The sequence below is a fragment of the Gopherus evgoodei genome, chromosome 1 (genome assembly GCF_007399415.2).
Source record: "Gopherus evgoodei ecotype Sinaloan lineage chromosome 1, rGopEvg1_v1.p, whole genome shotgun sequence".
Taxonomy (NCBI): Eukaryota; Metazoa; Chordata; order Testudines; family Testudinidae; genus Gopherus; species Gopherus evgoodei.
The window spans coordinates 273,785,451-273,929,073 of record NC_044322.1 but is presented as its reverse complement, the minus strand read 5'-3'; the positions used below and the strand labels follow the sequence as shown (position 1 = coordinate 273,929,073).

The 143,623-nt window shown below is 46.8% G+C and overlaps 3 protein-coding genes across 4 annotated transcripts in view; all 3 read left to right on the top strand.

Annotated features, from left to right (window-relative positions):
- Window positions 1–6,054, top strand: part of LOC115643782 (cytochrome P450 2D14-like) — a 21,947-nt gene extending 15,893 nt beyond the window's left edge. Inside the window, exons 8-9 of the mRNA XM_030547770.1 lie at window positions 263–404; window positions 4,982–6,054. Of these exons, the coding sequence (XP_030403630.1) occupies window positions 263–404; window positions 4,982–5,160 (321 nt within the window). The 3' untranslated portion in view covers window positions 5,161–6,054. The remainder of the gene's footprint in view (window positions 1–262; window positions 405–4,981) is intronic.
- Window positions 6,055–31,556: 25,502 nt separating this feature from the next.
- Window positions 31,557–97,996, top strand: LOC115643690 (cytochrome P450 2D14-like). 2 transcript variants are annotated; one of them, XM_030547709.1, is made up of 9 exons: window positions 31,557–31,808; window positions 36,341–36,512; window positions 38,266–38,418; window positions 40,000–40,160; window positions 40,288–40,461; window positions 42,517–42,658; window positions 44,466–44,653; window positions 45,455–45,596; window positions 50,239–51,065. In XM_030547709.1, exons 1-9 carry the CDS (start codon window positions 31,596–31,598, stop codon window positions 50,415–50,417), a joined length of 1,524 nt encoding a protein of 507 aa, XP_030403569.1. In that variant the 5' UTR covers window positions 31,557–31,595; the 3' UTR covers window positions 50,418–51,065. The 2 variants fall into 2 exon arrangements, with proteins under 2 accessions (XP_030403569.1, XP_030403565.1); XM_030547705.1 differs by lacking the exons at window positions 31,557–31,808; window positions 36,341–36,512; window positions 38,266–38,418; ... (4 more) ...; window positions 45,455–45,596; window positions 50,239–51,065 and adding exons at window positions 77,974–78,360; window positions 82,906–83,077; window positions 84,828–84,980; ... (4 more) ...; window positions 92,337–92,478; window positions 97,117–97,996.
- A 29,644-nt stretch (window positions 97,997–127,640) lies between these two features.
- The window catches only part of LOC115643679 (cytochrome P450 2D14-like), a 21,107-nt gene continuing 5,124 nt past the window's right edge, over window positions 127,641–143,623 (top strand). The window contains exons 1-8 of the mRNA XM_030547700.1: window positions 127,641–127,979; window positions 132,530–132,701; window positions 134,460–134,612; window positions 137,129–137,289; window positions 137,417–137,590; window positions 139,657–139,798; window positions 141,764–141,951; window positions 142,944–143,085. Of these exons, the coding sequence (XP_030403560.1) occupies window positions 127,767–127,979; window positions 132,530–132,701; window positions 134,460–134,612; window positions 137,129–137,289; window positions 137,417–137,590; window positions 139,657–139,798; window positions 141,764–141,951; window positions 142,944–143,085 (1,345 nt within the window). The 5' untranslated portion in view covers window positions 127,641–127,766. The remainder of the gene's footprint in view (window positions 127,980–132,529; window positions 132,702–134,459; window positions 134,613–137,128; window positions 137,290–137,416; window positions 137,591–139,656; window positions 139,799–141,763; window positions 141,952–142,943; window positions 143,086–143,623) is intronic.

Here is a 143,623-nt window from a genome sequence, read left to right as displayed (position 1 = left end):
CCTACTCTTAGTCTAGCTAGCATGCAATGTACAAGGGCGACAAGCTTCAGAGCATACGCTGTGCACTGGCTAGGGCCCTGAAAGCGTCCCACTCCACTGTGCTATAAGATTATGCAGTTAGGTACCTGAGAGAGGTTCTGTGCTTTCCTCTGAAGCATCCTACAATGGCCTCTACTTGAGATGGGATATTGAATGCAGAGGGACTGGCCTGTTCTGATGTGACAATTCTTACATACCCTGTTTCTTCTCTGGGGTGGATCAGGGAACGACAGTCATCACTAATTTGTCTTCGGTGCTGAAGGATGAAACGGTTTGGGAGAAGCCGCACCAGTTCTACCCGGAGCACTTCCTGGATGCAGCTGGGCAGTTTGTGAAGCGAGAGGCCTTCCTGCCTTTCTCAGCAGGTAAATCCAAGGGGAGGAGCAACTGGGAGAGGCCGTCCCTCTGGAAATGAGGTACAGTGCATGAGATGTGACCCACTACTGTTACGGGAAAGTGCGTCTCCTTTAAAGCAAGATGTCCCTCTCATCATGAGAGCATCTTCCTGATGTGGAAGATCAGCACAATCTGTGCTGAGCTGGGCCTGTTCTACAGTGCCCTGGTGGTACCAGTATACGCAACCTCTGCATAATAACTCCCTCTCTCTATTTCTCCAGTGCAGAAACTCTGTCCTTGAAATACTGTATTTAGGGTCAAGCCTTGAGAGTCTTAGCAGCTTGTCCCAGGGGCCTATGTAAACCAATCGGCCAAAGGGAATCAGTCTTGTATTCTATATTCTGTAGTAAGCTGGGCAACCGTCACCTTAATTAATTCATTGCTCATCTTCTACAGCTGTAGTTATTTAAATAGAAGATCAACTTATTAAAAATCAATTCCAGTTGTTTAGGTAACAAACCCACCTACCTAATCCCTGAGGAACGAGGAGCTGCCAGTTAAGGAGGACCTACATCCCTTAAGCCAATACACCCATCCGTCACATTAGGCTCTGTTCTTCATTAGCAGGCTGTATCTCCCCAGAGAAATTACTTCATACTCCATTAGACACAAGGACATACTGAATGCAACACATTAATTGCTTCTGTACTGTAACCGAAAACCGTAACTACAAGCCCAGGAATCTGTTTAGAAACAGTGTGCACACAGGTGAGGTGTGTGTTATTGGGAAAAGGATGGGATCATAGTTAGGGACTTCTGATAAAGCATGATCAAAATTGTTGTGTGCCACGTACTTCTTTATCAGTTGCAAGGCACCTGATCAAAGGAAGGCCTTTGTTACTGGAGGCCCTGGGACCACTGCAGTGGGGTATATGGATCAGTAGGGGATTAAGGGGAGATGGATGTTCCCAGTTTCCTGTATGCTCCCAACTCATCAGAGAGATGGGAAGAGGGAAATACTGATTCTCTGATACACACCAAAGGAGGCCAGCTGTGGCTGGTGGAGGGGCTGTAGAGTCTGTCCTAACTCCTTTGGTCACCACATCCACAGCAGAGGGATTTCGGAACTGGTGGGGCACTGCCTCTGCCAGGCATGTACCAGTGCAGCTCAGGAGTTCTAGCAGTGGGAAACACAAGGGCTTAGACAGACGGGTCTGTGAACTGAGCAGTTATAGCTTTGCCATAGGACCTTTCCCAGTGACTAGATCACCTTCAAAAATCCATGAACACTTAGCACAGCAGTTGGTGCTTTCTAGGTTTGTTTCAATGCAGCCAACCGGTTCAGTTACAGAGAGGGTTGAGGTCCCATCAAAGGAAAAAAATGTGTCACAAATGTAATTAGGCAGCTTCTAACGCATTTCCAGAATACTCTGCAGTACTGGGAGAGAGGGGGAGAGGTTCTCTCTGTACTAAGCTTAGCTAGGTATTGGCTCAGCGGGTACATCTACACTTCAGACTGGGGGTGTATGTTCCGGGTTGGGTACACATACCCACGCTAACTCGCCAATAGCACGTAGGAGTGTAGCCACTGCAGCGTGAGCAACGGAAGGGGCTGGTCACCCTGAGGATGATCCTGTGCAAGATGGTAGGTACCTACTCAAGTGGCTAACCCCTCCCGCCGCTTGTGCCCCCATGGCTACACTTTGCTTTTTAGCACACTAGGTAGCTCAGAGTTAGTGGAGGCACGTCTCCTCGAACTGGAGATTACACCTTCCAGCTCAAAGTGTGGACGTACCCTTGGTTAAAAGCCAGTTTTGTTTTTCGTTTTATGATTTGAGTTTAGTCTGTAAACAGGTAATTGAGCAGCCATCCTCCATTTGTGCCAAATTGCAGTGCAATCAGTCTTCCCTGCACTTTGTCAGTGCCTGCCTTTCACTCTGTGTGGAGCAGTGGTTCCTAAAATATGGCTCCCAACCCCAAATGGGGCGATGCCATCAGCACATGGGATCGTGGCAATCCTTTGTGTGCAGAGGATGCTATTTTGCTCTGACCTCACATGCACCATATATACGAGGATACACTGGGCAGAAGACAGTTTTGTAGAGCAAAAAGATGTCCTCCACATGGGGGGAGCTCCCACTTACGGGGTGTCTGAGATCATGCTGTGCAGAGGAACCCATTTTCCTCCTCTATGTTTTCTGGGATTCTGGATGAAAATATTTCCTTCAAACGGGGTCACTTGGGGAAAAAAATTGGGACCTGCTGATCTAGAGCCTCACATAATTCAAGAATGGATTTTTGTTAGCTAGCTCTGTATTTGTACCTTAGCAGCACAAAGCACAACACTCTACCTTTCCTATTTGCTCCACAGCTGCACTAGATAATAGGGTTGCCCCATTTCAACCTGAATGGCTAGTAAGCTGTCATGAGTTAAGAGGCAAGGTTCTCTCATGGATTGGTAACTGGCTGAAAGGAAATAAAGGGTAGGAATAAATGGTCAGTTTTCAGAATGGAGAGAGGTAAATAGTGGTGTCTCCCCGGGGGTCTGTATGGGGACCAGTACTGTTCAAGATATTCATAAATGATGTGGTAAAAGGGGTAAACAGTGAGGTGGCAAAATTTGCAGATGATACAAAACTACAAAATGGTAGATGAAATTTAATGTTGATAAATGTGAAGTAATGCACATTGGAAAACATAATCCCAACTATACATATCAAATGATGGGGTCTAAATTAGCTGTTACCACTCCAGAAAGATCTTGGAGTCATTGTGGATAGTTCTCTGAAAACTTCCACTCAATGTTCTGTGGCAGTCAGAAAAAACCAACAGAATGTTGGGAATCATTAAGAAAGGAATAGATAACAAGACAGAAAATCTCATATTGCCTTTGCATAAATTTATGGTAGGCCCAAATCTTGAATACTGCGGAGAGATGTGGTCACTTCATCTCAAAAAAACTATATTGGAATTGGAAAAGATTCAGAAAAAGTCAACAAAAATTATTAGGGGTATGGAACGGTTACCATATGAGGAGAGATTAATAAAACAGGGACTTTTCATCTTAGAAAAGAGACGTCTAAGGGGGGATATGATTGAGGTCTATAAAATCATGGCTGTGTGGAGAAAGTAAAAAAGGAAGTATTATTTACTCCTTCTCATAACACAAGAACTAGGGGTCACCAAATGAAATTAATAGGCAGCAGGTTTAAAGCAAACCAAAGGAAGTATTTATTCGCATAATGCACAGTCAAGCTGTGGAACTCTTTGCCAGAGGATGTTGTGAAGGCCAAGACTATAACAGGGTTCAAAAAAGAACTGGCTAAATTCATGGAGGATAAGTCTATTAATGGCTGTTATTCAGGATGGGCAGGGATTGTGTCTCTAGCCTCTGTTTGCCAGAAGCTGAGACTAGGCGACAGGGAATGGAGCACTTGATGATTACCTGTTCTATTCATTCCCTCTGGGGCACCTGGCATTGGCCACCATTGGAAGACGGGATGCTGGGCTAGATAGACCTTTGGTCTCAACCACTATGGCTGTTCTTATGTTTGTCAAATTTCTGGGCCCTGGGGACATTCCACTTGGAAGTAGAAATTGGTGGAGTCAGGTATTTTCTTGGATGCCATCTTGTTTGTTTATAAGGAACGTACAAAGTCCTGCTCCTCTGAACTCAACAGGAACCTGTAATAAAAGGGGCAGTTTCTTAGCTTATGGCCCAAAGTCTCTTTTGCCAACAAACCCAAAAGCTTTTTTCCTAGGGTCTCACTGCACTTACAGGCTATTCCTCCTTGTCCATCTTGCTTTTGTCTCTGCCTCTCTCTGTTTTTGTCTGTTCTCAGTTTCTGTGTGTTCTCTAGTTTACTACATACTTCAAAGAGAAATGAAGATAATGCTATTACTACATTCACATTTCATTTATATGTTAACAACTCCTTTTGATCTCTGACTAAACAGAATATAGCTATAGACAGGAACCATTCACTTACATTGTTAGAGGTTGACTATATATACATATAAATTCATAAAAACACAAATCATTATCTACTACTATGTTTCTAAAGGTTGACTCTGGGTCAATTAGATGGCTAGTTGTGTAACACTTTCTGGGCCTGTGTTGCACAAGGTTTCACCCAGCTCCTAACATGGTCTCCATAACTCATTAACTTCAGGTATCAGCTCATAGACTTCAAAATTATATTTTACTATCTAACCTGCTGAGGATTTAGCCCTGTGTATTAGTGTGTCTGACCTTTCTGAGTCAGGCTAATGAGGCAGTAATTCTCCTCTCCAAATCAACTGACAGAGGCCTTGGTTTTATGATTTCCACTGAAGCTTCTGGTGCTGGCCACAATCAGACACAGGGAATTGGATTAAACAGAACATTGATTGGTCTGGAGAAGTATTTCCTCGTTGTTCCTGTTCACACAGGGTCTGGGAATATGGAGACTCACCATCTGCTGCATATGGGGGCAGATTCTGTGCTCACTCCAACCTATGGGTGTGCGGTAAGGGTCTTACTCCTTCAGTGACTAGTTATTTACATGTAGTGTTGTATCCTCCTCCTCTCTGCCTCCTCCCTCTTTTCTCGCTCCCACACTTGCAGGTCGCCGTGTTTGCCTGGGGGAACCACTGGCCAGGATGGAGCTCTTCCTCTTCTTCACCAGCCTCCTGCAGCATTTCACCTTCCGTCTCCCTGAGGGCCAGGCCAGGCCTCGAGAGGTTGGACGCTTTGCCACGACACGCAGCCCACACCCCTACCAGATCCAGGCTGTCCCAAGATAAGTGCAGTGTTTTGCAAAGTTCTCCTCATATATTTAGGAAGGCGGTTGTGCTTAACTGAAAGATGCTCCTACTCTAGCAGGAGAGCTTCCCTCCTCGGCATAGTTAATCCACTTCCCTGAGAGGCGATAGCTATGTTGGTGGGAGAAGCTGTCCTGCTGACATAGCGCTGTCTATGCGGGGCGGGGGGTTAGATCAGTGTAACTATGTTGCTCAGGGATGTGGATTTTTCACACTCCTGAGCAGTGTAGTTATACCTATATAGGCCTGTAGTGTAGACCTGGCCTTAGTGTTGTGTCTGCTTCATTCTTTACCAGACTCTCCTTGAGATCAAATGATGCTATCAGCACTATTGGCTGTTTACCCGTCAGCACCGTGTAGATCTCTGTCGCATGTCGGTAGAGACAGCAAATGTGTAACGGAATGCTAAAGATAGTGTGATTACATGCAGGTATCAAGAGCCTGGCAGACTTGTCAGTGTAACACACAATATGAGTTTATTGCAGCTGTTCAAATGGGAAACTCGGTGCTCTGAGCCAGCAGAGTGTGGTTTGGTTTTCTAGCACTGTTCCTGGGTATTCCCTTCAGGGCCAGGCCAATGCCTTCTCTGAGAAGCGATTTTGAAGTATGCACCTCTACCTCGATATAACGCTACCCAATATAACACGAATTCAGATATAACACAGTAAAGCAGGGCTCGGGGGGGCCGGGGCTGTGCACTCTGGTGGATCAAAGCAAGTTCGATATAGCACAGTTTCACCAATAACGTGATAAGATTTTTTGACTTCCGAGGACAGCGTTATATCGGGGTAGTGGTGTATTTTGCATTTGCTTGTACATGCTGCAGACAATGCTATCGACAGAGATTTACTTGCATTATTTCAGGAGATTTGGTAAACAAAAATGAATCACATCTTCCACTGATCTAAAGTGACTTCAATGGAGCTGTGCCTATTTACGCCAGCTGAAGATCTGGCCCAATATGTTCTTTATAGTTTAGTGTCATTCCAGCTTTGATCTTCTCTTTTTCTCTTGACACAAACATAAGATGAAGGAACCATATGTGTTCAGTGGGGTCCAAACATGTGTTTATTGGAAATACGCAACATGCCAGGAATTCCTCCATGTTCACATTGCTGCTCTGGTTGGGTTCTGGCAACTTCTAAAAAACCTGAACACGGGGAATGGAACAAAAATGCTCACAAACTAATTAAAGGGATATTACGCTGTGTCTGTACACAACATCTTCCTTCCTCTATTACATACGTTCCTTTCACTTTCAGCCCAGAAAAGTGTTAAGAGGTTTCTATTCCAAAGAAACTGTGTTGTGTTAGAGCAGCGGTAGGGAACCTATGGCACGTGTGCCGAAGGCGGCACACAAGCTGATTTTCAGTGGCACTCACACTGCCCGGGTCCTAGCCACTGGTCCGGGGGACTCTGCATTTTAATTTAATTTTAAATGAAGCTTCTTAAATATTTTTAAAACCTTATTTACTTTACATACAAGAATAGTTTAGCTATATATTATAGAGTTATAGAAAGAGACCCTCTAAAAACGTTAAAATGTATGACTGGCACGCAAAACCTTAAATTAGAGTGAATAAATGAAGACTCTGCACAACACTTCTGAAAGGTTGCCGACCCCTGTCTTAGAGTCAAGCGACTATAGGAGGAATTGCCACTAAACTGTCTCAAAGTATTGTGTTTTGTGCATGATAACCCTGTAATTTGCCCTTGCAAAGAATTGTTATAATCTGTGTATTGTATACAAACTAGTAAAATTATGTGAATAAAAAGAGGAATCTTTTATTCTTTAATGTTTATTACTTCCTGTCTCTTTAGTTCTTGAAAATTGCTTTTCCTCTGGCGCCTCATCTCAAGTACGCGCTCTATGTTACTGTGAGAAAGGAGACCTGGGCTGCGTGACTAGACGTCAAGGGATGAGGGTGTGGTTATTTTGCTTGGGGAATTGCAGAGTGAATTGTGATGTAAGGTAGGGAGCAGATCACATTCGCTGTTGGCTAGATTATGAATAGTTCAGACAAAAAAGTTGTTTTTAACCTAAAAGCCTCTTGTTCCCAAAGGAAAGCAGCTAATTTACACTGAGGGTACGTCTACACTATGGGATTATTCCGATTTTACATAAACCAGTTTTGTAAAACAGATTGTATAAAGTCGAGTGCACACGGCCACACTAAGCACATTAATTCGGCGGTGTGCGTCCATGTATCGAGGCTAGCATCGATTTCTGGAGCGTTACACTGTGGGTAGCTATCCCATAGTTATCCCATAGTTCCCGCAGTCTACCCCACCTCTTGGAATTCTGGGTTGAGATCCCAGTGGCTGATGGGGCAAAAATCATTGTCGCGGGTGGTTCTGGGTAAATGTCGTCACTCATTCCTTCCTCCGGGAAAGCAATGGCAGACAATCATTTCGCGCCCTTTTTCCCTGGATTGCCCTCGCAGACGCCATAGCATGGCAACCATGGAGCCTGCTTTGCCTTTGTCACTGTCACCGTATGTGTACTGGATGCCGCTGACAGAGGCGATAGTGCAGCACTGCATAGCAGCATTCATTTGCTTTTGCGTGATAGCAGAGACAGTTAGCAGTTGTTCTGTACCGTCTGCTGCCATTGTAAATTGGCAATGAGATGACGGTTATCTGTCATTCTGTACTGTCTGCTGCTATTATGGGTGCCCCTGGCTGAGGTCGGCTGGGGGCGCAAAGGCAAAAATGGGAATGACTCCCCGAGTCAATCCCTCTTTTATGGTATCTAAAAATAGAGTTAGTCCTACCTAGAATATGAGGCAAGTATACCAGAGAACCAGAGAGCACAGCTGCTCCGTGTCAGATCCCGCAGAAATGACGAGCTGCACGCCATTCACGGGGGGTGCCCCTGCAACAACCCCACCCGTTGCTTCCCTCCTCCCCCAACCTTCCTGGGCTACCGTGGCAGTGTCCCCCCCATTTGTGTCATGAAGTTATAAAGAATGCAGGAATAAGAAACAATGACTGTTAGTGAGAGAAAATGAGGGGGAGGCAGCCTCCAGCTGCTATGATAGTACAGGCAGAACATTAAGTGGTGTGGGAGAGGAGCCCAGCATCTCGCTGCTATGATAGTCCAGGCAGTACAGAATCTTTTCTTTACACATGAAAGGGAGGGGGCTGATGGAGCTCAGCCCCCAGTTGCTATGGTGAAGACGGTTACCAGCCGTTCTGTCCCATCTACTGGGAATGACCAGGAATCATTCCTATTTTTACCCAGGCACCCCCGACCAGCCTCTCCTGAGGCCAGCCAGGAGTACTCAGCAGCTATCAAGCATATTGTACCGTCTGCCACCGGGGAGGGAAGAGGAGCGGATACTGCTCTTTACTGCCACAGCATTGCGTCTACCAGCAGCATTCAGTACACACAGGGTGACATTAAAATAAGTCAAGAAATGATTTTTTTCCCTTTTCTTTCACGTGGGGGGGAGGGAGTAAATTGACAAGCTATACCCTGAACCACGCCGGACAATGTGTTTGAACCTACAGGCATTGGGAGCTCAGCCAAGAATGCAAATACTTTTCGGAGACTGCTGTGGACTGTGGGATAGCTGGAGTCCTCAGTACCCCCTCCCTCCATGAGCGTCCATTTGATTCTTTGGCTTTCCGTTACGCATGTCATTCAGCACTGTGTAGCTTGGTGATTTTTTTCAAACGCTTTGGCATTTTGTCTTCTGTAACGGAGCTCTGATAGAACAGACTTGTCTCCCCATACAACGATCAGATCCAGTATCTCCCGTACGGTCCATGCGGGAGCTCTTTTTGGATTTGGGACTGCATTGCCACCCGTGCTGATCAGAGCTCCACGCTGAGCAAACAGGAAATGAAATTCAAAAGTTCGCGGGGCTTTTCCTGTCTAGCTGGCCACCGCATCCGAGTTCAGATTGCTGTCCAGAGCGTTCACAGTGGTGCACTGTCGGATACCGCCCGAAGGCCAATACCATCGATTTGCGGCCACGCTAACCCTAATCCAATATGGTAATATCGATTTTAGCGCTAATCCTCTCATTGGGGAGGAGTAGAGAAACCGATTTAAAGAGCCCTTTATATCGATATAAAGTGCCTCGTAGTGTGGATGAGAGCGGCGTTAAATCGGTTTAACGCTGCTAAAATCGGTTTAAACATGTAGTGTAGACCAGGCCTTAGTTTCCCATAGCCCTGTTTAGCAGGGCCGGTGCAACCATTTAGGCGAACTAGGTGGTTGCCTAGGGCGCCGAGATTTGGGGGCACCAAAAAGCGCCCCCCAATTTTTTTTTTAAATGGTTGAGCAGCTGCTGCTGCTGGGACAGAGAGGGAGTCTGAGCTGCCAGCGGCAGCCCGCAGCCCAGAGTGTCCCCTGGGTCAGGGCGCCACAGCAGCAGCTGGCAGCCCAGGGGGTCTCCCGGGTCAGGGCGCCACTGCGGCAGCCCGCAGGCCAGGGTCTCCCTTGGGTCAGCGCGCTGCTGCAACAGCCGGCAACCCAGGGGGTCCCCCGGGTCTGGGCGCCGCTGTGGCAGCCGGCAGCCCAGGGGGTCCCCCTGGTCAGCACGCCATTGCTGGCAGCCCAGAGCTTCCTCTGGGTTGGCGTGCCGCCGCGGCAGCCGGCAGCCCACGGTGTCCCCTGGGTCAGCGCGCCGCAGTGGCAGCCCGCAGCCCAGGGCTTCCTCTGGGTCAGCGCGCCAGCAGGGCCGCCCAGAGAGGGGGGCAAGAGGGGAAATTTGCCCCAGGCCCCGCAGGGGCCCCCACGAGAGTTTTTTGAGGCCCCTGGAGCGGGGTCCTTCACTTGCTCCGGGAGCCTCGGAAAACACTCTTTGGGCCCGGGCCCCTGGACTACTTCTGCTCCCGGTCCTCGCTGGTGGGGGTTCCGTCCGCTTCGGCACGGAAGGACCCCCCGCCGGTAAATTACTGCCGAAGTGGGACCCACTGCCGACATGCAGCCCAGTCTTCGGCAGTAATTCGGCGGCGGGGGGCCCTTCCGCTCTGGGACCAGTCGCCGAAGTGCTCCGGAGACCCGCGGCGGGGGCCCTCCACCACAGAATTACCTCTGAAGACCCAGCTGCACTTCAGCACCTGGTCCCCCTTCGGCGGCAATTCGGCGGTGGGGGGGCCCCGTGGGGGGTCTCCGGGGCACTTCGGGGGCGGGTCCCGGAGCGGAAGGGCCCCCCGCCGCTGAATTACTGCCAAAGCGGGGGCCCCATGCCGCCAAAGAGCCCAGGCCCCCGGAATCCTCTGGGCTGCTCTGGCGCCCCGTTGGCCACCCAGGGAGGTCCCCTGGGTCAGCACGCCGCTGCCGGCAGCCGCCAGCCCAGGGGTTCCACTGCGCAGTCCTGCTTAGAGAGGACACGGAGCAGAGGTGAGCTGGGGTGGGGAGGTACCGCAGGGGTCCTCAGGCCAGGGGGTGGGGAGCTGCCACGGGGACGGGTGGCACACTTTGGGGCGGGGGGGGGCGGTGAGCTGCTGGAGGGCTGGGGGGGTGGCGCAAGGTGGAAGTGTCGCCTAGGGCACGAAACTTCCTTGCACTGGCCCTGCTGTCTAGGCTGTAGGAAGCAGAGACTAGCCAGCACACATCAGCACTTCAGCCAAGCCACCTGTCCACCCACAGACCGCCCAGCCACACAGCCTGGAGAAATGGAGTAGATTGTTATCAAACTGTAACAGGGAGTGATGATGATGATATTTCCTTTGTTCCACTGTGTCTGCCTTGCCTGTTTAGAATGTAAACTCTTAGGGCCGGGATGGTCTCTTATTGTATATCTGTACAGTGCCCAGCACAAAGAGACTTCCAGGTACTATGCTGATAGAAACAATAAAATCACTTACTAAGGATGGTTGGTGCTTTCAGGTGGAAAGAGAATTTAGGTTTTACCCTGCAAAAAAAATAAAGACAACGTAAAAACCCCAAACTTTTTTTTGGCAGGAGGAGTGGTTTCCCTCACCCCTCTAAGTTGTGTGTTTTCATCTGGGAGTCTTACGGATCCCTCTGTTCATCCCTACTCGTTTGGATACTCCCCTGTTGCAGCTGACATTTGCCTGTCATGGGTGAGACCGGATTCCTTTTGGACTCCCTTAAGGCTAGTCCTTCATTAGGGTGCTACTGACTAATGCAGAGTACTTCCTGTCCTACGAATGGAACGCATTGCCTCCAATGCTGTAAAGTTTACCAGCATACAGTAACATTTCTAACTAGGCGTAGTGGGATCTGCACCCAGCTCTCATGAGTGCTCCCTTTTCTCTGGCCAATATGCTTGCGATCCCAGTTTTTTTCGGGTTGGCACCCACCTCTCGTGAGTCCCTCCTCTCCCAGCCAATGGTTCTCTCAGCGGGTCTTCAGTGATTCAGCCCTCCGGCCGAGCTTAAGTCCAGGGGTGCTGCAGGTGCTGGGGGAGGTGACTCAGGATCCCCGCTGGTACTGGGGGAGGGAGGGTTGGTGGGACTCCCTACCCAGCTCTGCATCCCTGCAGTTCCTAGGCACCAGAAGTAGGGGCGAGGGCAGGGGCTTCTCCACTGCTCCCGCCACAAGCACCAGCCGTCAGCGGTCCCATTGGCTGGGAACCACAGCCAATGGGAGTTGTGGAGTGAGGCCTACGGGTGCCAGCAGCATGCAGTGTAGAGACCCCCACCCCCACCCCTCTATTGCCTAGGATCTGCAGGGGAGTTTTCCACCCCAGTAAACGCCCCCCCCAACCCCTACCCTTAACCCTAAGCCCCCTCCCACACACCCAAACTGCTGCTGCTGGCCCAGGAACTGCCCAGCTCAGGCAGCCCCTGGACCAGCACCAGCCACTGCAGAAGTTACGGAGATCACGGAAAGTCATGGAATCCGTGACAGACTCGCAGCCTTATGCATGGTGACTAGCCACAGGACTGGAACAGCCGATGAAAGAAACATAGAATAATGACAATGGAGGCAATTAATGGATGCAACCTATAGTGTTACTAGCAGCACAGAGGCTCTGTGAATTGCTGTAGTGAAGGAGGAGAAACAGGTGCACCAGAGGGAGAATTTGGACTGGGCAATAACCAAAGCCTTTCTAGAATTTCCAGGTCTGTCTGGGGAGTCCCAGGATCCAGATATGGCAATAAGCCAATGTAGCTGAAGGAGGAGGAATTGTGGGATAAGGGGCCTCTACACTAGGTATATAACTCTGTATTGTAATGTTGTAGGCAGGACCAGCCCTGGATCAAATGGGGTCCCAGGCGAGGAATGTCGTCGGTGCCCTCCCCCTCCCCCCCCAAAAAAAAGTTTCCCCTCAATTTGTTAAACTTTTGAATACCTTATTTTTTATTGCACTTGTAATCCATTTCACGACTTGGATGCACGATTTGCATGCAGGAGTTATCCCTGTCATATAAAATGATAAATGTGCATGTTAGGATCGCCTGGATTGCCTGCTCCTAAATCCAGCTCTGATGCAGGAAAGGCAGCACTGAATGGACACATGGGTTCCATCAGTAGCTCAGGCCCAGTTGTGGATGCCCAGTTGTATCCTTCTGTGATCTCAGCCACACTGGTCACATCCCTCTGGGTGCACTCTGTATAGTTACGCCCACCTCCATTACACCAGCACCCACTGTGGACTTCCCAGTCCCAATGTCCAGCAGCTGCCCTGGTTATTCAGCTCCCATGGGCCAATGTCCATGCTCTTCGTTGGCAATTGGATATCGGGGACAGCTCACTGTGGAGGTCTCATTCTGAAGTTCTGCATTCAACACTGGATATTCTGGGTCTCAAAATTCAGTCCCACTAATCTTGGGGCCCTGGTCTGGACCCAAAAGTGATGACTGTCATCCTTAAGCACCACATGGAGCCGGCATTCCTGGAGACGGTTGGTGCACATCTAGTGCTTCTTATTATTGTTGCTGTTTTTGGTTATTTAAAGGTCCAATTAGCATTCCAGGAACACTGAGTAATAAAATAAAAAAATAAACCTTCCAGCCTTGAAGTGCCTTATGCACCCAAAGTCTGACTGCAATGCTTTTGCTGTGTGTCCAGCCCATTCCATTCTCCTCCGCTTGTATTCAGTGATATTGCAAGAGAAGTTGAGCAAGCAAGGTCCCCAAAGGCAAACCCTTCTCCATAACCTTGAGTAGTTTTGTGTGTTGACTTCTGTGCTAGCTCTGGTTATGGTGTCATGCTTCATGGGTGCTACACGAGTTCACAAAATGCAGGCTCACCAGAACTGTCATGTGGAAGCTCTTATGTTTATTATGGAAGCTTGCAGTAAAACCCTGACCTTTGAAATCAATGGGGGGTTGACCTTGACTTCAGTAGGTGTAGGATTCCCAGGTTGTAACTCCATAGTTAAGAATGAGTTGAGTTTTATGCTTAAAGCAGAACTTTAAAGTTTAAAGTTTAAAGCTAAACTTCTTTGCTATATACGAGGAGTACAATGTATCGTCCCCAAATCTATGGCACTGAGTACTGTAACCCTTTGGCCAATGTTGTTTGCAGCAGCACGGGCCAGTGCCTTCTTTCTAGATTATTTGCTTAATTTTGGCTCAAGTCTCCACCCAGTAATCTGGGTCCCTATATCCAATCTAGGCACCTTTGATAGGCGAATCCATTCCTGCTTGCTCTGCCACCTCCTGCTATAACAGTTTCAGTAGCTAGGACAGGGAGACCTCACCAAAGTCTTTAGACCAGCGTAGACGGATGCTGTAAACTCCTCTGCTTCCACCATAGTCCACACAGCAGCTCTCAGTCTGCTTGCAAGCTGAGGTGAGACCCGTTGCCACTTTGCTGCACTCACTGCTGGCCAGGTGACCAGAACTGCAGAATGGTTCTGTCCTCCACTTGCTCGATGACTAGAACCACTGCTGAGCTCTTCCCCTATCAGGCAACTGTAGCTTTCAGCTCAGTTTTGTTTTGTTTTTTTAAGGTATTGGGGGAATCAGGGATCTAACAGTCCCATAAGAGTTCTAAACCCCTGTGGAAGCATTCCCAGAAATTAACCAAGAACAGACAATCTCTCTTTTTTCCAGAACTTGGGCTCCTTCTGTTCAAGGACTCTTACCAGACCTCGAGAAACATAAGTCTTCTTTAGAGTGACCCTGTACTCAGTCATTGTTCAGGCTTTGCCCAGATGGTTCCCACCAGAGTAATCTCCAAAATACGGTCCGCAAGTACAATGCTCAGCCAAATTATACCCCTATGTCCCCAAATTACCTGAAGCTAATATGTAAATATGGTGCTGCCTTGCTTAGTCCATGCCCCTTGGTCTCCAGCAGATGACAGCAGAGAGCTGACTGTTACCTTCCTTCTTTCCCTACTGACTGTCTTCCCTGAGGATTTACAGGTCAAATTGTTAATTAGTTAGCGTTAAAATCAATCAAAAGTGAACTTTTAGGAAATGCTGCACTTGGCTCATCTTGTCTTTGACTGAGCGATCCTGATGACAGAGTAAGACAGACAGTTCTGTGTGGTTAAATCTCCTAGAAAACACATGCATAAACAATATTGAAGAAATTAGGTTGTAATTAAGTTATATTCTTAATGATTGATGTCTAATTGTTATAATTCCAGTCATGGACGACTCAAATCCTTCTTAAGTAGTGTCATTGTGATGGTTAGAAACAGTTAGAGCAGCCATATATTTAAAGAAGAAACAAACAAACCCTAGATAGTGATGTGATAAATAACAAAACCAGTCAAACCTCTTCCTTTCTAGCTAATTTCCCGGCTATAATTCTATTGCTGAAGTGGAGAGAGTGGGACGGTATCAAGAGCCCTCACCAGTACATTTTTTGACTCCAGTATCATGAGATTGGCTCCCAGCTGCGACGACTCCTACAAATTTTGTGTAAAATTATGGCCTGTATGAAATGGGGACAGGCACACCTTCCTCACCACTCCTATGAGGTCTAGGGAGGAGCTAAAGAGAAACAATAACTACACAGCCCGGCACTTTGCTGTTTGTAAAGTCCTGTGCAGACTTATGGCACTTTGTTATTAGAAGAGAGGGCGTGACTAGAATAGAATAGCTAGAGAAATAGATACAAAAAGAGAGGGAAAGGAAGAGAGGGATGGGAGGAGTGAGAGAGGGAAAGTAGGAGAAAGAAACTGAAAGACAGACTGGGAGAAGGTGAAACAGGCAGAAGGAGAGTGTTGGAAGGGAAAGGGAAAAAACTTACTGGGGGAAAGAGTGAGGTAACACCTGGCCTCTCTTTTGCTGTCTTTATCCTGGTTTTCGATCACAGGAAGCGCAGAAAGAGATAAAAAAACTACCCCCAGGGTTCTGTCTCCTTCCCTTTCGTTGGGAACTTGCTGCAGGTCAATTTCCAGTGTCCTCGCCTGGCTTTAATTGAGGTAAATGCCAGAGGGACAGATGCCTTTCACTGACTCTCAGAGAGGGTTGGTGAATAGCACCCATGCCAGATCAGTTTCCAGTTTTTGAGTGGCAGTTGAAGTGCATTTATTATTTACTGCATTGCAGAAAGATTTCAATCTATAAAAGGAGAAAAAGCTAAACAATAAAAGCAAAGCAAAAAAGCATTTTACATTTACATCATGTGAGCTTGTGACATCCCCCTCTCACTGTATTCAGTGTGGGTGGTTGGTTAATTGTTGATCAGTCATACACTATGGAACCGTGTGTACATCGAGATTGTAAATCAGTTTGTTACTATAAAGAAAGCATTGACGCTAGATTACACTACTGTAATGGTTGCGAAAGCAGCAATGTAAGTGCCTTATTCTTCATTTGGGCCCTTAAACTAGGACTTGGACACACCCTCCCAAGGTGTGTGTGTAAATTGGAGAATTACATCACTTTAGCGATGGTTCCCATACACAGCTGTACAGCAGAGCTGGTGGGAATGGTTTCATTGAACCAGTTTTTAGACAACAAATGCTGGTTTTAATGACTATTCCCCGTTGGTGGCCTTTTGAAGGGAAAATTTATTCACTTTGGAAAAAGTTTGTTTCACAGTTCTTCATTTTTAATTATTTTTATATTATTTCGTAACGCATCAGTAGCAGTACTATTCAGAGCACTGTTACCACTGACATGTTATGGATAAAATGTAACTAGACAAATAAAAAGCTCCATATAACAAAACAGCCTTAGAATCCAAACTTCCAGATTTCAAAATGACATTTTGAAACAAAAGCTTTTCAGAACAGAACTTTTTTGGGAATTTCAATATCTGGGAAATTTGTTTTCATTCTGATTCTAACTGGAAACAATTTTCAAAATGTCAAAGTTTCCCGCTGACTGGAAATTGAGTATTGAGCAGCCCGAATGGACAACCGAGTATTGGTGCAGTGAGACAGTACTTTCATAGAATCATAGAATATCAGAGTTGGAAGGGACCTCAGGAAGTCATCTAGTCCAAGCCCCTGCTCAAAGCAGGACCAATTCCCAACTAAATCATTCCAGCCAGGGCTTTGTCAAGCCTGACCTTAAAAACCTCCAGGGAAAGAGATTCCACCACCTCCCTAGGTAACCCATTCCAGTGCTTCACCACTCTCTGAGTGAAAAAGTTTTTCCTAATATCCAACCTAAACCTCCCCCTCTGCAGCTTGAGACCATTACTCCATGTTCTGTCATCAGGTACCACTGAAAACAGTCTAGATCCATCCTCTTTGGAACCCTCTTTCAGGTAGTTGAAAGCAGCTATCAAATCCCCCCTCATTTTTTTCTTCTGCAGACTAAACAATCCCAGTTCCCTCAGCCTCTCCTTATAAGTCGTGCTCCAGCCCCCTCATCATTTTTGTTGCCCTCCGCTGGACTCTTTCCAATTTTTCCACATCCGTCTTGTAGTGTGGGGCCCAAAACTGGACACAGTACTCCAGATGAGGCCTCACCAAAGTCAAATAGACGGGAATGATCACATCCCCTGATCTGCTGGCAGTGCTCCTACTTACACAACCCTAAATGCCAGTAGCCTTCTTTGCAACAAGGGAACACTGTTGACTCATATCCAGCTCCTCGTCCACTGTAACCCCTAGTTCCTTTTCTGCAGAACTGCTTCCTAGCCATTCGGTCCCTAGTCTGTAACAGTGAATGGGAATCTTCCGTCCTAAGTGCAGGACTCTGCACTTGTCCTTGTTGAACCTCATCCGATTTCTTTTCACCCAGTCCTGTAATTTGTCTAGGTCCCTCTGTATCCTATCCCTACCCTCCAGTGTATCTACCACTCCTCCCAGTTTGGTGTCATCTGCAAACTTGCTGAGAGTGCAGTCCACGCCATCCTCCAGATCATTAATGAAGATATTGAACAAAACCGGCCCCAGGACCAACCCTTGGGGCACTCCACTTGATACCGGCTGCCAACTAGACATGGAGCCATTGATCACTACCCACTGAGCCCGATGATCTAGCCAGCTTTCTATCCACCTTATAGTCCAATCATCCAGCCCCTACTTCTTTAACTTGCTGGCAAGAATACTGTGGGAAACAGTATCAAAAGCTTTGCTAAAGTCAAGGAATAACACATCCACTGCTTTCCCCTCACCCACAGAGCCAGTTCTCTTATCACAGAAGGCAATTAGGTTAATTAGGCATGACTTGCCCTTGGCGAATCCATGCTCACTGTTCCTGATCACTTTGCTCTCCTCTAAGTGCTTCAGAATTGATTGCCTGAGGACCTGCTCCATGATTTTTCCAGGGACTGAGGTGAGGCTGACTGGCCTGTAGTTCCCTGGATCCTCCTACTTCCCTTTTTTAAAGATGGGCATTACACTAGCCTTTTTCCAGTCACACGGGACCTCCCCCGTTTGCCATGAGTTTTCAAAGATAATGGCCAATGGCTCTGCAATCACATCCGCCAACTCTTTTAGCACCCTTGGATGCAGCGTATCCAGCCCCATGGACTTGTGCTCCTCCAGTTTTTCTGAATAGTCCCGAATCACTTCTTTCTCCGCAGAGGGCTGGTCACCTTCTCCCCGTACTGTGCTGCCCAGTGCAGCAGTCTGGGAGCTGACCTTGTTCGTGAAGACAGAGGCAAAAAAGTCATTGAGTACATTAGCTTTTTCCACATCCTCTGTCACTAGGTTGCCTCTCTCATTCAGTAAGGGGCCCACACTTTCCTTGACTTTCTTCTTGTTGCTAACATATCAGAAGAAACCCTTCTTGTTACTCTTAACATCTTTTGCTAGCTGCAACTCCAAGTGTGATTTGGCCTTCCTGATTTCACTCCTGCATGCCTGAGCAATATTTTTATACTCCTCCCTGGTCATTTGTCCAATCTTCCACATCTTGTAAGCTTCTTTTTTGCGTTTAAGATCAGCAAGGATTTCACTGTTAAGCCAGCTGGTTGCCTGCCATATTTACTATTCTTCCTACACATCAGGATGGTTTGTTCCTGCAACCTCAATAAGGATTCTTTAAAATACAACCAGCTCTCCTGGACTTCTTTCCCCCTCATGTTATTTTCCCAGGGGATCCTGCACATCAGCTCCCTGAGGGAGTCAAAGTCTGCTTTTCTGAAGTCCAGGGTCTGTATTCTGCTGCTCTCCTTTCTTCCTTGTCTCAGTATCCTGAACGCGACCATCTCATGGTCATTGCCTCCCAGGTTCCCATCCACTTTTGCTTCCCCTACTAATTCTTCCCTGTTTGTGAGCAGCAGGTCAAGAAGAGCTCTGCTAGTTGGTTCCTCCAGCACTTGCACCAGGAAATTGTCCTCTACACTTCCCAAAAACTTCCGGGATTGTCTGTGCACTGCTGTATTGCTCTCCCAGCAGATATCAGGGTGATTAAAGTCTCCCATGAGAACTAGGGCCTGTGATCCAGTAACTTCTGCTAGTTGCCGGAAGAGAGCCTCGTCCACCTCATTCCCCTGGTCTGGTGGTCTATAGCAGACTCCCACCATGACATCAGCCTTGTTGCTCACACTTCTAAACTTAATCCAGTATTGTAAATATGAAATTGGAGCAGCCAAAGTTCCTTATTTGGGACACTGGATTGAGAGCAGGCAAATCTTTCCTGACCCCTTGAAAGTGGAAGCCATTGTTAATGGCTTATATCCCAGAGCAAAACGGAGTTCCAGTCCTTCATAGGTCTGGTTAATTGTTACTGCTGATTTGTGCAGGGGTTCAGGGACATTGTGTCTGCTATCACAGGCTTGTGCAAGAAGACAAAACCAAACACAGTCACGTGGGCAAAAGCTTGTCCACAGGGTTTTGATAAGGTAAATGAACATTCTGTCTGAAAAGCCTGTTCTGGCCAGTCTTGATTTTGATAAAGTGTTTGAACTATGTACTGATGTGTCAGACATTGGTTTAAGTGCAGCAGCAGTGCAATCAGGGGAAAGGAACAAAAGCCCCTTGCTTTCTTGAGCAAAACATTGACCCCCACTGAACAGAATTACAGGAAAAGGATGTTATGCTGTTGAGTAGGCAATCAAACAATTAAGGTCCTCTCTCTTTAGCAGAGAGTTCAAGGCTTGAACTGGCCAATCTCCATTAATCTGGGTACATAGAACCAAAGGCACCAATTCCAAACTGGGCGGTGGAGCATGAGGCTCCAAGAATATGACTTGGAAATTGTCCCAGTGGCTGGCCCTCCTACAGCACTGTAAGAGGGGAGATGTGACCACCTGAAGACCCCTTTGTGCTAACTGGCAAAGGGCACACTCAAGTCACTGATGTCCAAATATTTAGCCAAACAGTGTTTTGTAAGGTTTCCTATAGAACTAGTGACATGCTGGTCATGGATAACATTGTGGGATGTATGTATGGGTTGTGTATAGAGAGTTATGTATGTGTGTTGTAATATAGTCTTAAAATATGTTGTGGAGGCAACTGATAAACAAGGTTGTCGTAGAGAAAGGAGCTGGTGGGATGAAGGGGCTCTGATGTCAAGGTTTCTGTCCCCGCCCCGCCCCTCTGCACCTCATCTCTGCAGGGCCCAGGAGTGGGAGGTGGGACAGAGCTTGCTGGCAGCTGATGCTGTGTCTGAACAGGCAGGCTTCAGACTGGTGTGTCTCTCTCTCTCACGCACACGCACACACACACACACATTGTGTGTGTCTATCTGTATGTCTCTCTCTCTCTCTTACACTCACCTCCCAACACATTGTTATATTGTTTTTGTTGTCACTTCTTGATATTTCCTGCAATGTACATAAATTCTCTGTAATTTTAATCTTTTAAAAGTGCTGCTGTTTGAGTTTTTGACTGGTCTATGCATTTCATAATTTATATTTCTCTCTTATGCTTAAATTTAATTCTTTGTGTAGTGAGTTCTAAAATGCCTAACCTGTCCTGCCTGTTGTAATTATCCCTATGGTCACATTTTAAAAATATATATTATGTCCAGGGTTTTTGTTTCTACATTACCTCAATATTGGTGCACAGAAGAAAATTCATTCGGTACATGGATGGAAAAAGTGAGAGGGAACTTTGCACAGGACTGTAAAAAGAAGTATGCAGTGTAGTTGTAGGCATGTCGTTCCCAGGGTATTAGAGGGACAGACTGGGTTCTGGCTCTATAAAAAGAAAGGGAGAGGACCCTTAGCTATCCATCACTTAAGGGGAAAAGAGGCCAGTATTCTTGAAAGCTGTTGAAAGTGAGTCCATCAGATATGTGAGTTGAAGAGGCCTAGAATTGACTGTAGGGGAGAAATTGCCTCAGACTGGGATTATAATCTGTTAAGACACTTTCTAATGTCTACACTTTTTCTTTTGTTTTATTTGTAACCATCTTCTGTTCCTATTATCTCTGCTTAATATCACTTAAATCTCTGTTCTTTATTCATAAATTTATTCATATTTTATTATAAATTCATCTGAGTGCTGTTATATTAAAGTGGGGTGTGGATCCTCAGATGAGCCAACAAGCTGGTGTGTCTCTCGGGAGGTAGATGGACTTCTGTGATTATCCAGTGACAGGGTCCAGACGCTACCAAGACATGTCACTGGGGCACTCAGGAACTGGGGTTCACTGAATGCTATTTGCAAAACCAGGTTTAGACTGGCAGAATCTTGAGGAGTTTGCTAGTAAGGCAGACAGACTGGTGTGGCAGGACACAAGTTTAAGATCCAGCAAAGATCTCTCTGGCTATGGCAGAGAGGTGACGGAATGACTTATGGTTCTGGGCTCACTAAGGAGAGTGTCACACATCTGTCATAAACAGATAGCTAAGGGTTAATGTCTCTTTCACCTGAAACACCTGACCAGAGAACCAATCAGGAAACCGGATTTTTTCAACCTTGGGTGGAGGGAAGTGTGTCTCTGAGTCTTTTGTCTGTCTGCCTGTTTCCTCTGAGCTTTGGAGAAGTAGTTCTATTTTCTAGGCTTCTGTTTCTAAGTGTAAGGACAAAGAGATCAGATAGTAAGTTCTATGGTTTCTTTTCTTTGGTATTTGCATGAATATAAGTGCTGAAATGCTTTGATTTGTATTCTTTTTGAATAAGGCTGTTTATTCAATATTCTTTTAAGCAATTGACCCTGTGTTGTATCATCTTAATACAGAGAGAACATTTGTATTTTTTCTTTCTTTTTTATATAAAGCTTTCTTTTAAGACCTGTTGGAGTTTTTCTTTACTTCAGGGAAATTGAGTCTGTACTCACCAGGGAATTGGTGGGAGGAAGAAATCAAGGGGAGAGCTGTGTGTTGGATTGCTAGCCTGATTTGGCATTTCCTCTGGGTGAAGAGGAAAGTGCTTTTGTTCCAGGATTGGGAACGGAGAGGGGGAATCACTCTGCGTAGTTTCACAGAGCTTGTGTCTGGGTATCTCTCCAGGAGCATCTGGAGGGGGGAAGGGAAAAAGGATTATTTCCCTTTGTTGTGAGACTCAAGGGATTTGGGTCTTGGGTCCCCAGGGAAGGTTTTTCAGTGGGACCAGAGTGCCCCAAAACACTCTAATTTTTTGGGTGGTGGCAGCAGTACCAGGTCCAAGCTGGTAACTAAGCTTGGAGGTTTTCATGCTAACCCCCATATTTTGGACGCTAAGGTCCAGAATCTGGGAATAAGGTTATAACAACATCACATCTATTAGAGTTTGCTTTCTGTGTAGAATAGCATTTCTAGAGGTTTGAGAAACACTATCCCTAATTTAAAGGTACTTTTGGGGCCAGGATGTGCCTGTTCTGCTCTCTTGCTCACAGTCAACAAGTTGCCTCTCCTCATGCCGGTTTTCTTGCTCCCATTGTCCCAATCTCTGTTGCTGTGTTGCATCTTTTATTTTTTTGATCAGTGTTACTTAATGAAAGGTGTCGGATTGACAGTCCCTTTTAGACTGAAGTCCTCTGTCTGCAGAATGGGCAACGGTAATGCAAGATTTACACAGGAACATATGCCTCACTAACTCCAATCCACACAGACCCACTCTAAACAGGAGAGAGGAATTTGAGGTCCTTGCCTTTCCTCCAGAGACTGCAAATGTGGGATCCAGTCAGCACCCTGTGTGATTATACCAAAATGCCTGGTGGGGTGTGTGTGTTTGTGTGTGTTTGTTTGATTTGTTCTGTAAAGTGAGCATCTGTCCCACTGGAAGGTGGGCAGAAACCACCAGTTTATGGTCACATAAGATATTGAAGAGTGACTGTTTGACCATTACAGTCCTGGGTTGATTTTGAACCAGAAACCTAGATGCAAAGGGCTCTATAGCCTGTTCTCTTGAGTTAGCTAGGGTATGTCTACACTATGAAATGAGGTCAAATTTATAGAAATCAATTTTTAGAAATCGTTTTTATACAGTCGATTGTGTGTGTCCCTACACAAAATGCTCTAAGTGCGTTAACTCGGCGGACTGAGTCCACAGTACCGAGGCTAGCGCTGACTTCCAGAACATTGCACTGTGGGTAGCTACCCCACAGTTCCCACAGTCTCCACCACCCATTGCAATTCTGGGTTGAGCTCCCAATGTCTGATGTGGCAAAAACAGTGTAGTGGGTGGTTCTCAATACATGTTGTCATGTCTCCCTCTCCTTCCATCCCTCCCTCCATGAAAGCAATGGCAGACAATCATTTCCTGCCTTTTTTCCTGGATTACCTGACCAGATGCCATACCACAGCAAGCATGGAGCCCGCTCAGCTCACTGTCACTGTACGTCTCCTGTAGAGTGGCAGATGTTACGGGGAAAATATCAAGACTGCCACGGGGGGGCTTTTTTTTTTTACACTCACCAGTCTGGGAATTCAGCAGCAATTCCTCTGGGTGGAGCTCAACCATATGCTGGAGCCATATGAGTTTGATGCTCCAGCAGCCTGAGCCCTGATTCCTACCTTCTGTCAGCAAGCTGACACCAATCTTCAGCCTGCCACTTACTCTCTTCAGCCCACCACCTCTCTTCACATTCATATTGTGCTTTCCTGCATTCTGACATTGTCTGCCTCCAGGCATTCTGCTGGGCTCTGTCAGTGCGGGAGGACAGCATGAACTCAGAGAACATTTCATCCCGAGTTGTTTTTTTGCCTTCTAATCTTTGCTAGACTCTGGGAAGGAGAAACATACGCAGCTGGTGGAGGAAAAAAAAGAGAGAGTGGTAGTTAAAAAGACACATTTTATTGAACAATTGGTACACTCTTTCACGGTAAACCTTGCTGTTAACATTACATAGCACAAGTGCTTTCGTTACAAGGTCGCATTTTGCCTTTTATTGAAGGAGGTACTGCCGGTGTGGTGTGAGAGATCACTCACGCAGGGCTGGGCAAAAGAATTTGGCCATGGTAAGCCTCAGTCTTTTGGCTTCTTTGAAACCATTCCCACATGTTATAAAGGTTAAACAGCAGTGCCCTCATTTCCCATACCAAGCACCCGTTGGGTTGGCCATTTAAAATGGGTTGGCAATTTAAAAAAAGGGGCTGAGGTTTGAAGGTTGGCTTGCAGCACAAACCCAACTAATCCACTCCTCACCCCCAATTCTCTGGGATGATCGCTTCACCCCTCCCCCACACCATGTGGCTAACAGTGGGGAACATTTCTGTTCAGCCAGAGGCAAACAGCTAAGCAGGAACAGGCACCTCTGAATGTCCCCTTAATAAAATCACCCTATTTCAACCAGGTGACCATGAATGATATCACTCTACTGAGGATAACACAGATAGATAACGAATGGATGTTATTTGAATGCAATCATTCCAGACTATGTGCTACTGGCCTGGCATGGTAAAGTGTCCTACCATGGAGGACGGAATAAAGCTGCCCTCCCCAGAAATCTTTTGCAAAGGCTTTGGGAGTACATCCAGGAGAGCTTTATGGAGATATCCCTGGAGGATTTCCGCTCCATCTCCAGACACGTTAAGAGACTTTTCCAGTAGCTGTACTGGCGGCAAATGCCAGGGCAAATTGATCATTAAACACGCTTACTTTTAAACCATGTCTAATATTTACAAAGGTACACTCACCAGAGGTCCCTTCTCCGCCTTCAGGGTCCGAGAGGCAGCTTTGGGTGGGCTCACGGGTTACTGGCTCCAGGTCCAGAGTGAGGAAACAGATCCTGGCTGTTGGGGAAACCAGTTTCTCTGCTTCCTTGCTGTGATCTATCTTCAACCTCCTCCTCCTCATCATCATCTTCCTCATCCCCAAAACCTGCTTCCGTGTTGCGTCCTACTCCATTGACGGAGTCAAAGCACAGGGTTGGGGTAGTGGTGGCTGCACCCCCTAGAATGGCATGCAGCTCATCATAGAAGCGACATGTTTGGGGCTGTGACCCGGACCAGCCATTTGCCTCTCTGGTTTTTTGGTAAGTTTGCCCGAGCGCCTTAATTTTCAAATGGCACTGCTGCAAGTCCGTGTTATAACCTCTGTCCTCCATGCCCTTGGAGACTTTTTTGAAATGTTTTGGCATTTCATTTACTGGAACGGAGTTCAGCTAGCATGAATTCATCTCCCCATATAGCAATCAGATCCTGTACCATGCTGGAGCTCTTTGGTCACCTCTGCTGATGAGCTCTGCATGGTCACCTGTGCAGATCAGCTCGCCACACTGGCCAAACAGGAAATGACATTCAAAAGTTTGCAGGGCTTTTCCTGTCTACCTGGCCAGTACATCTGAGTTGAGAGAAGCTGTTGAGAGCGGTCACAATAGAGCACTCTGGGATAGCTCCCGGAGGCCAATACCATTGAATTGCATCCATACAACCCCAAATTTGACCTGGCAAGGCTGATTTCAGCGCTGATCCCCTCATCGGAGGTGGAGTAAAGAAATCGATTTAAGTCAAAAAAAAAGGGCTTTGCCATGTGGACAGGTCTAGGGTTAAATCAAGGTAACGCTGCTAAATTCAACCTAAAATTGTAGTGTAGACCAGGCCCTACTCTCCCTCATGGGGAATGGATTGGAACTGATCTCCTGCAGGTGAACGGCTTCTCAATCCATCCTCCATTTTCTTCTTTTAAGAAAACATCAGTCTTAGTCCTCAATGTGTCTCTTGTGTTACTCTTCAGCATTTTCGGTTTTCTTTCCCAAAGTGGACTTAAAACAGGGTGACCAGCAGCAGGAAATGACTCTGCACATGGGGACAAAATGACATCTGTATGCGAGGGCAGCAAAGAGCTGAAACAACATATGAGGAAAGTTGTGGTGACAGAGGAAGAGAGGTCAGTACAGCTCTAAAATGACAGTGTGTCCTAAATTGCTCCAAGCTGTTGTCTATCAATCTAATCTAAAAGAATCTGAACATTTCTAATATATCAATTGTTTAAACAATTTCACTCCAGATGTGGTGGCATTTCCATGGTGGATAAAAGGGTCCCTGTATCTTGTCTTTAGGCACTATGTAAATTATGAGCAGCAATTATAATTTTGTTTTGGAGTGCCCCAGGAAGCCACTTGGGGTCAGAATCCTCTGTTAGACATCACCATAATGACCTCTATGGTGAAGGATTAAAATCTTACATGTTCACAATTTGGATGGGAGTTAGAAGCAGACACAGGAGAAATAGGTGAAATAAACTTTATTTTAGGGTGGGCAAACTTTTTGGATCGAGGGCCACTTGGGGTTGCAAAACTGGATGGAGGGCCGGGTAAGGAAGGCCGTGCCTCCCCAAACAGCCTGGCCCCCACCTCCATCCACCCCTTCCCACTTTCCACCCGCTGATGGCTCCCCTCAGAATCCCCGACCCATCCAACCCCCCCTGCTCCTTTTCCCCTAACCACTCTCTCCTGGGACCCCCCACCCCTAACCGCCCCCGGGACCCCACCCCCATCCAACCCCGCTGCTCCCAGTCCCCTGACTGCTCTGACCCCTATCCACACCCCTGCCCCATGACAGCCCCCCCGGGACTCCCAAGCTTATCCATCCCCTGCATCCCCCGATCGCCCCCAGAATCCCCACCCCATCCAACCTCTGACTGCCCCGGGACCCCCTGACCGGCCCCCTTCTGGTGTCGCTCAGAGCAGCTTGTATGGCAGCCGTGCCACCCAGCCGGAGCCAGACACACTGCCGTGCTGCTCGGCAGGAGTGCGCAACCCTGCTGCACGTAGCACTGCCCGTGTGGCTGCGAGGGAGGGGAGTCAGCGGGGGAGGGGCCGGGAGCTAGCCTCATGGACCGGGCAGGATGGTCCCGCAGGTCAGAAATGGCCTGTGGGCCATAGTTTGCCCACCTCTGCTTTACTTGTACAAAAATGTTTCTTTTGTACAATGGCAAGAATTATGGTGGGTGAGTCAGTCCATGTGCCAAGGCATGATAATATTTTCAGTAGTAAATTCAGAGCTGAAGAAAGGTGTTGGGTTGAGAATGGAGACTGAGGGGTCTGCTGTTCTCCACAGAGCAGGGATTCACAAGATGGAAACTCATCACTGTCCTTCCCCTGTCAATACTGGGTGTCTCAGCCCGGATCTGAACCTGCTCTTTGCGCAAGAGGGAAATTACGTCTCCATGGGCCTTGCTCAGTCCTTGTCCTCGCTACTGACAATGCCAACAAAGGTCCTGCTGATTGTGAAGCTATTTAGGTGATGTGGATAACTAGCCTACTAGCACTTTGACTGAGGCCACTCATTCATCTTCCCCTCAGCCACTCAGCAATGGTCTGAGAAGCAGGATTGGAAGCACTGATCTAGGATGAAAGGCTCTGTATCCCATCCCCACTTCCCTTATTCCTACAGTCCCTGGCCAAGCATGAATTCTGAGTGTTTATTTTCCATATTTCTCACTTAGAAATACTGTGGGGTTTGAAACGGTCTCCATGGCCCAGGTCCTCAACTATGGTTGAGGAGAGCACAGTGCAGTTCAGAACTGGGGACAGAAAGCTAGTCTTTGTGCTCTCCCAAACCTGGGCTGACTGAGGTGTTCTGATTTCCTCATGTCATTTAGAGCAGACTAATACACCAAATAACCATGGGCCTTTCTGAAAGCTGGAGATCAGAAGGGCCTTGGTACACCCCGGCCATGCCCCTTACAGTGGCAGCAAGGATGGAGGGATGGTATAGGAGCCACAACGTAGGCTGTACTCCAGGGAAGATGGTCCTATGGCACCTTCGCCTGCTCCACGCTTACGCATCACCCATGGTGTGTCATAAAATAGTGGTTTCATATCCTGAGATCTGGGCCTTGTATATTTGTTTTAATCAGTTTTAAAATCTGAACATTAAGGGACAATTTAGAGCAAAAGATTTCAGAAATGCAGTACTTAAAATGACCCCGAGTAGTTCCATTGTCACACATGGTTAAGTGCTTGACTGGATCAGGTCTTCAGTCTCCAATGTAAACAGTTCTATGCTGTACATCATGTTGGCACCTAATTGTTTAATTAACAAATGTAATTAACTGATAACACTTGGACAGCCTGGTCTGTGTGTGTTTAGAATATAGATATTCAGGCCTGTCTGTAAAAGCTATACTTTAAGAACTTAGGAGTATTTTTATCACTTATGATATGAAACAAAGAATCAAAATCACAGTTCACCTGTGTATGGGCCTTCTCTCACGAGGATAGTCTGAGTCCTTGTTCTTAGGTTAAGGCCTTTGGCTAAGCAGCAGGGGCAGCCATAAGCTGGGAAGCGAATGGTCACATCTTCACATTCCAAACCAGTCACACTGAAATAAGGTGATTTTGGGCTGTTAGGAAGATGATCCTGTCCTGATAGTGCCCATCACCACCAGGCAAAGAAAGGGATCTTAAGATGGTTAAAGAGAACTTAGTTTGATAGCATCCTGTCAGCAAGAAATCACTTATCTCCGGTTGTGGTTGTGAAATCCTCATTTCTGTAGTGTTTTATCTTTATGGCCCCCCCTTTTCTATTGTTAATCTGTCTGGTTCTCTAATTGTTTGTTTGCTATATAATTAATTTTGCTAGGTGTAAGTTAATGAGGGAACTGGGATATAATTGGTTAGAGAATTATGTTACAATATGTTAGGATTGGTTCATAAAATTTCAGTAAAATGATTTGTTAAGGTGTAGCTAAGAATATTACTATATAAACCGGGGTCAAGCCAGAAGTGGAAGGGAAATTGGACTCATGCTTGTTCAGGTGAGGGGAACAGGGACACAGGAAAGGCTCTGCAGCATCAGAGCTTGGAATGGGGACACGGGGTAAACGCTCTGCGGTGTCAGAGCTGGGAAAGGGGACACGGGGTAAATGCTCTGCGGTGTCAGAGCTGGGAATGGGGACACGGGGTAAACGCTCTGCAGCGTCAGAGCTGGGAATGGAGACACGGGGTAAACGCTCTGTGGCATCAGAGCTGGGAATGGGGACACGGGGTAAACGCTCTGCGGTGTCAGAGCTGGGAATGGGGCACTGGGTAAACGCTCTGCAGCATCAGAGCTGGGAATGGGGACACGGGGTAAACGCTCTGCGGCGTCAGAGCTGGGAATGGGGACACGGGGTAAACGCTCTGCGGTGTCAGAGCTGGGAAGCAGGACACACAGTAAATGCTCTGCGGTGTCAGAGCTGGGAAGGGAACACTGGGAAACAGATTCTATCGGCGTATAAAGATAAGCCTGATTGGTGTGAAGGGCTATGGAATATGCTTGCTTGGAAACTAACCCCAATAAACATCACAGTGTCTGCACTTTGGGCTTCTGGTCTTTTGCTGCTTGCTGTCTGCGTGACAAGAACCGGGGAAGTGGGAGAGTGAAGGGAAGGCCCTCTAACAGTGTGTTTTACAAAATGGTGTCTATGGTGTGTTTTGTTGCTGTCTATATGGGCATCTCCTTGAAATCCTCCCCTCCCTCTCTTTAGCAGGCAGGAAGCTTTGGAAGAGTCAAAAACGTGACATTCTTTATGAAAAAGTTCCTGAGCAGAAACAGCAGATGGCGGATACAATCAAAACACTCTACCAGATGGCAGCTAAAATTGATGGTACCTATTAGAACTGTACTATTATGAGTTTCATGTCTAAACGTATTAGTGCTGTTGCTAGTATGTTGAGCATTGTTGGAATAAATGAGGAATCTACCGGTAATTTATTCCTTACAACTCTACAAATCAGGGTCAGATTACTCCACCTAGCCCACTGGAGGATCTGGAGTGGCATCTATTTTGATTGGCATAAGAATGGCCATACAGGGTCAGAGCAATGGTCTGTGTAGCCCAGTATCCTGTCTTCCGACAGTGACCAATGTCAAATACTTCAGAAGGAGTGAAAAGAACAGGGCAATTATCAAGTGTTCCATCGCCGGCCATCCAGTCCCAGCATCTGGCAGTCAGAGGTTTAGGAACATCCAGAGCATGGGGTTGCAGACCTGATCATCTTGGCTAATAGCCATCGAGGGACTTAACCACCATGAAACTAGCATGGAAACTCTCCCGGGACATAAACAATCTCATTCTCAGATTTTAGGGCCCAACCAAGTTCCCACTGAATCATGTGGCCAGCACCGAACCCAGCACCGAAGCTCAGCTCAGCCTGGGTCGGAGTCCAAAGGCGGGACCGGGAGCATACAGCTATATATACACAATACAAAAGCAACTTATACATATGCAAAAAGGGACTTTCCACAAGCTATGCCCGCCCTTTGGCCTAAGGGCATACAAACTGGTTTCAACCAGTTAAAAGCAAGTTATAACTGGCAGGCCGTGTCCTACAATGACCGGCCACTTAGCAAGCAGGGGCTTTCCACAAGGCCGCCGAGAAAGCGGAGATACCCTAGCTAGGCCGTGACACAGTCTTCCGCAGTCCCCTACACTTGTAGAGTAAAGTTCCCCCAAAACCCTTCCAGTATCTTACAGCCAGGCTTGGTTGTGATCTTCCACGAGACAAGCCGTGCTGCCAGCTTGTCTCCTCAGTGGAAAGATGCAGAGGGTGTGTCTCTGTGCCCTCAGTATTACCCCCCAGTCCACTGTCCTTCCTTGTAAACTGGTTGCTGCTCAGCACCCATGGGTGGTTTTCAGTATTACCCCCCAGTCCACTGTCCTTCCTTGTAAACTGGTTGCTGCTCAGCACCCATGGGTGGTTTTTTCCTGAGTGCTCCTTTCTTGTCAATTTCACTATCTCTTGATTAGCGTTTGGCTCAGCCTGAGGCTAGGGCTCCACTGGGGCTTAGCCACTACACAATACACACCTGACCACGTGGAGAGAGAGAAGCATCTCTCATCTCCTCCCTGAGAGTGTTCAGTAGCTGGTTCTCTCTTCAATTCTATGTAAAAATCATCCAATAAGAAAGAGAAGGACTCAGATCTAGTTAAACCCATTTTAAGCAATCTCTCGGGGCCTCAGCAAAAACTGGTTACTAACCAACCAAGTGAGGAGAAATGGTGAAGGTAGGGTGACCAGATAGCAAGTGTGAAATATTTGGATGGTGAGGGGGGAAGGTAGTAGGAGCCTATATAAGAAAAAACCCTGAATATCAGGATTGTCCCTATAAAATGGGGACATGCAGGACTGGTGCTAGGGGTTTTAGCGCCCTAGGCGCACGGCAATTTTGCTGCCCCGCGCGCTGGTCCCGCGGCTCCACTGGAGCTGCCGCAGTTCTGCCTGCGGGAGGTTCACCGGAGCCGCACGAGCAGCCGACTGTCCGTCCAGCTCCACCGGAGCCGCCTGCTGCCCCCTCTGGCAAAACGCCGCCCACCAATAATCCTGGCACCCTAGGCGATTGCCTAGGCCGCCTAAATGGAAGCGCTGGCCCTGGGGACATGTAGTCACTCTAGGAGAGGATTGCTACTTCTGAATACAAGGGGCAATTCGAGCCCTAGGATAGACTCACGCTTGCATTTGGACTTAACCTTACAGCTCACAAAGGCTCCAGGGGCGCCTTTCTCCCTCATGGTACGTACCGCAGATGCTGGAAATGGAGCTATGGCCTTTCCCTTTTACAGGGGCTGGGCCACCCTTCATGACCACTCCCCTGCGAGTTTGTATTATCTAGGCAGAGGAGGGGCTACAGAGAAATTCTGGCCAAGTAGCTCCAAGCTGTGAAGTTCGCCAGAGCGGGGCAGGTGTCTGAGAAATAAACAGAGAGAGAAGGGGAATGAGTGGAGGAAACTAGGGAGACAAAAAGAGCAAAGAGTGAGAGAACAGGGGCAGGGAAAAGAGGCAGGGGTGAGAGTTAAAAACACGGGGGGGGGGTCAAAGGGGAGAACGATCATGGAGCTGCTCCTGTGGCTCTGGTCCCAGCTTCAATCCTGCGGGAACAACCTCCCAGCACTGGGCATAGCCCTCACAGTCTTCGCTCTGCTATTTGATTTCCTGAAGCGCAGGAAGAGCTGGAGTCGCTACCCGCCAGGGCCGACCTCTCTGCCTTTCATTGGGACCATGTGGCAAATCGATTTCCACAACCCGCACCTCTCCTTTACCCAGGTCAGTGCCAGAGGGGCTGGAGAGCACAGCTAGGGTGACCAGATAGCAAGTGTGAAAAATTGGGATGGGGGTGGGGGAGTGGGGGAATTGGTGTCTATATAAGCCAAAACCCTGGATATCAGGACTGTCCCTATAAAATCAGGACATCTGGTCACCCTGAGCACAGCGTGCTGTGGAACAGAGCTGGTGTGGGCTGGTGGTTCGTTAATCCAGCTGATGCGGGCTGGAGGGGTTATTTTACATGCACGGTAACAGTCAGTCCCCCTAGGGGAGGAGGGGCTCTAATGCTCTGAGATTATCTGCTGTGGCTTTGCTCTGGCTCTAGGGTCCAGAGGGCAAGATTCCACTCCCAAGTCCAGTAGAATTCTCTGCAAATGTGATAGCGCTGGAGGAGATGATCCCCACTGCGCACGCGCACACGCCATATCCACAGGGGAACACCCAGATGCAGTGACTCAGCAAAAGTGAACAAACCTGTAATCTCCAGCTATACAACTGTAGGATGTGCTTGCTGGCTGTGTCTGCGCTAACAAGAGCATACACCACCGCTGCAGGATTAGTTGTTGCAAGTGCATGCTTTGTCCTGTCTCCAAGGAAACTACTGGTATAACTTGAGGCAACTAAATCATATTATGTTTAGTGATTGTAGTTGCCAAACTCCAGAGGCCCCTTTTCTAGGCTGGCACCTTTCAACACTGCAGTCAAGGGAAACTGGGTCTGGTTCTTGTTTTCACCATGTGGTAGGAAGAGTTTTTGTGTTTCCAGATCAAATCGGAGGATGACAACAACACTTTTGCCCTGTAGCTGTTTTAACTCCACCTTTTTAGTAACAACATATTATTCCCTTTTCTGCCCCTATTTCCATTTCACACCGTTTCATTTTGCTTTCTTGCATTTCTCACAGAACGGAAACGAGAACAGCTCCTTTTTCTTACAGAATCATAGAAATCAAAAATAGAAATGGCCTATTCTTATACATCCCTCTAACTTCTAGTGGTATGCCCCGCAGGGCTTTATCTAGTTTTAATTCCCAGCAATGAGGCTTTCATCACTTCCCCTAGGAAACTATTCCCCAGTCTGATGCACCTCTTGCTGAGGGTTTGTTTCTTGGTGTCCAGAATAAATTCTCCATTACTTAGTCTCAATCCATTACTCCTTCACCCAAACTTAAACAATTTCCCTCCATCCTTTGCATTTTTATCTTTCAAATACTTGCAGGCAGAATCACAGTCCCCTTCCTTAGATATTTGACCAGTTTATATATTTACATCATTTTAGCTTTCCTCATGAATCAGCCCATCCAGCTCCCTAATCTCTTTTGTGGCTTTTCTCTGAATTCTCTTTTTAATCAGTATCTTTCTGGTAATGAGGTGAATGCCCGGAATGCTAGGCACTGTTACAGACACATGTTCGCCAGTGCCTTATAGAAAAGGACTCTCATCTGCTTGTCACACAGTGCCTCTTTGTGTGTCATCAGCATCGTTGGCTGATGCCCACGTGGCTTTAAGGAAAGTTACTGTAGAAAAGCTGGAACACGATGCATTGGTTTCTTGTGTTTTTCACATACACATAAAACAACTACTTGTGGTTTTTCTCTCCCTAAATTCTTGGCCCAGAAGGACATTTTCTCTCACGTGTGGGTACAATCCTCAAGAAATCCCACAAATAGCTGAAAATAGGTTAAATTTTGGACCTAAACTATTTGATGATGGCTTTGAATTGTTCTGCTTTGTGCTCTGCAATGCCTGTCTGTCACCAAGGTACAGTGGCCCTGGTGCTCGCTTACATCGGGCACACTCTGTGCTGGTGGAGTGGTGCAAAGTAGCCTCAAAGCCAGTGTAGCCAGCCACAGCGTGTTCAGCCAGGACAGAGGGATAATCCAACAGCAATTCCTACATGATGCTTTCCTGTAGCCAAGGGGCATGGGACAGGGTTCCCCTGTACCCTGCAGAATCCCAGCTGCTGTAACTGCCTCTCATGGCCAGTGAAAACTGCCACAATTTAGAAAGGCCTTCAGGGTAATCTAAATTACTGCAGGGGAGTGGGATGGGACTGGCGCAAATGATCAGGAGAGTCCAGAGGTATCTAAAAGAACTTTGCACTACCCTTTCCTGCGTTGCACCAGACAACTGTTAGCTGCAGGAAAGGATCAAGGTTAGTAATTACAAAACTCAGTTTTGCAGCCAAGAAAGTCATTCTCAATGAAGTTAACTTGGTTTGCTTTGGTCTAAGACCTGAAAGTTGTTGGGCACTAGCTGAAAACCTGCAATTCCATAGGTGCCCCCTCCTCAAGTTTCCCTGAGTGTGGAAAAAGGGCAGGACTTTTATGCTTCCCCTTTCCAGGCATGTCTGGTCTACACACAGTTTTTGTATCGATTTAATGATTTCAGTCAGGGATGTGATTTTTTCCCTACCAAAATAGTTGAATCACAGCTGCATTCGGGCACTAATCAACACAAAAACCTTTCCCGTTATCTGAGTGTTATTGCCATCTGCCGTAATGCTCAGAACAGCGTTGGCTAGGATGCCATCATAGTCACACGTCATAGCTGCAATAAGCCATCTTCTGGCTAATGTTTTTGGGGTAATGAACCACCCACATAGCTTAAGAGATGGGCAAAGAAACGATCATGCTGTTGGGAGGGGCTCAAGAGTGTGAGTGCCTGTCTCAGGGCAGACTGCTAAGCAGGGCAGATACCCCAAACTGTGGTGTGTTATGTAAGCAGATTGCACCAAGCCAGTATCTAATGTGAACTCCTGACCAGGAGTGCTGGAACCTCGGTAGAAGTGTATGGGATGGCATGAGGCTCTGCCCCCGCTGTGGCCCTACCTCTCCTCTCCTCATCCCCTGAGGCCCTGCCCTCTTTGTGCCTCCACCCCCTGCTCCTTCTCTTTTCCCTGAGGCCCTGCCGCCAGGCCAGGCTGGAAGCCTAAGCCTGGCTGTGGTAGGCGCCACCCAGGAAGCCCGGGCCACTGTGGGGAGCGCCCCCGGACCCCGCCCCGTTCCAGCCCCCCTCCTCCTGTATCACTGTAACAGGCTTACCATGGAGTCGCAGACAGTCCCCTTAGAATCTCCAGCCTATCTTGCCACCCAGATGAACTGGATTTACTGATAAATGGTCACCAAAATAATCACACCACATTCAGGTTATTCCTGTCACTTACCCCAGATCAGTTGGTACCCTAGATCTTACAGCAAAGACAACACCTGTAGCCAATCCTGTAATAAATGACCTGAAGGTTTGTTAACTAGGAAAAAGAAATGACAGAGTTATTTGCAGGTTCAAGCAAGCAAACCTATACTCGCAAATAAGTTATCATCTAAATCTAAGAGTGACTGAGTTGCAGTGACGTGTCTATTCAAAGAGTCTTTCAGGGCAGACCCAGCAGGCAGCCCTGGAGATCTCTAGCCATGTCACAGTTCAGATAGCCAAACAGATGGAAAATTTTCCTGTGACTTTGTTTTATTTCCTTCATTTGGCTTCCAAGTCCACAGAACAAGCCTCCTTGCACATGGCATTTCCAAGGTGGGATAAGGCCGGGCCGTTAGCCAATCCTTTGTATTGCAATGTTCCTTGACCCAGCTGATTTTGACAGTCCTTCTCGATGTGGGGAGGGAGGATTCCTGTGCCTGGGTTCACAAGTCCAAAGCAGCGATTTGCTAAGTTATAAAGCAAAACTTACATATTTTTTCATGGTGCAGAACACAGGCATTGCAAGTGAGATTTACGCCTGCAGCAACTCACAAGCATTTCACAGAGTCTAAACACTAAATTCATTCTTGGAAGACTAATACCTATTTTGAGCAAACTAACATACAGGTGAACTGGTCTGGTCTCCAGCAATGAGTTTGTTATTTCTTAGCTAATGTCTGGAACTTTTGCACGAACTGGCACCTCATTTGCCAGCATCACAGAAGAGGCCCCCCTCCCCACAATCCCTTATGTCAATAATTTCATTTTTTGTGTATCTATAGCCAGCACTACTATACTCTCTGTGATAAGATCAGATTTCATAAACTAAGCAAGGTTGGGCCTGGTCAGTACTTGAATGGGATATTTCCTATGCAAAGCCATGTGCTGCAGGAATTAGTGCAGAAGGCTCTCTGTGTTGGTGGTTAAACCAGTGCCACACCATGGTTTTAAGGAACAATGTACGCTTGGGTCTGTTATCTTTGAAGACACCAAAAGAGGTCCTGACTGCTGGTAGTCGTTAACGAGCCCACGACACTTTCGCAACGTCCCTGGTCAAATTTCAACTTGGTTAGTTACGTTCTGTTGACATAAACTCTTCCTGCACCGTCAGCTGACAATGGTTGCATTCTTCTCTCCCTGTGTAAGTGGCTGTGTAGTACCTCTGTGATTGTTCCACTCCAGAAGTGGCTGCACATCCGTGATGAGCTAACAAGCCCAACAGAGTGCTCTGAGATCCTTCTAAGTTAGAGAGAGTACAGAAATGCAATATGATTTTTTCAGGCTTGCTTTCCAGCCTGACTTCCAACAATATGTTTTTCTTTTTTCTTTTTTTGGCAGCTGAGTAAAAAATATGGAAATGCCTTTAGCCTTCAGAACTGCTGGAGTAATCTGATAGTAGTGAATGGATTCAAAGCTGTAAAAGAAGCATTGGTCCAGAAATCAGAGGACTTTGCTGACCGACCATACCTTTCTATATATAAGCAGTTCGGTTACGGAGAGAATGCCGAAGGCAAGTGCCTTGGAAACTAACATAGTTTTCTGGCAGTGTTGCAGGGGGACTGGCTGGGTTTATCATTTGAGCTCCAGGAGAGGTTGAAGGGGACTTAGGAAGTGAGCTCCTTCCCTCTCTTGTCCCTCTGCTGAAGTTGCTTTTGCTGGAGTCTTCCCCTGACACTACCTCTCGAGAGGAGGAAGTCAGGTTAGATCAAAATGGGGACTTTCCTTCCCAGCTGCAGCGCTGCAACTACTACTAAGACATGGCCATTCTGAAATGTTCTGTAGAAGGTGCGTGGTAATCAATACCAATTGACAGCCATTGTCAGAACTGGCAGTTTCCTAACCTTCACCATATGTATGTACCTTCCTCAGCTTGTAAAAGAAATAACCTCCTTCTGAGGAACCTCCAGGACCCAAGAGTGAAAGTGGGGGAAGGTAGAAAGAAATGCAACCTAAAAGAGAGGCTTGTTGGGCTGGAATTATCTCAGGTTATCCCAAAGCACTAACATAACAAAGATTAGATCTGGAAAAATATCTATAGGTTCACGTATTCTCAACCATGGGCAGCGTATCAGCCCCCCATTGGGGAGACTAGTCCCCTGCCCTGCCCCAAGCCCCTATTGTGGCCGGAGAAGCCTCGCCCAAGCCACCACTGGCCTGAGCCACCCCAAGCCCAGGCTGGCTGGAGGAGCTCTGAGTCCTCTCACTGGCGCAGGACCATGGTGGGGAGTATTAGCAGAGGTTTGGGGAGGCTTAGCCTCAGGACCGGTGCATGGGAGTTGTGCGCCCTAGGCGAAACTTCCACCTTGCACTGCCCCCAGCTAACCCCGCCCCTCCATGGCAGCTAACCCTGCCTGGGGAGACGTTCTGTGGAAACTAAGCCTGACTGAGTAGCCCACCCCAGCTCACCTTGGCTCCGCCTCCTCCACTGAGCACGTCAGCGCTGCTCTAATTCTCCTCCCCGCCCAGGCTTGCAGCGCTGATTGGAGAAGACCGAAAAGCTGGGCTGTGTGCTCAGTGGGGGAGGCAGAGTGGAGGTAACCTGGGGCAGGGAGCTGTTCCCCTGTGCCCCCCCCGTCGTTATTGCAGGCAACCCTCTCTGCGTGCCCTATCACCCAGCTCACCTCCACCTCCTCGCCTGAGGGGGCTTTTAGGCGCCCCCAACCACCACGTGCCCTAGGCGGCCACCTAGTTTGCCTAAATGATTGCACCGGCCCTGCTTAGCCTCCCACAACCTCCATTACACACCGCCTGTGTTCTCAGCCTCACCCTGGCCCATACTCTGGCCAATGCAGGGATGCTCCCTGTAGTATCTTCTTCAGTGCTTTGTCCAATCCAATTTTAAATGGCTTGTGATGGGGCATCCATTAATTCCTTTGAGAGACTATTGAGTAGTTTAGTAGATCTCATCACTGGGAAATGTTTTCTGACATCCAACCTGAGGCTCACACCCTTAGAGTATAGCATGGCTTAGCTCCATTGACTACATCAGGTTATACCAGCTGCAGATCTGGACCTGAATTTCATGCCCTTCCTCCTAGCTATATCTTGGAGCTCCCTGAATAATCCCTCTTCTTCTGCACTAACCACCTACACCTCTGAAGATGCAATAATAGCTCCCATTAGTTGCCTTTGGCCAAGCTACATTTAGTTTCTTTTATCCTTCCTCAGAAGCCAGTCCCCCCAGCCCTATTTTGTTGCTGTGCAGTGAATGTTGGATGGTGCTTCCCAGAGGTGATTGTCTCTTGTTTATTACTATTTTCCAGGGGTGGTGTTTGCAAGATATGGTCAGGCCTGGAAGGAGCAAAGGAGATTTGCACTCTCCACCTTGAGGAACTTTGGGATGGGAAAGAGATCCCTAGAGCAGCGTGTGACCGAGGAAGCTGGATTTCTGTGCTCTGCGATCTGTTCTGAAAAAGGTTTGTGGCATCAAGAGAGATGGGGCAGCGGACCAGTGTAACTTCCATACATAAAGAAATGAAAGGATAATATGATAGCCTGACAGATGTTTTAACATGAGAGTTTGTGATGGGAAGTAAAAAAAAAACAAAAAAAAACCCAACCAAACAACTCAACGTCTCCAACTGAATGTGCAAGGGGAATTTTAGGTTGGTAGAATGTTATTAACTCAGCTGGAATTTGGTGGAGGCATCAACATTAAAACACTTCCAAAATATGCCATGAAGTCTTTAAGGACATCACTTTTATGCCTCAACTTAAAAATGTCTGTAGCAGCCCAATAACATCTGTCTGTACATAGCAGGCAGAGGTTCAGTACTGAGGCAGAGATGAGTACTATTACCAGCACACAGTTCTCTGTTACTCGCACACTCTAGGGGCACCCACTACCCAGTTCTTAGGGCTCAAGATGTAACCCTCTTAATTTAGACACCCACCCGTACCCTATTCCTAGGGTTCAGGGCGTACTGTTTGCGGATATGCAAGACCTTTTAGTAGCGAAAGAGCCTTACACAGTAATAACCTCTATTTATTAACAATTACCAAGCAGAATACACGTACTATGCATACACTGCTATGCTCACCAGTCCTGGTCAGGCAGGAGGACTTTCCCTGTTGGCCATACAAGGGCAATCTCGTCTGGATTGTGGTTGCTGCATGTCAGGGTTGTGCAGAGGATTCTTTGCAGCTTTGATCTTAGGCTGTGTCTTAACAGCGAATTCTTCTTCTTCCAAGTCTTTCCTTCTCCTAATCCTTCTGTTCCTTCTCTGCTGGTCTCCTTCTTGGAACCCAGTTTATATAGTGAAACTTGAGTCCTGCTTAGCTATATTAACTAATCATTTTACTAACCAATTCAAACATATTGTAACAAAATTCTCTAACCAATCAGACCCCTCCACCTTCACTAATTTACACCTAGCAAAATAATTATGTAACAGACTAAAACAAAGAAGCAAACAGAGATCATCCAGACAAATAATAGAGAAGTGGGGACAATAAAGATAAAACAAGAAAGAAATGAGTATTTGACAACCACAACTAGTGATAAGTGATTTCATGCCAGACAGGACGCTACCAGACTAAGTTTTCTTTAACCATCTTAAGATCTGTTTTTTTTAATCTGGCGATAGTGGGTGGTATTAGGACAGAATCACCTTTTTAACAGCCCGATGTTAATTATTTTAATGTATTTTAGATGGAATGTGAGGATGTGACTTCTTAGCTAATGCTTGCTGCCTCCTAATATGGCTGCAGACAAAAGCCTTCTGTAAGTACCACTGACTGAATCAGCAGCACAAACCTGAAATTGTTAAGTTTTCCATGGTGGTCTCTCTTCCAAGTATTGACCAGGCCCAACCCTGTTAGTATGTGAGGCATCTTTAAGTTCCCCAGGTTACATGAGCATGGACTTTAAATTGGTTTATTCGTAAGCAGTTTTGAAAGGTTAGAGGTTCTTGTTCAGTATGTTTCATGCAGCGAGGGGCAGGCCACAGTGATGATGTGCCTCCTAATGTCCTTGGTTTGTCCTGTATGTTTTTCAGGTCATCCTTTTGATCCACATTTTCTTATAAACAACGCAGTTAGCAATGTGATCTGCTCCCTCGTCTATGGTGAGCGCTTTGACTATGACAATAAGAAATTTCAGAGGTTGCTGCATTTGGTTGAACAGGTCTTCAAAGAAGAAGCCGGATTCCTGTCCCAGGTAACTCAGCACGTATGATTTGTTCGGTAAAAAGCTGCTATTTGATTGATCAGTAAGATTGTAGTTTAGTGATTCTATTCTGGGAGTCATGAGCTGTGGTTTTCTCTCTCTCACTGTGTTATCTTAGCTTCTTGTCGTTATACCTTGGCTGCTGCTCATCCCTGGAGTGCCACAGAGAGTCTTCCGATCCCAAAAGGAGGTCCTGGACTTCACAAATGAGCTTGTGAAGGAGCACAGGACGACCTGGAATCCTACCGAAAAGAGAGATTTCACTGATGCTTTTCTACAGGAGATAGAGAAGGTAGGAGGAGAACAGCAGGTGTAGATCTCATTGGCTCCGTGAAGATATTAGTGAAGGGAACACTCCCTGTTAGCTTCCCTTGTCCCTCGTTGTAAAGTTTACAAGCAAAATCCTTTTGCTAATAGAACTGCTATGAACAGCTCACTGTTCTATTTCTTCTGGTTTTCCCTTATCTAGTGAGTCTAATGAGTTCATGCTCAGAAATCAGCTGAAGAACAGGCTGATAGCTGGAACTTTGTACTGAGGCAGTGCCCCACTCTAGTGGGTGCTGTACCTGGGTCCTTAGCTCTCTTGGCCGTGGAACAGCCCTGACATAAGCCGACCAGGTACAGTTTAGAGACTCTTCTTTTTAACAGTTTTGGCAAAGGTCATAGTGAAGACTTCCTTCATCCTTCCAAGTCACAGTTTCGTTCAAAGGCAGGCTGCTGGGAATTCCTGGCTGGAAAAATGTTCCAGAACAAAAACCTGATCTGTTTTTGTATCTTTCTAGAACAGCTGGTTGCAAAATTGAAACAATGAAACATGTCGTTTTTGACAGAATTTCATGTAGATAAAATCAAAATGCAACATTTTGATAGGCTTGAAACATTCTGTTTTGAGGTTGTCAGAACAGCACATTTCAATTTTTCCTTTATTTTATGGTTTGTTTTATTTTATAGTATTTTTAAAATGCTGATTAACCTGAAACCTTTTTTAAAAGCTTTCATTTTGTGGGAAGTTTCTAAATGTCAACTTCTTGTTCTGAATCGCAAACAAATTACATTTTAATTGGCTTTTATATAGCATATTAGTTATTGCCCATGTTAAGTCTATGTCGAAATTTATACAATTGCTCTGAGAAAATCTAGATAAGAAACCCTTATGGTACTACATGGAATTTCTGACCTGATCCAGTGTGAGTGATCACACTAACCTCTTGTAGTTGCAGAGGCACAAATCTCTAAGACTGACTGGAGACCCTCCCTTAACTCTGGTGGTAAGAGACTGTGCACAGTGTTTCCAGCGCGTATGTTGAGTGTACTGAGCAGCATCAGCCAGTGTGAGTCTGCCGTGCCTGGTACTCCTCCTCCACCACCATAAGCTCTTTCAGGTGCCTTAATGGTGCTGGAACTGGCCACAACCACTGTCTTGAATTAGTAATAACAAAGACCAAATACACAGTTTCCATCATCAGTGCCCCCATTATAAAAATTATTCCGGCTCCCCTGGACTTCGGTGGGTCAAAGTGCCGCTGAAATATCCACCAGCGCCTCGTGGAAACTCTGCCCCATTCCTGACACAGGCGGGACAGAGCAGGCAAGAAAAATTATTGAAAAGGGGCTTCTTTCATGTTACTTGGCAGGCAGTTTTGACAGGCTGGTCAAACTTCCTGTAATGTGCAGGGTGGGCAGTAAAGCTTTTCCCACAGTCAGGGCCAAAGCGGCCACATTCTGGGAGGGTGTTAGGGAGTCTGGAATATGGTTGGTTTGACTCGGCTCTGTCTGCTACAGTGTGGATGCCAGAGGTTCACGCCTGTCCTAGAATATTCTTAACCTAGGGTTGACAATCAGTGAAGACTTCTGCAGGGTTAGTCGATAATTGTTTGTCAAGGTCCAAATTTCTTGGTCAGGGTATAGGCAAGGTCCCAACTGCAGAGAAAAATGAACAATAATAATAAGTAAATTAAAAGATTTCAGGGTCTGTTCAAAAGCATCTAGCAGACCAGATCTGCACTACCATCCACCTACTGACTACCCCAATGTAGATGCTCAAGCACTGGGTTCTCTAACACAGTGTGAAGGAAAATATAGTAGACATACATTGTGTTTTTGGAGCAGAAGGTCCTGAGTTTTATTCCTGATGAAGTCTATGATGTGTGGGACAAATTATTACGTTGAAATGTATGCAACCAAGGAGCCTTTACAGTGTGTGTTGTCATATGCTCGTGTTATGCTGCACTCTGCAAATGATTCAACCTTTCAGTCTGAGAATATGAATTACCACTATCTACCTGTCTGCTCCTCTCTCCTCAACAAAAATCTAAGGTCAAATCACGCTCTCTTTTGTTCCCTTCAGGCCAAAGAGCATGCGGGGATCAGTTTCAATGACAACAACCTTCGTTTGGTAACAGTTGACTTGTTTATCGCTGGCACTGAGACCACCTCCACCACCCTGCGCTGGGTATTGCTGTACATGCTTCTCCATCCTGACATCCATTGTAAGCAAGAGGACTGGTGGAGATGTGACCGGTTCTGCCAACCCTGCATCTTCCACTGAGATAGGGTGACCAGATCGCAAGAGTGAAATGCCACACAGCTCCCTTGGATCCACTATGCCCAGAGCCCCCCTACAACCCTTCTACCACCAATGCACAGTGCTGTGCACACACACCCTGCCCAGTGCCCCCCTGCCCTCAGCCCCACCACAGATGCCCAGCACCCCACACAGAACCCCCCACTCGCTACTTTCCCAATACACACAGATTTCCCCTCCCTCCCTTTCCTCCTCCCTCCTACTGCCCTTCCCCACAGCACCACCACCACAACTACACAATGCCCCACACAGACCTGCACTGCCCAGTGCCCTGACACACACAAACCTCCCCCACTGCGCAGCGCCCTCCACACCCTCACAGCCCAGCACCCCCCACACACTCCCCAGACACTCACTCCATCACACCCTGCCCCCTTCCCTGGTGACACTCACTAGCCCTGTTTCTGGCTCCTAGGGTCATAGCAGCGAGGGGGGTCTCCAGACTCTCCATGTGCTGCACCCGCCACAAGCGCGAGCTCCGTGGCTCCCATTGGCTGGGAAAAGCGCCAATGGGAGCTGCTGGACCTGCAGAGCCGGGTTTGCAGGCACTGGCAGCATGCAGAGGCGCTCCCCCCGCCCCGACCTAAGAGTCTGAGGGGCCTGCCAGGGGGCAAGGTGGGGAGTCCTCGTGGTGCTCACTTGGTGGCTGCCATCCCGGGAAGCATCCAGCAGGCTGGTCCCTCTGGCTCCTAGGGTCGTGGGTCGGGTCGGGTGGAGGGGGAGCGGAGGGCTCTCTGCCCACTCCCTGTGCCTGTAAGCCCCACCCCTGCAGCATGTTGTGCTCCTGCCCATTGGTGGGCGCCAGGAGCTCCCCCCAGGAAGCAGTGCTGAATGATGTAAGCTTGGGCTGCGGAACAAGTCCCCTAAAATCGGGACACCCCCAGTAATATTGGGATGTCTGGTCACCCTACACTGAGAACTTATTAGCATCTGCTGTCACCTTTGTGTTCTGGGCATATGAAGCTGCCAGAGCAGCAGTCACAGCAGTGATTGGGGAAATAATTCCACTAGAAAACTCTCGGAGAGGGAGAGCAAAGAGCTGTGGCAAGGGAGAAGGGAGAGAGAAAGCTCCTGATAAAGATTTTAGTGTCAGAAGGAGCGCTCACCATTTTTCTTCATGACAAGGGCACTCTGAGACCCTAGTAGCTACTTGGTAACTCTTCCTTCTCTTAGGGTCTCCATAGAGATAAATGCTAACCTGCTTAAATGTGCTAATGCCAGAGGCACAAGTGGGTCAAATACAGTATGAAGAAGGTGGGATGTCTCTAACAATAAGCTTATTAGCCCATAGCACAGAGGATGACTATGTGAGTTTGGCTGAGTAACCGAAAATGAGTGTGCTCTCCTTCAGCACCTAATTCTGCATTCCTCTCTTTACCACTGTCTATCGGGCTCACTTTGCCCCTCGCTCCCCTCTCCCCACTACTGGATATTGTTCCTGACCCTTGAACAAGTGTCCCTGACACCAGCCACCTCCCAGAGACTTAGAGCACCCACTTCCCAGAGATGACTAATTTGTAAACTTCTCAGTGATTGATAGGAAGGTGGCTAACAAACTCACAGAATATAAACCCAGCGCTGTACAAATAGACAGACAAGCCCTGCCCCCCAGTGTTTAAAGCTTAAGGGTAAATCTGCACGTTCCCCATTTCTACAGTGTTGATGTACATCATTATGTTATATTGAAGAGGATGTAAAATGTCTTTTTCCAGGTAAGGTCCATGAAGAAATTGATAAGGTGATTGGCAGGGACAGGTTACCCCAGATGGAGGACCAAGCAAACATGCCTTATACCAATGCTGTGATCCATGAAACTCAACGTTATGGGGATATTATTCCTGTTGGAGTGCCTCACGTGACATACAGGGACACTGAGCTCCAAGGCTTCTTCATTCCAAAGGTATCTGTGGCCAGCAGGGGATGCAGACATCTTCTCACCTTACAGACTTATGTCCTGAAGCTGCAGACATTCCACATGTGAATCTCTCCAAGGTTCCATACAAAGGGGGGTAGAGTACCAGGCTCTGAATCACACAACCATTGGTGAGTTATCAAATGAGCAGTTTTGAAAGAGCTTGGGGCTCAGAGACAGCCTTGTTTATGTGGTTAGCTCCATCTTCAACAGGCCTTTCAATATCTGAAAAAACAATGAATTGAGCTAAAACACAACTAAGGACTGCAATCATTACAAGGGAGACTGTAAGTTTGTCTTGGGCACCTTATAACATTCAGTACTAAACTCCACTTTTGCCCTGAGAAGAAACTCCTCTAGCTCAGGTCTAAGGCATGTGAGAGGGGAAAAATCTCGCCTTTTCTGTGAAGACAATGAGAATTGTAGTTCAGAGTCTCTCAATCAGAACACTCTTACCAGAGCTAAAAGTGGGGAGTAGAAGCAATTTTCATCCCATAAAGCTCAGTAGACCCTGAAAACACCACTTGCCTACTCTTAGTCTAGCTAGCATGCAATGTACAAGGGCGACAGGCTTCAGAGCATACGCTGCGCACTGGCTAGGGCCCTGAAAGCGTCCCACTTCACTGTGCTATAAGATTATGCAATTAGGTACCTGAGAGAGGTTCTGTGCCTTCCTCTGAAGCATCCTACAATGGCCACTACTTGAGATGGGAAATTGAATGCAGAGGGACTGGCCTGTTCTGATGTGACAATTCTTACATACCCTGTTTCTTCTCTGGGGTGGATCAGGGAACGACAGTCATCACTAATTTGTCTTCGGTGCTGAAGGATGAAACGGTTTGGGAGAAGCCTCACCAGTTCTACCCGGAGCACTTCCTGGATGCAGCTGGGCAGTTTGTGAAGCGAGAGGCCTTCCTGCCTTTCTCAGCAGGTAAATCCAAGGGGAGGAGCACCTGGGAGAGGCCGTCTCTCTGGAAATGAGGTACAATGCATGAGATGTAACCCACTACTGTTATGGGAAAGTGAGTCTCCTCTAAAGCAAGATGTCCCTCTCATCATGAGAGCATCTTCCTCATGTGGAAGATCAGTGCAGTCTGTGCTGAGCTGGGCCTGTTCTACAGTGCCCTGGTTGTACCAGTATACGCAACCTCTGCATAATAACTCCCTCTCTCTATGTCTCCAGCGCAGAAACTCTGTCCTTGAAATACTGTATTTAGGGTCAAGCCTTGAGAGTCTGAGCAGCATGTCCCAGAGGCCTATGTAAACCACTCGGCCAAAGGGAAGCAGTCCTGTATTCTATACTCTATAGTAAGCTGGGCAACCGTCACCTTAATTAATTCATTGCTCATCTTCTACAACTGTAGTTATTTAAATAGAAGATCAACTTATTAAAAATCAATTCCAGTTGTTTATGTAACAAACCCACCTACCTAATCCCTGAGGAACGAGGAACTGCCAGTTAAGGAGGACCTCCGTCCCTTAAGCCAATACACCCATCCGTCACGTTAGGCTCTGTTCTTCATTAGCAGGCTGCATCTCCCCAGAGAAATTACTTCATACTCCATTAGACACAGGGACATACTGAATGCAACACATTAATCGCTTCTGCACTGTAACCGAAAACCGTAACTACAAGCCCAGGAATCTGTTTAGAAACAGTGTGCACACAGGTGAGGTGTGCGTTATTGGGAAAAGGATGGGATCATAGTTAGGGATTTCTGATAAAGCATGATCAAAATTGTTGTGTGCCACGTACTTCTTTATCAGTTGCAAGGCACCCTGATCAAAGGAAGGCCTTTGTTACTGGAGGCCCTGGGACCACTGCAGTGGGGTATATGGATCAGTAGGGGATAAAGGGGAGATGGATGTTCCCAGTTTCCTGTATGTTCCCAACTCATCAGAGAGATAGGAAGAGGGAAATACTGATTCTCTGATACACGCCAAAGGAGGCCAGCTGTGGCTGGTGGAGGGGCTGTAGAGTCTGTCCTAACTCCTTTGGTCACCACATCCACAGCAGAGGGATTTCTGAACTGGTGAGGCACTGCCTCTGCCAGGCATGTACCAGTGCAGCCCAGGAGTTCTAGCAGTGGGAAACACGAGGGCTTAGACAGAAGGGTCTATGAACTGAGCAGTTATATCTTCGCCATAGGACCTTTCTCAGTGACTTGATCACCTTCAAAAATCCATGAACACTTAGCACAGCAGCTGGTGCTTTCTAGGTTTGTTTCAATGCAGCCAACCGGTTCAGTTACAGAGAGGGGTTGAGGTCCCATCAAAGGAAAAAAATGTGTCACAAATGTAATTAGGTAGCTTCTAACGCATTTCCAGAATACTCTGCAGTACTGGGGGGTGGGGGGAGAGGTTCTCTCTGTACTAAGCTGAGCTAGGTGTTGGCTCAGCGGGTACATCTACACTTCAGACTAGGGGTGTATGTTCCGGGTTGGGTACACATACCCACGCTAACTCCCCAATAGCACGTAGGAGTGTAGCCACTGCAGCGTGAGCAACGGAATGGGCTGGTCGCCCTGAGGATGATCCCGTCCAAGATGGTAGGTACCTACTCAGGTGGCTAGTCCCTCCTGCCGCTTGTGCCCTCATGGCTACACTTTGCTTTTTAGCACACTAGCTAGCTCAGAGTTAGTGGAGGCACGTCTCCTCGACCTGGAGATTACACATTCCACCTCAAAGTGTGGACATACCCTTGGTTAGAAGCCAGTTTTGTTTTTCGTTTTATGATTTGAGTTTAGTCTGTAAACAGGTAATTGAGCAGCCACCCTCCATTTGTGCCAAATTGCAGTGCAATCAGTCTTCCCTACACTTTGTCAGTGCCTGCCTTTCACTCTGTGTGGAGCAGTGGGTCCTAAAATATGGCTCCCAACCCCAAATGGGGCGGTGCCATCAGCACATGGGATCGTGGCAATCCTTTGTGTGCAGCGGATGCTATTTTGCTCTGACCTCGCACACACCATATGTACGAGGATACACTGGGCAGAGGACAGTTTTGTAGAGCAAAAAGACGTCCTCCACATGGGGTGAGCTCCCACTTACGGGGTGTCTGAGATCACACTGTGCAGAGGAACCTGTTTTGCTGCTCCATGTTTTCTGGGATTCTGGATAAAAATATTTCCCTCAAACGGGGTCATTTGGGAAAAAAAATTGGGACCTGCTAATCTAGAGCCTCACATAATTCAAGAATGAATTTTTGTTAGCTAGCTCTGTATTTATACCTTAGCAGCACAAAGCACAACACTCTACCTTTCCTATTTGCTCCACAGCCACACTAGATAATAGGGTTGCCCCATTTCAACCTGAATGGCTAGTAAGGTGTCGTGAGATAAGAGGCAAGGTTCTCTCATGGATTGGTAACTGGCTGAAAGGAAACAAAGGGTAGGAATAAATGGTCAGTTTTCAGAATGGAGAGTAGTAAATAGTGGTGTCTCCCCGGGGGTCTGTATGGGGACCAGTACTGTTCAACATATTCATAAATGATGTGGTAAAAGGGGTAAACAGTGAGGTGGCAAAATTTACAGATGATACAAAACTACTCAAGATAGTTAAGTCCCAGGCAGACTGTGAAGAGCTACAAAAGGATCTCTCAGAACTGGGTGACTGGGCAACAAAATGACAGATGAAATTCAATGTTGATAAATGCAAAGTAATGCACACTGGAAAACATAATCCCAACTATACATATCAAATGATGGGGTCTAAATTAGCTGTTACCACTCCAGAAAGATCTTGGAGTCATTGTGGATAGTTCTCTGAAAACTTCCACTCAATGTTCTGTGGCAGTCAGAAAAAAACCAAGAGAATGTTGGGAATCATTAAGAAAGGAATAGATAACAAGACAGAAAATCTCATATTGCCTTTGCATATATCCATGGTAGGCCAAAATCTTGAATACTGCAGAGAGATGTGGTCACCTCATCTCCAAAAAACTATGTTGGAATTAGAAAAGGTTCAGAAAAGGTCAACAAAAATTATTAGGGATATGGAACGGTTTCCATATGAAGAGAGATTAATAAGACTGGGACTTTTCATCTTGGAAAAGAGACGACTAAGGGGGGATATGATTGAGGTCTATAAAATCATGACTGTGTGGAGAAAGTAAAAAAGGAAATGTTATTTACTCCTTCTCATAACAGAAGAACTAGGGGTCACCGAATGAAATTAATAGGCAGCAGGTTTAAAGCATACCAAAGGAGGTATTTATTCACATAATGCACAGTCAAGCTTTGCCAGAGGATGTTGTGAAGGCCAAGACTATAACAGGCTTCAAAAAAGAACTTGCTAAATTCATGGAGGATAAGTCTATTAATGGCTATTATCCAAGATGGGCAGGGATGGTGTCTCTAGCCTCTGTTTGCCAGAAGCTGAGAATAGGCGACAGGGAATGGATCACTTGATGATTACCTGTTCTGTTCATTCCCTCTGGGGCACCTGGCGTTGGCCACCATTGGAAGACAGGATGCTGGGCTAGACAGACCTTTGGTCTCAACCACTATGGCTGTTCTTATGTTTGTCAAATTTCTGAGCCCTGGGGACATTCCAGTTGGAAGTAGAAATTGGTGGAGTCAGGTATTTTCTTGGATGCCATCTTGTTTGTTTATAAGGAACGTACAAAGTCCTGCTCCTCTGAACTCAGGAGGAACCCGTAATAAAAGGAGCAGTGTCTTAGTTTATGGCCCAAAGTCTCTTTTGCCAACAAACCCAAAAGCTTTTTTTCTAGGTTCTCACTGCACTCACAGGCTATTCCTCCTTGTCCCTCTTGCTTTTGTCTCTGCCTCTCTCTGTTTTTGTCTGTTCTCAGTTTTTGTGTGTTCTCTAGTTTACTACATACCTCAAAGAGAAATGAAGATAATGCTATTACTACATTCACAGTTCATTTATATGTTAACATCTCCTTTTGATCTCTGACTAAACAGAATACAGCTATAGACAGGAACCATTCACTTACATTGTTAGAGGTTGACTATATATACATATAAATGCATAAAACCACAATCATTATCTACTACTATGTTTCTGAAGGTTGAATCTGGGTCAGTTAGATGGCTAGTTGTGTAACACTTTCTGGGCCTGTGTTGCACAAGATTTCACCCAGCTCCTAACATGGTCTCCATAACTCATTAACTTCAGGTATCAGCTCATAGACTTCAAAATTATATTTTACTATCTAATCTGCTGAGGATTTAGCCCTATGTATTAGTGTGTCTGACCCTTTTGAGTCAGGCTAATGAGGCAGTAATGCTCCTCTCCAGATCAACTGACAGAGGCCTTGGTTTTATGATTTCCACTGAAGCTTCTGGTGCTGGCCACAATCAGACACAGGGAATTGGATTAAACAGAACATTGATTGGTCTGGAGAAGTATTTCCTCGTTGTTCCTGTTCACACAGGGTCTGGGAATATGGAGACTCACCATCTGCTGCATATGGGGGCAGATTCTGTGCTCACTCCAACCTGTGGGTGTGCAGTAAGGGTCTTACTCCTTCAGTGACTAGTTATTTACATGGGGTGTTGTATCTTCCTCCTCTCTACCTCCTCCCTCTTTTCTCGCTCCCACACTTGCAGGTCGCCGTGTTTGCCTGGGGGAACAACTGGCCAGGATGGAGCTCTTCCTCTTCTTCACCAGCCTCCTGCAGCATTTCACCTTCCGTCTCCCTGAGGGCCAGGCCAGGCCTCGAGAGGTTGGACGCTTTGCCACGACACTCGCCCCACACCCCTACCAGATCCAGGCTGTCCCAAGATAAGTGCAGTGTTTTGCAAAGTTCTCCTCATATATTTAGGAAGGCGGTTGTGCCTAACTGAAAGATGCTCCTACTCTAGCAGGAGAGCTTCCTCCCTTGGCATAGTTAATCCACTTCCCTGAGAGGCGATAGCTGTGTTGGTGGGAGAAGCTGTCCTGCTGACATAGCGCTGTCTATGCGGGGCGGGGGGTTAGATCAGTGTAACTATGGTGCTCAGGGATGTGGATTTTTCACACTCCTGAGCAGTGTAGTTATACCTATATAGGCCTGTAGTGTAGACCTGGCCTTAGTGTTGTGTCTCCTTCATTCTTTACCAGACTCTTCTTGAGATCAAATGATGCTATCAGCACTATTGACTGTTTACCCATCAGCACCGTGTAGATCCCTGTCGCGTGTCGGTACACACAGCAAATGTGTAACGGAATGCTAAAGATAGTGTGATTACATGCAGGTATCAAGAGCCTGGCAGACTTGTCAGTGTAACACACAATATGAGTTTATTGCAGCTGTTCAAATGGGAAACTCGGTGCTCTGAGCCAGCAGAGTGTGGTTTGGTTTTCTAGCACTGTTCCTGGATATTCCCTTCAGGGCCAGGCCAATGCCTTCTCTGAGAAGTGATTTTGAAGTATGCACCTCTACCTCGATATAACGCTACCCGATATTACACTAATTCTGATATAACATGGTAAAGCAGGGCTCGGGGGGGCCGGGGCTGTGCACTCTGGTGGATCAAAGCAAGTTCGATATAGCACAGTTTCACCTATAACGTGATAAGATTTTTTGACTTCGGAGGACAGCGTTATATCGGGGTAGAGGTGTATTTTGCATTTGCTTGTACATGCTGCAGACAATGCTATCGACAGAGATTTACTTGCATTATTTCAGGAGATTTGATAAACAAAAATGAATCACATCTTCCACTGATCTAAAGTGACTTCAATGGAGCTGTACCTATTTACGCTAGCTGAGGATCTGTCCCAATATGTACTTTACAGTTTAGTTTAATTCCAGTTTTGATCTTCTCTTTTTCTCTTGACACAAACATAAGATGAAGGAACCATATGTGTTCAGTGGGGTCCAAACATGTGTTTATTGGAAATACACAACATGCCAGGAATTCCTCCATGTTCACGTTGCTGCTCTGGTTGGGTTCTGGCAACTTCTAAAAAACCTGAACAAGGGGAATGGAACAAAAAGGCTCACAAACTATTTAAAGGGATATTATGCTATGTCTGTACACAACATCTTCCTTCCTCCATTACATATGTTCCTTTCACTTTCAGCCCAGAAAAGTGTTAAGAGGTTTCTATTCCAAAGAAACTGTGTTGTGTTAGAGCAGCGGTAGGCAACCTATGGCACATGTGCCGAAGGCGGCACACAAGCTGATTTTCAGTGGTACTCACACTGCCCGGGTCCTGGCCACTGGTCCCGGGGGCTCTGCATTTTAATTTAATTTTAGATGAAGCTTCTTAAATATTTTTAAAACCTTATTAACTTTACATACAAGAATAGTTTAGCTATATATTATAGAGCTATAGAAAGAGACCATCTAAAAACGTTAAAATGTATGACTGGCACGCAAAACCTTAAATTAGAGCGAATAAATGAAGACTCTGCACAGCACTTCTGAAAGGTTGCCGACCCCTGTCTTAGAGTCAAGCGACTATAGGAGGAATTGCCACTAAACTGTCTCAAAGCATTGTGTTTTGTGCACGATAACCCTGTAATTTGCCCTTGCAAAGAATTGTTATAATCTGTGTATTGTATACAAACTAGTAAAATTATGTGAATAAAAAGCGGAATCTTTTATTCTTTAATGTTTATTACTTCCTGTCTCTTTAGTTCTTGAAAATTACTTGCCTGTGGCGCCTCATCTCAAGTACACGCTCTGCGTTACTGTGAGAGAGGAGATCTGGGCTGCGTGACTAGACGTCAAGGGATGAGGGTGTGTTTATTTTGCTTGGGAAATTGCAGAGTGAATTGTAATGTAAGGTAGAGAGCAGATCACATTCACTGTTGGCTAGATTATGAATAGTTCAGACAAAAAAATTTGTTTTTAACCTAAAAGCCTCTTGTTCCCAAAGGAAAGCAGCTAATTTACACCGAGGGTACGTCTACACTACGGGATAATTCTGATTTTACATAAACCGGTTTTGTGAAACAGATTGTACAAAGTCGAGTGCACGCGGCCACACTAAGCACATTAATTCGGCGGTGTGCGTCCATGTATCGAGGCTAGCATCGATTTCTGGAGCGTTGCACTGTGGGTAGCTATCCCATAGTTATCCCATAGTTCCCGCAGTCTCCCCCTCCCCTTGGAATTCTGGGTTGAGATCTCAGTGGCTGATGGGGCAAAAATCATTGTCTCGGGTGGTTCTGGGTAAATGTCGTCAGTCATTCCTTCCTCCGGGAAAGCAACAGCAGACAATCATTTCGCGCCCTTTTTCCCTGGATTGCCCTCGCAGACGCCATAGCATGGCAACCATGGAGCCTTTTTTTCCTTTTGTCACTGTCACTGTATGTGTACTGGATGCCGCTGACAGAGGCGGTACTGCAGCGCTACATAGCAGCATTCATTTGCTTTTGCATGATAGCAGAGACGGTTATCAGTCATTCTGTACCGTCTGCTGCCATTGTAAATTGGCAATGAGATGACCGTTATCTGTCGTTCTGTACCGTCTGCTGCTATTATGGGTGCCCCTGGCTGAGGTTGGCCGGGGGCGCAAAGGCAAAAATGGGAATGACTCCCCAAGTCAATCCCTCCTTTATGGTATCTAAAAATAGAGTCAGTCCTGCCTAGAATATGGGGCAAGTGTACCAGAGAACCAGTGTATCAGAGAACCAGAGAGCACAGCCACTCCGTGTCAGATCCCACAGAAGTGATGCCATTCACGGGGAGTGCCCCTGCAACAACCCCACCCATTGCTTCCCTCCTCCCCCAACCTTCCTGGGCTACTGTTGCAGTGTCCCCCCCATTTGTGTCATGAAGTTATAAAGAATGCAGGAATAAGAAACACTGACTTGTTAGTGAGAGAAAATGAGGAGGAGGCAGCCTCCAGCTGCTATGATAGTCCAGGCAGGACATTGAGCGGTGTGGGGGAGAGGAGCCCAGCATCCCGCTGCTATGATAGTCCAGGCAGTACAGAATCTTTTCTTTACACATGAAAGGGAGGGGGCTGATGGAGCTCAGCCCCCAGTTGCTATGATGAAGACGGTTACCAGCCGTTCTGTCTCATCTACTGGGAATGACCAGGAATCATTCCTATTTTTTACCCAGGCGCCCCCGGCCAGCCTCTCCTGAGGCCAGCCAGGAGTACTCAGCAGCTATCAAGCATATTCTACCGTCTGCCACTGGGGAGGGAAGAGGAGCGGATACTGCTCTTTACTGCCGCAGTATTGCATCTACCAGCCGCATTCAGTACACATAGGGTGACATTAAAAAAAGTCAAGAAACGATATTTTCCCCTTTTCTTTCACGTGGGGGGGAGGGAGTAAATTGAAGAGCTATACCCTGAACCATGCCGGACAATGTGTTTTAACCTACGGGCATTGGGTGCTCAGCCAAGAATGCAAATACTATTCGGAGACTGCTGTGGACAGTGGGATAGCTGGAGTCCTCAGTACCCCCTCCCTCCCTCCATGAGCGTCCATTTGATTCTTTGGCTTTCCGTTACGCTTGTCATGCAGCACTGTGTAGCTTGGTGATTTTTTTCAAACGCTTTGGCATTTTGTCTTCTGTAACGGAGCTCTGATAGAACAGATTTGTCTCCCCATACAACGATCAGATCCAGTATCTCCCGTACGGTCCATGTTGGAGCTCTTTTTGGATTTGGGACTGCATCACCACCCGTGCTGATCAGAGCTCCACGCTGGGCAAACAGGAAATGAAATTCAAAAGTTCGTGAGGCTTTTCCTGTCAACCTCGCCACTGCATCCAAGTTCAGATTGCTGTCCAGAGCGGTCACAGTGGTGCACTGTGGGATACCGCCCGGAGGTCAATACCATCGATTTGCGGCCACACTAACCCTAATCCGATATGGTAATACCAATTTTAGCGCTACTCCTCTTGTTGGGGAGGAGTAGAGAAACCGATTTAAAGAGCCCTTTATATCGATATAAAGGGCCTCGTAGTGTGGACGAGAGCGGCATTAAATCGGTTTAACGCTGCTAAAATTGGTTTAAACACGTAGTGTAGACCAGGCCTTAGTTTCCCATAGCCCTGTCTAGGCTGTAGAAAACAGAGACTAGCCAGCACACATCAGCACTTCAGCCAAGCCACCTGTCCACCCACAGACCGCCCAGCCACACAGCCTGGAGAAATGGAGTAGACTGTTATCAAACTGTAACAGGGAGATGATGATGATAATATTTCCTTTGTTCCACTGTATCTGCCTTGCCTGTTTAGAATGTAAACTCTTCAGGGCTGGGATGGTCTCCTACTGTATATCTGTACAGTGCCCAGCACAAAGAGACTTCCAGGTACTATGCTAATAGAAACAATAAAATCACTTACTAAGGATGGTTGGTGCTTTCAGGTGGAAAGAGAATTTAAGTTTTCCCCTGCAAAAAAAATAAAAACAATGTAATAACCCCAAACTTTTTTTTAGCAGGAGGAGTGGTTTCCCTCACCCCTTTAAGTTGTGTGTTTCCATTTGGGAGTCTTACGGATCCCTCTGTTCATCCCTACTTTTTTGGATACTCCTCTGTTGCAGCTGACATTTGCCTGTCATGGATGAGACCGTATTCCCTTTGGACTCCCTTAAGACTAGTCCTTCATTAGGGTACTACTGACTAATGCAGAGTACTTCCTGCCCTACGAATGGAACACATTGCCTCCAATGCAGTAAAGTTTACCAGCATACAGTAACATTTCTAACTAGGCGTAATGGGATCAGCACCCAGCTCTCATGAGTGCTCCCTTTTCTCTGGCCAATATGCTTGTGATCCCAGTTTTTTTCGGGGTGGCACCCACCTCTCGTGAGTCCCTCCCCCCTAGCCAATGGTTCTCTCAGTGTGTCTTCAGTGATGCAGCTCTCCAGCTGAGTTTAAGTCCGGGGGTGCTGCAGGTGCTGGGGGAGGTGACTCTGGATCCCTGCTGGTACTGGGGGAGGGAGGGTTGGTGGGACTCCCTACTCGGCTCTGCATCCCTGCAGCTCCTAGGCACCAGAAGTAGGGGCGAGGGCAGGGGCTTCTCCACTGCTCCCGCCACAAGTACCAGCTGTCACCGGTTCCATTGGCCGGGAACAACAGCCAATGGGAGTTGTGGGGGTGGGGCCTACAGGTGCCATCAGCATGCAGTGCAAAGACCCCCACCCCCACCCCTCTATTGCCTAGGATCTGCAGGCAAGTCCCCAACCCCAGCAAGCACCCTCCCCACCCCCTACCCCTAGCCATAAGCCCCCTCCCTCACACCCAAACTGCTGCTGCTGGCCCAGAGATTGCCCGGCTCAGGCAGCCCCTGGACCAGCATCAGCCACTGCAGAACTTAGGGAGATCACGGAAAGTCATGGAATCCGTGACAGACTCGCAGCCTTATGCATGGTGACTAGCCACAGGGCTGGAACAGCAGATGAAAGAAACATAGAATAATGACAGTGGAAGCAATTAATGGAATGACAGTGGAAGCAACCTACAGTGTTATTAGCAGCACAGAGGCTCTGTGAATTGCTGTAGTGAAGGAGGAGAAACAGGTGCACCAGAGGGAGAATTTGGACTGGGCAATAACCAAAGCCTTTCTAGAATTTCCAGGTCTATCTGGGGAGTCCCAGGATCCAGATATGGCAATAAGCCAATGTAGCTGAAGGAGGAGGAATTGTGGGATAAGGGGCCTCTGCACTAGGTATATAACTCTGTATTGTAATGTTGTTGGCAGGACCAGCCCTGGATCAAATGGTGTCCCAGGCGAGGAATGTCTTTGGCGCCCTCCTCCACCCCCCCTCCAAAAAAATTCCCCTCCAATTTGTTAAACTTTTGAATACCTTATTTTTTATTGCACTTGTAACCCATTTCACGACTTGGATGCACGATTTGCATGCAGGAGTTATCCCTGTCATATAAAATGATAAATGTGCATGTTAGGATCGCCTGGATTGCCTGCTCCTAAATCCAGCTCTGATGCAGGAAAGGCAGCACTGAATGGACACATGGGTTCCATCAGTAGCTCAGGCCCAGTTGTGGATGCCCAGTTGTATCCTTCTGTGATCTCAGCCACACTGGTCACATCCCTCTGGGTGCACTCTGTATAGTTACGCCCACCTCCATTACACCAGCACCCACTGTGGACTTCCCAGTCCAAATGTCCAGCAGCTACCCTGGTTAGTCAGCTCCCATGGGCCAATGTCCATGCTTTTCGGTGGCAATTGGATATCGGGGACAGCTCACTGTGGAGGTCTCATTCTGAAGTTCTGCAGTCAACACTGGAAATTCTGGGTCTCAAAATTCAGTCCCACCAGTCTTGGGGCCCTGGTCTGGATCCAATAGTGATGACTGTCATCCTTAAGCATACATGGAGCCGGCGTTCCTGGAGATGGTTGGTGCACATCTAGTGCTTCTTATTATTGTTGCTGTTTTTGGTTATTTAAAGGTCCAGTTAGCATTTCAGGAACACTGAGTAATAAAATAAACAAATAAACCTTCCAGCCTTGAAGTGCCTTGTGCATCCAAAGTCTGACTGCAATGCTTTTGCTGTGTGTCCAGCCCATTCCATTCTCCTCAGCCTGTATTCAGTGATATTGCAAGAGAAGCTGAGCAAGCAAGGTCCACAAAGGCAAACCCTTCTCCATAACCTTGAGTAGTTTTGTGTGTTGGCTTCTGTGCTAGCTCTGGTTATGGTGGCATGCTTCATGGGTGCTACACGAGTTCACAAAATGCAGGCTCACCAGAACTGTCATGTGGAAGCTCTTATGTTTATTATGGAAGTTTGCAGCAAAACCCTGACCTATTAAATCAATGGGGGGTTGACCTTGACTTCAGTAGGTGTAGGATTCCCAGGCTGTAACTCCATAGTTAAGAATGAGTTGAGTTTTATGCTTAAAGCAGAACTTTAAAGTTTAAAGCTAAAAGCTAAACCTCTTTGCTATGTACGAGGAGTACACTGTATCGTCCCCAAATCTATGGCACTGAGTACTGTAACCCTTTGGCCAAAGACGTTGGCAGCAGCACGGGCCAATGCCTTCTTTCTAGACTATTTGCTTAATTTTGGCTCAAGTCTCCACCCAATAATCTGGGTCCCTATATCCAATCTAGGCACCTTTGATAGGGAAATCCATTGCTGCTTGCCTACCACCTCCTGCTATAACAGTTTCAGTAGCTAGGACAGGGAGACCTCACCAAAGTCTTTAGACCAGCATAGACGGATGCTGTAAACTCCTCTGCTTCCACCATAGTCCACACAGCAGCTCTCAGTCTGCTTGCAAGCTGTAGGTGAGACCCGTTGCCACTTTGCTGCACTCACTGCTGGCCAGGTGACCAGAACTGCAGAATGGTTCTGTCCTCCACTTGCTCGATGACTAGAACCACTGCTGAGCTCTGCCCCATCAGGCAACTGTAGCTTTCAGCTCAGTTTTGTTTTGTTTTTTTAAGGTATTGGGGGAATCAGGGATCTAACAGTCCCATAAGAGTTCTTACCCCCTGTGGAAGCATTCCCAGAAATTAACCAAGAACAGACAATCTCTCTTTTTTCCAGAACTTGGGCTCCTTCTGTTCAAGGACTCTTACCAGACCTCGACAAACATAAGTCTTCTTTAGAGTGACCCTGTACTCAGTCATTGTTCAGGCTTTGCCCAGATGGTTCCCGCCAGAGTAATCTCCAAAATACGGTCCGCAAGTACAATGCTCAGCCAAATTATACCCCTATGTCCCCAAATTACCTGAAGCTAATATGTAAATATGGTGCTGCCTTGCTTAGTCCATGCCCCTTGGTCTCCAGCAGATGACAGCAGAGAGCTGACTGTTACCTTTCTTCTTTCCCTACTGACTGTCTTCCCTGAGGATTTACAGGTCAAATTGTTAATTAGTTAGCGTTAAAATCAATCAAAAGTGAACTTTTAGGAAATGCTGCACTTGGCTCATCTTGTCTTTGACTGAGCGATCCTGATGACAGAGTAAGACAGACAGTTCTGTGTGGTTAAATCTCCTAGAAAACACATGCATAAACAATATTGAAGAAATTAGGTTGTAATTAAGTTATATTCTTAATGATTGATGTCTAATTGTTATAATTCCAGTCATGGACGACTCAAATCCTTCTTAAGTAGTGTCATTGTGATGGTTAGAAACAGTTAGAGCAGCCATATATTTAAAGAAGAAACAAACAAACCATAGATAGTGATGTCAGAAGTAACAAAACCAGTCAAACCTCTTCCTTTCTAGCTAATTTCCCGGCTATAATTCTATTGCTGAAGTGGAGAGAGTGGGACGGTATCAAGAGCCCTCACCAGTACATTTTTTGACTCCAGTATCATGAGATTGGCTCCCAGCTGCGACGACTCCTACAAATTTTGTGTAAAATTATGGCCTGTATGAAATGGGGACAGGCACACCTTCCTCACCACTCCTATGAGGTCTAGGGAGGAGCTAAAGAGAAACAATAACTACACAGCCCGGCACTTTGCTGTTTGTAAAGTCCTGTGCAGACTTATGGCACTTTGTTATTAGAAGAGAGGGCGTGACTAGAATAGAATAGCTAGAGAAATAGATACAAAAAGAGAGGGAAAGGAAGAGAGGGATGGGAGGAGTGAGAGAGGGAAAGTAGGAGAAAGAAACTGAAAGACAGACTGGGAGAAGGTGAAACAGGCAGAAGGAGAGTGTTGGAAGGGAAAGGGAAAAAACTTACTGGGGGAAAGAGTGAGGTAACACCTGGCCTCTCTTTTGCTGTCTTTATCCTGGTTTTCGATCACAGGAAGCGCAGAAAGAGATAAAAAAAACTACCCCCAGGGTTCTGTCTCCTTCCCTTTCGTTGGGAACTTGCTGCAGGTCAATTTCCAGTGTCCTCGCCTGGCTTTAACTGAGGTAAATGCCAGAGGGGCAGATGCCTTTCACTGACTGGCAGAGAGGGTTGGTGAATAGCACCCATGCCAGATCAGTTTCCAGTTTTTGAGTGGCAGCTGAAGTGCATTTATTATTTACTGCATTGCAGGAAGATTTCAATCTATAAAAGGAGAAAAAGCTAAACAATAAAAGCAAAGCAGAAAAGCATTTTACATTTACATCATGTGAGCTTGTGACATCCCCCTGTCACTGTAATCAGTGTGGGTGGTTGGTTAATTGTTGATCAGTCATACACTATGGAACCGTGTGTACATCGAGATTGTAAATCAGTTTGTTACTATAAAGAAAGCATTGACGCTAGATTACACTACTGTAATGGTTGCGAAAGCAGCAATGTAAGTGCCTTATTCTTCATTTGGGCCCTTAAACTAGGACTTGGACACACCCTCCCAAGGTGTGTGTGTAAACTGGAGAATTACATCACTTTAGCGATGGTTCCCATACACAGCTGTACAGCAGAGCTGGTGGGAATGGTTTCATTGAACCAGTTTTTAGACAACAAATGCTGGTTTTAATGACTATTCCCCGTTGGTGGCCTTTTGAAGGGAAAATTTATTCACTTTGGAAAAAGTTTGTTTCACAGTTCTTCATTTTTAATTATTTTTATATTATTTCGTAACGCATCAGTAGCAGTACTATTCAGAGCACTGTTACCACTGACATGTGATGGATAAAATGTAACTAGACAAATAAAAAGCTCCATATAACAAAACAGCCTTAGAATCCAAACTTCCAGATTTCAAAATGACATTTTGAAACAAAAACTTTTCAGAACAGGACTTTTTTGGGAATTTTTCAATATCTGGGAAATTTGTTTCAAGTCTGATTCTAACTGGAAACAATTTTCAAAATGTCAAAGTTTCTCGCTGACTGGAAATTGAGTATTGAGCAGCGCGAATGGACAGCCGAGTATTGGTGCAGTGAGACAGTACTTTCATTGAATCATAGAAGATCAGGGTTGGAAGGGACTTCAGGAGGTCATCTAGTCCAACCCCCTGCTCAAAGCAGGACCAATTCCCAACTAAATCATTCTAGCCAGGGCTTTGTCAAGCCTGACCGTAAAAACCTCCAGGGAAAGAGATTCCACCACCTCCCTAGATAACCCATTCCAGTGCTTCACCACTCTCTGAGTGAAGAAGTTTTTCCTAATATCCAACCTAAACCTCCCCCACTGCAACTTGAGACCATTACTCCTTGTTCTGTCATCAGGTACCACTGAAAACAGTCTAGATCCATCCTCTTTGGAACCCTCTTTCAGGTAGTTGAAAGCAGCTATCAAATCCCCCCTCATTTTTTTCTTCTGCAGACTAAACAATCCCAGTTCCCTCAGCCTCTCCTTATAAGTCGTGCTCCAGCCCCCTCATCATTTTTGTTGCCCTCCGCTGGACTCTTTCCAATTTTTCCACATCCGTCTTGTAGTGTGGGGCCCAAAACTGGACACAGTACTCCAGATGAGGCCTCACCAAAGTCAAATAGACGGGAATGATCACATCCCCTGATCTGCTGGCAGTGCTCCTACTTACACAACCCTAAATGCCGGTAGCCTTCTTTGCAACAAGGGAACACTGTTGACTCATATCCAGCTCCTCGTCCACTGTAACCCCTAGTTCCTTCTCTGCAGAACTGCTTCCTAGCCATTCGGTCCCTAGTCTGTAACAGTGAATGGGATTCTTCCGTCCTAAGTGCAGGACTCTGCACTTGTCCTTGTTGAACCTCATCCGATTTCTTTTCACCCAGTCCTGTAATTTGTCTAGGTCCCTCTGTATCCTATCCCTCCCCTCCAGTGTATCTACCACTCCTCCCAGTTTGGTGTCATCTGCAAACTTGCTGAGAGTGCAGTCCACGCCATCCTCCAGATCATTAATGAAGATATTGAACAAAACCGGCCCCAGGACCAACCCTTGGGGCACTCCACTTGATACCGGCTGCCAACTAGACATGGAGCCATTGATCACTACCCACTGAGCCCGATGATCTAGCCAGCTTTCTATCCACCTTATAGTCCAATCATCCAGCCCATACTTCTTTAACTTGCTGGCAAGAATACTGTGGGAAACAGTACCAAAAGCTTTGCTAAAGTCAAGGAATAACACATCCACTGCTTTCCCCTCACCCACAGAGCCAGTTCTCTTATCACAGAAGGCAATTAGGTTAATTAGGCATGACTTGCCCTTGGCGAATCCATGCTGACTGTTCCTGATCACTTTGCTCTCCTCTAAGTGCTTCAGAATTGATTCCCTGAGGACCTGCTCCATGATTTTTCCAGGGACTGAGGTGAGGCTGACTGGCCTGTAGTTCCCTGGATCCTCCTACTTCCCTTTTTTAAAGATGGGCATTACACTAGCCTTTTTCCAGTCACACGGGACCTCCCCCGTTCGCCATGAGTTTTCAAAAATAATGGCCAATGGCTCTGCAATCACATCCGCCAACTCTTTTAGCACCCTTGGATGCAGCGTATCCAGCCCCATGGACTTGTGCTCCTCCAGTTTTTCTGAATAGTCCCGAATCACTTCTTTCTCCGCAGAGGGCTGGTCACCTTCTCCCCGTACTGTGCTGCCCAGTGCAGCAGTCTGGGAGCTGACCTTGTTCGTGAAGACAGAGGCAAAAAAGTCATTGAGTACATTAGCTTTTTCCACATCCTCTGTCACTAGGTTGCCTCTCTCATTCAGTAAGGGGCCCACACTTTCCTTGACTTTCTTCTTGTTGCTAACATATCAGAAGAAACCCTTCTTGTTACTCTTAACATCTTTTGCTAGCTGCAACTCCAAGTGTGATTTGGCCTTCCTGATTTCACTCCTGCATGCCTGAGCAATATTTTTATACTTCTCCCTGGTCATTTGTCCAATCTTCCACATCTTGTAAGCTTCTTTTTTGCGTTTAAGATCAGCAAGGATTTCACTGTTAAGCCAGCTGGTTGCCTGCCATATTTACTATTCTTCCTACACATCAGGATGGTTTGTTCCTGCAACCTCAATAAGGATTCTTTAAAATACAACCAGCTCTCCTGGACTTCTTTCCCCCTCATGTTATTTTCCCAGGGGATCCTGCACATCAGCTCCCTGAGGGAGTCAAAGTCTGCTTTTCTGAAGTCCAGGGTCTGTATTCTGCTGCTCTCCTTTCTTCCTTGTCTCAGTATCCTGAACGCGACCATCTCATGGTCATTGCCTCCCAGGTTCCCATCCACTTTTGCTTCCCCTACTAATTCTTCCCTGTTTGTGAGCAGCAGGTCAAGAAGAGCTCTGCTAGTTGGTTCCTCCAGCACTTGCACCAGGAAATTGTCCTCTACACTTCCCAAAAACTTCCGGGATTGTCTGTGCACTGCTGTATTGCTCTCCCAGCAGATATCAGGGTGATTAAAGTCTCCCATGAGAACTAGGGCCTGTGATCCAGTAACTTCTGCTAGTTGCCGGAAAGAGAGCCTCGTCCACCTCATTCCCCTGGTCTGGTGGTCTATAGCAGACTCCCACCATGACATCAGCCTTGTTGCTCACACTTCTAAACTTAATCCAGTATTGTAAATATGAAATTGGAGCAGCCAAAGTTCCTTATTTGGGACACTGGATTGAGAGCAGGCAAATCTTTCCTGACCCCTTGAAAGTGGAAGCCATTGTTAATGACTTATATCCCAGAGCAAAACGGAGTTCCAGTCCTTCATAGGTCTGGTTAATTGTTACTGCTGATTTGTGCAGGGGTTCAGGGACATTGTGTCTGCTATCACAGGCTTGTGCAAGAAGACAAAACCAAACACAGTCACGTGGGCAAAAGCTTGTCCACAGGGTTCTGATAAGGTAAATGAACATTCTGTCTGAAAAGCCTGTTCTGGCCAGTCTTGATTTTGATAAAGTGTTTGAACTATGTACTGATGTGTCAGACATTGGTTTAAGTGCAGCAGCAGTGCAATCAGGGGAAAGGAACAAAAGCCCCTTGCTTTCTTGAGCAAAACATTGACCCCCACTGAACAGAATTACAGGAAAAGGATGTTATGCTGTTGAGTAGGCAATCAAACAATTAAGGTCCTCTCTCTTTAGCAGAGAGTTCAAGGCTTGAACTGGCCAATCTCCATTAATCTGGGTACATAGAACCAAAGGCACCAATTCCAAACTGGGCGGTGGAGCATGAGGCTCCAAGAATATGACTTGGAAATTGTCCCAGTGGCTGGCCCTCCTACAGCACTGTAAGAGGGGAGATGTGACCACCTGAAGACCCCTTTGTGCTAACTGGCAAAGGGCACACTCAAGTCACTGATGTCCAAATATTTAGCCAAACAGTGTTTTGTAAGGTTTCCTATAGAACTAGTGACATGCTGGTCATGGATAACATTGTGGGATGTATGTATGGGTTGTGTATAGAGAGTTATGTATGTGTGTTGTAATATAGTCTTAAAATATGTTGTGGAGGCAACTGATAAACAAGGTTGTCGTAGAGAAAGGAGCTGGTGGGATGAAGGGGCTCTGATGTCAAGGTTTCTGTCCCCGCCCCGCCCCTCTGCACCTCATCTCTGCAGGGCCCAGGAGTGGGAGGTGGGACAGAGCTTGCTGGCAGCTGATGCTGTGTCTGAACAGGCAGGCTTCAGACTGGTGTGTCTCTCTCTCTCACGCACGCACGCACACACACACACATTGTGTGTGTCTATCTGTATGTCTCTCTCTCTCTCTTACACTCACCTCCCAACACATTGTTATATTGTTTTTGTTGTCACTTCTTGATATTTCCTGCAATGTACATAAATTCTCTGTAATTTTAATCTTTTAAAAGTGCTGCTGTTTGAGTTTTTGACTGGTCTATGCATTTCATAATTTATATTTCTCTCTTATGCTTAAATTTAATTCTTTGTGTAGTGAGTTCTAAAATGCCTAACCTGTCCTGCCTGTTGTAATTATCCCTATGGTCACATTTTAAAAATATATATTATGTCCAGGGTTTTTGTTTCTACATTACCTCAATATTGGTGCACAGAAGAAAATTCATTCGGTACATGGATGGAAAAAGTGAGAGGGAACTTTGCACAGGACTGTAAAAAGAAGTATGCAGTGTAGTTGTAGGCATGTCGTTCCCAGGGTATTAGAGGGACAGACTGGGTTCTGGCTCTATAAAAAGAAAGGGAGAGGACCCTTAGCTATCCATCACTTAAGGGGAAAAGAGGCCAGTATTCTTGAAAGCTGTTGAAAGTGAGTCCATCAGATATGTGAGTTGAAGAGGCCTAGAATTGACTGTAGGGGAGAAATTGCCTCAGACTGGGATTATAATCTGTTAAAACACTTTCTAATGTCTACACTTTTTCTTTTGTTTTATTTGTAACCATCTTCTGTTCCTATTATCTCTGCTTAATATCACTTAAATCTCTGTTCTTTATTCATAAATTTATTCATATTTTATTATAAATTCATCTGAGTGCTGTTATATTAAAGTGGGGTGTGGATCCTCAGCTGAGCCAACAAGCTGGTGTGTCTCTCGGGAGGTAGATGGACTTCTGTGATTATCCAGTGACAGGGTCCAGACGCTACCAAGACATGTCACTGGAGAACTCAGGAACTGGGTTCACTGAATGCTATTTGCAAAACCAGGTTTAGACTGGCAGAATCTTGAGGAGTTTGCTAGTAAGGCAGACAGACTGGTGTGGCAGGGCACAAGTTTAAGATCCAGCAAAGATCTCTCTGGCTATGGCAGAGAGGTGACGGAATGACTTATGGTTCTGGGCTCACTAAGGAGAGTGTCACACATCACATCTATTAGAGTTTGCATTCTGTGTAGAATAGCATTTCTAGAGGTTTGAGAAACACTATCCCTAATTTAAAGGTACTTTTGGGGCCAGGATGTGCCTGTTCTGCTCTCTTGCTCACAGTCAACAAGTTGCCTCTCCTCATGCCGGTTTTCTTGCTCCCATTGTCCCAATCTCTGTTGCTGTGTTGCATCTTTTATTTTTTTGATCAGTGTTACTTAATGAAAGGTGTCGGATTGACAGTCCCTTTTAGACTGAAGTCCTCTGTCTGCAGAATGGGCAATGGTAATGCAAGATTTACACAGGAACATATGCCTCACTAACTCCAATCCACACAGACCCACTCTAAACAGGAGAGAGGAGTTTGAGGTCCTTGCCTTTCCTCCAGAGACTGCAAATGTGGGATCCAGTCAGCACTCTGTGTGATTGTACCAAAATGCCTGGTGGGGTGTGTGTGTTTGTGTGTGTTTATTTGATTTGTTCTGTAAAGTGAGCATCTGTCCCACTGGAAGGTGGGCAGAAACCACCAGTTTATGGTCACATAAGATATTGAAGAGTGACTGTTTGACCATTACAGTCCTGGGTTGATTTTGAACCAGAAACCTAGATGCAAAGGGCTCTATAGCCTGTTCTCTTGAGTTAGCTAGGGTATGTCTACACTATGAAATGAGGTCAAATTTATAGAAATCAATTTTTAGAAATCGTTTTTATACAGTCGATTGTGTGTGTCCCTACACAAAATGCTCTAAGTGCGTTAACTCAGCGGACTGAGTCCACAGTACCGAGGCTAGCGCTGACTTCCAGAATGTTGCACTGTGGGTAGCTACCCCACAGTTCCCACAGTCTCCACCACCCATTGCAATTCTGGGTTGAGCTCCCAATGTCTGATGTGGCAAAAACAGTGTAGTGGGTGGTTCTGAGTACATGTTGTCATGTCCCCCTCTCCTTCCATCCCTCCCTCCATGAAAGCAATGACAGACAATCATTTCCTGCTTTTTTTCCTGGATAACCTGAGTAGATGCCATACCACGGCAAGCATGGAGCCACTCAGCTCACTGTCACCATATGTCTTCTGTAGGGTGGCAAATGTTAAGAGGAAAATATCGAGACTGTCGCAGGGGGGGCTTTTTTTTTTTTTTTTACACTCACCCATCTGGGAGTTCAGCAGCAATTCCTCTGGGTGGAGCTCAACCATATGCTGGAGCCATATGAGTTTGATGCTCCAGCAGCCTGAGCCCTGACTCGTACCTTCTGTCAGCAAGCTGACACCACCTATCATCTTCAGCCCGCCACTTACTCTCTTCAGCCCACCACCTCTCCTCGCATTCATATTGTGCTTTCCTGCACTCTGACATTGTCTGCCTCAAGGCATTCTGCTGGGCTCTGTCAGTGCGGGAGGACAGCATGAACTCAGAGAACATTTCATCCTGAGTTTGTTTTTTTGCCTTCTAATCTTCGCTAGCCTCTGTGAAGGAGAAACATATGCAGCTGGTGGAGGAAAAAAAAGGGAGAGTGGTAGTTAAAAAGACACATTTTATTGAACAACGGGTACACTCTTTCACGGTAAACCTTGCTGTTAACATTACATAGCACAAGTGCTTTCGTTACAAGGTCGCATTTTGCCTCTTATTGAAGGAGGTACTGCCGGTGTGGTGTGAGAGATCACTCATGCAGGACTGGGCAAAAGAATTTGGCCATGGTAAGCCTCAGTCTTTTGGCTTCTTTGAAACCATTCCCACATGTTATAAAGGTTAAACAACAGTGCCCTCATTTCCCATACCAAGCACCCGTTGGGTTGGCCATTTAAAATGGGTTGGCAATTTAAAAGGAGGGGCTGAGGTTTGCAGGTTAGCTTGCAGCACAAACCCAACTAATCCACCTCTCCCCCCGCTCAATTCTCTGGGATGATCGCTTCACCCCTCTCCCGCACCATGTGGCTAACAGTGGGGAACATTTCTGTTCAGCCAGAGGCAAACAGCTAAGCAGGAACAGGCACCTCTGAATGTCCCCTTAATAAAATCACCCTATTTCAACCAGGTGACCATGAATGATATCACTCTACTGAGGATAACACAGATAGATAACGAATGGATGTTGTTTGAATGCAATCATTCCAGACTATGTGCTACTGGCCTGGCATGGTAAAGTGTCTTACCATGGAGGACGGAATAAAGCTGCCCTCCCCAGAAACCTTTTGCAAAGGCTTTGGGAGCATATCCAGGAGAGCTTTATGGAGATGTCCCTGGAGGATTTCCGCTCCATCTCCAGACACGTTAACAGACTTTTCCAGTAACTGTACTGGCGGCGAATGCCAGGGAAAATTGATCATTAAACACGCTTGCTTTTAAACCGCGTCTAAAATTTACAAAGGTACACTCACCAGAGGTCTCTTCTCCGCCTTCAGGGTCCGAGAGGCAGCTTTGGGTGGGTTCGCGGGTTACTGGCTCCAGGTCCAGGATGAGGAAACAGATCCTGGCTGTTGGGGAAACCAGTTTCTCTGCTTCCTTGCTGTGAGCTATCTTCAACCTCCTCCTCCTCCTCCTCCTCTTCCTCATCCCCAAAACCTGCTTCCGTGTTGCGTCCTACTCCATTGACGGAGTCAAAGCACAGGGTGTCACGGAGTGTGGGGGAGTCCGGCCCTGCACCCCTCTTCCTGGGACCCACAGTGACTCTCAGCCAGCCAGTAAAACAGAAGGTTTATTGGACAACAGGAACACAGGTTACAGCAGAGCTTGCAGGCACAGTCAGGACCCCTCCACCGAGTCCTTCTGGGGGTTCAGGGTGCTTGGATCCTAGCTAGGATACCCTGAATTCTGCCCATCCAGCCCCAAGCCCAAACTCAAACTGCTTCCCTCCTGCCACTCCCTTCCTTTGTCCCCTTCCCGGGCAAAGGTGTTGACCTTTCCCCTCCCTTACCTAGCTCCAGTTACAGGCTCTGGCATCGTCCATCCCCTAAAGTCCTCCCCTGCTCTCCCACTCCCCACACAGACAGTACCTACTGCATCACACAGGGTTGGGGTAGTGGTGGCTGCACCCCCTAGAATGGCATGCAGCTCATCATAGAAGCGACACGTTTGGGGCTGTGACCCGGACCGGCCGTTTGCCTCTCTGGTTTTTTGGTAAGTTTGCCTGAGTTCCTTAATTTTCACATGGCACTGCTGCAAGTCCCTGTTATAACCTCTGTCCTCCATGCCCTTGGAGACTTTTTCAAATGTTTTGACATTTCGTTTACTGGAACGGAGTTCAGCTAGCACGAATTCGTCTCCCCGTATAGCAATCAGATCCTGTACCATGCTGGAGCTCTTTGGTCACCTCTGCTGATGAGCTCTGCATGGTCACCTGTGCAGATCAGCTCGCCACACTGACCAAACAGGAAATGAAATTCAAAAGTTTGCAGGGCTTTTCCTGTCTACCTGGCCAGTACATCTGAGTTGAGAGAAGCTGTCGAGAGCGGTCACAATAGAGCACTTTGGGATAGCTCCTGGAATCCAATACCATTGAATTGCATCCATACAACCCCAAATTTGACCTGGCAAGGCCGATTTCAGAGCTAATCCCTTCATTGGAAGTGGAGTAAAGAAATCGATTTAAGTAGGAAAAAAGGGCTTTGCCGTGTGGACAGGTCTAGGGTTAAATTGAGGTAATGCTGCTAAATTCAACCTAGAATTGTAATGTAGACCAGGCCCTACTCTCCCTCATGGGGGACTGAACTGGAACTGATCTCCTGCAGGTGAAAGGCTTCTCAATCCATCCTCCATTTTCTTCTTTTAAAAAAACCTCAATCTTAGTCCTCAATGTGTCTCTTGTGTTACTCTTCAGCATTTTTGGTTTTCTTTCCCCAAAGTGGACTTAAAACAGAGTGATCACCAGCAGGAAATGACTCTGCACATGGGGAACGAAATGACATCTGTATGCGAGGGCAGCAAAGAGCTGAAACAACATATGAGGAAAGTTGTGGTGACAGAGGAAGAGAGGTCAGCACAGCTCTAAAATGACAGTGTGTCCTAAATTGCTCCAAGCTGTTGTCTATCAGTCTAATCTAAAAGAATCTAAACATTTCTAATATATCAATAGTTTAAACAATTTCACTCCAGATGTGGTGGCATTTCCATGGTGAATAAAAAGGTCCCTGTATCTTGTCCTTAGGCACTACGTAAATTATGAGCAGCAATTATAATTTTGTTTTGGAGTGCCCCAGGAAGCCACTTGGGTCAGAATCCTCTGTTAGACATCACGATAATGACCTCTGTGGTCAAGGATTAAAATCTTGCATGTTCGCAATTTGGATTTCAGGATGGGGGTTAGAAGCAGACACAGGAGAAATGGGTGAAATAAAGTTTATTTTAGGGTGGGCAAACTTTTTGGCTCGAGGGCCACTTGGGGTTGCAAAACTGGATGGAGGGCTGGCTAAAGAAGGCTGTGCCTCCCCAAACAGCCTGGCCCCCGCCCCCATCCACCCCTTCCCACTTCCCACCCGTTGACGGCTCCCCTCAGAACCCCCGACCCTTGCAATTCACCCTGCTCCTTGTCCCCTAACCATCCCTTCCAGGACCCTCCACCTTCTATCTGACCCCTCCAACTTCCCATCCGCTGACAGCCCCCCTCAGAACCCCAGACCCATCCAACCCTCCCTGCTCCTTTTCCTCTAACCACCCCTTCTTGGGCCCCCCACCTGTAACTGCCCCCGGGACTCCACCCCCATCCAACACCTCTGTTCCCAGTCCCCTGACTGCTCTGACCCCTATCCACACCCCTGCCCCATGACAGCCCCCCCTGGGACTCCCAAGCTTATCCATTACCCCCATCCCCTGATCATCCCCAGAATCCCCACCCTATCCAACACCCACCACCCTCTGACTGCCCCTGGGACCCCCTGCCCTTATTCAACCGCCTGGCCCCCTTCCAGTGTCGCTCAGAGCAGCATGTCTGGCAGCCGTGCAACCCAGATGGAGCCAGACACGCTGCCGTGCTGCTCGGCAGGAGCGCACAACCCTGCTGCACATAGCACTGCCCGTGTGGCTGCGAGGGAGGGGAGTTAGCAGGGGAGGGGCCGGAGGCTAGCCTCATGGACCGGGCAGGATGGTCCCGCAGGTTGGAAGTGGACCGTGGGCCATAGTTTGCCCACCTCTGCTTTATTTGTACAAAAATGTTTCCTTTGTACAATGGCAAGAATTATGGTGGGTGAGTCAGTCCATGTGCCAGAGCATGATAACATTTTCAGTAGTAAATTCAGAGCTGAAGAAAGGTGTTGGGTTGAGAATGGAGACTGAGGGGTCTGCTGTTCTCCACAGAGCACGGATTCACAAGATGGAAACTCATCACTATCCTTCCCCTGTCAATACTGGGTATCTCAGCCCGGATCTGAACCTGCTCTTTGCGCAAGAGGGGAATTACATCTCCATGGGCCTTGCTCAGTCCTTGTCCTCGCTACTGACAATGCCAACAAAGTTCCTGCTGGTTGTGAAGCAATTTAGATGATGTGGATAACTAGCCTACTAGCACTTTGACTGAGGCCACTCATTCATCTCCCCTAAGCCACTGAGCGATGGTCTGAGAAGCAGGATTGGAAGCACTGATCTAGGATGAAAGGCTCTGTATCCCATCCCCACTTCCCTTATTCCTACAGTCCCTGGCCTAGCATGAATTCTGAGTGTTTATTTTCCATATATCTCATTTAGAAATACTGTGGGGTTTGAAACGGTCTCCATGGCCCAGGTTCTCAACTATGGTTGAGGAGAGCACAGTGCAGTTCAGAACTGGGGACAGAAAGCTAGTCTTTGTGCTCTCCCAAACCTGGGCTGACTGAGGTGTTCTGATTTCCTCATGTCATTTAGAGCAGACTAATACACCAAATAACCATGGGCCTTTCTGACAGCTGGAGATCAGAAGGGCCTTGGTACACCCCGGCCATGCCCCTTACAGTGGCAGCAAGGATGGAGGGATGGTATAGGAGCCACAACGTAGGCTGTACCCCAGGGAAGATGGTCCTATGGCACCTTCGCCTGCTCCACGCTTACGCATCACCCATGGTGTGTCATAAAATGGTGGTTTCATATCCTGAGATCTGGGCCTTGTATATTTGTTTTAATCAGTTTTAAAATCTGAACATTAAGGGACAATTTAGAGCAAAAGATTTCAGAAATGCAGTAATTAAAATGACCACGAGTAGTTCCATTGTCGCACATGCTTAAGTGCTTGACTTGATCAGGTCTTCAGTCTCCAATGTAAACAGTTCTGTGCTGTACATTATGTTGGCACCCAATTGTTTAATTAACGAATGTAATGAACTGATAACACTTGGACAGTCTGGTGTGTGTGTTTAGAATATAGATATTCAGGCCTGTCTGTAAAAGCTATACTTTAAGAACTCAGGAGTATTTTTATTACTTATGATATGAAACAAAGAATCAAAATCACAGTTCACCTGTGTATGGGCCTTCTCTCACTAGGATAGTCTGAGGCCTTGTTCTTAGGTTAAGGCCTTTGGCTAAGCAGCAGGGGCAGCCATAAGCTGGGAAGCGAATGGTCACATTCTCACATTCCAGACCAGTCACACTGAAATAAGGTGGTATTGGGCTGTTAGGAAGATGATCCTGTCCTGATAGTGCCCATCACCACCAGACAAAGAAACGGATCTTAAGATGGTTAAAGAGAACTTAGTTTGATAGCATCCTGTCAGGAAGAAATCACCTATCTCCGGTTGTGGTTGTGAAATCCTCATTTCTGTAGTGTTTTATCTTTATGGCCCCCACTTTTCTATTGTTAATCTGTCTGGTTCTCTAATTGTTTGTCTGCTATATAATTAATTTTGCTAGGTGTAAGTTAATGAGGGAACTGGGATATAATTGGTTAGAGAATTATGTTTCAATATGTTAGGATTGGTTCATAAAATTTCAGTAAAATGATTTGTTAAGGTGTAGCTAAGAATATTACTATATAAACTGGGGTCAAGCAGGAAGTGGAAGGGAAATTGGACTCATGCTTGCTCAGGCGAGGGGAACAGGGACACAGGAAAGGCTGTGCAGCATCAGATCTGGGAATGGGGACAGGGGGTAAATGCTTTGCGGCGTCAGAGCTGGGAATGGGGACACGGGGTAAACGCTCTGCGGCGTCAGAGCTGGGAATGGGGACACGGGGTAAACGCTCTGCGGCGTCAGAGCTGGGAATGGGAACACGGGGTAAATGCTCTGCGGTGTCAGATCTGGGAAGGGAACACTGGGGAACAGATTCTATCGGCGTATAGAGATGAGCCTGATTGGTGTGAAGGGCTACGGAATATGCTTGCTTGGAAACTAACCCCAATAAACGTCACTTTGTCTGAACTTTGGGCTTCTGGTCTTTTGCTGCTTGCTGTCTGCGTGACAAGAACCGGGGAAGTAGGAGGGTGAAGGGAAGGCCCTCTAACAATGTGTTTTACAAAATGGTGTCTATGGGGTGTTTTGTTGCTGTCTATATGGGCATCTCCTTGAAATCCTCCCCTCCCTTTCTTTAGCAGGCAGGAAGCTTTGGAAGAGTCAAAAACGTGACATTCTTTATGAAAAAGTTCCTGAGCAGAAACAGTGGATGGCGGATATGATCAAAATGCTCTACCAGATGGCAGCTAAAATTGATGGTACCTATTAGAACTGTACTATTATGAGTCTCATGTCTAAGCGTATTAGTGCTGTTGCTAGTACGTTGAGCATTGTTGGAATAAATAAGGAATCTACCAGTAATTTATTCCTTACAACTCTACAAATCAGGATCAGATTACTCCACCTAGCCCACTGGAGGATCTGGAGTGACATCTATTTTGATTTGCATAAGAATGGCCATACAGAGTCAGAGCAATGGTCTGTGTAGCCCAGTATCCTATCTTCCGACTGTGACTAATGTCAGATACTTCAGAAGGAGTGAAAAGAATAGGGCAATTATCAAGTGTTCCATCGCCGATCCAGTCCCAGCATCTGGCAGTCAGAGGTTTAGGAACATCCAGAGCATGGGGTTGCAGACCTGACCATCTTGGCTAATAGCCATTGAGGGACCTAACTTCCATGAAACTAGCATGGAACTCTCCCGGGACATAAACAATTTGCATGAAACTCTCCCGGGACATAAACAATCTCACTCTCAGATTTTAGGGCCCAACCAAGTTCCCACTGAAACGTGGTACTCAGACACATTTGTAGTGAAAACAAGTAAACATTTATTTAACAAAGTACAGTGATTTGAAAAGTAGCAAGTTGAAGTATTGGAAGCAAATGGTTTACATATAAAATAAAATGTTAACATGCTTTCTAGACCCTGGACTTATTCAACTAGATACTTTTCTGTCTTAATGTAACGTGCTTGGATGTTCTGCAAGAACGAGACCCCCAAACACTGTGAGTTATTTGGCTTTAATGAAGGTAAAGTGACACATTCGCAATGGGGACGCTGGGCTTTGCTGTCACTTTGGCGCGGAACCCAGCACTGAAGCTCAGCTCAGCCTGGGTCGGAGTCCAAAGGCGGGACCGGGAGCATACAGCTATATATACACAATACAAAAGCAACGTATACATATGCAAAAAGGGACTTTCCACAAGCTATGCCCGCCCTTTGGCCTAAGGCCATACAAACTGGTTTCAACCAGTTAAAAGCAAGTTATAACTGGCAGGCCGTGCTCTACAATGACCGGCCACTTAGCCGCAAGGCCGCTGAGAAAGCGAAGATACCCTAGCTAGGCCGTGACACAGTCTTCCGCAGTCCCCTACACTTGTAGAGTAAAGTTCCCCCAAAACCCTTCCAGTATCTTGCAGCCAGGCTTGGTTGTGATCTTCCATGAGACAAGCCATGCTGCCAGCTTGTCTCCTCAGTGGAAAGATGCAGAGGGTGTGTCTCTGTGCCCTCAGTGTTACCCCCCGGTTGGCATGGAATCCGGGTCCACTACCTCTGTCTGGGTGTCTGGTAACCCAGACGGGGCGTCTGTGGTCAGCTCAGGAACAGGAATGGGTCTGGAAGCTTGCCTGGTTTGGCTACATGTAACCATTCCCACTCTCTTGGCCCGCTTCACCTGGTTGGCCAAGTCTTCCCCCAGCAGCATGGGGATAGGATAATTGTCATAGACTGCAAAAGTCCACATTCCTGACCAGCCTTTGTACTGGACAGGCAGTTCAGCTGTAGGCAAGTCTACAGTTTGTGACATGAAGGGGTAAATTGTAACTTTGGCCTTTGGGTTGATGAATTTGGGGTCAACGAAGGATTGGTGGATAGCTGACACTTGTGCCCCCGTGTCTCTCCACGCAGTAACCTTCTTTCCGCCTACTCTCAAATTTTCCCTTCCCTCCAAGGGTATTTGAGAGGCATCCGGGCCTGGGGATCTTTGGTGTGATGGTGGTGTAATGAATTGCACTCGCATGGTGTTCTTGGGACAGTTGGTCTTGATATGTCCCAGTTCATTACACTTAAAGCATCTTCCATCTGATGGGTCACTGGGCCGAGGTGAGTTACTGGAGACTGGTGAGGTGGACGAATAGGGCGTCTGTGGCTTGACTTGGGTTGTATGTGGGGTCTTTGGCTGTCCTCGGTTGTAGGGTTTATGGTCAGTGTGCCCTCTGGGGTATTCGTTCCCCTTGACAGTAGCTTTCTTGCTTTCTGCCACTTCCATCCATCTGGCTCCAATCTCCCCCGCCTCAGTGAGATCTTTGGGTTTTCCATCTTGTATGTACCGTGTGATGTCTTCAGGAACACCATCCAAGAACTGCTCCATTTGTATGAGGAGGTGCAGTTCTTCCAAGGTTTTAACATTGCGTCCTGATATCCAGGCCTCATAATTTTTTGCAACGTAGTAGGCGTGTTTGGGAAATGACACATCTGGTTTCCACTTTTGGGTTCTGAAGCGCCGACGGGCATGATCTGGGGTTATCCCCATTCTGTATCTGGCCTTGGTTTGAAAAAGTTTATAGTCATTCATTTGCTGCTTAGGCATTTCAGCTGCCACCTCTGCTAAAGGTCCACTGAGCTGTGACCTCAATTCTACCATGTACTGGTCTTCGGGGATGCTGTCCCCAAGACAGGCTCTTTCAAAATTTTCCAAGAAGGCCTCGGTGTCATCACCTGCCTGGTAGGTGGGAAATTTCCTGTGCTGTGGAGCAATAATTGGCGATGGGTTGTTAGGATTGGCTGGAGTCTGTTGCTTAGCCTTTTCTAATTCCATGGCCTGTTGGTGGGCTTCCCTCTGGAGTGCTATCTGTCTTCTGTGGGCTGCCTCGTCTTCTTCTAGTTTTCTTTTGTGTGCTGCCTCTTTGGCTGCCTGTTCTCTTTGGTAGGCTGCCAGTTTGATGCTTTCTTCCTTTTCTTTCAGCTCCACCTCTTTTTGTCTTTTTTCCAGTTGTCGCCTGTGTTCAGCTTCTTTGATTTGTTCTTCTGCCTCCATTTTTGTCTTGGTAGACATGGTTCCTGTTTTCTTGTGTTGGGGTGCCCTCCGGTGTTTATCTTCTGAACTGCAGGCTCTGTTGCCTCCTGGGATCTGCCTAGCAACAATGCTTTTTTCCCTTTCTCTCTCTAGCTAATGTTCAATGAGAGGAAACCAGAAAAAACACTTTATTTGCATGTATATAGTGCTGGTACTTGCCTCCTAATGGGAGGGCTATTGTGTGACAAAAGACCCTTAACAGTCTGGTAATGGCTTCTTGCTTAACATGCAAGCCACAAACTGCCAGAGAGAGCAGAAAAAAAAATTCTCTCTGGTTTCTTTGAAAACCAAACCCTCTCTGCTAAAAAGTCCCTAGCAGAGAAAAGAAAAATATAATATTCCTACTGGCTTCTGGATTTTGTCTATCCCGTAACCACTGCCACTCATATCATACCTTTAGTCCCAGATTTGGACCTTAGCGTCCAAAATATGGGGGTTAGCATGAAAACCTCCAAGCTTAGTTACCAGCTTGGACCTGGTACTTGCTGCCACCACCCAAAAAATTAGAGTGTTTTGGGGCACTCTGGTCCCCCTGAAAAACCTTCCCTGGGGACCCCAAGACCCAAAATCTTGAGTCTCACAACAAAGGGAAATAATCCTTTTTCCCTTCCCCCCTCCAGGTGCTCCTGGAGAGATACACAGATACAAGCTCTGGGAATCCAAACAGAGTGACTCCCCCTCTCCGTTCCCAGTCCTGGAAACAAAAGCACTTTCCTCTTCACCCAGAGGGAATGCAAAATCAGGCTAGCAAATCCAACACACACAGATCTCCCCCTGATTTCTTCCTCCCACCAATTCCCTGGTGAGTACAGACTCAATTTCCCTGAAATTTCCCAGTAAAGAAAACTTTAACAGGTTTTAAAAAAGAAAGCTTTATATAAAAAAGAAAGAAAAATACATACAAATGGTCTCTCTGTATTAAGGTGACAATACAGGGTTAATTGCTTAAAAGAATATTGAATAAACAGCCTTATTCAAAAAGAATACAAATCAAAGCACTCCAGCACTTATATTCATGCAAATACCAAAGAGAAGAAACCATATAACTTACTATCTGATCTCTTTGTCCTTACACTTAGAAACAGAAGATTAGAAAGCAGAAACTACTTCTCCAAAGCTCAGAGAAAGCAGGCAGACAGAAAACAAAGACATCAGACACAAAATTCCCTCCACCCAAAGTTGAAAAAAATCCGGTTTCCTGATTGGTCCTCTGGTCAGGTGCTTCAGGTGAAAGAGACATTAACCCTTAGCTATCTGTTTATGACACAAGCCATGCTGCCAGCTTGTCTCCTCAGTGGAAAGATGCAGAGGGTGTGTCTCTGTGCCCTCAGTGTTACCCCCGTCCACTGTCCTTCCTTGTAAACTGGTTGCTGCTCAGCACCCATGGGTGGTTTTTTCCTGAGTGCTCCTTTCTTGTCAATTTCACTATCTCTTGATTAGCGTTTGGCTCAGTCTGAGGCTAGGGCTCCTCTGGGGCACAGCCACTACACAATACACACCTGACGAGGTGGAGAGAGAGAAGCATCTCTCACCTCCTCCCTGAGAGTGTTTAGTAGCTGGTTCTCTCTTCAATTCTATGTAAAAGTCATCCAATAAGAAAGAGAAGGACTCAGATCTAGTTAAACCCATTTTAAGCAATCTCTGGGGGGCTCAGCAAAAACTGGTTACTAACCAACCAAGTGAGGAGAAACGGTGAAGGTAGGGTGACCAGATAGCAAGTGTGAAAAATTTGGATGGGGAGGGTGGAAGGTAGTAGGAGTCTATATAAGAAAAAGTCCTGAATATCGGGATTGTCCCTATAAAATGGGGACATGCAGGAGCGGCGCTAGGGGTTTTAGTGCCATAGGCGCACGGCAATTTCGCTGCTCCGCGCGTTGGTCCCACGGCTCCGGTGAAGTTACTGCAGTCGTGCCTGCGGGAGGTTTACTGGAGCCGCGCAAGCAGCCGACTGTCCGTCCGCAGCCACAACTGCGGCAGCTCCACCAGAGCCACCTGCCGCCCCTTCAGCAAAACGCTGCCCACCAATAATCCTGGCACCTTAGGCGATTGCCTAGGCCGCCTAAATGGAAGCGGGGCCCTGGGGACATGTAGTCACTCTAGGAGAGGATTGCTACTTCTGAATACAAGGGGTAATTCGAGCCCTAGGATAGACTCACGCTTGCATATGGACTTAACCTTACAGCTCCCACAGGCTCAGAGGCGCCTTTCTCCCTCATGTTACATGGCGCAGATGCTGGAAATGGAGCTGTGGCCTTTCCCTTTTACAGGGGCTGGGCCACCCTTCATGACCACTCCCCTGCGAGTTTGTATTATCTAGGCAGAGGAGGGGCTACACAGAAATTCTGGTCAAGCAGCTCCAAGCTGTGACGTTGGCCAGAGGGGGGCGGGTGTCTGAGAAATAAAGAGAGAGAGAAGGGGAATGAGTGGAGGAAACTAGGGAGACAGAAAGAGCAAAGAGTGAGAGAACAGGAGCAGGGAAAAGAGGCAGGGGTGAGAGTTAAAAACACGGAGGGCGGTCAAAGGGGAGAACGATCATGGAGCTGCTCCTGTGGCTCTGGTCCCAGCTTCGATCCTGCGGGAACAACCTCTCAGCACTGGGCATAGCCCTCACAGTCTTCGCTCTGCTATTTGATTTCCTGAAGCGCAGGAAGAGCTGGAGTCGCTACCCACCAGGGCCGACCTCTCTGCCTTTCATTGGGACCATGTTGCAGATCGATTTCCACAATCCGCACCTCTCCTTTACCCAGGTCAGTGCCAGAGGAGCTGGAGAGCACAGCTAGGGTGACCAGATAGCAAGTGTGAAAAATCGGGACAGGGGTGGGGGGTAATTGGTTTCTATGTAAGACAAAACTCTGGATATCAGGACTGTCCCTATAAAATCAGGACATTTGGTCACCCTGAGCACAGCGTGCTGTGGAACAGAGTTGGTGTGGGCTGGTGGTTCGTTAATCCAACTGGTGCGGGCTGGAGGGGTTATTTTACATGCAGGGGCTTTTCCAACACAGTAACAGTCAGTCCCCCTAGGGGAGGAGGGGCTCTAATGCTCTGAGATTATCTGCTGTGGTTTTGCTCTGGCTCTAGGGTCCAGAGGGCAACATTCCACTCCCAAGTCCAGTAGAATTCTCTGCAAATATGATAGCGCTGGAGGAGATGATCCCCACCGCGCATGCGCACATGCCATATCCACAGGGGAACACCGAGACGCAGTGACTCAGCAAAAGTGAACAAACCTGTAATCTCCAGCTATACAAGTGTAGGATGTGCTTGCTGGCTGTGTCTGCGCTAACAAGAGCACACACCACCGCTGCAGGATTAGCTGTTGCAAGTGCATGCTTTGTCCTGTCTGCAAGGAAACTACTGATGTAGCTTGAGGCAACTAAATCATATTATGTTTTGTGATTGTAGTTGCCAAACTCTAGAGGCCCCATTTCTAGGCTGGCACCTTTCAACACTCCAGTCAAGGGAAACTGGGTCTGGTTCTTGTTTTCACCATGTAGTAGGAAGAGTTTTTGAATTTCCAGATCAAATTGGATGATGACAATGCTGCCAACAACACTTTTGCCCTGTAGCTGTTTTAACTCCACCTTTTCAGTAACAATATATTATTCTGTTTTCTGTCCCATTTCCATTTCACATAATTTCATTTTCCTTTCTAGTATTTCTCACAGAACGGAAACGAAAACAGCTCCTTTTACTTACAGAATCATAGAAATCAAAGATAGAAATGGCTTATTGTTATCCACCCCTCTAACTTCTAGTGGTATGCTCCGCAGGGCTTTATCTAGTTTTAATTCCCAGCAAAGAGGCTTTCATCACTTCCCCTAGGAAACTATTCCCCAGTCTGATACACCTCTCGCTGAGGGTTTGTTTCTTGGTGTCCAGAGTAAATTCTCCATTACTTAGTCTCAATCCATTACTCCTTCACCCAAACCTAAACAATTTCCCTCCATCCTTTGCATTTTTACCTTTCAAATACTTGCAGTCAGAATCATAGTCCCCTTCCTTAGATATTTGGCCAGTTTATATATTTATGTCATTTTAGCTTTCCTCATGAATTAGCCCATCCAGCTCCCTAATCTCTTTTGTGGCTTTTCTCTGAATTCTCTTTTTAATCAGTATCTTTCTGGTAATGAGGTGAATGCTCGGAATGCTAGGCACTGTTACAGACACATGTTCGCCAGTGCCTTATAGAAAAGGACTCTCATCTGCTTGTCACACAGTGCCTCTTTGTGTGTCATCAGCATCGTTGGCTGATGCCCACGTGGCTTTGAGGAAAGTTACTGTAGAAAAGCTGGAACACGATGCATTGGTTTCTTGTGTTTTTCACATACACATAAAACAACTACTTGTGGTTTTTCTCTCCCTAAATTCTTGGCCCAGAAGGACATTTTCTCCCACGTGTGGGTACAATCCTCAAGAAATCCCACAAATAGCTGAAAATAGGTTAAATTTTGGACCTAAACTATTTGATGATGGCTTTGAATTGTTCTGCTTTGTGCTCTGCAATGCCTGTCTGTCACCAGGGTACAGTGGCCCTGGTGCTCGCTTACATTGGGCACACTCTGTGCTGGTGGAGTGGTGCAAAGTAGCCTCAAAGCCAGTGTAGCCAGCCACAGCGTGTTCAGCCAGGACAGAGGGAAAATCCAACAGCAATTCCTACATGATGCTTTCCTGTAGCCAAGGGGCACGGGCCAGGGTTCCCCTGTACCCTGCAGAATCCCAGCTGCTGTAACTGCCTCTCATGGCTAGTGAAAACTGCCACAATTTAGAAAGGCCTTCAGGCTAATCTAAATTACTACAGGGGAGTGTGATGGGACTGGTGCACATGATCAGGAGAGTCCAGAGGTATCTAAAAGAACTTTGCACTATCCTCTCCTGCGTTGCACCAGACAACTGTTAGCTGCAGGAAAGGATCAAGGTTAGTAATTACCAAACTCAGTTTTGCAGCCAAGAATGTCATTCTCAATGAAGTTAACTTGGTTTGCTTTGGTCTAAGACCTGAAAGTTGTTGGGCACTAGCTGAAAACCTGCAATTCCATAGGTGCCCCCTCCTCAAGTTTCCCTGAGTGTGGAAAAAGGGCAGGACTTTTATGCTTCCCCTTTCCAGGCATGTCTGGTCTACACACAGTTTTTGTATCGATTTAATGATTTCAGTCAGGGATGTGATTTTTTCCCTACAAAAATAGTTGAATCACAGTTGTATTCAGGCACTAATCAACACAAAAACCTTTCCCATTATCTGAGTGTTATTGCCATCTGCTGTAATGCTCAGAACAGCGTTGGCTAGGATCATAGTCGCATGTCATAGCTGCAATAAGCCATCTTCTGGCTAATGTTTTTGGGGTAATGAACCACCCACATAGCTTAAGAGATGGGCAAAGAAACGATCATGCTGTTGGGAGGGGCTCAAGAGTGTGAGTGCCTGTCTCAGGGCAGACTGCTAAGCAGGGCAGATACCCCAAACTGTGATGTGTTATGTAAGCAGATTGCACCAAGCCAGTATCTAATGTGAACTCCTGACCAGGAGTGCTGGAACCTTGGTAGAAGTGTATGGGATGGCATGAGGCTCTGCCCCCTCTGTGGCCCTACCTCTCTTCTCCTCATCCCCTGAGGCCCTGCCCTCTTTGTGCCTCCACCCCCTCCTCCTTCTCTTTTCCCTGAGGCCCTGCTGCCAGGCCAGGCTGGAAGCCCAAGCCTGGCTGTGGTAAGAGCCACCCAGGAAGCCCGGGCCACTGTGGGGAGCGCCCCTGGACCCCCCCCCGTTCCAGCCCCCCTGCTCCTGTATCACTGTAACAGGCTTACCATGGAGTCTCAGACAGTCCCCTTAGAATCTCCAGTCTATCTTGCTACCCCGATGAACTGGACTTACTGATAAATGGTCACCAAAAAAATCACACCACATTCAGGTTATTCCTGTCACTTACCCCAGATCAGTTGGTACCCTAGATCTTACAGCAAAGACAACACCTGTAGCCAATCCTGCAATAAATGATCTGAAGGTTTGTTAACTAGGAAAAAGAAATGACAGAGTTATTTGCAGGTTCAAGCAAGCAAACCTATACTCGCAAATAAGTTATCATCTAAATCTAAGAGTGACTGAGTTGCAGTGATGTGTCTATTCAAAGAGTCTTTCAGGGCGGACCCAGCAGGCAGCCCTGGGGATCTCTAGCCATGTCACAGTTCAGATAGCCAAACAGATGGAAAATTTTCCTGTGACTTTGTTTTATTTCCTTCATTCGGCTTCCAAGTCCACAGAACAAGCCTCCTTGCACATGGCATTTCCAAGGTGGGATACGGCCGGGCTGTTAGCCAATCCTTTGTATTGCAATGTTCCTTGACCCAGCTGATTTTGACAGTCCTTCTCGATGTGGGGAGGGAGGATTCCTGTGCCTGGGTTCACAAGTCCAGAGCAGCCATTTGCTAAGTTATAAAGCAAAACTTACATATTTTATTATGGTGCGGAACACAGGCATTGCACGTGAGATTAACGCCTGCAGCAACTCACAAACATTTCACAGAGTCTAAACACTAAATTCATTCTTGTAAGACTAATACCTATTTTGAGCAAACTAACATACAGGTGAACTGGTCTGGTCTCCAGCAATGAGTTTGTTAGTTCTTAGCTAATGTCTGCAACTTGGGCACGAACTGGCACCTCATTTGCCAGCATCACAGAAAACGCCCCCCTCCCCACAATCCCTTATGTCAATAATTTTATTTTTTGTGTATCTGTAGCCAGCACTACTATACCCTCTGTGATAAGATCAGATTTCATAAACTAAGCAAGGTTGGGCCTGGTCAGTACTTGAATGGGATATTTCCTATGCAAAGCCATGTGCTGCAGGAATTAGTGCAGAAGGCTCTCTGTGTTGGTGGTTAAAACAGTGCCACACCATGGTTTTAAGGAACAATGTACGCTTGGGTCTGTTATCTCTGAAGACACCAAAAGAGGTCCTGACTGCTGGTAGTCGTTAACGAGCCCACGACACTTTCGCAAGGTCCCTGGTCAAATTTCAACTTGGTTAGTTATGTTCTGTTGACATAAACTCTTCCTGCACCATCAGCTGACAATGGTTGCATTCTTCTCTCCCTGTGTAAGTGGCTGTGTAGTACTGCTGTGAGTTGTTCCACTCCAGAAGTGGCTGCACATCCGTGATGAGCTAACAAGCCCAACAGAGTGCTCTGAGATCCTTCTAAGTTAGAGAGAGTACAGAAATGCAAGATGATTTTTTCAGGCTTGCTTTCCAGCCTGACTTCCAACAATATGTTTTTCCTTTTTCTTTTCTTGGCAGCTGAGTAAAAAATATGGAAATGTCTTTAGCCTTCAGAACTGCTGGAGTAATCTGATAGTAGTGAATGGATTCAAAGCTGTAAAAGAAGCATTGGTCCAGAAATCAGAGGACTTTGCTGACCGACCATACTTTTCTATATATGAGCACTTGGGTTATGGAGAGAATGCCGAAGGCAAGTGCCTTGGAAACTAACATAGTTTTCTGGCAGTGTTGCAGGGGGACTGGCTGGGTTTATCATTTGAGCTCCAGGAGAGGTTGAAGGGGACTTGGGAAGTGAGCTCCTTCCCTCTCTTGTCCCTCTGCTGATGTTGCTTTTGCTGGAGTCTTCCCCTGACACTACCTCTCGAGAGGAGGAAGTCAGGTTAGATCAAAATGGGGACTCTCCTTCCCAACTGCAGTGCTGCAACAACTACTAAGACGTGGCCATTCTGAAATGTTCTGTGGAAGGTACGTGGTAATCAATACCAATTGGCTGCCATTGTCAGAACTGGCAGTTTCCTCACCCTCACCTATGTATGTACCTTGCTCGGCTTGTAAAAGAAATAACCTCCCTCTGAGGAACCTCCAGGACCCAAGAGTGAAAGTGGGGGAAGGTAGAAATAAATGCAACCTAAAAGAGAGGCTTGTTGGCTGGAATCGTCTCAGGTTATCCCAAAGCACTAACATAACAAAGATTAGATCTGGAAAAATATCTATAGGTTCACGTATTCTCAACCATGGGGAACGTATCAGCCCCCCATTGGGGAGACTAGTCCCCTGTCCTGCCCCAAGCCCCTATTGTGGCCAGAGAACCCTCGCCCAAGCCTCCACCGGTCTGAGCCACCCCAAGCCCAGGCTGGCTGGAGGAGCTCTGAGTCCTCCCACTGGTGCAGGATCATGGTGGGGAGTATTAGCAGAGGTTTGGGGAGGCTTAGCCTCAGGACCGGTGCAAGGAAATTGCACGCCCTAGGCGAAACTTCCACCTTGCACCGCCCCCAGCTAACCCCGCCCCTCCATGGCAGCTAACCCTGCCTGGGGAGACCTTCTGCAGAAACTAAGCCTGCCTGAGTAGCCCACCCCAGCTCACCTTGGCTCCGCCTCCTCCACTGAGCACGTCAGCGCTGCTCTAATTCTCCTTCCCGCCCAGGCTTGCAGTGCTGATTGGAGAAGACCGAAGAGCTGGGCGGTGTGCTCAGTGGAGGAGGCAGAGTGGAGGTAACCTGGGGCGGGGAGCTGTTCCCCTGTGCCCTCCCCTCGTTATTGCAGGCAACCCTCTCCGCGCGCCCTACCACCCAGCTCACCTCCACCTCCTCGCCTGAGGGGGCTTTTAGGCGCCCCCAGCCACTAGGTGCCCTAGGCGGCCACCTAGCTTGCCTAAATGGTTGCATCGGCCCTGCTTAGCCTCCCACAACCTCCATTACACACCGCCTGTGTTCTCAGCCTCACCCTGGCCCATACTCTGGCCAATGCAGGGATGCTTCCTGTAGTATGTTCTTCAGTGCTTTGTCCAATCCAATTTTAAATGGCTTGTGATGGGGCATCCATTAATTCCTTTGAGAGACTATTGAGTAGTTTAGTAGATCTCATCACTGGGAAATGTTTTCTGACATCCAACCTGAGGCTCACACACTTAGAGTATAGCATGGCTTAGCTCCATTGACTACATCAGGTTATCCCAGCTGCAGATCTGGACCTGAATTTCATGCCCTTCCTCCTAGCTATATCTTGGAGCTCCCTGAATAATCCCTCTCCTTCTGCACTAACCACCTACACCTCTGAAGATGCAATAATAGCTCCCATTAGTTGCCTTTGGCCAAGCTACATTTAGTTTCTTTTATCCTTCCTCAGAAGCCAGTCCCTCCAGCCCTATTTTGTTGCTGTGCAGTGAATGTTGGACGGTGCTTCCCAGAGGTGATTGTCTCTTGTTTATTACTATTTTCCAGGGGTGGTGTTTGCAAGATATGGTCAGGCCTGGAAGGAGCAAAGGAGATTTGCACTCTCCACCTTGAGGAACTTTGGGATGGGAAAGAGATCCCTAGAGCAGCGTGTGACCGAGGAAGCTGGATTTCTATGCTCTGCAATCTGTTCTGAAAAAGGTTTGTGGCATCAAGGGAGATGGGGTAGGGGACCAGTGTAACTTCCATACATAAAGAAATGAAAGGATAATATGATAGTCTGACAGATGTTTTAACATGAGAGTTTGTGATGGGAAGTAAAAAAAAAAAACAAAAAAAAACAACCAAACAACTCAACGTCTCCAACTGAATGTGCAAGGGGAATTTTAGGTTGGTACAATGTTATTACCTCAGCTGGAATTTGGTGGAGGCATCAACATTAAAACACTTCCAAAACATGCCATGAAGTCTTTAAGGACATCACTTTTATGCCTCAACTTAAAAATGTCTGTAGCAGCCCAGTAACATCTGTCTGTACACAGCAGGCACAGGTTCAGTACTGAGGCAGAGATGAGTACTTGTTACCAGCACACAGTTCTCTGTTACTCGCACACTCTAGGGGCACCCACTACCCAGTTCTTAGCGCTCAAGATGTAACCCTCTTAATTTAGACACACACCCGTACCTATTGCTAGGGCTCAGGGCGTACTGTTTGCGGGTTTGCAAGACCTTTCACCAGCGAAAGAGCCTTATACAGTAATAACCTCTATTTATTAACAATTACCAAGCAGAATACACGTACTATGCATACACTGCTATGCTCCCCAGTCCTGGTCAGGCAGGAGGACTTTCCCTGTTGGCCATACAAGGGCAATCTCCTCTGGATTCTGGTTGCTGCATGTCAGGGTTGTGCAGAGGATTCTTTGCAGCTTTGATCTTAGGCTGTGTCTTAACAGCGAGTTCTTCTTCTTCCAAGTCTTTCCTCCTCCTAATCCTTCTGTTCATTCTCTGCTGGTCTCCTTCTTGGAACCCAGTTTATATAGTGAAACTTGAGTCTTGCTTAGCTATATTAACCAATCATTTTACTAACCAATTCAAACATATTGTAACAAAATTCTCTAACCAATCAGACCCCTCCACCTTCACTAATTTACACCTAGCGAAATAATTATGTAACAGACTAAAACAAAGAAGCAGACAGAGATCATCCAGACAAACAATAGAGAAGTGGGGACAATAAAGATAAAACAAGAAAGAAATGAGGATTTGACAACCACAACTAGTGATAAGAGATTTCATGCCAGACAGGACACTACCAGACTAAAGTATCAGAGGGGCAGCCATGTTAGTCTGGATCTGTAAAAGCAGCAAAGAGTCCTGTGGCACCTTACAGACTAACAGACGTATTGGAGCATGAGCTTTCATGGGTGAATACCCACTTCATCGGATGCATGTGAAGAAACTTCATCTTTCTTTAAACATCTTAAGATCTGTTTTTTTTAATCTGGTTATAGTGGGTGGTATTAGGACAGGATCGCCTTTTTAACAACCCAATGTTAATTATTTTAATATATTTTAGATGGAATGTGAGGATGTGACTTCTTAGCTAATGCTTGCTGCCTCCTAATATGGCTGCAGACAAAAGCCTTCAGTAAGTACCACTGACTGAATCAGCAGCACAAACCTGAAACTGTTAAGTTTTCCATGGTGGTCTCTCTTCCAAGTATTGACCAGGCCCAACCCTGTTAGTATGTGAGGCATCTTTAACTTCTCCAGGTTACATGAGCATGGACTTTAAATTGGTTTATTCGTAAGCAGTTTTGAAAGGTTAGAGGTTCTTGTTCAGTATGTTTCATGCAGCGAGGGGCAGGCCACAGTGATGTTGTGCCTCCTAATGTCTTTGGTTGGTCCTGTATGTTTTTCAGGTCATCCTTTTGATCCACATTTTCTTATAAACAACGCAGTTAGCAATGTGATCTGTTCCCTCATCTATGGCGAGCGCTTTGACTATGACAATAAGAAATTTCAGAGGTTGCTGCATTTGGTTGAACAGGTCTTCAAAGAAGAAGCTGGATTCCTGCCCCAGGTAACTCAGCACGTATGATTTGGTTAGTAAAAAGCTGCCTTTTGATTGGTCAGTAAGATTGTAGTTTAGTGACTCTATTCTGGGAGTCATGGGCTGTGGTTTTCTCTCTCTCACTGTGTTATCTTAGCTCCTTGTCGTAGTACCTTGGCTGCTGCTCATCCCTGGAGTGCCACAGAGAGTCTTCCGATCCCAAATGGAGGTCCTGGACTTCACAAAGGAGCTTGTGAAGGAGCACAGGACGACCTGGAATCCTACCGAAAAGAGAGATTTCACTGATGCTTTTCTACAGGAGATAGAGAAGGTAGGAGGAGAACAGCAGGTGTAGATCTCATTGGCTCCGTGAAGATATTAGTGAGGGGAACACTCCCTGTTTGCTTCCCTTGTCCCTCGTTGTAAAGTTTACAAGCAAAATCCTTTTGCTAATAGAACTGCTATGAACAGTTCACTGTTCTATTTCTTCTGGTTTTCCCTTATCTAGTGAGTCTAATGAGTTCATGCTCAGAAATCAGCTGAAGAACAGGCTGATAGCTGGAACTTTGTACTGAGGCAGTGCCCCACTCTAGTGGGTGCTGTACCTGGGTCCTTAGCTGTCTTGGCCGTGGAACAGCCCTGACATAAGCCGACCATGTACCGTTTAGAGACACTTCTTAATAGTTTTGGCAAAGGTCATAGTGAAGACTTCCTTCGTCCTTCCAAGTCACAGCTTCATTCAAAGGCAGGCTGCTGGGAATTCCTGGCTGGAAAAATGTTCCAGAACAAAAACCTGATCTGTTTTTGTATCTTTCTAGAACAGCTGGTTGCAAAATTGAAACAATGAAACATGTCGTTTTTGACAGAATTTCATGTAGAAAAAATCAAAATGCAACATTTTGATAGGCTTGAAACATTCTGTTTTGAGGTTGTCAGAACAGCACATTTCAATTTTTCATTTATTTTATGGTTTGTTTTATTTTATAGTATTTTGAAAATGTTGATTAACCTGAAACCTTTTTTTAAAAGCTTTCATTTTGTGGGAAGTTTCTTGTCAACTTCTAGTTCTGAGTTACAAACAAAGCAAATTACATTTTAATTGGCTTTTAAATAGCATATTAGTTATTGCCCATGTTAAGTCTATGTCCAAATTTATACAATTGCTCTGAGAAAATCTAGATAAGAAACCCTTATGGTACTACATGGAATTTCTGACCTGATCCAGTGTGAGTGATCACACTAACCTCTTGTAGTTGCAGAGGCACAAATCTCTAAGACTGACTGGAGACGCTCCCTTAACTCTCGTGGTAAGAGACTGTGCGCAGAGTTTCCAGCACGTATGTTGAGTGTACTGAGCAGCATCAGCCAGTGTGATTCTGCCGCACCTGGGTACTCCTCCTCCACCACCATAAGCTCTTTCAGTTGCCTTAGTGGTGCTGGAACTGGCCACAACCACTGTCTTGAATTAGTAATATCAAAGACCAAATACACAGTTTCCATCATCAGTGCCCCCATAATAAAAATTATTCCAGCACCCCTGAACTTTGGTGGGTCAGAAAGTGCCGCTAAACTATCCACCAGCGCCTCATGGAAACTCTGCCCCATTCCTGACACAGGCAGGACAGAGCAGGCAAGAAAAATTCTTGAAAAGGGGCTTCTTTCATATTGCTTGGCAGGCAGTTTTGACAGGCTGGTCAAACTTCCTGTAATGTGCAGGGTGGGCAGTAAAGCTTTTCCCACAGTCAGGGCCAGAGCAGTCACATTCTGGGAGGGTGTTAGGGAGCCTTGAATATGGTTGGTTTGACTCGGCTCTGTCTGCTGCAGTGTGGATGCCAGAGGCTCACGCCTGTCCTAGAATATTCTTAATCTAGGGTTGAAAATCAGCGTAGACTTCTGCAGGGTAGGTCGATAATTGTTTGTTAAGGTCCAAATTTCTTGGTCAGGGTATAGGCCAGGTCCCAACTGCAGAGAAAAATGAACAATAATAATAAGTAAATTAAAAGATTTCAGGGTCTGTTCAAAAGCATCTAGCAGTCCAGATTTGGCCTGCCATCCACCTACTGACTCCCCCAGTGTAGATGCTCAAGCACTGGGTTCTCTAACACAGTGTGAAGGAAAATATGGTAGACATACATTGTGTTTTTGGAGCAGAAGGTCCTGAGTTTTATTCCTGATGAAGTCTATGATGTGTGGGACAAATTATTACGTTGAAATGTATGCAACCAAGGAGCCTTGACAGCGTGTGTTGTCATATGCACATGTTATGCTGCACTCTGCAAACAATTCAACCTTTCAGTCTGAGAATATGAATTACCACTATCTACCCGTCTGCTCCTCTCTCCTCAACAAAAATCTAAGGTCAAATCACGCTCTCTTTTGTTCCCTTCAGGCCAAAGAGCATGCGGGGAGCAGTTTCAATGACAACAACCTTCTTTTGGTAACAGTTGACTTGTTTATCGCTGGCACTGAGACCACCTCCACCACCCTGCGCTGGGCATTGCTGTACATGCTTCTCCATCCTGACATCCAGTGTAAGCAAGAGGACTGGTGGAGATGTGACCGGTTCTCCCAACCCTGCATCTTCCACTGAGATAGGGTGACCAGATCGCAAGAGAGAAATGCCACACAGCTCCCTTGGATCCACTATGCCCAGAGCCCCCCTACAACCGTTCTACCACAAATGCACAGTGCTGTGCACACACACCCTGCCCAGTGCCTCCCTGCTCTCAGCCCCACCACAGCTGCCCAGCACCCCACACAGAACCCCCCACTCACTACTTTCCCAATACACACAAATTTCCCCTCCCTCCCTTTCCTCCTCCCTCCCAGCGCCCTTCCCCACAGCACCATCATCACAACTACGCATTGCCCCACACAGACCTGCACTGCCCAGTGCCCTGACACACACAAACCTCCCCCACTGCTCAGCCCTCCACACACTCACAGCCCAGCACCCCCCACACACTGCCCAGACACTCACTTCATCACACCCTGCCCCCTTCCCTGGTGACACTCACCAGCTCTGTTTCTTGCTCCTAGGGTCATAGCAGCGAGGGGGGTCTCCAGACTCTCCATGTGCTGCAACCGCCACAAGCGTGAGCTCCGTGGCTCCCATTGGCTGGGAAAAGCGCCAATGGGAGCTGCTGGACCTGCAGAGCCAGGTTTGCAGGCACTGGCAGCATGCAGAGGCGCTCCCCCCCTCCCGCCCTAAGAGTCTGAGGGGCCTGCCAGGGGGCAAGATGGGGAGTCCTAGTGGTGCTCACTTGGTGGCTCCCGTCCCGGGAAGCATCCAGCAGGCTGGTCCCTCTGGCTCCTAGGGTCGTGGGTCGGGTCGGGTGGAGGGGGGCCGGAGGGCTCTCTGCCCACTCCCTGTGCCTGTAAGCCCCACCCCTGCAGCATGTGGTGCTCCTGCCGGTGGGTGGGTGCCAGGAGCTCCCCCCAGGAAGCAGTGCTGAATGATGTAAGCTTGGGTTGCGGAACAAGTCCCCTAAAATCGGGACACCCCCAGTAATATTGGGACGTCCGGTCACCCTACACTGAGAACCTCTTAGCATCTGCTGTCACCTTTGTCTTCTGGGCATATGAAGCTGCCATAGCAGCAGTCACAGCAGTGATTGGGGAAATAATTCCACTAGAAAACTCTCAGAGAGGGAGAGCAAAGAGCTGTTGCAAGGGAGAAGGGAGAGAGAAAGCTCCTGATAAAGATTTTAGTGTCAGAAGGAGCGCTCACCATTTTTCTTCATGACAAGGGCACTCTGAGACCCTCTTAGCTACTTGGTAACTCTTCCTTCTCTTAGGGTCTCCATAGGGATTAATGCTAACCTGCTTAAATGTGCTAATGCCAGAGGCACAAGTGGGTCAAATACAGTATGAAGAAGGTGGGATGTCTCTAACAATAAGCTTATTAGCCCATAGCACAGAGGATGACTGTGTGAGTTGAGCTGAGTAACCGAAAATGAGTGTGCTCTCCTTCAGCGCCTAATTCTGCATTCCTCTCTTTACCACTGTCTATGGGGCTCACTTTGCCCCTTGCCCCCAACCAGCTAAACTCTGCCTCCCTTGCATTCTCGCTTTCAGGTGCTTTCAACAAACATACAAGACCTGATTGCGAGGTCAGGAATTAGCAGTTGGGAAGCAGAGCAGTGCATGTCTGGGGTATCAAAGAGGCTTTCTGGTTGTGTGGAGGTGAGAGAAATCAGAAGTTGGTCCACACCCTCTCCCCACTACTGGATATCGTTCCTGACCCTTGAACAAGTGCCCCTGACACCAGCCGCCTCCCAGAGACTTAGAGCACCCACTTCCTAGAGATGACTAATTAGTAAATTCTCAGTGATTGATAGGAAGGTGGCTAACAAACTCACAGAATATAAACCCAGCGCTATACAAAAAGACAGACAAGCCCTGCCCCCCAGTGTTTAAAGCTTAAGGGTAAATCTGCACGTTCCCCATTTCTACAGTGTTGATGTACATCATTATGTTATATTGAGGAGGATGTAAAATGTCTTTTTCCAGGTAAGGTCCATGAAGAAATTGATAAGGTGATTGGCAGGGACAGGTTACCCCAGATGGAGGACCAAGCGAACATGCCTTATACCAATGCTGTGATCCATGAAATTCAACGTTATGGGGATATTATTCCTGTTGGAGTGCCTCACGTGACATACAGGGACACCGAGCTCCAAGGCTTCTTCATTCCAAAGGTATCTGTGGCCAGCAGGGGATGCAGACCTCTTCTCACCGTACAGACTTATGTCCTGAAGCTGCAGACATTCCACATGTGAATCTCTCCAAGGTTCCATACAAAGGGGGGTGGAGTATCAGGCTCTGAATCACACAACCATTGGTAAGTTATCAAATGTGCAGTTTTGAAAAAGCTTGGGCCTCAGAGACAGCCTTGTTTATGTGGTTAGCTCCATCTTCAACAGGCCTTTCAATATCTGAAAAAACAATGAATTGAGCTAAAACACAACTAAGGACTGCAATCATTACAAGGGAGACTGTAAGTTTGTCTTGGGCACCTTATAACATTCAGTACTAAACTCCACTTTTGCCCTGAGAAGAAACTCCTCTAGCTCAGGTCTAAGGCATGTGAGAGAGGAAAAATCTCGCCTTTTGTGTGAAGACAATGAGAATTGTAGTTCAGAGTCTCTCAATCAGAACACTCTTACCAGAGCTAAAAGTGGGAAGTGGAAGCAATTTTCATCCCATAAAGCTCAGTAGACCCTGAAAACACCACTTGCATACTCTTAGTCTAGCTAGCATGCAATGTACAAGGGCGACAGGCTTCAGAGCATACGCTGCGCACTGGCGAGGTCCCTGAAAGCGTCCCACTTCACTGTGCTATAAGATTATGCAATTAGGTACCTGAGAGAGGTTCTGTGCCTTCCTCTGAAGCATCCTACAATGGCCACTACTTGAGATGGGAAATTGAATGCAGAGGGACTGGCCTGTTCTGATGTGACAATTCTTACATACCCTGTTTCTTCTCTGGGGTGGATCAGGGAACGACAGTCATCACTAATTTGTCTTCGGTGCTGAAGGATGAAACGGTTTGGGAGAAGCCTCACCAGTTCTACCCGGAGCACTTCCTGGATGCAGCTGGGCAGTTTGTGAAGCGAGAGGCCTTCCTGCCTTTCTCAGCAGGTAAATCCAAGGGGAGGAGCAACTGGGAGAGGCCGTCCCTCTGGAAATGAGGTACAGTGCATGAGATGTGACCCACTACTGTTACGGGAAAGTGCGTCTCCTTTAAAGCAAGATGTCCCTCTCATCATGAGAGCATCTTCCTCATGTGGAAGATCAGCGCAATCTGTGCTGAGCTGGGCCTGTTCTACAGTGCCCTGGTGGTACCAGTATACGCAACCTCTGCATAATAACTCCCTCTCTCTATTTCTCCTTGAAATACTGTATTTAGGGTCAAGCCTTGAGAGTCTGAGCAGCATGTCCCAGAGGCCTATGTAAACCACTCGGCCAAAGGGAAGCAGCCCTGTATTCTATATTCTGTAGTAAGCTGGGCAACCCGCACCTTAATTAATTCATTGCTCATCTTCTACAGCTGTAGTTATTTAAATAGAAGATCAACTTATTAAAAATCAATTCCAATTGTTTATGTAACAAACCCACCTATCTAATCCCTGAGGAACGAGGAACTGCCAGTTAAGGAGGACCTCCGTCCCTTAAGCCAATACACCCATCCGTCACGTTAGGCTCTGTTCTTCATTAGCAGGCTGCATCTCCCCAGAGAAATTACTTCATACTCCATTAGACACAGGGACATACTGAATGCAACACATTAATCGCTTCTGCACTGTAACCGAAAACCGTAACTACAAGCCCAGGAATCTGTTTAGAAACAGTGTGCACACAGGTGAGGTGTGTGTTATTGGGAAAAGGATGGGATCATAATTAGGGATTTCTGATAAAGCATGATCAAAATTGTTGTGTGCCACGTACTTCTTTATCAGTTGCAAGGCACCTGATCAAAGGAAGGCCTTTGTTACTGGAGACCCTGGGACCACTGCAGAGGGATATATGGATCAGTAGGGGATAAAGGGGAGATGGATGTTCCCAGTTTCCTGTATGCTCCCAACTCATCAGAGAGATGGGAAGAGGGAAATACTGATTCTCTGATACACACCAAAGGAGGCCGCTGTGGCTGGCGGAGGGGCTGTAGAGTCTGTCCTAACTCCTTTGGTCACCACATCCACAGCAGAGGGATTTCTGAACTGGTGAGGCACTGCCTCTGCCAGGCATGTACCAGTGCAGCCCAGGAGTTCTAGCAGTGGGAAACACGAGGGCTTAGACAGAAGGGTCTATGAACTGAGCAGTTATATCTTCGCCATAGGACCTTTCTCAGTGACTGGATCACCTTCAAAAATCCATGAACACTTAGCACGATGGTTGGTGCTTTCTAGGTTTGTTTCAATGCAGCCAACCGGTTCAGTTACAGAGAAGGGTTGAGGTCCCCTCAAAGGAAAAATGTGTCACAAATGTAATTAGGCCGCTTCTAACGCATTTGCAGAATACTCTGCAGTACTGGGGGGTGGAGGGAGAGGTTCTCTCTGTACTAAGCTGAGCTAGGTGTTGGCTCAGCGGGTACATCTACACTTCAGACTAGGGGTGTATGTTCTGGGTTGGGTACACATACCCACGCTAACTCGCCAATCGCACGTAGGAGTGTAGCCACTGCAGTGTGAGCAACGGAATGGGCTGGTCGCCCTGAGGATGATCCTGTGCAAGATGGTAGGTACCTACTCAGGTACCTACTCAGGCTATCCCCTCCCGCCGCTTGTGCCCCCATGGCTACATTTTGCTTTTTAGCACACTAGCTAGCTCAGAGTTAGTGGAGGCACGTCTCCTCGAGCTGGAGATTACACCTTCCAGCTCAAAGTGTGGACGTACCCTTGGTTAAAAGCCAGTTTTGTTTTTCGTTTTATGATTTGAGTTTAGTCTGTAAACAGGTAATTGAGCAGCCACCCTCCATTTGTGCCAAACTGCAGTGCAATCAGTCTTCCCTGCACTTTGTCAGTGCCTGCCTTTCACTCTGTGTGGAGCAGTGGGTCCTAAAATATGGCTCACAACCCCAAATGGGGCGATGCCATCAGCACATGGGATCGTGGCAATCCATTGTGTGCAGCGGATGCTATTTTGCTCTGACCTCACATGCACCATATGTGTGAGGATACACTGGGCAGAGGACAGTTTTGTAGAGCAAAAAGACGTCCTCCACATGGGGTGAGCTCCCACTTACGGGGTGTCTGAGATCATGCTGTGCAGAGGAACCTGTTTTGCTCCTCCATGTTTTCTGGGATTCTGGATGAAAATATTTCCTTCAAACGGGGTCATTTGGGAAAAGAAATTGGGACCTGCTGATCTAGAGCCTCACATAATTCAAGAATGGATTTTTGTTAGCTAGCTCTGTATTTGTACCTTAGCAGCACAAAGCACAACACTCTACCTTTCCTATTTGCTCCACTGCCACACTAGATAATAGGGTTGCCCCATTGCAACCTGAATGGCTAGTAAGGTGTCTTGAGATAAGAGGCAAGGTTCTCTCATGGATTGGTAACTGGCTGAAAGGAAACAAAGGGTAGGAATAAATGGTCAGTTTTCTGAATGGAGAGTGGTAAATAGTGGTGTCTCCCCAGGGGTCTGTATGGGGACCAGTACTGTTCAACATATTCATAAATGATGTGGTAAAAGGGGTAAACAGTGAGGTGGCAAAATTTGCAGATGATACAAAACTACTCAAGATAGTTAAGTCCCAGGCAGACTGTGAAGAGCTACAAAAGGATCTCTCAGAACTGGGTGACTGGGCAACCAAATGACAGATGAAATTCAATGTTGATAAATGCAAAGTAATAAACATTGGAAAACATAATCCCAACTATACATATCAAATGATGGGGTCTAAATTAGCTGTTCCAGAAATTAGCACTCCAGAAAGATCTTGGAGTCATTGTGGATAGTTCTCTGAAAACTTCCACTCAATGTTCTGTGGCAGTCAGAAAAAAACCAAGAGAATGTTGGGAATCATTAAGAAAGGAATAGATAACAAGACAGAAAATCTCATATTGCCTTTGCATATATCCATGGTAGGCCAAAATCTTGAATACTGCGGAGAGATGTGGTCACCTCATCTCAAAAAAACTATATTGGAATTGGAAAAGGTTCAGAAAAGGTCAACAAAAATTATTAGGGATATGGAACGGTTTCCATATGAGGAGAGATTAATAAGACTGGGAGTTTTCATCTTGGAAAAGAGACGACTAAGGGGGGATATGATTGAGGTCTATAAAATCATGACTGTGTGGAGAAAGTAAAAAAGGAAATGTTATTTACTCCTTCTCATAACACAAGAACTAGGGGTTACCGAATGAAATTAATAGGCAGCAGGTTTAAAGCAAACCAAAGGAAGTATTTATTCACATAATGCACAGTCAAGCTTTGCCAGAGGATGTTGTGAAGGCCAAGACTATAACAGGGTTCAAAAAAGAACTGGCTAAATTCATGGAGGATAAGTCTATTAATGGCTATTATCCAGGATGGGCAGGGATGGTGTCTTTAGCCTCTGTTTGCCAGAAGCTGAGAATAGGCGACAGGGAATGGAGCACTTGATGATTACCTGTTCTGTTCATTCCCTCTGGGGCACCTGGCGTTGGCCACCATTAGAAGACAGGAGGCTGGGCTAGATAGACCTTTGGTCTCAACCACTATGGCTGTTCTTATGTTTGTCAAATTTCTGGGCCCTGGGGACATTCCAGTTGGAAGTAGAAATTGGTGGAGTCAGGTATTTTCTTGGATGCCATCTTGTTTGTTTATAAGGAACGTACAAAGTCCTGCTCCTCTGAACTCAGGAGGAACCCGTAATAAAAGGAGCAGTTTCTTAGTTTATGGCCCAAAGTCTCTTTTGCCAACAAACCCAAAAGCTTCTTTCCTAGGGTCTCACTGCACTCACAGGCTATTCCTCCTTGTCCCTCTTGCTTTTGTCTCTGCCTCTCTCTGTTTTCGTCTCTTCTCAGTTTCTGTGTGTTCTCTAGTTTACTACATACTTCAAAGAGAAATGAAGATAATGCTATTACTACATTCACAGTTCATTTATATGTTAACATCTCCTTTTGATCTCTGACTAAACAGAATACAGCTATAGACAGGAACCATTCACTTACATTGTTAGAGGTTGACTATATATACATATAAATGCATAAAACCACAGTCATTGTCTACCACTATGTTTCTGAAGGTTGAATCTGGGTCAGTTAGATGGCTAGTTGTGTAACACTTTCTGGGCCTGTGTTGCACAAGGTTTCACCCAGCTCCTAACATGGTCTCCATAACTCATTAACTTCAGGTATCAGCTCATAGACTTCAAAATTATATTTTGCTATGTAACCTGCTGAGGATTTAGCCCTATGTATTAGTGTGTCTGACCCTTCTGAGTCAGGCTAATGAGGCAGTAATTCTCCTCTCCAGATCAACTGACAGAGGCCTTGGTTTTATGATTTCCACTGAAGCTTCTGGTGCTGGCCACAATCAGACACAGGGATTTGGATTAAACAGATCATTGATTGGTCTGGAGAAGTATTTCCTCGTTGTTCCTGTTCACACAGGGTCTGGGAATATGGAGACTCACCATCTGCTGCATATGGGGGCAGATTCTGTGCTCACTCCAACCTGTGGGTGTGCAGTAAGGGTCTTACTCCTTCAGTGACTAGTTATTTACATGTGGTGTTGTATCTTCCTCCTCTCTACCTCCTCCCTCTTTTCTCGCTCCCACACTTGCAGGTCGTCGTGTTTGCCTGGGGGAACAACTGGCCAGGATGGAGCTCTTCCTCTTCTTCACCAGCCTCCTGCAGCATTTCACCTTCCGTCTCCCTGAGGGCCGGGCCAGGCCTCGAGAGGTTGGACGCTTTGCCACGACACGCAGCCCACACCCCTACCAGATCCAGGCTGTCCCAAGATAAGTGCAGTGTTTTGCAAAGTTCTCCTCATATATTTAGGAAGGCGGTAGTGCTTAACTGAAAGATGCTCCTACTCTAGCAGGAGAGCTTCCCCCTCGGCATAGTTAATCCACTTCCCTGAGAGGCGATAGCTGTGTTGGTGGGAGAAGCTGTCCTGCTGACATAGCGCTGTCTATGCGGGGCGCGGGGTTAGATCAGTGTAACTATGTTGCTCAGGGATGTGGATTTTTCACACTCCTGAGCAGTGTAGTTATACCTATATAGGCCTGTAGTGTAGACCTGGCCTTAGTGTTGTGTCTCCTTCATTCTTTACCAGACTCTCCTTGAGATCAAATGATGCTATCAGCACTATTGGCTGTTTACCCATCAGCACCGTGTAGATCCCTGTCACATGTCGGTACACACAGCAAGTGTGTAACGGAATGCTAAAGATAGTGTGATTACATGCAGGTATCAAGAGCCTGGCAGACTTGTCAGTGTAACACACAATATGAGTTTATTGCAGCTGTTCAAATGGGAAACTCGGTGCTCTGAGCCAGCGGAGTGTGGTTTGGTTTTCTAGCACTGTTCCTGGGTATTCCCTTCAGGGCCAGGCCAATGCCTTCTCTGAGAAGTGATTTTGAAGTATGCACCTCTACCTCGATATAACACTACCCAATATAACACAAATTCAGATATAACACGGTAAAGCAGGGCTCGGGGGGGCCGGGGCTGTGCACTCTGGTGGATCAAAGCAAGTTCGATATAACACAGTTTCACCAATAACGTGATAAGATTTTTTGACTTCCGAGGACAGCGTTATATCGGGGTAGCGGTGTATTTTGCATTTGCTTGTACATGCTGCAGACAATGCTATCAACAGAGATTTACCTGCATTATTTCAGGAGATTTGGTAAACAAAAATGAATCACATCTTCCACTGATCTAAAGTGACTTCAATGGAGCTGTGCCTATTTACGCTAGTTGAAGATCTGGCCCAATATGTTCTTTATAGTTTAATGTCATTCCAGCTTTGATCTTCTCTTTTTCTCTTGACACAAACATAAGATGAAGGAACCATATGTGTTCAGTGGGGTCCAAACACGTGTTTATTGGAAATACGCAACATGCCAGGAATTCCTCCATGTTCACATTGCTGCTCTGGTTGGGTTCTGGCAACTTCTAAAAAACCTGAACACGGGGAATGGAACAAAAAGGCTCACAAACTATTTAAAGGGATATTACGCTATGTCTGTACACAACATCTTCCTTCCTCCATTACATACGTTCCTTTCACTTTCAGCCCAGAAAAGTGTTAAGAGGTTTCTATTCCAAAGAAACTGTGTTGTGTTAGAGCAGCGGTAGGCAACCTATGGCACGTGTGCCGAAGGCGGCACACAAGCTGATTTTCAGTGGCACTCACACTGCCCGGGTCCTAGCCACTGGTCCGGGGGGCCCTGCATTTTAATTTAATTTTAAATGAAGCTTATTAAATATTTTTAAAACCTTATTTACTTTAAATACAAGAATAGTTTAGCTATATATTATAGAGTTATAGAAAGAGACCGTCTAAAAACGTTAAAAAGTATGACTGGCACGCAAAACCTTAAATTAGAGTGAATAAATGAAGACTCTGCACAACACTTCTGAAAGGTTGCCGACCCCTGTCTTAAAGTCAAGCGACTATAGGAGGAATTGCCACTAAACTGTCTCAAAGTATTGTGTTTTGTGCATGATAACCCTGTAATTTGCCCTTTCAAAGAATTGTTATAATCTGTGTATTGTATACAAAATAGTAAAATTATGTTAATAAAAAGAGGAATCTTTTATTCTTTAATGTTTATTACTTCCTGTCTCTTTAGTTCTTGAAAAGTATTTGCCTCTGGCACCTCATCTCAAGTACACACTCTACATTACTGTCAGAAAGGAGACGTGAGCTGCGTGACTAGACGTCAAGGGATGAGGGTGTGGTTATTTTGCTTGGGGAATTGCAGAGTGAATTGTGATGTAAGGTAGGGAGTGGATCACATTTGCTGTTAGCTAGATTATGAATAGTTCAGACAAAAAAATTGTTTTTAACCTAAAAGCCTCTTGTTCCCAAAGGAAAGTAGCTAATTTACACTGAGGGTACGTCTACACTATGGGATTATTCCGATTTTACATAAACCGGTTTTGTAAAACAGATTGTATAAAGTAGAGTGCACACGGCCACACTAAGCACATTAATTCGGCTGTGTGCATCGATGTATCGAGGCTAGCATCGATTTCTGGAGCGTTACACTGTGGGTAGCTATCCCATAGTTATCCCATAGTTCCCGCAGTCTCCTCCGCCCTTTGGAATACTGGGTTGAGATCCCAGTGGCTGATGGGGCAAAAATCATTGTCGCGGGTGGTTCTGGGTAAATGTCATCACTCATTCCTTCCTCCGGGAGAGCAACGGCAGACAATCATTTCGCGCCCTTTATCCCTGGATTGCCCTGGCAGACGCCATAGCATGGCAACCATGGAGCCTTTTTTGCCTTTTGTCACTGTCACCGTATGTGTATTGGATGCCGCTGACAGAGGCGATACTGCAACATTACATAGCAGCATTCATTTGCTTTTGCATGATAGCAGAGACAGTTACCAGTTGTTCTGTACCGTCTGCTGCCATTGTAAATTGGCAATGAGATGATGGTTATCTGTCATTCTGTACTGTCTGCTGCTATTATGGGTGTCCATGGCTGAGGTCGGCCGGGGGCGCAAAGGCAAAAATGGGAATGACTCCCCGAGTCAATCCCTCCTTTATGGTATCTAAAAATAGAGTTAGTCCTACCTAGAATATGAGGCAAGTGTACCAGAGAACCAGAGAGCACAGCCACTCCGTGTCAGATCCCACAGAAATGATGAGCTGCATGCCATTCACGGGGGGTGCCCCTGCAAGAACCCCACCCATTGCTTCCCTCCTCCCCCAACCTTCCCGGGCTACCGTGGCAGTGTCCCCCCCATTTGTGTCATGAAGTTATAAAGAATGCAGGAATAAGAAACACTGACTTGTTAGTGAGGGAAAATGAGGGGGAGGCAGTTTCCAGCTGCTATGATAGTCCAGGCAGGACATTAAGTGGTGTGGGAGAGGAGCCCAGCATCTCGCTGCTATGATAGTCCAGGCAGTACAGAATCTTTTCTTTACACATGAAAGAGAGGGGGCTGATGGAGCTCAGCCCCCAGTTGCTATGATGAAGATGGTTACCAGACGTTCTGTCCCATCTACTGGGAATGACCAGGAATCATTCCTATTTTTACCCAGGCACCCCCGACCAGCCTTTCCTGAGGCCAGCCAGGAGTACTCAGCAGCTATCAAGCATATTGTACCATCTTCCACTGGGGAGGGAAGAGGAGCGGATACTGCTCTTTACTGCCACAGCATTGCGTCTACCAGCAGCATTCAGTACAAACAGGGTGACATTAAAAAAAGTCAAGAAATGATTTTTTCCCCTTTTCTTTCATGTGGGGGGGAGGGAGTAAATTGACGAGCTATACCCTGAACAACTCTGGACAATGTGTTTGAACCTACAGGCATTGGGAGCTCAGCCAAGAATACAAATACTTTTCGGAGACTGCTGTGGACTGTGGGATAGCTGGAGTCCTCAGTACCCCCTCCCTCCCTCCATGAGCGTCCATTTGATTCTTTGGCTTTCCGTTACGCTTGTTATGCAGCACTGTGTAGCTTGGTGATTATTTTCAAACGCTTTGGCATTTTGTCTTCTGTAACGGAGCTCTGATGGAACAGATTTGTCTCCCCATACAGCAATCAGATCCAGTATCTCCCGTACGGTCCATGCTGGAGCTCTTTTTGGATTTGGGACTGCATCGCCACCCGTGCTGATCAGAGCTCCACGCTAGGCAAACAGGAAATGAAATTCAAAAGTTCGCGGGGCTTTTCCTGTCTGCCTGGCCACTGCATCTGAGTTCAGATTGCTGTCCAGAGCGGTCACAGTGGTGCACTGTCGGATACCGCCTGGAGACCAATACCATCGATTTGCGGCGACACTAACCCTAATCCAATATGGTAATACCGATTTTAGCGCTACTCCTCTCATTGGGGAGGAGTAGAGAAACCGATTTAAAGAGCCCTTTATATCGATATAAAGGGCCTCGTAGTGTGGACGAGTGTGGCGTTAAATTAGTTTAAAGCTGCTAAAATTGGTTTAAACACATAGTGTAGACCAGGCCTTAGTTTCCCATAGCCCTGTCTAGCAGGGCTGGTGCAACCAGTTAGGCGAACTAGGCAGTTGCCTAGGGCGCCGAGATTTGGGGGTGCCAAAAAGCGCCCCCAAATTTTTTTTAAATGGTTGAGCAGCCGCTGCTGCTGGGACAGAGAGGGAGTCTGAGCTGCCAGCCACAGCCGGCAGCCCAGAGTGTCCCCTGGGTCAGGGGGCCACAGCGGCAGCTGGCAGCCCAGGGGGTCTCCCGGGTCAGTCGCCGCCATGGCAGCCCGCAGTCCAGGGAGTCCCCTGGGTCAGCGCAACGTTGCCAGCAGCCCAGGGTGTTCCCCGGGTCAGGGCGCTGCCGGGGCAGCCCGCAGTCCAGGGTGTTCCCCTGGTCAGGGCGTTGCCGGGGCAGCCCGCAGTCCAGGGTGTCCCCTGGGTCAGGGTGCCGCCGCGGCAACCGGCAACCAAGGGGGTCCCCTGGGTCAGGGCGCCGCCATGGCAGCCCGCAGCCCAGGGGGTCTCCCAGGTCAGGGCGCTGTTGCCGGCAGCCCAGGGCTTCCTCTGGGTTGGCGCGCCGCCACGGCAGCCTGCAGCCCAGGGCTTCCTCTGGGTCAGCGCGCCAGCAGGGCCGCCCAGAGAGGGGGGCAAGAGGGGCAATTTGCCCCAGGCCCCGCAGGGGCCCCCACGAGAGTTTTTTGAGGCCCCTGGAGCGTGGTCCTTCACTCGCTCCGGGAGCCTCGGAAAACACTCCTTGGGCCCGGGCCCCTGGAGCCTCTTCTGCTCCCGGTCCTCGCTGGCGGGAGGTCCTTCCACTCCGGGGCGGAAGGACCCCCCGCCGGTGAATTACTGCCGAAGCGGGACCCACTGCCGACATGCAGCTCGGTCTTCGGCAGTAATTCAGCACCGGGGGGACCCTTCCGCTCTGGGACCAGTCGCCGAAGTGCTCCGGAGACCTGCGGCGGGGGCCCTCCACCACAGAATTACCGCTGAAGACCTGGCTGCACTTCAGCAGCTGGTCCCCCTTCGGTGGCAATTTGGCGGTGGGGGGGCCCCGTGGCAGGTCTCCGGGGCACTTCGGCGGCGGGTCCCGGAGCGGAAGGGCCCCCCGCCGCTGAATTACTGACAAAGCGGGAGCCCCCTGCCGCCAAAGCGCCCAGGACCCCGGAATCCTCTGGGCTGCCCTGGCGCCCCGTTGGCCACCCAGGGAGGTCCCCTGGGTCAGCACGCCGCTGCCGGCAGCCGCCAGCCCAGGGGTTCCACTGTGCAGTCCTGCTTGGAGAGGACACGGAGCAGAGGTGAGCTGAGGTGGGGAGGTACTGCAGGGGTCCTCAGGCCAGGGGGTGGGGAGCTGCCACGGGGATGGGCAGCACACTTTGGGGTGGGGGGGGGCGGGGAGCTGCTGCAGGGCTGGGGGCGGGCGCAAGGTGGAAGTGTCGCCTAGGGGGCGAAACTTCCTTGCACTGGCCCTGCTGTCTAGGCAGTAGGAAGCAGAGACTAGCCAGCACACATCAGCACTTCAGCCAAGCCACCTGTCCACCCACAGACCGCCCAGCCACACAGCCTGGAGAAATGGAGTAGACTGTTATCAAACTGTAACAGGGAGATGATGATGATAATATTTCCTTTGTTCCACTGTGTCTGCCTTGCCTGTTTAGAATGTAAACTCTTCAGGGCTGGGATGGTCTCTTATTGTGTATCTGTAGAGTGCCCAGCACAAAGAGACTTCCAGGTACTATCCTAATAGAAACAATAAAATCACTTACTAAGGATGGTTGGTGCTTTCAGGTGGAAAGGGAATCTAGGTTTTACCCTGCAAAAAAAATAAAGACAATGTAAAAACCCCAAACTTTTTTTTGGCAGGAGGAGTAGTTTCCCTCACCCCTTTAAGTTGAGTGTTTCCATCTGGGAGTCTTACGGATCCCTCTGTTCATCCCTACTTGTTTGGATACTCCCCTGTTGCAGCTGACATTTGCCTGTCATGGATGAGACCGTATTCCCTTTGGACTCACTTAAGACTGGTCCTTCATTAGGGTGCTACTGACTAATGCAGAGTACTTCCTGCCCTACGAATGGAACGCATTGCCTCCAATGCAGTAAAGTTTACCAGCATGCAGTAACATTTCTAACTAGGCGTAATGGGATCAGCACCCAGCTCTCATGAGTGCTCCCTTTTCTCTGGCCAATATGCCTGCAATCCTAGTTTTTTTCGGGGTGGCACCCACCTCTCGTGAGCCCCTCCCCCCTAGCCAATGGTTCTCTCAGCGAGTCTTCAGTGATTCAGCCCTCCAGCTGAGTTTAAGTCCGGGGGTGCCACAGGTGCTGGGGGAGGTGACTCAGAATCCCTGCTGGTACTGGGGGAGGGAGGGTTGGTGGGACTCCCTACTCGGCTCTGCATCCCTGCAGCTCCTAGGCACCAGAAGTAGGGGCAAGGGCAAAGGCTTCTCCACTGCTCCCGCCACAAGTACCAGCTGTCACCGGTTCCATTGGCCGGGAACCAAAGCCAATGGGAGTTGTGGGGGTGGGGCCTACAGGTGCCAGCAGCGTGCAGTGCAGAGACCCCCACCCCCACCCCTCTATTGCTTAGGATCTGCAGGGGAGTTCCCCAGTAAGCACCCTCCCCACCCCCTACCCCTAGCTCTAAGCCCCCTCCCACACACCCAAACTGCTGCTGCTGGCCCAGAGACTGCCCGGCTCAGGCAGCCCCTGGACCAGCACCAGCCACTGCAGAAGTTACAGAGATCACAGAAAGTCATGAAATCCATGACAGACTCGCAGCCTTATGCATGGTGACTAGCCACAGGGCTGGAACAGCAGATGAAAGAAACATAGAATAATGACAGTGGAGGCAATTAATGGATGCAACCTGTAGTGTTACTAGCAGCATAGAGGCTCTGTGAATTGCTGCAGTAAAGGAGAAGAAACAGGTGCACCAGAGGGAGAATTTGGACTGGGCAATAACCAAAGCCTTTCTAGAATTTCCAGGTCTGTCTGGGGAGTCCCAGGATCCAGATATGGTAATAAGCCAATTTAGCTGAAGGAGGAGGAATTGTGGGATAAGGGGCCTCTACACTAGATATATAACTCTGCATTGTAATGTTGTAGGCAGGACCAGCCCTGGATCAAATGGCGTCCCAGGCGAGGAATGTCTTCGGCACCCTTCCCCTCCCCTCCAAAAAAAAATTTCCCCCCAATTTGTTAAACTTTTGAATACCTTATTTTTATTGCACTTGTAACCCATTTCACGACTTGGATGCATGATTTGCATGCAGGAGTTATCCCTGTCATATAAGATGATAAATGTGCATGTTAGGATCGCCTGGGTTGCCTGCTCCTAAATCCAGCTCTGATGCAGGAAAGGCAGCACTGAATGGACACATGGGTTCCATCAGTAGCTCAGGCCCATTTGTGGATGCCCAGTTGTATCCTTCTATGATCTCAGCCACACTGGTCACATCCCTCTGGGTGCACTCTGTATAGTTACGCCCACCTCCATTACACCAGCACCCACTGTGGACTTCCCAGTCCAAATGTCCAGCAGCTACCCTGATTAGTCAGCTCCCATGGACTAATGTCCATGCTTTTCGGTGGCAATTGGATATCGGGGACAGCTCACTGTGGAGGTCTCATTCTGAAGTTCTGCAGTCAACACTGGATATTCTGGGTCTCAAAATTCAGTCCCACTAGTCTTGGGGCCCTGGTCTGGACCCAAAGTGATGACTGTCATCCTTAAGCACACATGGAGCCGGCGTTCCTGGAGACGGTTGATGCACATCTAGTGCTTCTTATTATTGTTGCTGTTTTTGGTTATTTAAAGGTCTAATCAGCATTCCAGGAACACTGAGTAATAAAATAAACAAATAAACCTTCCAGCCTTGAAGTGCCTTCCAGAGTCTGACTGCAATGCTTTTGCTGTGTGTCCAGCCCATTCCATTCTCCTCAGCTTTTATTCGGTGATATTGCAAGAGAAGTTGAGCAAGCAAGGTCCACAAAGGCAAACCCTTCTCCATAACCTTGAGTAGTTTTGTGTGTTGGCTTCTGTGCTAGCTCTGGTTATGGTGTCATGCTTCATGGGTGCTACACGAGTTCACAAAATGCAGGCTCACCAGAACTGTCATGTGGAAGCTCTTATGTTTATTATGGAAGCTTGGAGTAAAACCCTGACCTATGAAATCAATGGGGGGTTGACCTTGACTTCAGTAGGTCTAGGATTCCCAGGTTGTAACTCCATAGTTAAGAATGAGTTGAGTTTTATGCTTAAAGCAGAACTTTAAAGTTTAAAGCTAAAAGCTAAACCTCTTTGCTATGTACGAGGAGTACAATGTATTGTCCCCAAATCTATGGCACTGAGTACTGTAACCTTTGGCCAATGGCATTGGCAGCAGCAAGGACCAGTGCCTTCTTTCTAGACTATTTGCTTAATTTTGGCTCAAGTCTCCACCCAATAATCTGAGTCCCTATATCCAATCTAGGCACCTTTGTTAGGGAAATCCATTCCTGCTTGCCTGCCACCTCTTGCTATAACAGTTTCAGTAGCTAGGACAGGGAGACCTCACCAAAGTCTTTAGACCAGTGTAGACGGATGCTGTAAACTCCTCTGCTTCCACCATAGTCCACACAGCACCTCTTAGTCTGCTTGCACTGCTGGCCAGGTGACCAGAACTGCAGAATGGTTCTGTCCTCCACTTGCTTGATGACTAGAACCACTGCTGAGCTCTTCCCCTATCAGGCAACTGTAGCTTTCAGCTCAGTTTTGTTTTTTTAAGGTATTGGGGGAATCAGGGATCTAACAGTCCCATAAGAGTTCTAAACCCCTGTGGAAGCATTCCCAGAAATTAACCAAGAACAGACAATTTCTCTTTTTTCTGGAACTTGGGCTCCTTCTGTTCAAGGACTCTTACCAGACCTTGACAAACATAAGTCTTCTTTAGAGTGACCCTGTACTCAGTCATTGTTCAGGCTTTGCCCAGATGGTTCCCACCAGAGTAATCTCCAAAATATGGTCCGCAAGTACAAAACTCAGCCCAATTATACCCCTATGTCCCCAAATTACCTGAAGTTAATATGTAAATATGGTGCTGCCTTGCTCAGTCCATGCTCCATGGTCTCCAGCAGATGACAGCAGAGAGCTGACTCTGTTACTTTCCTTCTTTCCTAGGCTTCAGGCCACAGGGCTTACCCTACTGAGTGTCTTCCCTGAGGATTTACAGGTCAAATTGTTAATTAGTTAGCGTTAAAATCAATCAAAAGTGAGCTTTTAAGAAATGCTGCACTTGGCTCATCTTGCCTTTGACTGAACGATCCTAATAACAGAGTAGGACAGACAGTTCTGTGTGGATAAATCTCCTAGAAAACACATGCATAAACAATATTGAAGAAATTAGGTTGTAATTAAGTTATATTTTTAATGATTGATGTCTAATTGTTATAATTCCAGTCATGGACAACTCAGATCCTTCTTTAGTAGTGCCATTGTGATGGTTAGAAACAGTTAGAGCAGCCATATATTTAAAGAAGAAACAAACAAACCATAGATAGTGATGTCAGAAGTAACAAAACCAGTCAAACCTCTTCCTTTCTAGCTAATTTGCCTGCTATAATTCTATTGCTGAAGTGGAGCGGTGGAGAGAGTCGGAAGGTATCAAGAGCCCTCACCAGTACATTTTTTGACTCCAGTATCATGAGATTGGCTCCCAGCTGCGACGACTGCTACAGATTTTGTGTAAAATTGTGGCCTGTGTGAAATGGGGACAGGTACACCTTCCTCACCACTCCTATGAGGTCTGGGGAGGAGCTGAAGAGAAACAATAACTACACAGCCCGGCATATTGCTGTTTGTAAAGTCCTGTGCAGACTTATGGCACTTTGTTATTAGAAGAGAGGGCGTGACTAGAATAGAATTGCTAGAGAAATAGATACAAAAAGAGAGGGAAAGAAAGAGAGGGATGGGAGGAGTGAGAGAGGGAAAATAGGAGAAAGAAACTGAAAGACAGCCTGGGAGAAGGTGAAAGAGGCAGAAGGAAAGTGTTGGAAGGGAAAGGGAAAAAACGTACTGGGGGACAGAGTGGGGTAACACTTGGCCTCTCTTTTGCTGTCTTTATCCTGCTTTTCGATCACATGGAGCGCAGAAGGAGATGGAAAAACTACCCCCCGGCTCCTGTCTCCTTCCCTTTCGTTGGGAACTTGCTGCAGGTCAATTTCCGGTGTCCTCGCCTGGCTTTAATTGAGGTAAGTGCCAGAGGGACAGATGCCTTTCACTGACTGGCAGAGAGGGTTAGTGAATAGCACCCATGCCAGATCAGTTTCCAGTTTTTGAGTGGCAGCTGAAGTACATTTATTATTTACTGCATTGCAGAAAGATTTCAATCTATAAAAGGAGAAAAAGCTAAACAATAAAAGCAAAGCAAAAAAGCATTTTACATTTACATCATGTGAGCTTGTGACATCCCCCTGTCACTGTAATCAGTGTGGGTGGTTGGTTAATTGTTGATCAGTCATACACTACGGAACCGTGTGTACATCGAGATTGTAAATCAGTTTGTTACTATAAAGAAAGCATTGACAATTAGATTACGCTACTGTAATGGTTGCGAAAGCAGCAATGTAAGTGCCTTATTCTTCATTTGGGCCCTTAAACTAGGACTTGGACACACCCTCCCAAGGTGTGTGTGTAAATTGGAGAATTACATCACTTTAGCGATGGTTCCCATACACAGCTGTACAGCAGAGCTGGTGGGAATGGTTTCATTGAACCAGTTTTTAGACAACAAATGCTGGTTTTAATGACTATTCCCCGTTGGTGGCCTTTTGAAGGGAAAATTTATTCACTTTGGAAAAAGTTTGTTTCACAGTTCTTCATTTTTAATTATTTTTATATTATTTCGTAACGCATCAGTAGCAGTACTATTCAGAGCACTATTACCACTGACATGTTATGGATAAAATGTAACTAGACAAATAAAAAAACTCCATATAACAAAACAGCCTTAGAATCCAAACTTCCAGATTTCAAAATGACATTTTGAAACAGAAACTTTTCAGAACAGAACTTTTTTGGGAATTTTTCAATATCTGGGAAATTTGTTTTCATTCTGATTCTAACTGGAAACAATTTTCAAAATGTCAAAGTTTCTCGCTGACTGGAAATTGCGTTTTGAGCAGCGCGAATGGACAGCGGAGTATTGGTGCAGTGAGACAGTACTTTCATAGAACCCTAGAATATCAGAGTTGGAAGGGACCTCAGGAGGTCATCTAGTCCAAGCCCCTGCTCAAAGCAGAACCAATTCCCAACTAAATCATTCCAGCCAGGGCTTTGTCAAGCCTGACCTTAAAAACCTCCAAGGAAAGAGATTCCACCACCTCCCTAGGTAACCCGTTCCAGTGCTTCACCACTCTCTGAGTGAAGAAGTTTTTCCTAATATCCAATCTAAACCTCTCCCACTGCAACTTGAGACCATTACTCTTTGTTCTGTCATCAGGTACCACTGAAAACAATCTAGATCCATCCTCTTTGGAACCCCCATTCAGGTAGTTGAAAGCAGCTATCAAATCCCCCCCATTCTTTTCTGCAGACTAAACAATCCCAATTCTCTCAGCCTCTCCTCATAAGTCATGTGCTCCAGCCCCCTCATCATTTTTGTTGCCCTCCGCTGGACTCTTTCCAATTTTTCCACATCCTTCTTGTAGTGTGGGGCCCAAAACTGGACACAGTACTCCAGATGAGGCCTCACCAAAGTCAAATAGACGGGAATGATCACATCCCCTGATCTGCTGGCAGTGCTCCTACTTACACAACCCTAAATGCCGGTAGCCTTCTTTGCAACAAGGGAACACTGTTGACTCATATCCAGCTCCTCGTCCACTGTAACCCCTAGTTCCTTTTCTGCAGAACTGCTTCCTAGCCATTAGCTCCCTAGTCTGTAACATTGAATGGGATTCTTCCATCCTAAGTGCAGGACTCTTCACTTGTCCTTGTTGAACTCATCAGGTTTCTTTTGGCCCAGTCCTGTAATTTGTCTAGGTCCCTCTGTATCCTATCCCTACCCTCCAGTGTATCTACCAGTCCTCCCAGTTTAGTGTCATCTGCAAACTTGCTGAGAGTGCAGTCCACGCCATCCTCCAGATCATTAATGAAGATATTGAACAAAACTGGCCCCAGGACCGACCCGTGGGGCACTCCACTTGATACCGGCTGCCAACTAGACATGGAGCCATTGATTCCCCCATTGAGCCCGACAATCTAGCCAGCTTTCTATCCACCTTATAGTCCAATCATCCAGCCCATACAACTTTAACTTGCTGGCAAGAATACTGTGGGAAACAGTATCAAAAGCTTTGCTAAAGTCAAGGAATAACACATCCACTGCTTTCCCCTCACCCACAGAGCCAGTTCTCTTATCACAGAAGGCAATTAGGTTAATCAGGCATGACTTGCCCTTGGCGAATCCATGCTGACTGTTCCTGATCACTTTGCTCTCCTCTAAGTGCTTCAGAATTGATTCCCTGAGGACCTGCTCCATGATTTTTCCAGGGACTGAGGTGAGGCTGACTGGCCTGTAGTTCCCCGGATGTTCCTCCTTCCCTTTTTTAAAGATGGGCATTACACTAGCCTTTTCCCAGTCACCCGGGACCTCCCCCGTTCGCCATGAGTTTTCAAAGATAATGACCAATGGCTCTGCAATCACATCCGCCAACTCCTTTAGCACCCTTGGATGCAGCGTATCCGACCCCATGGACTTGTGCTCCTCTAGTTTTTGTAAATAGTCCCGAATCACTTCTTTCTCCACAGAGGGCTGGTCACCTTCTCCCCATACTGTGCTGCCCAGTGCAGCAGTCTGGGAGCTGACCTTGTTCATGAAGACAGAGGTAAAAAAAAACATTGAGTACATTAGCTTTTTCCACATCCTCTCTCACTAGTTGCCTCCCTCATTCAGTAAGGGGCCCACACTTTCCTTGACTTTCTTCTTGTTGCTAACATACCCGAAGAAACCCTTCTTGTTACTCTTAACATCTCTTGCTAGCTGCAACTCCAAGTGTGATTTGGCCTTCCTGATTTCACTCCTGCATGCCTGAGCAATATTTTTATACTCCTCCCTGGTCATTTGTCCAACCTTCCACTTCTTGTAAGCTTCTTTTTTGCATTTAAGATCAGCAAGGATTTCACTGTTAAGCCAGCTGGTCACCTGCCATATTTACTATTCTTCCTACACATCAGGATGGTTTGTTCCTGCAACCTCAATAAGGATTCTTTAAAATACAACCAGCTCTCCTGGACTCCTTTCCCCCTCATGTATCAGAGGGGTAGCCATGTTTGTCTGGATCTGTAAAAGCAGCAAAGAATCCTGTGGCACCTTATAGACTAACAGACTGTCCGTTAGTCTATAAGATGCCACAAGATTCTTTGCTGCTTTCCCCATCATGCTATTTTCCGAGGGGATCCTGCCCATCAGCTCCCTGAGGGAGTCAAAGTCTGCTTTCTGAAGTCCCAGGTCTGTATTCTGCTGCTCTCCTTTCTTCCTTGTCTCAGTATCCTGAACGCGACCATCTCATGGTCACTGCCTCCCAGGTTCCCATCCACTTTTGCTTCCCCTACTAATTCTTCCCTGTTTGTGAGCAGCAGGTCAAGAAGAGCTCTGCTAGTTGGTTCCTCCAGCACTTGAACCAAAATTGTCCTCTCCACTTCCCAAAAACTTCCGGGATTGTCTGTGCACCGCTGTATTGCTCTCCCAGCAGATATCAGGGTGATTAAAGTCTCCCATGAGAACTAGGGCCTGTGATCCAGCAACTTCCACTAGTTGCCAGAAGAAAGCCTCGTCCACCTCATTCGCCTGGTCTGATGGTCTATAGCAGACTCCCACCATGACATCAGCCTTGTTGCTCACATTTCTAAACTTAATCCAGTATTGTAAATATGAAATTGGAGCAGCCCAAGTTCCTTATTTGGGACACTGGGTTGAGAGCAGGCAAATCTTTCCTGGCCCCTTGAAAGTGAAAGCCATTGTTAATGGCTTATACCCCAGAGCAAAATGGAGTTCCAGTCCTTCATAGGTTTGGTTGATTGTTACTGCTGATTTGTGCAGGGGTTCAGGGACATTGTGTCTGCTATCACAGGCTTGTGCAAGAAGACAAAACCAAACACAGTCACGTGGGGAAAAGCTTGTCCACAGGGTTTTGATAAGGTAAATGAAAATTCTGTCTGAAAAGCCTGTTCTGGCCAGTCTTGATTTTGATAAAGTATTTGAACTATGTACTGATGTGTCAGACATTGGTTTAAATGCAGCAGCAGTGCAATCAGGGGAAAGGAACAAAAGCCTCTTGCTTTCTTGAGCAAAACGCTGATTCCCACTGAACAGAATTACTCTGTCACAGGAAAAGGATGCTATGCTGTTGAGTAGGCAATCACATAATTAAGGTCCTCTCTCTTTAGCAGAGAGTTCAGGGCTTGAACTGGCCAATCTCCATTAATCTGGGTACATAGAACCAAAGGCACCAATTCCAAACTGTGGCGGTGGAGCATGAGGCTCCAAGAATATGACTTGGAAATTGTCCTAGTGACTGACCCTCCTACAGCACTGTAAGCGGGGAGATGTGACCACCTGAAGACCCCTTTGTGCTAACTGGCAAAGGGCACACTCAACTCACTGATGTCCAAATATTTAGCCAAATAGTGTTTTGTAAGGTTTCCTCTATGTAAGCAGAGTCAGGATAAGCTCTACCCTGACATCTGGTGGAAAGAATTTCAGAGAGTGCATTTGCATAGGCACGCCTACCCTATCCCAGACTGCTGAGCTGTGGGACTGCTTGGTGACAAATGATTCACCCTCAGTTGGGTGGTACTTGCTAGACAAGGGACATGGGTTCCAAACCCAGTGAATTGAGAGAGGCTGGGGACAGGTATCTGTGTCTGGTGGTGCAGTCTCCTTGTAGAGCCAGAAGCACCAGTTCCACCTCCTCCTCTCTCCACTGTGGAATGTCAGAGTTGATTTTTATTCCCTCAAGAATCTAAATACAGGTGACTGAGCTGAGTTCACTTTGGGCTAATGGTGCACTAGCACTGGGACTCCCCCACTAAGAGCTGAGATCACTAAGAGTTGAAATCACTAAAGAGCTGAAATAACTGAGTTGAGAGCACTGAGTACTGTGCTAACTAGTCGGGCAGCCTGAAGATATACTGTGGAACAGAGCAGCTGGTGAAGTGGAACAGTTGCGGGGACGGCTGGAGCGGATCACGGGACAGCTGGTGGCAGCAGAGTGGCTGGCAGAGCGGAGTAGCTGTGGGACGGGTGGAGCGGCCCACAGAGCGAGCAGAGCAGAGCCGAGCAGTTGGTAGAGCAGCTCATGGAGCAGAGCAGCTGGTGGAGCGGAGCAGTTCCTGAGGACGACTGGAGGAGCAGAGTGGAGCAGCTGGTAAAGCGGAGCAGTTCGTGGAGAAGGCAGAAGCATAACCCACGGAGAGGCAGGGCAGTTGGCCCCGGACCACGTAAGGTGCCCCTTTCTATCCAGGCTGGGGGGAGGGACCTCTAAAGATAAACTCTCGAACTCTGGGGTGGCATTGACCAGAGACTTTTGGGTTGTTGGACTTTGGGGTGATTGGACTTAAAACCCTAAGGGGAAAAAGGACAGTGCCAAATGTACTTGGAGGTGGGTTGTTGTTTATGGTTTGTGTTATAACCCGGTTTGTGGTGTTTCTCCAATGGTATGCCGCATTGATTCCTCCCTTTATTAAAAAGATTTTGCTACGCTCAGACTCCGTGCTTGCGAGAGGGGAAGTATTGCCTCCTAGAGGCGCCCAGGGGAGTGTGGTATGTGAGTGTCCCAGGTCACTGGGTGGGGGCTCGAGCCGGTTATGCATTGTGGTCCTGATACAGAACCCCTGGATACTGAACCCGGCCCTTGTTGCTGCCAACTCAGAGGGGCAGAAGGGTTACATATAGAACTAGTGACATGTTGGTCACGGATAACGTTGTGGGATGTAAATATGGGTTGTGTATAGACAGTTATGTACGTGTGTTGTAATATAGTCTTAAAATATGTTGTGGAGGCAACTGATAAACAAGGTTGTCGTAGAGAAAAGAGCTGGGGGGACGAAGGGGTTCTGATGTCAAGGTGTCTGTCCCTACCCCGCCCCTCTGCACCTCATCTCTGCAGGGCCCAGGAGTGGGAGGTGGGACAGAGCTTGCTGGCAGCTGATGTTGTGTCTGAACAGGCAGGCTTCAGACTGGTGTGTGTGTCTCTCTCTCTCTCTCTCACACACGCGCACGCGCGCACACACACACACAGTGTGTCTATCTGTATGTCTGTCTCTCTCTTACTCTCACCTCCCAACACATCGTTATATTACTTTTGTTGTTACTTCTTGATATTTCCTGCAAAGTACATAAATTCTATGTAATTTTAATCTTTTAAAAGTGCTGCTGCTTGAGTTTTTTGACTGGTCTATGCATTTCATAATTTATATTTCTCTCTTATGCTTAAATTTAATTCTTTGTGTAGTGAGTTCTAAAATGCCTAACCTGTCCTGCCTGTTGTAATTATCCCTATGGTCACATTTTAAAAATATATATTATGTCCAGGGTTTTTGTTTCTACATTACCTCGATATTGGTGCACATGACAAAATTCATTCGGTACATGGATGGAAAAAGTGAGAGGGAACTTTGCAGAGGACTGTAAAAAGAAGTATGCAGTGTAGTTGTAGCCATGTCGTTCCCAGGGTATAGAGGGACAGACTGGGTTCTGGCTCTATAAAAAGAAAGGGAGAGGACCCTTAGCTATCCATCACTTAAGAGAAAAAGAGGCCAGTGTTCTTGAAACCTGTTGAAAGTGAGTCCATCAGATATATGAGTTGAAGAGGCCTAGAATTGACTGTAGGAGAGAAATTGCCTCAGACGAGGTCTATAATCTGTTAACACACTTTCTAATGTCTACACTTTTTCTTTTGTTTTATTTGTAACCATCTTCTGTTCCTATTATCTCTGCTTAATATCACTTAAATCTCTGTTCTTTATTCATAAATGTATTCATGTTTTATTATAAATTCATCTGAGTGCTGTTATGTTAAAGTGGGGTGTGGATCCTCAGCTGAGCCAACAAGCTGATGTGTCTCTTGGGAGGTAGATGGACTTCTGTGATTATCCAGTGACAGGGACCAGACGCTACCAAGACATGTCACTGGGGCACTCAGGAACTGGGGTTCACTGAATGTTATCTGCAAAACCAGGTTTAGACTGGCAGAATCTTGAGAAGTTTGCTAGTAAGGCAGACAGACTGGTGTGGCAGGACACAAGTTTAAAATCCAGCAAAGATCTCTCTGGCTATGGCAGAGAGGTGACAGAATGGCTTATGGTTCTGGGCTCACTAAGGAGAGTGTCACACATCACATCTATTAGAGTTTGCTTTCTGTATAGAATAGCATTTCTAGAGGTTTGAGAAACACGATCCCTAATTTAAAGGTACTTTTGGGGCCAGGATGTGCCTGTTCTGCTCTCTTGCTCACAGTCAACAAGTTGCTCCTCCTCATGCTGGTTTTCTTGCTCCATTGTCCCAATCTCTGTTGCTGTGTTGCATCTTTTATTTTTTTGATTGGTGTTACTTATTGAAAGGTGTTGGATTGACAGTCCCTTTTAGACTGAAGTCCTCTGTCTGCAGAATGGGCAAGGGTAGAAGCAAGAGGAAGACTAAGGACAGGGTAGGCCCACTGCTCCGTGAGGAGGGGGAAACAGTAATGGGAGACTTGGAAATGGCAGAGATGCTTAATGACTTCTTCGTTTCGGTCTTCACTGAGAAGTCTGAAGGAATGTCTAATATAGTGAATGCTTACGGGAAGAGGGTAGGTTTAGAAGATAAAATAAAAAAAGAGCAAGTAAAAAATCACTTAGAAAAGTTAGATGCCTGCAAGTCACCAGGGCCTGATGAAATGCATCCTAGAATACTCAAGGAGTTAATAGAGGAGGTATCTGAGCCTCTAGCTATTATCTTTGGGAAATCATGGGAGACGGGGGAGATTCCAGAAGACTGGAAGGGGGCAAATATAGTGCCCATCTATAAAAAGGGAAATAAAAACAACCCAGGAAACTACAGACCAGTTAGTTTAACTTCTGTGCCAGGGAAGATAATGGAGCAGATAATTAAAGAAATCATCTGCAAACACTTGGAAGGTGGTAAGGTGATAGGGAATAGCCAGCATGGATTTGTAAAGAACAAATCGTGTCAAACTAATCTGATAGCATTCTTTGATAGGATAACGAGCCTTGTGGATAAGGGAGAAGCGGTGGATGTGATATACCTAGACTTTAGTAAGGCATTTGATATGGTCTCGCATGATATTCTGATAGATAAACTAGGAATGTACAAATTAGATGGGGCTACTATAAGGTGGGTGCATAACTGGCTGGATAACCGTACTCAGAGAGTAGTTATTAATGGCTCCCAATCCTGCTGGAAAGGTATAACAAGTGGGGTTCCGCAGGGGTCTGTTTTGGGACCGGTTCTATTCAATATCTTCATCAACGATTTAGATATTGGCATAGAAAGTACGCTTATTAAGTTTGCGGACGATACCAAACTGGGAGGGATTGCAACTGCTTTGGAGGACAGGGTCAAAATTCAAAACGATCTGGACAAATTGGAGAAATGGTCTGAGGTAAACAGGATGAAGTTCAATAAAGATAAATGCAAAGTGCTCCACTTAGGAAGGAACAATCAGTTTCACACATACAGAATGGGAGGAGACTGTCTAGGAAGGAGTATGGCAGAAAGAGATCTAGGGGTCATAGTAGACCACAAGCTTAATATGAGTCAACAGTGTGATACTGTTGCAAAAAAAGCAAATGTGATTCTGGGATGCATTAACAGGTGTGTTGTAAACAAGACACGAGAAGTCATTCTTCCGCTTTACTCTGCGCTGGTCAGGCCTCAGCTGGAGTATTGTGTCCAGTTCTGGGCACCGCATTTCAAGAAAGATGTGGAGAAATTGGAGGGTCCAGAGAAGAGTCTTGAGAACATGATCTATGAAGGAAGGCTGAAGGAACTGGGTTTGTTTAGTTTGGAAAAGAGAAGACTGAGAGGGGACATGATAGCAGTTTTCAGGTATCTAAAAGGGTGTCACCAGGAGGAGAGAGAAAACTTGTTCACCTTAGCCTCCAATGATAGAACAAGAAGCAACGAGCTTAAACTGCAGCAAGGGAGATTTAGGTTGGACATTAGGAAAAAGTTCCTAACTGTCAGGGTAGTTAAACACTGGAATAAATTGCCTAGGGAGGTTGTGGAATCTCCATCTCTGGAGATATTTAAGAGTAGGTTAGATAAATGTCTATCAGGGATGGTCTAGACAGTATTTGGTCCTGCCATGAGGGCAGGGGACTGGACTCGATGACCTCTCGAGGTCCCTTCCAGTCCTAGAGTCTATGAGTCTATAAGGGTAATGCAAGATTTACACAGGAACATATGCCTCACTAACTCCAATCCACACAGACCCACTCTAAACAGGAGAGAGGAGTTTGAGGTCCTTGCCTTTCCTCCAGAGACTGCAAATGTGGGATCCAGTCAGCACCCTGTGTGATTGTACCAAAATGCCTGGTGAGGTGAGTGTATTTTTGTGTGTGTTTGTTTGATTTGTTCTGTAAAGTGAGCATCTGTCCCACTGGAAGGTGGGCAGAAACCACCAGTTTATGGTCACATAAGATATTGAAGAGTGACCGTGTTTGATCACTACAGCCCTGGGTTAATTTTGAACCAGAAACCTAGATGCAAAAGGCTCTATAGCCCATTCCCTTGAGTTAGCTAGGGTATGTCTACACTACGAAATTAGGTCAAATTTATAGAAATTGATTTTTAGAAATGGTTTTTTTACAGTCGATTGTGTGTGTCCCTACACAAAATGCTCTAAGTGCGTTAACTCGGCGGACTGCGTCCACAGTATTGAGGCTAGCATTGACTTCCAGAACATTGCACTGTGGGTAGCTATCCCACAGTCTCCACCACACATTGCAATTCTGGGTTGAGCTCCCAATGCCTGATGGGGCAAAAACAGTGTCTCGAGTGTTTCTGGGTCCATGTTGTCAGGCCCCCCTCTCCTTCCCTCTCTTCCTCCATGAAAGCAATGGCAGACAATCATTTCCTGCCTTTTTTCCTGGATTACCTAAGCAGACGCCATACCACGGCAAGCATGGAGCCCGCTCAGCTCACTGTCACCGTACGTCTCCTGTAGGGTGGCAGATGTCAAGGGGAAAATATTGGGACTGCTGCAAGGGGGGCTTTTTTTTTTTTAACGCTCACCCGTCCGGGAGTTCAGCAGCAATTCCTCTGGGTGGAGCTCAACCATATGCTGGAGCATATGAGTTTCATGCTCTAGCAGCCTAAGCCCTGACTTCTGCCTTCTGTCACCCACCTATCATCTTCAGCCCGCCACTTACTCTCTTCAGCCCACCACCTCTCCTCGTGTTCATATTGTGCTTTCCTGCACTCTGATATTGTCTGCCTCCACACATTCTGCTGGGCTCTGTCAGTGCGGGAGGACAGCATGAACTCAGAGAACATTTCATCCCAAGTGTGTTTTTTTGCCTTCTAATCTTCGCTAGCCTCTGGGAAGGAGAAACAGACGCAGCTGGTGGAGGAAAAAAAAGGGAGAGTGGTAGTTAAAAAGACACATTTTATAGAACAATGGTGTCATGGTATAAATCCCCACTCTGAACCTTAGCATCCAAAAGATGGGGTACCAGCATGAATTCCCCTAAGCTTAATTACCAGCTGAGAACCTGTAGCGCTGCCACCAACCAGGAATTCCAGTGCTTGGTATACTCTGGTCCCCCCAAAACCTTGCCCGGGGACCCCCAAGACCCAGACCCTCTGGATCTTAACACAAGGAAAGTAAACCCTTTCCCTCACTGTTGCCTCACCCAGGCTTCCCCTCCATGGGTTACCCTGGAAGAACACTGTGTGATTCAAACTCCTTGAATCTTAAAACAGAGAGGAAAATTCACCTTTTCCCCTCCTTCTGTCTCCCCCTCCCAGACTCTCCCTGAGAAAGAAAGTAATCCTAACACAGAGAGAAAATAACCTTTGTCTCCCCCTTCCCTCCTTTCTCCTCACCAATTCCCTGGTGGATCCAGACCCAGTCCCCTGGCGTCTCACATCAGAATAAAAAAACAATCAGGTTCTTAAACAAGAAACTTTTAATTAAAGAAAGAACAAAGGTAAAAATTATCTTTGTAAATTTAAGATGGAATAGGTACAGGGTCTTTCAGCTATAGACACTGGGAATACCCTCCCAGCCTAAGTATATAAGTACAAATTAAAATCCTTTCAGCAAAATACAAATGTGAACTCCTCCCAGCCGAATACACATTTGAACTCCTCCCAGCCAAATACACATTTGCAAATAAAGAAAACAAACATAAGCCTAACTCGCTTTATCTATCTAGTACTCACTATTCTGAACTTATAAGAGCCTGTATTGGAGAGATTGGAGAGAAACCTGGTTGCACGTCTGTTGGAGGGGGGCTGTGCAAGTCTATACTCCTCATATGGTTCAAACCTTACTGGACACAAAGGGGGGTCTCTGGCTCACCCAAGCTCGGGTAGGTCCAGGTGTCTCTAAAACTAGAGCATAGCCAGGGACAAACCCCATGGTTAATCGTCTGAGAGAACAAGGGCCTCCCAAACTGTTAGCTGGGACATAGGTAAATGCGGTTAGTCCGAAAAGCAAAAACCACCCACTGGGAAGGTATAAATGTGATTTGTGAATTTCTTGCAAGGGCATAGCCACCCTCACAAAACAAGTAGTAAATACAGACTCTAAAGTGTAACTGCTCCCTACACAAAAGTGGGAGGAATTAGAGGCTGTGACAGCTAAAAGGGCCCACCAGTTATTTTCCGGGAAGCAGAAGGATAAAGGGGCCAGCTGTCCAGAAACACCCATACAAGTATTAAAAACATGGCCAAATTAGAGTTATTTGCGTTTAAATAACAACTTGAGTCCCAAATCTTCCGATGCTCCGGTCCCGGTAGGCTGAACCGTCCACTGCTCGGGATCTGGATTCTGCGGTGGAGGTACAGCTTTTAGTTGGGAGTAGTGAATCCAGCTCTTGTATCCCTCTACGTGGGGTTAAAAGTTTACATTCTCAAGCCTGCTGTCGCCTTCGAATTGCCCCATAGATTAATCAATATGTTCCTTTGAAGCTAGCATGAGTACATGTAATCATTTATCATTTTCTTTTGTTTATGGTATAAAATGTAATCGATCAAAGGGGGGGTCTGTAGTGTGGGTAAAGGATGTAGTTAATTAAAGGATCCAGTACTTAATGAATTGTAAATGATCAATTGTAGCACCTATGGACATCTTTGTAAACAAGTAGGGTATATAAGGTAGGGAAGAGGATAGTAATGTGTGCAGGATTTGAGATTGTATATCTCCCGGCACCTTATCTGAATTCAAATAAAAGAGACTTGCTTCTCCACTCTGGTGTGGTTATTGGGGATACACACACCAGCCAAACGAACCCCAACTGTTGCCCCCTGCAACACGTCTGATCCCTTTGAGCCCCCAGAGTGAACAACAACCAAAAACTAACAGCACACACAAAAACTTCCCTCCCTCAAGATTTGAAAGTATCCTGTTCCCTGATTGGTCCTCTGGTCAGGTGACAGCCAGGTTTACTGATCTTGTTAACCCTTTACAGGCAAAAGAGATATGAAGTACTTCTGTTCTATTAACTCTTAACTATCCGTTTATGACAAATGGGTACACTCTTTCACGGTAAATCTTGCTGTTACCGTTACGTAATACAAGTGCTTTCTTTGCAAGGTCGCATTTTGCCTCTTTTTGAGGGAGGACCTGCCGGTGTGGTGTGAGAGATCACTCACGCAGGGCTGGGCAACAGAATTTGGCTTGCAGTCAGCAATGGTAAGCCACAATCTTTTGGCTTTTTTAACCATATAACATGTGGGAACGGTTTCAAACAGCAGTGCCCTCATTTCCCATACCAAGCACCCGTTGGGTTGGCCATTTAAAATGGGTTGGCAATTTAAAAGGAGGGGCTGAGGTTTGCAGGTTAGCTTGCAGCACAAACCCAACTAATCCACTCCTCGCCCCCAATTCTCTGGGATGATCACTTCACCCTCCCCCCCACCATGTGGCTAACAGTGGGGAACATTTCTGTTCCGCCAAAGGCAAACAGCCCAGCAGCAACGGGCACCTCTGAATGTCCCCTTAATAAAATCACCCTATTTCAACCAGGTGACCATGAATGATCTCACTCTACTGAGGATAACACAGATAGATAATGAATGGATGTTGTTTGAATGCAATGATTCCAGACTATGTGCTACTGGCCTGGCATGGTAAAGTGTCCTACCATGGAGAACGGAATAAAGCTGCCCTCCCCAGAAACCTTTTGCAAAGGCTTTGGGAGTACATCCAGGAGAGCTTTATGGAGATGTCCCTGGAGGATTTCCGCTCCATCTCCAGACACGTTAACAGACTTTTCCAGTAGCTGTACTGGCGGCAAATGCCAGGGCAAATTGATCATTAAACACACTTGCTTTTAAACCATGTCTAATATTTACAAAGGTACACTCACCAGAGGTCCCTTCTCCGCCTTCATGGTCTGAGAGGCAGCTTTGGTGGGTTTGCGGGTTACTGGCTCCAGGTCCAGGGTGAGGAAACAGATCCTGGCTGTTGGGGAAACCAGTTTCTCTGCTTCCTTGCTGTGAGCTATCTTCAACTTCCTCCTCCTCATCATCTTCCTCATCCCCAAAACCTGCTTCCATGTTGCGTCCTACTCCATTGACGGAGTCAAAGCACAGGGTTGGGGTTGTGATGGCTGCACCCCCTAGAATGGCATGCAGCTCATCATAGATGCGCCACGTTTGGGGCTGTGACCCAGACCGGCTGTTTGCCTCTCTGGTTTTTTGGTAAGTTTGCCTGAGCTCCTTAATTTTCACATGGCACTGCTGCAAGTCCCTTTTATAGCATCTGTCCTGCATGCCCTTGGAGACTTTTTCAAATGTTTTGGCATTTCGTTTACTGGAACGAAGTTCAGCTAGCACGGATTCATCTCCCCATATAGCAATCTGAACCCGTACCTCCCATTCTGTCCATGCTGGAGCTCTTTGGTCATCTCTGCTGATGAGCTCTGCATGGTCACCTATGCAGATCAGCTCATCACACTGGCCAAACAGGAAATTAAATTCAAAAGTTCGCAGGGCTTTTTCTGTCTTCCTGGCCAGTACATCTGAACTGAGAGAAGCTGTCCAAAGTGGTCACAATAGAGCATTCTGGGATAGCTCCCAGAGGCCAATACCATCAAATTGCGTCCATACGACCCCAAATTCGACCCAGCAAGGCTGATTTCAGCGCTAATCATCGGAGGTGGAGTAAAGAAATCGATTTAGGTCAAAAAAAAGGGCTGTGTCGTGTGGACGGGTCTAGGGTTACATCGAGGTAACGCTGCTAAATTCAACCTAGAATTGTTGTGTAGACCAGGCCCTGCTCTCCCTCATGGAGGACTGGATTGGAACTGCTCTCCTGCAGGTGAAAGGCTTCTCAATCCATCCTCCATTTTCTTCTTTTAAAAAAACCTCAATCTTAGTCCTCAATGTGTCTCTTGTGTTACTCTTCAGCATTTTTGGTTTTCTTTCCCCAAAGTGGACTTAAAACAAGGTGACCACCAGCAAGAAAGGACACTGCACATGGGGAGCAAAATGACATCTGTATGCGAGATCTGCAAAGAGCTGAAACAACATATGAGGAAAGTTGTGGTGACAGAGGAAGAGAGGTCAGCACAGCTCTAAAATGACAGTGTGTCCTAAATTGCTCCAAGCTGTTGTCTATCAGTCTAATCTAAAAGAATCTAAACATTTCTAATATATCAATTGTTTAAACAATGTCACTCCAGATGTGGTGGCATTTCCATGGTGGATAAAAGGGTCCCTGTATCTTGTCTTTAGGCACTATGTAAATTATGAGCAGCAATTATAATTTTGTTTTCGAGTGCCCCAGGAAGCCACTTGGGGTCAGAATTCTCTGTTAGACATCACCATAATGACCTCTGTGGTAAAGGATTAAAATCTTGCATGTTCACAATTTGAATTTCAGGATTGGGGTTAGAAGAAGACACAGGAGAAATAGGTGACATAAACATTTTTTTGGGGTGGGCAAACTTTTTGGCCCGGCCCCCTTCCAGTGTCGTTCAGAGCAGCATGTCTGGCAGCTGTGCAACCCAGCTGGAGCCAGACACGCTGCCGTGCTGCTCGGCAGGACCACACAACCCTGCTGCGCATAGCGCTGCCCACGTGGCTGCGAGGGAGGGGAGTCAGCGGGGGAGGGGCCGGGGGCAAGCCTCATGGACCGGGCAGGATGGTCTTGCAGGTCGGAAGTGGCCCACGGACCATAGTTTGCCCACTTCTGCTTTATTTGTAGAAAAATGTTTCCTTTGTACAATGGCAGGAATTGTGGTGGGTAAGTCAGTCCATGTGCCAGGGAATAATAACATTTTCAGTAGTAAATTCAGAGCTGAAGAAAGATGTTGGGTTGAGAATGGAGACTGAGGGATCTGCTGTTCTCCACAGAGCAGGGATTCACAAGATGGAAACTCATCACTGTCCTTCCCCTGTCAATACTGGGTGTCTCAGCCCAGATCTGAACCTGCTCTTTGCGCAAGAGGGAAATTACATCTCCATGGGCCTTGCTCAGTCCTTGTCCTCGCTACTGACAATGCCAACAAAGTTCCTGCTGGTTGAGAAGCTGTTTAGGTGATGTGGATAACTAGCCTATTAGCACTTTGACTGAGGTCACTCATTCATCTCCCCTAAGCTACTGAGCAATGGTCTGAGAAGCAGGATTGGAAGCACAGATCTAGGATGAAAGGCTCTGTATCCCATCCCCACTTCCCTTAGTCCTACAGTCCCTGGCCTAGCATGAATTCTGAGTGTTTTATTTTCCATATTTCTCACTTAGAAATACTGTGGGGTTTGAAACGGTCTCCATGGCCCAGGTCCTCAACTATGGTTGAGGAGAGCACAGTGCAGTTCAGAATTGGGGACAGAAAGCTAGTCTTTGTGCTCTCCCAAACCTGGGCTGACTGAGGTGTTCTGATTTCCTCATGTCATTTAGAGCAGACTAATACACCAAATAACCATGGGCCTTTCTGACAGCTGGAGATCAGAAGGGCCTTGGTATACCCTGGCCATGCTCCTTACAGTGGCAGCAAGGATGGAGGAATGGTATAGGAGCCACAACGTAGGCTGTACCCCAGGGAAGATGGTCCTATGGAATCTTCACCTGCTCCACGCTTACGCATCACCCATGGTGTGTCATAAAATGGTGGTTCCATATCCTGAGATCTGGGCCTTGTATATTTGTTTTAATCAGTTTTAAAATCTGAACATTAAGGGACAATTTAGAGCAAAAGATTTCAGAAATGCAGTAATTAAAATGACCACGAGTAGTTCCATTGTCACACATGCTTAAGTGCTTGACTGGATCAGGTCTTCAGTCTCCAATGTAAACAGTTCCATGCTGTACATCTTGTTGGTACCCAATTGTTTAATTAACAAATGTAATGAACTGATAACACTTGGACAGTCTGGTGAGTGTGTTTAGAATATAGATATTCGGGCCTGTCTGTAAAAGCTATACTTTAAGAATTTAGGAGTATTTTTATCACTTATGATATGAAACAAAGGATCAAAATCACAGTTCACCTGTGTATGGGCCTTCTCTCACTAGGATAGTCTGAGGCCTTGTTCTTAGGTTAAGGCCTTTGGCTAAGCAGCAGGGGCAGCCATAAGCTGGGAAGCGAATGGTCACATCCTCACATTCCAGACCAGTCACACTGAAATAAGGTGGTATTGGGCTGTTAGGAAGATGATCCTGTTCTGATAGTGCCCATCACCACCAGACAAAGAAATGGATCTTAAGATGGTTAAAGAGAACTTAGTTTGATAGCATCCTGTCAGGAAGAAATCACTTGTCACTGGTTGTGGTTGTGAAATCCTCATTTCTGTAGTGTTTTATCTTTATGGCCCCCCCTTTTCTATTGTTAATCTGTCTGGTTCTCTAATTGTTTGTCTGCTATATAATTAATTTTGCTAGGTGTAAGTTAATGAGGGAACTGGGATATAATTGGTTAGAGAATTATGTTACAATATGTTAGGATTGGTTCATAAAATTTCAGTAAAATGATTTGTTAAGATGTAGCTAAGAATATTACTATATAAACTGGGGTCAAGCAGGAAGTGGAAGGGAAATTGGACTCATGCTTGTTCAGGTGAGGGGAACAGGGACACAGGAAAGGCTCTGCAGCATCAGAGCTGGGAATGGGGACACGGGGTAAACGCTCTGCGGTGTCAGCGCTGGGAAGCAGGACACACAGTAAATGCTCTGCAGTGTCCGAGCTGGGAAGCAAGACACACAGTAAATGCTCTGTGGTGTCAGAGCTGGGAAGGGAACACCGGGGAACAGATTTTATCGGCATATAGAGATAAGCCTGATTGGTGTGAAGGGCTACGGAATATGCTTGCTTAGAAACTAACCCTAATAAACGTCACAGTGTCTGCACTTTGGGCTTCTGGTCTTTTGCTGCTTGCTGTCTGCGTGACAAGAACCGGGGAAGTGGGAGGGTGGAGGGAAGGCCCTCTAACAGTGTGTTTTACAAAATGGTGTCTATGGGGTGTTTTGTTGCTGTCTATATGGGCATCTCCTTGAAATCCTCTCCTCCCTCTCTTTAGCAGGCAGGAAGCTTTGGAAGAGTCAAAAACGTGACATTCTTTATGAAAAAGTTCCTGAGCAGAAACAGCAGATGGCAGATACAATCAAAATGCTCTACAGGATAGCAGCTAAAATTGATGGTACCTATTAGAACTGTACTATTATGAGTCTCATATCTAAGCGTATTAGTGCTGTTGCTAGTATGTTGAGCATTGTTGGAATAAATGAGGAATCTACCGGTAATTTATTCCTTACAACTCTACAAATCAGGGTCAGATTACTCCACCTAGCCCACTGGAGGATCTGGAGTGGCATCTATTTTGCTTGGCATAAGAATGGCCATACAGGGTCAGAGCAATGGTCTGTGTAGCCCAGTATCCTGTCTTCCGACAGTGACCAGTGTCAGATACTTGAGAAGGAGTGAAAAGAACAGGGCAATTATCAAATGTTCCATCCCCGGCCATCCAGTCCCAGCATCTGGCAGTCAGAGGTTTAGGAACATCCAGAGCATGGGGTTGCAGACCTGATCATCTTGGCTAATAGCCATCGAGGGACTTAACCACCATGAAACTAGCATGGAAACTCTCCCGGGACATAAACAATCTCATTCTCAGATTTTAGGGCCCAACCAAGTTCCCACTGAAACATGTGGCACTCAGACACATTTGTAGTGAAAACAAGTAAACATTTATTTAACAAAGTACAGTGATTTGAAAAGTAGCAAGTTGAAGTATTGGAAGCAAATGGTTTACTTATAAAATAAAATGTTAACATGCTTTCTAGACCCTGGACTTATTTAACTAGATACTTTTCTGTCTTAATGTAACGTGCTTGGATGCTCTGCAAGAACGAGGCCCACACACACTGTGAGTTATTTGGCTTTAATGAAGGTAATGTGACACATTCGCAACGGGGACCCTGGGCATTGCTGTCACTTTGGCGGGGAACCCAGCACTGAAGCTCAGCTCAGCCTGGGTCGGAGTCCAAAGGCGGGACCTGGAGCATACAGCTATATATACACAATACAAAAGCAACGTATACATATGCAAAAAGGGACTTTCCACAAGCTATGCCCGCCCTTTGGCCTAAGGCCATACAAACTGGTTTCAACCAGTTATAAAAAAAGCAAGTTATAACTGGCAGGCCGTGTCCTACAATGACCGGCCACTTAGCAAGCAGGGGCTTTCCACAAGGCCGCCGAGAAAGCGGAGATACCCTAGCTAGGCCGTGACACAGTCTTCCGCAGTCCCCTACACTTGTAGAGTAAATTTCCCCCAAAACCCTTCCAGTATCTTACAGCCAGGCTTGGTTGTGATCTTCCATGAGACAAGCCATGCTGCCAGCTTGTCTCCTCAGTGGAAAGATGCAGAGGATGTGTCTCTGTGCCCTCAGTATTACCCCCCAGTCCACTGTCCTTCCTTGTAAACTGGTTGCTGCTCAGCACCCATGGGTGTTTTTTTCCTGAGTGCTCCTTTCTTGTCAATTTCACTATCTCTTGATTAGCGTTTGGCTCAGTCTGAGGCTAGGGCTCCACTGGGGCATAGCCACTACACAATACACACCTGATCAGGTGGAGAGAGAGAAGCATCTGTCACCTCCTCCCTGAGAGTGTTCAGTAGCTGGTTCTCTCTTCAATTCTATGTAAAAATCGTCCAATAAGAAAGAGAAGGACTCAGATCTAGTTAAACCCATTTTAAGCAATCTCTGGGGGGCTCAGCAAAAACTGGTTACTAACCAACCAAGTGAGGAGAAACGGTGAAGGTAGGGTGACCAGATAGCAAGTGTGAAAAATTTGGATGGTGAGGGGGGAAGGTAGTAGGAGCCTATATAAGAAAAAGCCCTGAATATCAGGATTGTCCCTATAAAATGGGGAGATGCAGGACCGGCGCTAGGGGTTTTAGTGCCATAGGCGCACGGCAATTTCGCTGCCCCGCACGCTGGTCCAGCGGCTCCGCTGGAGCTGCCGCAGTCATGCCTGCGGGAGGTTCTCCGGAGCCGCGCGAGCAGCCGACTGTCCGTCCGCAGCCACAACTGCGGCAGCTCCACCAGAGCCGCCTGCCGCCCCTCCGGCAAAATGCCGCCCACCAATAATCCTGGCGCCCTAGGCGATTGCCTCGGCCGCCTAAATGGAAGCGCTGGCCCTGGGGACATGTAGTCACTCTAGGAGAGGATTGCTACTTCTGAATACAAGGGGCAATTCGACCCCTAGGATAGACTCATGCTTGCATATGGACTTAACCTTACAGCTCACACAGGCTCCAGGGGCTTCTTTCTCCCTCATGTTACGTACCGCAGATGCTGGAAATGGAGCTATGGCCTATCCCTTTTACAGGGGCTGGGCCACCCTTCATGACCACTCCCCTGCAAGTTTGTATTATCTAGGCAGAGGAGGGGCTACAGAGAAATTCTGGCCAAGCAGCTCCAAGCTGTGACTTTGGCCAGAGGGGGACGGGTGTCTGAGAAATAAACAGAGAGAGAAGGGGAATGAGTGGAGGAAACTAGGGAGACAGAAATAGCAAAGAGTGAGAGAACAGGAGCAGGGAAAAGAGGCAGGGGTGAGAGTTAAAAACACGGAGGGGGGGTGTCAAAGGGGAGAACGACCATGGAGCTGCTCCTGTGGCTCTGGTCCCAGCTTCGATCCTGCGGGAACAACCTCCCAGCACTGGGCATAGCACTCACAGTCTTCGCTCTGCTATTTGATTTCCTGAAGCGCAGGAAGAGCTGGAGTCGCTACCCACCAGGGCCGACCTCTCTGCCTTTCATAGGGACCATGTTGCAGATCGATTTCCACAACCCGCACCTCTCCTTTACCCAGGTCAGTGCCAGAGGAGCTGGAGAGCACAGCTAGGGTGACCAGATAGCAAGTGTGAAAAATCGGGACGGGGTGGGGGGGAATTGGTGTCTATGTAAGACAAAACTCTGGGTATCAGGACTGTCCCTATAAAATCAGGACATCTGGTCACCCTGAGCACAGCGTGCTGTGGAACAGAGTTGGTGTGGGCTGGTGGTTCGTTAATCCAGCTGGTGTGGGCTGGAGGGGTTATTTTACAAGCAGGGGCTTTTCCAACACAGTAACAGTCAGTCCCCCTAGGGGAGGAGGGGCTCTAACGCTCTGTGATTATCTGCTGTGGCTTTGCTCTGGCTCTAGGGTCCAGAGGGCAACATTCCACTCCCAAGTCCAGTAGAATTCTCTGCAAATATGATAGCGCTGGAGGAGATGATCCCCACTGCGCATGCGCACATGCCATATCCACAGGGGAACACCCAGACGCAGTGACTCAGCAAAAGTGAACAAACCTGTAATCTCCAGCTATACAAGTGTAGGATGTGCTTGCTGGCTGTGTCTGCGCTAACAAGAGCACACACCACCGCTGCAGGATTAGTTGTTGCAAGTGCATGCTTTGTCCTGTCTCCAAGGAAACTACTGATGTAGCTTGAGGCAACTAAATCATATTATGTTTTGTGATTGTAGTTGCCAAACTCCAGAGGCCCCTTTTCTAGGCTGGCACCTTTCAACACTGCAGTCAAGGGAAACTGGGTCTGGTTCTTGTTTTCACCATGTGGTAGGAAGAGTTTTTGAATTTCCAGATCAAATCGGATGACGACAATGCTGCCAACAACACTTTTGCCCTGTAGCTGTTTTAACTCCACCTTTTTAGTAACAACATTTATTCCGTTTTCTCTCCCTTTTCCATTTCACACAATTTCATTTTCCTTTCTAGCATTTCTCACAGAACAGAAACGAAAACAGCTCCTTTTACTTACAGAATCATAGAAATCAAAGATAGAAATGGCCTATTCTTATCCACCCCTCTAACTTCTAGCGGTATGCCCCACAGGGCTTTATCTAGTTTTAGTTCCCAGCAATGAGGCTTTCATCACTTCCCCTAGGAAACTATTCCCCAGTCTGATGCACCTCTTGCTGAGGGTTTGTTTCTTGGTGTCCAGAGTAAATTCTCCATTTCTTAGTCTCAATCCATTACTCCTTCACCCAAACCTAAACAATTTCCCTCCATCCTTTACATTTTTATCTTTCAAATACTTGCAGGCAGAATCATAGTCCCCTTCCTTAGATATTTGACCTGTTTATATATTTATGTCATTTTAGCTTTCCTCATGAATCAGCCCATCCAGCTCCCTAATCTCTTTTGTGGCTTTTCTCTGAATTCTCTTTTTAATAAGTATCTTTCTGGTAATGAGGTGAATGCCCAGAATGTAAGGCACTGTTACAGACACATGTTCGCCAGTGCCTTATAGAAAAGGACTCTCATCTGCTTGTCACACAGTGCCTCTTTGTGTGTCATCAGCATCACTGGCTGATGCCCACGTGGCTTTGAGGAAAGTTACTGTAGAAAAGCTGGAACACGATGCATTGGTTTCTTGTGTTTTTCACATACACATAAAACAACTACTTGTGGTTTTTCTCTCCCTAAATTCTTGGCCCAGAAGGGCATTTTCTCCCACGTGTGGGTTCAATCCTCAAAAAATCCCACAAATAGCTGAAAATAGGTTAAATTTTGGACCTAAACTATTTGATGATGGCTTTGAATTGTTCTGCTTTGTGCTCTGCAATGCCTGTCTGTCACCAGGGTACAGTGGCCCTGGTGCTCGCTTACATCGGGCACACTCTGTGCTGGTGGAGTGGTGCAAAGTAGCCTCAAAGCCAGTGTAGCCAGCCACAGCGTGTTCAGCCAAGACAGAGGGATAATCCAACAACAATTCCTACACGATGCTTTCCTGTAGCCAAGGGGCACGGGCCAGGGTTCCCCTGTACCCTGCAGAATCCCAGCTGCTTTAACTGCCTCTCATGGCCAGTGAAAACTGCCACAATTTAGAAAGGCCTTCAGGCTAATCTAAATTACTGCAGGGGAGTGGAATGGGACTGGCGCACATGATCAGGAGAGTCCAGAGGTATCTAAAAGAACTTTGCACTACCCTCTCCTGCGTTGCACCAGACAACTGTTAGCTGCAGGAAAGGATCAAGGTTAGTAATTACCAAACTCAGTTTTGCAGCCAAGAATGTCATTCTCAATGAAGTTAACTTGGTTTGCCTTGGTCTAAGACCTGAAAGTTGTTGGGCACTAGCTGAAAACCTGCAATTCCATAGGTGCTCCCTCCTCAAGTTTCCCTGAGTGTGGAAAAAGGGCAGGACTTTTATGCTTCCCCTTTCCAGGCATGTCTGGTCTACACACAGTTTTTGTATCGATTTAATGATTTCAGTCAGGGATGTGATTTTTTTCCCTACCAAAATAGTTGAATCACAGCTGCATTCGGGCACTAATCAACACAAAAACCTTTCCCGTTATCTGAGTGTTATTGCCATCTGCCGTAATGCTCAGAACAGCGTTGGCTAGGATGCCATCATAGTCGCATGTCATAGCTGCAATAAGCCATCTTCTGGCTAATGTTTTTGGGGTAATGAACCACCCACATAGCTTAAGAGATGGGCAAAGAAACGATCATGCTGTTGGGAGGGGCTCAAGAGTGTGAGTGCCTGTCTCAGGGCAGACTGCTAAGCAGGGCAGATACCCCAAACTGTGGTGTGTTATGTAAGCAGATTGCACCAAGCCAGTATCTAATGTGAACTCCTGACCAGGAGTGCTGGAACCTCGGTAGAAGTGTATGGGATGGCATGAGGCTCTGCCCCCGCTGTGGCCCTACCTCTCTTCTCCTCATCCCCTGAGGCCCTGCCCTCTTTGTGCCTCCACCCCCTCCTCCTTCTCTTTTCCCTGAGGCCCTGCCGCCAGGCCAGGCTGGAAGCCCAAGCCTGGCTGTGGTAAGAGCCACCCAGGAAACCCGGGCCACTGTGGGGAGCGCACCCCTGACCCTCCCGCCATTCCAGCTCCCCTGCTCCTGTATCACTGTAACAGGCTTACCATGGAGTCTCAGACAGTCCCCTTAGAATCTCCAGCCTATCTTGCCACCCAGATGAACTGGACTTACTGATAAATGGTCACCAAAAAAATCACACCACATTCAGGTTATTCCTGTCACTTACCCCAGATCAGTTGGTACCCTAGATCTTACAGGAAAGACAACACCTGTAGCCAATCCTGTAATAAATGATCTGAAGGTTTGTTAACTAGGAAAAAGAAATGACAGAGTTATTTGCAGGTTCAAGCAAGCAAAGCTATACTCGCAAATAAGTTATCATCTAAATCTAAGAGTGACTGAGTTGCAGTGATGTGTCTATTCAAAGAGTCTTTCAGGGCGGACCCAGCAGGCAGCCCTGGGGATCTCTAGCCATGTGGCAGTTCAGATAGCCAAACAGATGGAAAAATTTCCTGTGACTTTGTTTTATTTCCTTCATTCGGCCTCCAAGTCCACAGAACAAGCCTCCTTGCACATGGCATTTCCAAGGTGGGATAGGGCCGGGCCGTTAGCCAATCCTTTGTATTGCAATGTTCCTTGACCCAGCTGATTTTGACAGTCCTTCTCGATGTGGGGAGGGAGGATTCCTGTGCCTGGGTTCACAATTCCAGAGCAGCCATTTGCTAAGTTATAAAGCAAAACTTATATATTTTATTATGGTGCGGAACACAGGCATTGCAAGTGAGATTAACGCCTGCAGCAACTCAAAAGCATTTCACAGAGTCTAAACACTAAATTCATTCTTGTAAGACTAATACCTATTTTGAGTAAACTAACATACAGGTGAACTGGTCTGGTCTCCAGCAATGAGTTTGTTAGTTCTTAGCTAATGTCTGCAACTTGAGCAAGAACTGGCACCTCATTTGCCAGCTTCACCGAAAACGCCCCCCTCCCCACAATCCCTTTTGTCAATAATTTTATTTTTTGTGTATCTGTAGCCAGCACTACTATACCTTCTGTGATAAGATCAGATTTCATAAACTAAGCAAGGTTGGGCCTGGTCAGTACTTGAATGAGATATCTCCTTGCAAAGCCATGTGCTGCAGGAATTAGTGCAGAAGGCTCTCTGTGTTGGTGGTTAAAACAGTGCCACACCATGGTTTTAAGGAACAATGTACGCTTGGGTCTGTTATCTTTGAAGACACCAAAAGAGGTCCTGACTGCTGGTATTAGTTAACGAGCCCACGACACTTTCACAAGGTCCCTGGTCAAATTTCAGCTTGGTTAGTTACGTTCTGTTGACATAAACTCTTCCTGCACCATCAGCTGACAATGGTTGCATTCTTCTCTCCCTGTGTAAGTGGCTGTGTAGTACTGCTGTGAGTTGTTCCACTCCAGAAGTGGCTGCACATCCATGATGAGCTAACAAGCCCAACAGAGTGCTCTGAGATCCTTCTAAGTTAGAGAGAGTACAGAAATGCAAGACGATTTTTTCAGGCTTACTTTCCAGCGTGACTTCCAACAATATGTTTTTCCTCTTTCTTTTCTTGGCAGCTGAGTAAAAAATATGGAAATGTCTTTAGCCTTCAGAACTGCTGGAGTAATCTGATAGTAGTGAATGGATTCAAAGCTGTAAAAGAAGCATTGGTCCAGAAATCAGAAGACTTTGCTGACCGACCATACTTTTCTATATATGAGCACTTGGGTTACGGAGAGAATGCCGAAGGCAAGTGCCTTGGACACTAACATAGTTTTCTGGCAGTGTTGCAGGGGGACTGGCTGGGTTTATCATTTGAGCTCCAGGAGAGGTTGAAGGGGACTTGGGAAGTGAGCTCTTTCCCTCTCTTGTCCCTCTGCTGGTGTTGCTTTTCCTGGAGTCTTCCCCTGACACTACCTCTCGAGAGGAAGAAATCAGGTTAGATCAAAATGGGGACTCTCCTTCCCAACTGCAGCGCTGCAACAACTACCAAGACATGGCCATTCTGAAATGTTCTGTAGAAGGTACATGGTAATCAATACCAATTGACAGCCATTGTCAGAACTGGCAGTTTCCTAACCCTCACCATATGTATGTACCTTCCTTGGCTTGTAAAAGAAATAACCTCCTTCTGAGGAACCTCCAGGACCTAAGAGTGAAAGTGGGGGAAGGCAGAAAGAAATGCAACTTAAAAGGGAGGCTTGTTGGGTTGGAATCATCTGAGGTTATCCCAAAGCACTAACATAACAAAGATTAGATCTGGAAAAATATCTATAGATTCACATATTCTCAACCATGAGCAGCGTATCAGCCCCCCATTGGGGAGACTAGTCCCCTGCCCTGCCCTGCCCCAAGCCCCTATTGTGGCCGGAGAAGCCTCGCCCAAGCCACCACCGGCCTGAGCCACCCCAAGCTCAGGCTGGCTGGAGGAGCTCTGAGTCCTCCCACTGGCGCAGGACCATGGTGGGGAGTATTAGCAGAGGTTTGGGGAGGCTTAGCCTCAGGACCGGTGCAAGGAAGTTGCGCCCTAGGCGAAACTTCCACCTTGCACAGCCCCCAGCTAACCCTGCCCCTCCATGGCAGCTAACCCTGCCTGGGGAGACCTTCTGTGGAAACTAAGCCTGCCTGAGTAGCCCACCCCAGCTCACCTTGGCTCCGCCTCCTCCACTGAGCACGTCAGCGCTGCTCTAATTCTCCTTCCCGCCCAGGCTTGCAGCGCTGATTGGAGAAGACCAAAGAGCTGGGCTGTGTGCTCAGTGGAGGAGGCAAAGTGGAGGTAACCTGGGGCAGGGAGCTGTTCTCCTGTGCCTCCCCCCCCGCGTTATTGCAGGCAACCCTCTTCGCATGCCCTACCACCCAGCTCACCTCCACCTCCTTGCCTGAGGGGGCTTTTAGGCGCCCCCAACCACAAGGTGCCCTAGGTGGCCGCCTAGTTTGCCTAAATGGTTGCACCGGCCCTGCTTAGCCTCCCACAACCTCCATTACACACCGCCTGTGTTCTCAGCCTCACCCTGGCCCATACTCTGGCCAATGCAGGGATGCTCCCTGTAATATGTTCTTCAGTGCTTTGTCCAATCCAATTTTAAATGGCTTGTGATGGGGCATCCATTAATTCCTTTGAGAGACTATTGAGTAGTTTAGTAGATCTCATCACTGGGAAATGTTTTCTGACATCCAATCTGAGGCTCACACCCTTAGAATATAGCATGGCTTAGCTCCATTGACTACATCAGGTTATACCAGCTGCAGATCTGGACCTGAATTTCATGCCCTTCCTCCTAGCTATATCTTGGAGCTCCCTGAATAATCCCTCTCCTTCTGCACTAACCACCTACACCTCTGAAGATGCAATAATAGCTCCCATTAGTTGCCTTTGGCCAAGCTACATTTAGTTTCTTTTATCCTTCCTCAGAAGCCATTCCCCCCAGCCCTATTTTGTTGCTGTGCAGTGAATGTTGGACGGTGCTTCCCAGAGGTGATTGTCTCTTGTTTATTAATATTTTCCAGGGGTGGCAGTTGCAAGATATGGTCAGGCCTGGAAGGAGCAAAGGAGATTTGCACTCTCCACCTTGAGGAACTTTGGGATGGGAAAGAGATCCCTAGAGCAGCGTGTGACCGAGGAAGCTGGATTTCTGTGCTCTGCAATCTGTTCTGAAAAAGGTTTGTGGCATCAAGGGAGATGGGGCAGGGGACCAGTATAACTTCCATATATAAAGAAATGAAAGGATAATATGATAGCCTGACAGATGTTTTAACATGAGAGTTTGTGATGGGAAGTTAAAAAAAAACAACAAAAAAAAACCAGCCAAACAACTCAACATCTCCAATTGAATGTGCAAGGGGAATTTTAGGTTGGTAGAATGTTATTACCTCAGCTGGAATTTGGTGGAGGCATCAACATTAAAACACTTCCAAAATATGCCATGAAGTCTTTAAGGACATCACTTTTATGCCTCAACTTAAAAATGTCTGTAGCAGCCCAGTATCATCTGTCTGTACACAGCAGGCACAGGTTCAGTACTGAGGCAGAGATGAGTACTGTTACCAGCCCACAGTTCTCTGTTACTCACACTCTAGGGGCACCCACTTTATCCAGTTCTTAGGGTGTCATAAACAGATATCTAAGGGTTAATGTGTCTTACACCTGGAAAGGAGTAACCTGAAACACCTGACCAGAGGACCAATCAGGAAACAAGACTTTTTCAAATCTGGGTGGAGGGAAGTTTGTGTCTGAGTTCTTTGTTCTAGTGTTCTGCCTGTACTCTCTCTCTCGGCTATGAGAGGATTTCTGTCTCCTGTTTTTCTAATCTTCTGTTTCCAAGTTGTAAGTACAAAGATAGGGTTTTTTTTTTGTATTTACATGTGTGCAGTTGCTGGAGTGCTTTGAATTGTATTCTTTTTGAATAAGGCTGTTTATTCAATATTCTTTTAAGCAATTGACCCTGTATTTGTCACCTTAATACAGAGAGACCATTTTTATGTATTTTTCTTTCTTTTTACATAAAGCTTTCTTTTTAAGACCTGTTGGAGTTTTTCTTTAGAGGGGAACTCCAGGGAATTGAGTCTGTAGCTCACCAGGGAATTGGTGGGAGGAAGGAGTCAGGGGGGAAAATCTGTGTGTGTTAGATTTACTAGCCTGACTTTGCATTCCCTCTGGGTGAAGGAGGGGGGTGGGCAGGGAGCTTGGCTCTCTCTTGCTTGTGTTTTCCAGGACTGGAAATAGAGAGGGTGGAATCCCTCTGTTTAGATTCACGGAGCTTGCTTCTGTGTATCTCTCCAGGAACCCAGGGAGGGAACACCTGGAAGGGAGAAGGGAAGGGAAATGGTTTATTCCCCTTTGTTGTGAGACTCAAGGAATTTGGGTCTTGTGGTCCCCAGGGAAGGTTTTTGGGGGGACCAGAGTGCCCCAAAACACTCTAATTTTTTGGGTGGTGACAGCTTTACAAGGTCCAAGCTGGTAACTAAGCTTGGAGGTTTTCATGCTAACTCCCATATTTTGGACGCTAAAGTCCAAATCTGGGAACAGGTTATGACATAGGGCTCAAGATGTAACCCTCTTAATTTAGACACCCACCCGTACCCTATTCCTAGGGCTCAGGGCATACTGTTTGTGGGTTTGCAAGACCTTTTACCAGCAAAAGAGCCTTACACAGTAATAACCTCTATTTATTAACAATTACCAAGCAGAATACATGTACTATGCATACACTGCTATGCTCACCAGTCCTGGTCAGGCAGGAGGACTTTCCCTGTTGGCCATACAAGGGCAATCTCGTCTGGATTGTGGTTGCTGCATGTCAGGGTTGTGCAGAGGATTCTTTGCAGCTTTGATCTTAGACTATGTCTTAGCGGTGAGTTCTTCTTCTTCCAAGTCTTTCCTCCTCCTAATCCTTCTGTTCCTTCTCTGCTGGTCTCCCTCTTGGAACCCACTTTATATAGTGAAACTTGAGTCCCGCTTAGCTATATTAACCAATCATTTTACTAACCAATTCAAACATATTGTAACAAAATTCTCTAACCAATCAGACCCCTCCACCTTCACTAATTTACACCTAGTAAAATAATTATGTAACAGAGAAAAACAAAGAACCAGACAGAGATCATCCAGACAAACAATAGAGAAGTGGGGACATAAAGATAAAACAAGAAAGAAATGAGGATTTGACAACCACAACTAGTGATAAGTGATTTCATGCCAGACAGGACGCTATCAGACTAAGTTTTCTTTAACCATCTTAAGATCTGTTTTTTTTTAATCTGGCGATAGTGGGTGGTATTAGGACAGGAATGCCTTTTTAACAACCCAATGTTAATTATTTTAATGTATTTTAGATGGAATGTGAGGATGTGACTTCTTAGCTAATGGCGGCTGCATCCTAATATGGGTGCAGACAAAAGCCTTCAGTCAGTTCACTGACTGAATCTGCAGCACAAACCTGAAATTGTTAAGTTTTCTATGGTGGTCTCTCTTCCAAATATTGACCAGGCCCAACCCTGTTAGTATGTGACGCATCTTTAACTTCTCCATGTTACATGAGCATGGATTTTAATTGGTTTATTCGTAAGCAGTTTTGAAAGGTTAGAGGTTCTTGCTCAGTATGTTCCATGCAGCGAGGGGCAGGCTACAGTGATGTTGTGCCTCCTAATGTCTTTGGTTGGTCCTGTATGTTTTTCAGGTCGTCCTTTTGATCCACATTTTCTTATAAACAACGCAGTTAGCAATGTGATCTGCTCCCTCGTCTATGGCGAGCGCTTTGACTATGACAATAAGAAATTTCAGAGGTTGCTGCATTTGGTTGAACAGGCCTTTAACGAAGAAGCTGGATTCCTGCCCCAGGTAACTCAGCACGTATGATTTGGTCGGTAAAAAGCTGCCATTTGATTGATCAGTAAGATTGTAGTTTAGTGATTCTTTTCTGGGAGTCATGGCCTGTGGTTTTCTCTCTCTCACTGTGTTATCTTAGCTCCTTGTCGTAGTACCTTGGCTGCTGCTCATCCCTGGAGTGCCACAGAGAGTCTTCCGATCCCAAAAGGAGGTCCTGGACTTCACAGATGAGCTTGTGAAGGAGCACAGGACGACCTGGAATCCTACCGAAAAGAGAGATTTCACTGATGCTTTTCTACAGGAGATAGAGAAGGTAGGAGGAGAACAGCAGGTGTAGATCTCATTGGCTCCGTGAAGATATTAGTGACGGGAACACTCCCTGTTAGCTTCCCTTGTCCCTCGTTGTAAAGTTTACAAGCAAAATCCTTTTGCTAATAGAACTGCTATGAACAGCTCACTGTTCTATTTCTTCTGGTTTTCCCTTATCTAGTGAGTCTAATGAGTTCATGCTCAGAAATCAGCTGAAGAACAGGCTGATAGCTGGAACTTTGTACTGAGGCAGTGCCCCACTCTAGTGGGTGCTGTACCTGGGTCCTTAGCTCTCTTGGCCGTGGAACAGCCCTGACATAAGCCGACCATGTACCGTTTAGAGACACTTCTTAATAGTTTTGGCAAAGGTCATAGTGAAGACTTCCTTCATCCTTCCAAGTCACAGCTTCATTCAAAGGCAGGCTGCTGGGAATTCCTGGCTGGAAAAATGTTCCAGAACTAAAACCTGATCTGTTTTTGTATCTTTCTAGAACAGCTGGTTGCAAAATTGAAACAATGGAACATGTCGTTTTTGACAGAATTTCATGTAGAAAAAATCAAAATGCAACATTTTGATAGGCTTGAAACATTCTGTTTTGAGGTTGTCAGAACAGCACATTTCAATTTTTCATTTATTTTATGGTTTGTTTTATTTTATAGTATTTTTAAAATGTTGATTAACCTGAAACCTTTTTTAAAAAGCTTTCATTTTGTGGGAAGTTTCTAAATGTCAACTTCATGTTCTGAATCGCAAACAAAGCAAATTACATTTTAATTGGCTTTTAAATAGCATATTAGTTATTGCCCATGTTAAGTCTATGTCGAAATTTATACAATTGCTCTGAGAAAATCTAGATAAGAAACCCTTATGGTACTACATGGAATTTCTGACCTGATCCAGTGTGAGTGATCACACTAACCTCTTGTAGTTGCAGAGGCACAAATCTCTAAGACTGACTGGAGACCCTCCCTTAACTCTGGTGGTAAGAGACTGTGCGCAGAGTTTCCAGTGTGTATGCTGAGTGTACTGAGCAGCATCAGCCAGTGTGAGTCTGCCGTGCCTGGGTACTCCTCCTCCACCACCATAAGCTCTTTCAGGTGCCTTAGTGGTGCTGGAAGTGGAACTGGTCACAACCCCTGGCTTGAATTAGTAATAACAAAGACCAAATACATGGTTTCTGTCATGAGCGCCCCCACTATAAAAATTATTCCAGCAGCCCTGGACTTGGATGGGTCAGAAAGTGCTGCTGAAATGTCCACCAGCGCCTCATGGAAACTCTGCCCCATTCCTGACACAGGCGGGACAGCGCAAGGAAGAAAAGTTCTTGAAAAGGGGCTTCTTCCGTGTTGCTCAGCAGGCAGTTTTTACAGGCTGGTCAAAGTTCCTGTAATGTGCAGGGTGGGCAGTAAAGCTTTCCCATAGTCAGGGCTAAAGCGGCCACATTCTGGGAGGATGTTAGGGAGTCTGGAATATGGTTGGTTTGACTCGGCTCTGTCTGCTACAGTGTGGATGCCAGAGGTTCACGCCTGTCCTAGAATATTCTTAATCTAGGGTTGACAATCAGCGTAGACTTCTGCAGGGTAGGTCGATAATTGTTTGTTAAGGTCCAAATTTCTTGGTCAGGGTATAGGCAAGGTCCCAACTGCAGAGAAAAATAAACAATAATAATAAGTAAATTAAAAGATTTCAGGGTCTGTTCAAAAGCATCTACCAGTCCAGATTCGGCCTGCCATCCACCTACTGACTCCCCCAATGTAGATGCTCAAGCACTGGGTTCTCTAACGCAGTGTGAAGAAAAATATAGAAGACGTACCCTGTGTTTTTGGAGCAGAAGGTCCTGAATTTTATTCCTGATGAAGTCTATGATGTGTGGGACAAATTATTACTTTGAAATGTGTGCAGCCAAGGAGCCTTTACAGCGTGTGTTGTCATATGCACGTGTTATGCTGCACTCTGCAAACAATTCAACCTTTCAGTCTGTGAATATGAATTACCACTATCTACCCATCTGCTCCTCTCTCCTCAACAAAAATCTAAGGTCAAATCACGCTCTCTTTTGTTCCCTTCAGGCCAAAGAGCATGCGGGGAGCAGTTTCAATGACAACAACCTTCGTTTGGTAACAGTTGACTTGTTTACCGCTGGCACTGAGACCACCTCCACCACCCTGCGCTGGGCATTGCTGTACATGCTTCTCCATCCTGACATCCAGTGTAAGCAAGAGGACTGGTGGAGATGTGACCGGTCCTCCCAACCCTGCATCTTCCACTGAGATAGGGTGACCAGATCGCAAGAGTGAAATGCCACACAGCTTCCCTGGATCCACTGTTTCCAGATCCCCCCTACAACCCTTCTACCACAAATGCACAGTGCTGTGCACACACACCCTGCCCAGTGCCCCGCTGCCCACAGCCCCACCACAGCTGCCCAGCACCCCACACAGAACCCCCCACTCGGTACTTTCCCAATACACAGATTTCCCCTCCCTCCCTTTTCTCCTCCCTCCCAGTGCCCTTCCCCACAGCACCACCACCACAACTACACAATGCCCCACACAGACCTGCACTGCCCAGTGCCCTGACACACACAAACCTCCCCCACTGCGCAGCGTCCTCCACACCCTCACAGCCCAGCACCCCCCACACACCGCCCAGACACTCACACCATCACACCCTGCCCCCTTCCCTGGTGACACTCACCAGCCCTGTTTCTGGCTCCTAGGGTCATAGCAGCGAGAAGGGTCTCCAGACTCTCCATGTGCTGCACCCGCCACAAGCGTGAGCTCTATGGCTCCCATTGGCTGGGAAAAGCGCCAATGGGAGCTGCTGGACCTGCAGAGCCGGGCTTGCAGGCACCGGCAGCATGCAGAGGCGCTCCCTCCCCACCCTAAGAGTCTGAGGGACCTGCCAGGGGGTGAGGTGCGGAGTCCTAGTGGTGCTCACTTGGGATGGCTCCCGGCCCGGGAAGCATCCACCAAGCTGGTCCCTCTGGCTCCTAGGGTTATGGGTCGGGTCGGGTGGAGGGGGGGCAGAGGGCTCTCTGCCCACTCCCTGTGCCTGTAAGCCCCACCCCTGCAGCATGTGGTGCTCCTGCCGGTGGGTGGGCGCCGGGAGCTCGCCCAAGAAGCAGTGCTGAATGATGTAAGCTTGGGATGCGGAACAAGTCCCCTAAAATCGGGACACCCCCAATAATATTGGGACGTCTGGTCACCCTACACTGAAAACTTCTTAGCATCTGCTGTCACCTTTGTGTTCTGGGCATATGAAGCTGCCATAGCAGCAGTCACAGCAGTGATTGGGGAAATAATTCCACTGGAAAACTCTCAGAGAGGGAGAGCAAAGAGCTGTGGCAAGGGAGAAGGGAGAGAGAGAGCTCCTGATAAAGATTTCAGCGTCAGAAGTAGCGCTCACCATTTTTCTTCATGACAAGGGCACTCTGAGACCCTCGTAGCTACTTGGTAACTCTTCCTTCTCTTAGGGTCTCCATAGGGATAAATGCTAACCTGCTTAAATGTGCTAACGCTGGAGGCACAAGTGGGTCAAATACAGTATGAAGAAGGTGGGATGTCTCTAACAATAAGCTTATTAGCCCATAGCACAGAGGATGACTGTGTGAGTTGGGCTGAGAAACCGAAAATGAGTGTGCTCTCCTTCAGCGCCTAATTCTGCATTCCTCTCTTTACCACTGTTTATGAGGCTCACTTTGCCCCTCGCCCCCAACCAGCTAAACTCTGCCTCCCTTGCACTCTCGCTTTCAGGTGCTTTCAACAAACATACAAGACCTGATTGCGAGATCAGGAATTAGCAGTTGGGAAGCAGAGCAGTGCATGTCTGGGGTATCAAAGAGGCTTTCTGGTTGTGTGGAGGTGAGAGAAATCAGAAGTTGGTCCACGACCTCTCCCCACTACTGGATATCGTTCCTGACCCTTGAACAAGTGCCCCTGACACCAGCCACCTCCCAGACACTTAGAGCATGACTCACTTGTAAACTGCTCAGTGATTGATAGGAAGGTGGCTAACAAACTCACAGAATATAAACCCAGCACTGTACAAAAAGACAGACAAGCCCTGCCCCCCAGTGTTTAAAGCTTAAGGGTAAATCTGCAGGTTCCCCATTTCTACAGTGTTGATGTACATCATTATGTTATATTGAGGAGGATGTAAAGTGTCTTCTTCCAGGTAAAGTCCATGAAGAAATTGATAAGGTGATTGGCAGGGACAGGTCACCCCAGATGGAGGACCAAGCGAACATGCCTTATACCAATGCTGTGATCCATGAAATTCAACGTTATGGGGATATCGCTCCTGTTGGATTGCCTCACATGACATACCGGGACACCGAGCTCCAAGGTTTCTTCATTCCAAAGGTATTTGTGGCCAGCAGGGGATGCAGACATCATCTCCCCTTGCAGACTTATGTCCTGAAGCTGCACACATTCCACATGTGAATCTCCCCAAGGTTCCATGCAAAGGAGGGTGGAGTACCAGGCTCTGAATCACACAACCATTGGCGAGTTATCAAATGTGCAGTTTTGAAAGAGCTTGAGGCTCAGAGACAGCCTTGTTTATGTGGTTAGCTCCATCTTCAACAGGCCTTCGAATATCTGAAAAAACAACGAATTGAGCTAAAACACAACTAAGGACTGCAATCATTACAAGGGAGACTGTAAGTTTGTCTTGGGCACCTTATAACATTCAGTACATCTGCTTGAAGGTGGAGAAAGGTAATGCTGATTAACTGTATAGAAACTACCTGCTAGGTCAAGAGTTCAAATCCAGAACAGTAGCTGTTCAGAGGCCACTGTGCATCTCAGTCCAGTTCCAAGTGGAGAAGAGACAATGATGGGCAATTATTGCCTTCCTTGGTGACAGTCTCACCGGAGAGACCAAAGCCAAACAATACAAAACTCCACTTTTGCCCTTAGAAGAAACTTCTCTAGCTCAGGTCAATGGCATGTGAGAGGGGAAAGATCTCGCCTTTTCTGTGAAGACAATGAGAATTGTAGTTCAGAGTCTCTCAATCAGAACACTCTTACCAGAGCTAAAAGTGGGGAGTAGAAGCAATTTTCATCCCATAAAGCTCAGTAGACCCTGAAAACACCACTTGCATACTCTTAGTCTAAATGTACAAGGACGACAGGCTTCAGAACATACGCTGTGCACTGGCTAGGGCCCTGAAAGCGTCCCACTCCACTGTGCTATAAGATTATGCAATTAGGTACCTGAGAGAGGTTCTGTGCCTTCCTCTGAAGCATCCTACAATGGCCACTACTTGAGATGGGATATTGAATGCAGAGGGACTGTCCTGTTCTGATGTGACAATTCTTACATACTCTGTTTCTTCTCTGGGGTGGATCAGGGAACGACAGTCATCACTAATTTGTCTTCGGTGCTGAAGGATGAAACGGTTTGGGAGAAGCCGCACCAGTTCTACCCGGAGCACTTCCTGGATGCAGCTGGGCAGTTTGTGAAGCGAGAGGCCTTCCTGCCTTTCTCAGCAGGTAAATCCAAGGGGAAGAGCAGCTGGGAGAGGCCGTCCCTCTGGAAATGAGGTACAGTGCATGAGATGTGACCCACTACTGTTATGGGACAGTGAGTCTCCTCTAAAGCAAGATGTCCCTCTCATCATGAGAGCAGCTTCCTCATGTGGAAGATCAGTGCAATCTGTGCTGAGCTGGGCCTGTTCTACAGTGCCCTGGTGGTACCAGTATACGCAACCTCTGCATAATAACTCCCTCTCTCTATTTCTCCAGTGCAGAAACTCTGTCCTTGAACTACAGTATTTAGGGTCAAGCCTTGAGAGTCTGAGCAGCTTGTCCCAGACGCCTATGTAAACCACTCGGCCAAAGGGAAGCAGCCCTGTATTCTATATTCTGCAGTAAGCTGGGCAACCCGCACCATAATTAATTCATTGCTCATCTTCTACAGCTGTAGTTATTTAAATAGAAGATCAACTTATTAAAAATCAATTCCAATTGTTTATGTAACAAACCCACCTACCTAATCCCTGAGGAACGAGGAACTGCTAGTTAAGGAGGA

Bases quoted from the DNA above. Each gene is read 5' to 3' on its own strand.
- LOC115643690 (XM_030547705.1), top strand. From the start codon at position 78,148: ATGGAGCTGCTCCTGTGGCTCTGGTCCCAGCTTCGATCCTGCGGGAAC. The intron at 83,078-84,827 runs GCAAGTGCCTTG...ACTATTTTCCAG, and splicing joins TTATGGAGAGAATGCCGAAG to GGGTGGTGTTTGCAAGATAT. The intron at 86,866-86,992 runs GTAACTCAGCAC...GTGTTATCTTAG, and splicing joins AAGCTGGATTCCTGCCCCAG to CTCCTTGTCGTAGTACCTTG.